Source organism: Chelonoidis abingdonii, chromosome 15 (genome assembly GCF_003597395.2).
Source record: "Chelonoidis abingdonii isolate Lonesome George chromosome 15, CheloAbing_2.0, whole genome shotgun sequence".
NCBI lineage: Eukaryota > Metazoa > Chordata > Testudines > Testudinidae > Chelonoidis > Chelonoidis abingdonii.
Genome location: NC_133783.1, coordinates 21,802,696 through 21,923,418, shown reverse-complemented (window position 1 = coordinate 21,923,418; position 120,723 = coordinate 21,802,696). Strand labels below are relative to the sequence as shown.

At 41.4% G+C, this 120,723-nt stretch overlaps 2 protein-coding genes and 1 long non-coding RNA gene across 10 annotated transcripts; 2 read left to right on the top strand and 1 right to left on the bottom strand.

The window, feature by feature from the left end:
* The first annotated feature begins 7,502 nt into the window (after positions 1-7,502).
* On the top strand, positions 7,503-67,796 carry RUFY2 (RUN and FYVE domain containing 2). Its single transcript, XM_032795250.2, has 18 exons — positions 7,503-7,583; positions 11,219-11,392; positions 12,755-12,872; positions 18,829-18,930; positions 23,114-23,237; positions 33,908-33,969; positions 34,432-34,497; positions 38,329-38,398; positions 39,697-39,798; positions 40,679-40,795; positions 42,293-42,460; positions 44,041-44,138; positions 48,518-48,637; positions 50,552-50,681; positions 55,205-55,299; positions 56,627-56,675; positions 63,501-63,578; positions 64,604-67,796. Exons 1-18 carry the CDS (start codon positions 7,580-7,582, stop codon positions 64,745-64,747), a joined length of 1,821 nt encoding a protein of 606 aa, XP_032651141.1. The 5' UTR covers positions 7,503-7,579; the 3' UTR covers positions 64,748-67,796.
* An 8,596-nt stretch (positions 67,797-76,392) lies between these two features.
* On the bottom strand, positions 76,393-84,581 carry HNRNPH3 (heterogeneous nuclear ribonucleoprotein H3). Of its 6 annotated transcripts, none has more exons than XM_032795259.2 (10): positions 84,387-84,581; positions 82,632-82,767; positions 81,937-82,075; positions 81,236-81,378; positions 80,703-80,789; positions 80,318-80,433; positions 78,038-78,173; positions 77,258-77,338; positions 77,089-77,178; positions 76,393-76,692 (listed from the first exon to the last, which is right to left on the bottom strand). In XM_032795259.2, the coding sequence occupies exons 2-10, from the start codon at positions 82,744-82,746 to the stop codon at positions 76,616-76,618; spliced, it is 984 nt and encodes a 327-aa protein (XP_032651150.1). In that variant the 5' UTR covers positions 82,747-82,767; positions 84,387-84,581; the 3' UTR covers positions 76,393-76,615. The 6 variants fall into 6 exon arrangements, with proteins under 6 accessions (XP_032651150.1, XP_032651149.1, XP_074928701.1 ...); XM_032795258.2 differs by having other exon boundaries at positions 81,191-81,378; positions 84,387-84,575; XM_075072600.1 differs by lacking the exon at positions 84,387-84,581 and adding an exon at positions 83,553-84,003 and having other exon boundaries at positions 81,191-81,378.
* LOC116833618 (uncharacterized) lies at positions 84,547-98,093 on the top strand. 3 transcript variants are annotated; one of them, XR_012657053.1, is made up of 5 exons: positions 84,547-84,614; positions 92,160-92,241; positions 94,667-94,763; positions 96,102-96,657; positions 97,564-98,093. It is a non-coding gene; the product is annotated as an uncharacterized LOC116833618 (long non-coding RNA). The 3 variants fall into 3 exon arrangements; XR_004375730.2 differs by lacking the exon at positions 84,547-84,614 and adding an exon at positions 85,303-85,766; XR_012657052.1 differs by lacking the exon at positions 84,547-84,614 and adding an exon at positions 86,601-87,063.
* Positions 98,094-120,723: the final 22,630 nt, after the last annotated feature.

The window sequence follows — 120,723 nt, the reverse complement described above, 5'->3', positions numbered from 1 at the left end:
GCGGCACCACTCAAGATCCCACTCAGCGGACTGATACTCCCGATACTGGTCCAGCTCCCGGCACCGCTTACGCCGCAGCCGCTCTCATCATAGAGCTTCACGATCCCAGTCGACCTCCCGGCACCGCGCTGGTCACAGGTCCCGGTCTCCCTCTTGGCACAGGTACGACTCCCGGTACCGCTCTCTGGTGTGGCACGAAGTATGGTACCCTGGACACAGGGCTCCTCCTCACATGGTTTCTGCCCCACCATGGCCATCGCGGAACCCATCTGAGTCTTTGCACGCTGATAGCGCCGCCTACAGGGATTCAGAGACGCACAGCCATGTCCCCCATGAGGCTCAAGGTCCGGACCACGCTCCACCTCAGTGGTCCTTCTGTATGCCTTGGGCATATTACCAGGCCCAAGGCGATCCCACAGTACCATCATGTTCCGCCCCATCGGAACATCGCGCACCGGAGGCCACTGTTAGCCGCCCCCCTCCAGTGGGTACAGAAGAATCTCCTCCAGCGCCGGACCCCCAGGGGTTCCCGGACCCTGACGTACCTCCTGACCAGGAATCTACATGAATCAGTCGTGCCAGGTCTGTCGTCGTCCTCGTCACCAGATGAGGCAGTAGCCGGTACTTCTTCATTGGGTCCGCCCCCTATCGACCTCCGAGCTCACCAGGACCTTCTGAGGCGAGTCACCTTAAATATCAATCTCCAGGTGGAGGAGGTCCCGGAGGCTGAAGACCCAGTCATAGACATACTGTCGGTGGATGCGCCAACTCGTGTGGCTTTGCCATTCATCCGTTCCATCCAAGCCAAAGTGGACACCATTTGGCAATCTCTGGCGTCTATCCCTCCCACGGCCAGAGGCTTGGAAAGAAAGTACATGGTACCCTCTAAAGGGTATGAATACTTATATACCCATCCTCCTCCATGCTCTCTGGTAGTTCAATCTGTGAATGAGCGAGAGCGCCATGGCCAGCAAGCCCCCGCCCCTAAATCGCGGGAGGCTCGACGGATGGACCTGTTGGGACGTAAAGTGTACTCTGCCGGGGGCCTCCAGCTTAGAGTGGCCAACCAACAAGCCCCGTTAAGCAGATATAACTATAATACCTGGCAGTCGGTGGGTAAGTTCACTGAATTGGTCCCACAGGACTCCCAACAGGAATTCCAGGCCCTTCTGGAAGAAGGGAAGAAAGTGGCCTGGAGTTCCCTGCAGGCCTCGACGCTGCTGATTCGGCGGCCAGAACCGTGGCCTCACGAATCACAATGCGGAGGATCTCGTGGCTGCAAGTATCAGGCCTACCTCCTGAACTGCAGCACACCATCCAGGACCTCCCGTTTGATGGCCAGGGCCTTTTCTCTCAGAAAATGGACCCTAGACTCCAAAGTCTCAAGGATAATCGCGTGATTATGCGTTCCCTTGGGATGCGTACCCCGCAAACCCAATGAAGGTCTTTCCGTAGCCAGCCTCGGTGCCTTTACCCACCACCCAGGCCACAACAAGACTTTGGCAGAAGGCGTGGTTGCGGGAACCGCAGACGGCAATCAGGTTCTCAAGGGGGCCACAATAACGGTCCCGCCAAACCATCAGCCGGACCCAAACCGAACTTTTGAAGGTGCGCCCGAGAGCAGAGCACCAGTCCTTCCCCAGGATCCTCTTCAGTTTTCCAACCGCCTTTGCTCCTTCCTCCCTGCATGGGCCCAATTAACCTTGGATTGTTGGGTCCTACGCACGGTGGAATTTGGATATCACTTTCAACTTATTTCGCCTCCTCCCTCTCACCCTCCCTCCCTGTCCCTCTTCAGGGACCCTTCTCACGAGCAATTCCCCTGGCAAGAGGTCCGTACGCTCCTTTCCATCAGAGCTATAGAGGAGGTACCGGAGAAATTAAGGGGCAAGGGATTTTATTCCTGATATTTCCTAATCCCCAAGGCAAAAGGAGGTCTCCGACCCATCCTGGACCTGTGCAGACTCAACATGTTTTTGAAAAAGTTGAAGTTCTGCATGGTATCCCTGGGGACCATCATCCCATCCTTGGATCCCGGAGACTGGTACGCTGCTCTCAAAATGAAAGATGCATATTTCCATATTGCAATTTATCCCCCACACAGACGGTACCTACGGTTTACGGTGCACCGCCAACATTTCTAATTTGCTGTCCTTCTGTTTGGCCTCTCTACGGCCCCTCGCGTTTTTACAAAGTGCATGGCGGTAGCAGCCGCCTTCCTCCATCGTCGGTGAATACATGTTTCCTTACCTAGATGACTGGCTTATTCGAGGGACCTCCAAGGCCCAGGTCACCCAGCACGTAGCCATCATCACAGACCTATTCGAGAGACTGGGCCTCATGATCAGTCTAGAAAAGTCTACTCTCGTGCCCACTCAAAGAATAGAATTCATTGGGGCCATTCTAGACTCCAGACTTGTGAAAGCTTGCCTACCACTGCCCCGATTTCAGGCACTAGTCTCTGTTATAAAAAGCCTCCAAACCTTTCTGACGACCTCGGCTCGCACCTGTCTGAGCCTCCTCGGTCACATGGCTGCATGTACATTTGTAACCAAGCACGCAAAACTACGCATGCGTCCCCTTCAAACCTGGCTTGCCTCAGTGTATCGTCCAGGCAGAGATACTATAGACATGGTGGTCACCATTCCTCAGACTGTCTTAGACTCCCTCAACTGGTGGCTAACACCCTCCCTGGTTTGTTCAGGACTGCCATTCCATCCGAGGCAGCCCGCGGTGTCCCTAACGACGGACGCGTCATCTCTCGGTTGGGGGGCTCATCTAGACCATCGTTGCACGCAAGGCCTCTGGTCATCTCAAGAGCTAGCGTTTCATATAAATGTCCAGGAGCTGAGAGCAGTCCGCCTGGCGTGCCAGCCGTTTCTACAACATCTGCAAGGTCGTTGTGTTTCAGTGCTTACCGACAACACAACAGCCATGCACTACGTAAACAAGCAGGGAGGGACTCGATCCTCCCCCCTTTGTCAGGAGGCGATCCAACTGTGGGAATTTTGCATAACCCACTCGATAGACCTTGTAGCATCGTTCCTCCTGGGAGTCCGGAACACCCTGGCAGACCATCTCAACAGATCCTTTCAGTCTCACGAGTGGTTGCTTTGCCCGGACATTCTACATTCCATCTTCCAGAAGTGGGGCTTTCCCCACATAGATCTCTTCGCTTCCCGCGACAACAGGAAGTGCCAGAAGTTCTGCTCCTTCCAAGGTCTCGCCCCGGGCTCGATATCGGACGCCTTCCTAATCTCATGGAAGAACCAGCTGCTGTACGCCTTTCCACCCTTCCCACTGGTGCACAGGGTTCTCTTAAAGCTCCACAGGGACAGGGCTCTCCTGATTCTGATCGCCCCTGTGTGGCCCAGACAGTACTGGTACACCACATTGCTGGACCACTCAATAGCCAACCCGATCCCTCTGCCCCCGCATCAGGATCTTATAACGCAGGACCACATCAGGCTTCACCACCTGGACCTGCAGTCCCTCCATCTCACAGCGTGGCTCCTGCATGGTTAACCCAGTCAGAGTTACGTTGCTCTGCCCCAGTGCAAGTACTCCTGGGTAGTAGAAAACCTTCCACCCAGTCTACGTACTTGACCAAGTGGAAGCGATTTTCTTGCTGGTGTCAAACACTAAATCTAACACCCACGGAGGTTCCCATTCCCACTATATTGGACTACCTCTGGCATCTCAAACAGCAAGGCCTTGCTATTTCATCATTGCGAGTACACTTGGCAGCTATTTCTACTTTCCACCCCAGAGAAGGTACTTACTCTGTCTTCTCCCACCCTATTATCTCGAGGTTCCTCAAAGGTTTGGAGCGTCTATACCCCCAGTACGACGCCCCGCCCCTTGGGACCTCAACTTGGACCTGACGAGACTTACGACTTCTCCATTCGAGCCATTGGCAACCTGCTCGCTCCTGTATTTGTCAAGGAAAACAGCCTTCCTTGTGGCCATCACATCGGCTAGGAGAGTCTCTGAGCTTCGGGCTCTGATGATGGATCCATCTTACACAGTGTTCCACAAAGACAAGGTGCAGTTACGTCCACATCCAGCGTTCCTCTCTAAAGTAGTCTCGGCCTTCCATCTCAACCAGGACATATTCCTCTCGGTCTTCTTTCCCAAACCGCAGTTGCATTCCCTTGACGTCCATAGGGCGCTCGCCTTCTACATTGACCGAACGAGACCCTTCCGCAAAACACCACCCTAACTTTTTGTGGCAGTGGCAGATCGGATGAAAGGCCTACCCGTCTCTTCTCAGAGAATTTCGTCATGGGTAACGGCATGCATCCGTACTTGCTATGATCTCGCTCATGTCTCTCCGGGACATATTACCGCTCATTCTACCAGGGCTCAGGCCTCATCAGCCACCTTCCTAGCTCAAGTACCCATCCAAGAGATATGTCGAGCAGCTACATGGTCTTCAGTACATACCTTCACTTCTCATTATGCCCTGGTGCAACAATCCAGAGAGGACGCAGCCTTCGGTTCTGCGGTTCTACACTCTGCAGTATCTCACTCCGACCCCACTGCCTAGGTAAGGCTTGGGATTCACCTAATTGGAATGGATATGAGCAAGCACTCGAAGAAGAAAAGACGGTTACTCACCTTTGTAACTGTTGTTCTTCGAGATGTTGCTCCTATCCATTCCAAAACCCGCCCTCCTTCCCCACTCTCGGAGTAGCCTGCAAGAAGGAACTGAGTAGCGGACGGGTCGGCAGGGGTATATATTCGGTGCCATAGCGGCGCCACGCCAGGGGACACCTAGCTGACCCACCGAGTGTTGCTAGGGTAAAAATCTTCTGACGGACGTGCACGCAGCGCACATACACCTAATTGGAATGGATATGAGCAACACATCTTGAAGAACAACAGTTACAAAGGTGAGTAACCGTCTTTTCCAGCTTTTCCTTTCTGTCCCAGAGACAAAACTTCAATCCTCATCATTTCATGTCTTGACTGCTTTGGGTACCTCTTTGCTGTCCTTGAAGAACAGATTTAAAAATTTTATTACAGTGAAGGTTTGAAATGAAATATACACAGATTGGGAGGGAAGGTACTGTACATCCGGGTTCAGGCTTGGGTTACACCCTTGCTTTCCCCAAGTCTATTTCAAATGCTGTTGCTAAAATCTTGGTTCATTGCTCCCATCACGTCAACCCCCTCTCTGAGTGCCTCTACTGCTCTCCTCCCCCGCCCCTCCAGACTTGTCGTCTCCTCAGCCTTTCTAGAATCTTGTGGATGTCCAGCTGTCAGTTCAAGTTCAACATTGCTGAAACAGCACTTAATCGCCCCCTGCCCCCTCTAGACCCTCTTTGCTACCTCCTTTCTCAATCATTTATATATAGCATCATTGTTTTGCTTGTCACTCAGGCCTGTAAGATGTCATCTTTATTGACCTCTTTAGATCCTCAGTTGCAGCCTGGCTAAATCTTGCCTATTCTTTCTGCATAATATCGGTAAGATATGACCTTTCCTATCCATCCACCTGGACAACTCTTGTTGCTGTAATCAAGATCAGAGCTTGGACATACTTTTCTCGGCCCTTGACAAGTCTAATCTTACCCCCTCATATCCATTCAGACTACGCTTCAAAGACTATTCTCCTTGCCACTTGCGTTGAGCATATTATTCCTCTCTTTGATCTCTCTAGTGGCTCCTCCTCCCCTCTTGTAACAAACATGTTGCTTGTCTTCACTTTCAATGCCTTCCATTTCAATTCCCTGTTTCATTCAAGATCCAGATGTCAGCTTCCACTTCCTCTCTGACCTGATAGCAGCTTCTATCATCTGTTTGTTAAATTTCAAATAAATACCTTTTGTGCTTTCTCCCATGGTGCCCTTACTGCTTATTGTAATCAGCTGTAATGCTACCTCATTCTCCACTTGCGACCCTCCTCTTTGAAACTCCTTTTTGGTGATGGTCACATTTTTTCTAGGCACAGTTAGACTGTGGGTGCACTGAGACTGAGATCATGGTCTATCATGCTGACCAATATTGTCTCATTGTGTCTTTGTACTCACCTGTATCAATTTCTTGGCTCCTATATTTACACTTAGTAATTGTCTTTCGTCTAGTTATACTGTGCCTAGAATAATGAGGTCCTGGTATGTGAGTAGGGTTTGTAAGTGCTATGGTAGTGCTTCTACCTACAAGATTTTTACATTTCAACCCCTTCAGTTTACCCCCCCCCCCATCTAGCTTATCTACTAACCATTCATGTTGCTAATCATGTCTTTGCTTTACCAATATTTCTAACCTTTTATTGCCTGTTAATCAGTTTGTTCCTTAAAGGCTTTTTGCATGTCCCCTTATATGTAGGCAAAACTCCCTCATAAAACCTGATCAGCCCTTTCCTTAACTTCTCTTTATAAGAGACCTTTCCTTGTCCATCCTGGCTCCTGAGCAGCTGCTGAACTGTGACAATGTCTCTGATTCCTTTTCCTACTCCAAGTGTGATGCTAAATGAATTAGTCTGAGGGAGCAAGGTTTTTGTTACAGGTACTTTATAGAATAGGGATAAATATCTGATTATTTACCGTATGAAGGTGGATGTGTGAGCTGCAGCATATTTGTTAACTTTTCAGTGCAAGAGACTTGAACTTTTCTTTTTTTCTTCAATAACCTTGACAATCAAGTTTCTAACCAGGTCCCTTGTCAGAGTTCTTTAGGCACACTTTCACCTGTGGAAGGCAGGAGAATTTTCTTTTACATGTTCATATTTCTGCCACAGGTGCTATATCAATCAGACCTAATTTATGGTATAGGTGGAGGTCACCTTTACATTTATCCCAAGAAACTAAAAGCAGCAGCAAACTGTCAAACTTGGCCTTCTCTTCTTCAATTACTTTTGACAAGTGGAAGGGGGAATAGTTTATTGGTGCATAAACAAAATCTAGGTAAAGTAGGGAACTTTCTTCTAAAATACTTATACAACCGTACCGCGCAAAGGCTGGGTGTTGTACAATTACAGAAGAGACAATCCCTTCCCTCAAGGATTTACAACCTAAAGCTACAACAAAGCACTGCGCTGTGCAATGCAAAATACGCCCATTTGTCAATACAAAAGGAAAGTACGCGCATTAGGTCAGAAATGGTACCTGAATACATACGTGCAGAAGTGAAAGAGGCTAACATTTTCTCTGTACCGGTTCTTATGAGCCCCCTCTAGGCCCATTGCTGCACGCCTGTGGAGGACGCTGGTGGCAGCTGAGCCTTGTGTAGTTCGGGCTACTTATGAAAGAGGAGGGTGAAGATTGGCCTCATAGTTACCTCCCGTTCAGTCCTCAGCTGTGGGGCAAGGCTGGCTGTAGACCCCAGTTTTGAGGCGTCAGCGCCGGACGAGCAGCGGCTATTCTGTGAGGCTGGAGCATGAGGGGAGCTGCGCTGTGCTGCGCTCTGCCCTGCGTCCAGAAGCAGCCACTCCCCGCTGGTTGCGCTCTAGGGTAGGCAGAGAGGGGCAGGTCCTCCTGCCGCCGGGGGCGCAGTGCGGATTGTAACGGGGGAGCTGAGGAGAAGGAGCCGTGCAAGGGAAGCCCATCCATGACAAGCTGGCTGCTGTGTGGCCATGGGTAAGGGGCGCCTCTGCTCCCCGCTCTCCGGGGACAGGCCACACTGGGGCTCCCCGCTGGGGGTGGGGAGGTAAAGGGGTGAGGCGGTGCCTGGGTGCGGAGCGATGCCCCGGGCAGCGCGCAGTCCCCGTCCGGCAGCAGCCCGAGGCTGCGGCTGCTGGTCGGTGCCTGGCCTGGCCTCCTCGCCGCAGAACTTAGGGTGGCTCCAGCCGCATCTGCGCGCCGGAGGCGAGCGGTGTGCGGGAGCCGTTTGCTCCCGGGGGAGGCGGGGGGGCCTGGCAGGTAACTAGGCACCAGGCCGCGGCTCCCTGCGGACAACGGGTCCGAGCAACACGGGCAGCGCCGTGACAAAGGAGCGGAACCCCCGAGAACGATGCTTGTCGGCGTGTGGGATGCGGGGCGGGCGCCTACCCCCCGCGGGGCGGGGGCTGCTGGGCGAGCTGCTGTCTGGCTGTGGGGGTGGCGGCTGCCTCGCGGGGAGAAGCCCACCAGAGATTTTGTGGGGACTGGGGAGGGCAGAGCTGTGGAGAGCCTTAGCCGTTGTGATTGCATGGAGCGGGGGGAAGTGATGGGAAATTGGTTCTTTTTTGGGAAAGAAAGATAAGCATGATCGTTTGGAGTGCTTTTCAGTAGAGAAGGATCTGCCTTTGCGCATCCTGGGCATGGTGCCACTCCTTGTATAGAGAAGTAGAATGATAGTCCTAGTTGTGTTAAAGCGTGGGCATGTGCAGGTTGCCATCCTGATATATAACAAAATGGTTCAATTAAAAAAAATATATGACTTAAATCATAAAAGGGTTCAACTGAAAAGTCTAGTTAGGAGGTGCCTGAACTCACAATAGGTGCACTGTGAATGATATGTAAAAGTGAAATCAGGGGGACCCCATGTTGTAGCTGGTCACATAATGGCGCAGGATCAGGGACTAAGAGAGAACTGATCACTTAAGCTATCTACGTTTCTGTTTTTTTCAGACCTTATCTGTCTTCTGTGAGAACCAAGTAGTTGCATGAGGCTTTGCTATTATCAAAGGCACTTTTTTCCATAATGAAAGAGAAACAGTCAGTATCTTCTGTTGGCCCCCAACAAGGTCCTAAATCACGGTGACTTTGACAAATAAGCTGTAATTTTCAGTGACTAATCATATTTCCTGTTGCGGATACTATTTATATATGCAATGAATATCCAACACTCTACTTATGGAAACTGTATATCAGGGGTTGGCAACCATTCAGAAGTGCTGTGCCGAGTCTTCATTTATTCACTCTAATTTAAGGTTTCATGTGCCAGTAATACATTTTAATGTTTTTAGAAGTTCTCTTTCTATAAGTCTATAATATATAACTAAATTACTGTTGTATATAAAGTAAATAAGGTTTTTTAAAATATTTAAGAAACTTCATTTAAAATTAAATTAAAATGCAGAGCCCCCCAGACCAGTGGCCAGGACCCGGGCAGTGTGAGTGCCGCTGAAAATCAGCTTGTGTGCCGCCTTCGGCACACGTGCCATAGATTGCCTACCCCTGCTGTATATCCATATTGAAAGAATACGATATCTTAGGGCCAAATCTTGCTTAACTTCCACAAGTCCATTAAAGCCAGTGTATGCAGCATAGTTGTGTCCATATTGGTCCCAGGATGTTAGAGAGATGAGTTGGGTGAGGTAATATCTTTTGTTGGACCAACTTTTGTTGGTGAGAAAGACAAGTTTTTGAGCCACACAGATCTCCTCTTCAGGTCTCAGAAATGTACTCTGTGTGTCATAGCTAAATGTATGGTGGAACAGATTGTTTAGCATAAGTAGTTAGCACATAGTCAATCTGTTCCACCTTGCATTTAGCTGTGATGCTCAGAGTACATTTCCCAGACCTGAAGAAGAGCTCTACGGGTGGCTCAAAAGCAGGTTGGTCCAGTAAAAGATATTACCTCACTCACCTTGTTTCTCTAGTGTCATATATGAGCAATCTCATTGACATTCTTGAGTAAAGTGAGCAGGATTTAGCCCTTTATAGTTATTCTGTTCCATTTAGAGGGAACCTACCAAAAGAGATCTGAGAGTAAAGGCCAGTGTTCCCTCTAATTTTTCCCATACATGTGCGGAATTAATTTTGTTATGTGCACCAATATGTAGTGATGTGTGATACATCGCCTCCATATTGGTGCACATAACAAAATTAATGTGGCGGCGATGAGGCCAAGGGGTTTGGAGTATGGGAGAGGGCTTCGGGCAGAGGTTTGGGATGCGGGGGGGAGGAGGGAGTGAGGGTTCCAGCTGGGCGTGTGGGCTCTGGGGTGGGACTGGGGATGAGGGTTTGGAGGGCAGGCTGCCCCAGGGCTATGGTGGGGAGAGAGGACTCCATCCAGCTCTCTCTCCCTGTGGCAGCACCTGGGCTTCGGGGAGAGAGGCGTATCTCCTTGCCATGGTAGCTCTGGGCCTGGGGCCGCGGGATAGGCACCTCTCCCCCCAGCCGTGGCAGGTGCGGGTCTGGGTTGGGGCTGGTGGGGAAAAGCATCTCTCCCCGCCGCAGCCTTAGCACCTGCACAGCACTTAGAGGGAACTTAGGCAAAGGCCACTTATAGTATATTTGAAAATAGGAGCATAAAAACCATGAGTCAGGCCCCAAAATATGACAAGATTGGGTTAAAAATCATGAGATATAAAAAGATGCATTTTGAGTTATTTGCCTTTTCAGACTTTTATTTATAACAGTAAGGGTAAGAAACTTGAAAGAAAGAAAGCTTAGATTCTCATGTGATCTCTTTGATCCCTCAATTTAGATTGCTTTGGAAAGTTTTATGTAAGTTGTATTTATGGGTAGAAATATTTTAATGAATTTTAGAAAAATATGGAAAAGAAACTTGGTTTTGTGTGTCCACTTTAAACTTTCCTGTGTAGAACTGTAAACCAGAACTACAGTATTATGCTAGTGGGTGAGGAACTATGTCCTGATCTTACAAATGCTTATGCGTATGCTTAACCATGTTCTACTCATAGAATGTAGTCAGAGGGACTTTACAGTGTGTAAAGTTAAATGCAGGCCTAAGTCTTTGTGGAATCAGGGCTACAATACAAACTGTTTATATGTTAAAGAGATAATTGACATCTGTTTCTGTGCCGGATGTATAACTTGGATTCGAATAATGTTGCTGGATATACTATATTAATGAGACACATCTCTTATACATGTGTGAACGCAGCTTTATTATCATAGAAGAGTCTCTGAGCCCTGTTAACCAGCTGATTTTTTTTTTTCATTACTTTCTCCATATTCATTGTCAGTGCTGCTTTCACTTGTCTTCCAAGCCAAGCTAGGTTGCCCTTCTGGTCCTGACCAGTGCTGAGATGAATTGAGACAATAGTGTGACTCAGGTTATGACATCCCATATAGTGCATGGAAGAATGGAAAGCAATAACAGCTTACTTCATTTTTATTTACATATTACACAAACATATGATGTGTAAGCGTGTTTGTTTTGGAGTGCATGTTGTGTTATAGCACTGTGACTTTACAGCAGTTAACGGATTTTATTCCTTTGATTAAATACAGATTGGGATCCAAGTGCTTTGAACAGGAAAGCATTTAGTGAATTTTTTTGCTTTCATAATTGAAATATGCTTATTTTTCCTTTGTTTTAGCTGTAAAAGACCCCACAGCTGTAGAAAGAGCAAATTTGCTGAACATGGCTAAATTGAGTATCAAAGGACTGATTGAATCAGCTTTGAGCTTTGGCCGTACTCTGGATTCTGACTATCCACCTTTGCAACAGTTCTTTGTTGTTATGGAGCACTGCCTTAAACATGGTCTTAAAGGTGCAGTAATCATTTTATTCATGTATTTCCTGTCCCAAACCATTTTTAAATTTTGTTTCTAGAATGTGGTGGATTATCCTCTTCGTACAACAGTTTGAATATGTATAGCACTCTATAGTAAATCTGAAGCTGTTACCACTCAAAAAAGAGATCCAGGAGTTGTGGATAGTTCTCTGAAAACATCCACTCAATGTGCAGCAGCAGTCAAAAAAGCAAACAGAATGTTGGGAATCATTAAGAAAGGGATAGATAATAAGACAGAAAATATCATATTGCTTCGATATAAATCCACGGTATGCGCACATCTTGAATACTTTGTGCAATTGTGGTCACCCCATCTCAGAAAACATATATTGGAATTGGAAAAGGTTCAGAAAAAGGCAACAAAAATTATTAGGGGTGTAGAATAGCTGTCATATGAGGAGAGATTAATAAGACTAAGACTTTTCAGCTTGGAAAATAGATGACTTATGGGTGGTATGATAGAGGTCTATAAAATCATGACTGGTGTTGAGAAAGTGAATAAGGAAATGTTATTTACTCCTTCTCGTAACACAAGAACTAGGGGTCACCAAATGAAATTAATAGGTAGCAGGTTTAAAACAAACAAAAGGAAGTATTTCTTCATACAGCACACAGTCAGCCTGTGGAACTCCTTGCCAGAGAATGTTGTGAAGGCCAAGACTATAACAGGGTTCGAAAAAGAACTAGATAAATTTATGGAGGATAGGTCTATCAGTGGCTGTTGGCCAGGATGGGCAGGGATGGTGTCCCTAGCCTCTGTTTGCCAGAAGCTGAGAATGAGCGACAGGGAATGGGTCCCTTGAAGATTACCTCTTCTGTTCATTCCCTCTGGAGCACCTGACATTGGCCACTGTCGAAAGATAGGATACTGGGCTAGATGGGCCTTTAGTCTGACCCAGTATGGCCATTCTTATGAAGTACTGATAACCATAACAAAATTTTTTTACACACTTACACTTTTTTCTTCTTTGTAAGATACCCCTAAGTGACTATATATGTTTTATCCGTTACCAGGATCAAATGCGTGTTACCTATATCTTGATTTCATTTCACTGTTACTCTTAAACTGACATGGCTATGCTTCAGCATGTCTGTTTCAAACATGAAAACAGAATTGCTACTTTATAAGAGTGTTTTTATAAATTCCCAAACCACTCTGACTTACTTTTAAAGGTTAATCAAAGTTTGTTGCATAAATACTTGTATTCACAGTACAGTATTTTAAAACAATTTATGTAGACAATTTCTAACCCAGGTATGCTGTTGTGAACTCTATGTGAGAGAGTGAGCTAAGTAACTTAAATTGTCAACTAAATTATTATGTTTTCCTTTTCTCAGTAAGAAAGTCTTTTCTAAGTTACAATAAGACAATCTGGGGCCCACTGGAACTTGTGGAGAAGTTGTACCCAGAAGCTGAGGAGATAGCAGCTAGCGTCAGAGATTTACCTGGCCTCAAGTGAGTAGTGTTGGTAAAAACATAACATTTGCTGCAATAAGGTTTAGGGCCTGATCCAGTACCCATTAGAGTCAATGGAAGGACTCAGACCCTTAAAGAGCAAAATATATTGTGGCAAAACTAGTACTTGGATTTTAGATACTGTGTTGAGAGAATTTAGACGAAGAACCTTTCTCACACTGAAGAAGCTAAATACTTTAAAAGTGAAATGCCTTTTATTGTGTTGGTAGAATCATAGAAGAATAGGACTGGAAGGGACTTTGAGAGGTCATCTAGTCCAGTCTCCTGCATTCATGGCAGGACTAAGCATTATCTAGACCATTCCAGACAGGGTTTGTCTAACCTGCTCTTAAAAATCTCCAGTGATGGAGATTCCACAACCTCCCTAGGCAATTTATTCCAGTACTTAACCATCCTGATAGTTAGGAAGTTTTTCCTAATGTCCAACGTAAACCTCCCTAGCTACAGTTTAAGCCCATTGTTTCTTGTCCTGTCCTCAGAGATTAAGAAAAACAATTTTTCTCCTTCCTCCTTGTAACAACATTTTATGTACTTGAAAACTGTTATGTCCCCTCTCACTCTTCTCTTTTCCAGATTCAACAAACCCAGTTTTTTCAATCTTCCCTCATAGATCATGTTTTCTAGACCTTTAATCATTTTTGTTGCTCTTCTCTGGACTCTCCAATTTGTCCACATCCTTCTTGAAATGTGGTGCCCAGAGCTGGACACAATATTCCAGCTGAAGCCTAATCAGCGAGGAGTAGAGCGGAAGAATTACTTCTTGTGTCTTGGTTACAACACTCCTGCTAATACATCCCAGAATGATGTTTGCTTTTTTTGTAATGGCATTATACTGTTGACTCGTATTTCGCTTGTGGTCCACTATGACCCCCAGATCTCTTTCTGCAGTACTGCTTCCTAGGCAGTCATTTCCCATTTTATATATGTGCAACTGATTTTTCTTTCCTATATGGAGTACTTTGCATTTGTCCTTATTGAATTTCATCCTGTTCATCTCAGATTATTTCTCCAGTTTGTCTGGATCATTTTGAATTTTAATCCTATCCTCCAAAGCACTTGCAACCCCTCCCAGCTTGGTATCGGCTGCAAACTTTATCAGTGTACTCTCTATGCCATTATCTAAATCGTTGATGAAGATATTGAACAGAACCAGCGCCAGAACTGATCCCTGTGGGACTCCACTCATTATGTCCTTCCAGAATGACTGTGACCCACTGATAACTACCCTCTAAGTAATTTTTAACTTGTTCTGTCCCTGTTTTATCCTCTTCTGATCCTACCTCATTTTCACTGGCAATCACTATGTTAGATGTCCAGTCACCACCAACCTTCTTGGTGAAAACCGAAATAAAGATGTCATTAAGCACCTCTGCCATTTCCACATTTTCTGTTGTTATTCCCCTTCCTCCGACACCCCCCCACCCCCACTCCATTGAGTAACAGGCCTATCCTGTCATTGGTCTTCCTCTTGCTTCTAATGTATTTGTAGAATGTTTTCTTATCACCCTAATGTCTCTAGTTAGTTTGATCTCGTTTTGTGCCTTGTCCTTTCTAATTTTGTCCCTACATACTTGTGTTATTTGTTTATATTCATTCTTTGTAATTTGACCTAGTTTCCACTTTTTGTAGGACTCTTTTTTTTATTTTTTTTTAGATACTTGAAGATCTCCTGGTTAAGCCAGAGTGGTCTCTTACCATACTTCCCATCTTTCCTACACAGTGGGATAGATTGCTCTTGTGCCCTTACTAATGTCTCTTTGGAAAACTGCCTACTGTCTTCAATTGTTTTTCCCCTTAGACTTGCTTCCCATGAGGTTTTACCTACCAACTCCCTGAGTTTCCTAAAGTCTACCTTTCTGGAATCCATTGTCTTTATTGTGCTGTTCTCCCTCCTACCATTCCTTAGAATCATGAACTCTATCATTTCATGCTGACTTTCATCGAAGCTGCCTTCCACTTTCAAATTCTCAACCAGTTCCTCCCTATATGTCAAAATCAAATCTAGAACAGCCTCTCCCCTAGTAGCTTTCTCCACCTTCTGAAATAAAAAAATTGTCTCCAATACATTCCAAGAACTTACTGGATAATCTGTGCCCTGCTGTGTTATTTTCCCCACAGACATCTGAGTAGTTGAAGTCCCCCATCACCACCATGTCCTGTTCTTCAGATGATTTTGTTAGTTGTTTTAAAAAAAGCCTCATCTGCCTCTTCATCTTGGTTAGGTGGTCTATAGTAGACCCCTGCTATGGCATCATCCTTGTTTTTTACCCCTTTTGTCCTTTCCCGGGGACTTTCAACAGGTCTGTCTCCCATTTCCATCTCAACCTCAGTCCGAGTGTATACATTTTTAATATAGAAGGCAACACCTCCTTTTTTCCCCACCTGTCCTTCCTGAGCAATACCCTTCTATACCAATATTCCAGCCATGCATATTTCCTACCAGGACTCTGATGCCAACTATGTCATAGTTGTGTTTATTTACTATCATTTCAAGTTTTTCCCCTCTTATTCCCCAGACTTCTCACGTTAGTATTCAGACATCTAAGATACTGATTTGATTGCACTCCCAGTTCTGACTTGTCTCTTCTTTATCCCTGCTATAACAGCCCATGCTACCCGCAAAGGTAATACCCTTATGTCTCATTTGTACTAATTTTCCAAATGTTGCATAAAAACAGTATAACAAAGACTGTCCTGTATGTTAGCTAGTGAACAGTAATCCACCTGCCTTCCCATTCTTAGCTTGATCAGATGTTAAATGAAATCTTGTCTCTATTTCCAGCATCATAGATTATTAGGGTTGGAAGAGTCCTCAGGAGATCATCTAGTCCATCCCCCTGCTCAAAGCAGACCCAAATCCCTAAATGGCCCCCTCAAGGATTGAACTCACAACCCTGGGTTTAGCAGGCCAATGCTCAAACCACTGAGCTATCCCTCCCCCCTTCAGATATGATGTATTTGATATCAACTGGTGTTGCTGGTATCTAATTATTGGGGGGGGGGAAATAAGGTGATTGAGACAGTCTTGTAAATGTTTTATTATTTTTGGTGTGCTGGTATCTTTTGGAATCCTCAAGTTTATTTGTTTATCGCTAGCCTTATTTCAAGTACATGATGCTCCCATGGCGTCAGCTGGAGGATGTAACTCTAATCCTCATATTGTGGCAAACAGCACAGTCACTAGACCATTGCAGTGACTCTTAGTGATGCAGTTTAGTTTGCTTCATATGCTAGGAAATGTATAGTATCTAATAGAGTTTCCCAGTCCATTATGTATTCATCCTCTTTGCATTTTGTTCAGTGTTTGGGACACACCTTTATGTTAGTAAAACTATCTTGAAAAAAGATAGTTGTCTAAAGATAGAGCTGTGCAAAATTTATAGGATTCCGTTTGTGTGGGTCGCAAGAACTGGACCTCCCTGCACAGTTTGTTAGTGGATGTCCACATGCTTCTCTTTCAGACCCTTCTGACTTTGTGAGGATTTGAAAGCAGGGTTGAAAATATCGGGGACACGGGTTGACAACTGTACAGAGGCCCTAACCTGTGGGGCCCCCTGAACTTTTGTAACTGGGGTGAAATGGAAGGGGGTGGGCCCTGAGCAAACTTGATGTACCTGGGCTCTAAATTTCTTGTGATGGGCCTGTTTGCAAGATATTCTCCAATTTTTTCTAAATAAAATAATTTTTTTTAAACTTCTGTTGTAAACGTTTTTAAAAGGACACTGTCAGATTAAGGATAATCTATTTTTCTTCCCTGTATTAGTATTAGTACCTTAACCAATAAAAAATAAATTATATTTTACCATTTTGTTTTTTGTTGTTTTTACTTTCTACACAGTACTTTGCTCGGACAATTAAAATAGTGGTTGTTTTCACTCTCTGATTCTCATGCAGTAGCCCAGTGCTGCACCGTTTGGGTTGCAAACGCTGCTGGAAAATGTTGGCATCCAACCAAAAACTATTTTCCTTCAAATATTTTCAAAAATAAATCCATGAAAACATTTCTAGTTACAAGATGGATAAAATCAATAATGTAAGGGGTTTTTTTTGTTTGTTTTAAATTGGATTTTTTACTTAAATACATTTTTGTTTTGGAAAAAAATGTTTAAAATTAAATTTATTATTGCAACCTATGTTAACCTAAAATTACTATAGTTATTAAAATAATTTAAATTATAAAAAGCTACATCAATGAGCCCTCCTCAAGTTGTAATGAGTTAAAAAGGAGTGGTGCATTTTTAAGTGTATACAGAATCAGGAGGAAAACATATTTAACTTTTGAGGTTAACTTAAGCTTTATGACTATATCACAATGTTGTGTACTTCATTAAGTATCTGTATTATGTTCAGTCTTTACAATGGAGTGAATGCTGGTATTTACATATTTCTAAATGTAAATACTTTCAGCTTGTTATGTAGAAAAGTTTTTTGCCTTAATTGTGGTTTAGTTTTAGTTAGCAGGTGCAGAAAATTTGTTCTTCATTTGTACAAGCTCATTCAAAATTGAGAAACGGACTGGGAGGTGAAAAAGCAGGAAAGCTTGTATTTTGTCTTCCAATCTGTGAGGAGAAAAACAGGTTGGGAGAAGATGAGATCTAGTAATTGTGAAAACTTAAAGGATGTGGAGTGACCCAAGAACCTCTTAATGCTAGCTGGTAAGGGGGTGCAGAGAGGTTATAGGGGTCTTGTGAATCTGATCTATACGTTCCAGTTCACCAAAGTGTGTCATGTGAGGACTCAAATGAAAGCCAGTGTCAGATTTGTTATCAATATTGTGACATGTATACACAGATATTGTGTAAGGACTTTTGTATATACAGTATGTCTAAGGCCTGGTCACCAGAAAAGGTGAAAAGTAGGTTTCTCTTGAAGCAAGATATGCTTCTTTCAGTGATAGTTCTTTTTTGTATTCCGCATGTGGGTACACATGTGCACAATGTGCCTGAATCTGGAGTTTTTAAGCAGGCAGTGTCCATTGGTCCACTCGTATGCAGTTGTTTCTGGAATTGGTGTATCAGAAACCATATAACCCTCTTCACAGTATACCCACCAGGTGTGCAGAACTCCCCAGCAGCCAGTCTCTGCAGATGTTTTCCCACAGATCATGAATGGAAGTTCCGTGATTCTGTTCTGAATGAGATGTTCACCCAGTGGGGAACACGGTCTTGGGATCTCTTTGACTTGCAGGAGAGCAAGAAACTGTCGCTGTACTGCTCTAGGGCAGCTCTGGCCGTGGCTTGAAGGACAACACCCTGCTGCTACCCTGGATGGATGACCTCATATATACCTTCCCACCCATTTCACTAATACCACAAATCCTGTGAAAAATCTGTTATGACATGGCTTGAGTTAATGATCCCTTTGTCTAATAAATCAGTTAGTTTTAAATGAAACGTGTTTAGATAGAATTTTTTTCTTGTGTATTCTGGATCATTGAAGGTAGATTTATTTAGCTAATAAAAATTGCAAAATGCTTGTTTTGTACATTTGTAATTGAATTCCAGTTTTCCAAATGCAACTTGAAGCAAATCCTGAGTTAAAAAATTATCATCTGGTAAATTCACCATTTTCTAGCATAAGAATGTAAACATTAAGAATGAGTAAATGTATGATAATGTATATGTAAATATAGTATAGTCTCCTTCTTAGTTAAAAAAAAAAATACCAAATGTAATGTAAAGGCTATATTTGGTTCCAAATCAGCATGTTTTAACAGTGATGCTAACCAATGAGAATGTTTGGTGTTTTATCTATTTTTCTAAAAAAAAAAGAAATAAAATTGTGCCTTGTATCTTGACTGATTATTGAGTGTTATTCAAATAATAACTTAAAATACCTTTAAAATCTGAATTTGCATATTAACAAACTGATTTATGAAGACAATAAGACTAATTGACGTGCAGCTGTATCCTGACTAATTTTTTTTTCTTTTCAGAACACCGTTGGGCCGTGCCCGGGCGTGGTTACGATTGGCATTAATGCAAAAAAAAATGGCTGATTATCTACGCTGTTTAATCATTCAAAGAGATCTCCTCAGGTAAATGATTTTGTTGAAATTTTATCTTTTTAAGTTTAAAAAAAAATTTGTTTAGGAAATCAAGTCTAGTGTTATATTTGGCACTTTACTATCTCATAAAATTTAATTACATTATAACTTCTTGTTTGTGATACTGCAGTTGAAATATATATGAACTTCCATTATAAGCTCCAGGCAAGATTCAGGCTATAAGGGTCTTCCCTACATGGGAAAAAAAATTGGTTATCCTTAGGGCTGTCAATTAATTGCAGTTAACTTAGCGATTAACTCAAAAATATTAATCACACTTATAAGAATAGAATACCAATTGAAATTTATTAAATATTTTTGGACTTTTTTTCTACATTTTCAATATTAATTTCAATTACAACAGAATGCAAAGTGCGTACTTTATATTATTATTTTTGATTACAAATATATGCACTATAAAAATGATAAAAGAAATAGTATTTTTCAGTTCACCTCATACAAGTACTATAGTGCAATCTCTATTGTAAAAGTGTAACTTACAAATGCAGATTTGTTTTGTTTACATAACTCCACTCAAAAACAAAACAGTGTAAAACTTTAAAGCCTACAAGTCCACTCAGTCTACTTCTTATTCTGCCAATCGCTAAGACAAACAAGTTTGTTTTCATTGACGGGAAATACTGCTGTCTGCTTCTTATTTATAGTGTCACCTGAAAGTGAGGACAGGCGTTCGCATGGCACTTTTGTAGCCACAGTGGCAAGTTTATTTACATGCCAGATATGCTAAACATTCGTATGCCCCTTCCATACTTCGGCCACCGTTCCAGAGGACATGCTTCCATGCTGATGATGCTTGTTAAAAAAAAATGCATCAATTAAATTTGTGACTGTACTCTCGGGGGGAGAATTGTATGCTCCTGTTCTGTTTTACCTGCATTCTGCATATATTTCTTGTTATAGCGGTCTCGGATGATGACACAGCACATGTTCGTTTTAAGAACACTGTGACAAGCCGATTTGACACAATGCAAAGAAGGTACCAATGTGAGATTTCTAAAAATAGCTACAGCACTCCACCTAACGTTTAAGAATCTGACGTGCCGTTCAAAATCTGAGACGGACGAGGTGTGGCACATGCTTTTAGAAGTCTTAAGAGAGCAACACTCCGATGCGGAAACTACAGAACCCAAACCACCAGAAAGGAAAATCAAGTTTCTGCTGGTGGCATCTGACTCTGGTGATGAAAATGAACATGCATCAGTCCACACTGCTTTGAAGCATGATCAAGCAGAACCCATTATCAGTATGGAAGCATGTCCTCTCAAATGGTGGTTGAAGCATGAAGAGACATATGAATCTTTAGTGCATCTGGCACATAAATATCTTGCAATGCCAGCCACAACAGTGCCATGCGAACACCTATTCTCACTTTCAGGTGACATTGTAAATGAGAAGCAAGCAGCATTATCTCCTGGAAATTGTAACCCACCTTGTTTGAGTGATTGGCTGACCAATAAATAGGACTGAGTGGACTTGTAGGCTCTAAACCAGGGGTCGGCAACCTCTCAGAAGTAGTGTGCCGAGTCTTCATTTATTCACTCTAATTTAAGGTTTCGTGTGCCAGTAATACACTTTAAAGTTTTCAGAAGATCTCTTTCTATAAGTCTATAATATATTAACTAAACTATTGTTGTATGTAAAATAAATAAGGTTTTAAAAATGTTTAAGAAAATTCATTTAAAACTAAATGAAAATGCAGAGCCCCCTGCGCTGGTAGCCAGGACCCAGGCAGTGTGAGTACCACTGAAAATCAGCTTGCATGCTGCCTTCGGCACGCGTGCCATAGGTTGCCTACCCCTCCTCTAAACTAAATTTTACATTGTTTTATATATTACATTGTTTTATCAGGGTTTTTTTGTACATAATTCTATATCTGTAAGTTCAGCTTTCATGACAAAGATTGCACTACAGTACTTGTATGAGGTGAATTGAAAAATACAGTGTTTTTGTTTTTACAGTGCAAATATTTGTAATAAAAATAAATATAAAGTGAGCCCTGTACACTTTGTATTCTGTTTTGTAATTGAAATTAATATATTTGAAAATGTTATAAACATCCAAAAATATTTAAAATAAATGATATTCTATTGTTGTTTGACTGCGCAATTAATCACAATTAATTTTTTTAATAGCTTCACAGCCCTAGTTCTCCTGCATGAGAGTTGTATAAGCTACAAAAAGTCTTAAGACTTCTCATGTTGCTTTCATTACCTGAAAACTGAATAAATGACAAATACCTAGTGGCACAGATCCACATGATTGGTGCTATGGCCGCAGGTTTGGAATGGTCACTTGGAAGGGTCCCTTCAGTGTGCCAGACCTGCTAGAGGTCTCACCCTTCCTCCTAGTAAGCCATGTGGCTTAACTGCCTCCTTAGACTGGAGCTCTGGGCCTTCAGCACTCTTGCTTCACACTGTGAGCTCTGTTCAGCAAGTCGAACAGACTTCTCATGGAGATTCATACACTCCTCAGGGATTAATGCGTCTCATCGAGCATTTGCAGTGACACTCACACACTGATATCAAAGCAGTAGGTTTTATTTGTTTATTGGAACACTGCATAGGAAGTCTTTAGGGTAGTATGGAGAACTGAAGGTTAAAGCATAGTCCATTCTGGTTACCCCAGAGTCCACTGGTTCAAGCTGTAGAGAACTCACTGGTTCAAGCTCTGTCTCTCTGTCTGACCACCTTTGTCAGACTCTAGGTGAGTAGCCAGCTGTTATCCCACACCTCAACCTCTCCAATACTTTGATCTAGAATTTGGGATTGTTGTTCAGCTTCCCTAAGGAGAGATGGGGAAATCTTTATCCCTCTGGGTGATTGGTTGCTAAATGTCAATGTCCTGGCAATTGGATTTGCCATTCTCTTCTCAGATGCTTCACTGCTATGGAGACTAAAGCCCAGATAGCTAGGTGACATCCACACCTATGTGTCTCAGCCTGTCCTGAAAGCAAACAGTCCCTTTCCACCCACTGGGTAACAATGCATCATATAGGGGAAACTGAGGCACAAACAGGACTCATGAAAATATTACAAAAAATTTCCATTATGTCACACCTAGTCCTTATCAGACAGTTTGCTTACAAGTACCTTAAATAAATAAATTTTAAAATATAAAAAATAATTGAGCGCACACACTCAATAAGAAAACCAAAACTTTATGAAAAAGTTTACCAGTGGAGTTGCTTTGAATTGATACTTTTTATAAACTAGTAGTTACTGGCCTATCCTGCCATGTAGTTCTGGAATTGAATTGTAACAGTTACCAGAAATAGCTTTTCTTAAGAAAAATCTTCTAGAAAATTTTATCCTATATATTTTAAGGGGCTTAATCTTGAAGTGGGCAGTGCATCTCAGTAACTCAGGAATTTGCAATATACCTCTGCTCTAAATATTAAGCCCCTGATCTTAAAAACATATGTGTAAACTTCATGTGTGTGTGTAGTCTTACTGAAATCATGAGACTAGTTGTGCATTAAGTTACACTAGATCTATTGTAACGAAATATCTGTGATTTGACTCTTAACTATTGCTTTCAGTTTGTGTTCGTCATGGTCTGTCAGGCTTTTCTATTGAGAACACTGTATTTCTGTTGCATACTCCCAAAACTTTGTTTTTAACAAAAATAAATTCAAAGTAGGAAGAGGAGGTGAGATTTTGACACAGTGTCTGTTGGGCGTGTAACTTCGTTAGTGGAGCATACATTTCTTTTAACGACTGCTGCAGCTTTAGGAAACGCTTCCTGCCCTTTTCCTCCTCCCACCAGGCTCTTGTCTGATTTCTTACTCCTTCGATTTCAAGCCCCGATTCTCTTAAAAATTTAAATACACTATGTGTGAAATATCCCCAGAACATTTCACAAATATGGCAAGATTTCCTTTAGCATTTTTACAAAACATGTGGCATTATTTCCCTTAATTATCACTTGTCCTGCATGTTCTAGTGTCCCTGCTTTTCTCTTAGTTAAACATTAGTGATGAAGTCACAGTGTGTACAAATCTGATTAATCTTTAAGAACATCAGAGTAAGGCTAAAATTACAGGAACAAATGAGATTTACACTCCATTTAGCAGTAACTTAATAAATCTCAATATGTTAAAATGTTGCAGGAAATAAATAATTATTGTGATACAAGACGTTTTATTACTTTACAGCGAATTTTATGAATATCATGCACTGATGATGGAGGAAGAAGGAGCAGTTATTGTTGGGCTCTTGGTTGGGTTAAATGTGATAGATGCTAACCTGTGTGTAAAGGGAGAAGACTTGGATTCACAAGTAAGTGAATTATAAACTTCTTTAACTACCTAGTCTTTTTAAAGGAACTTTTACAGAAAGTGGCCAGTGCTTTCACAGAGGCAGATGCATAGCTGCTTATAAATATGTTCCCATCTGTTCATCCATGACAACGCATTTTCTTTACAAAATTATTTGAACTTAAAGACTTTTAGTGATAATTACTGAATTCCAAATTTCCATAGTTAAGTAGAAATGCCTCTTACTAAATATCAGTTCACTATAGAATCGTAGTGGTAAGTTGTCTACAGTTGTTGTTGTTGTTTACTTCTATTATTGTACTGCCTGCAGTGTGCTAGGCACTTATTAGAAGACCTAGTTTGTGCTTTGAAAATTTAAGATGACAAGCAACATACAACTGCCAATAAAGAAATACATGTATATTTTATACATTTTTTAAAATTACATAAATTCAAGTATCCCCAAATACCTCTCTGCCCAGTCTTGGTTAGTTTGCTAATTTATTATAGGAGACAGGGTAGAAATGAGTCTTGAAGAGTGATTTGAAGGAGAAGATAGTGGCCTTGCAAATGAGTTTGAGGGGCATTCTGTGTGTAAGGGTCGATGTAGGAGAAGCTGACAAATAGGGCATCATTGACAGTGAAGAAGGCTGGAGGTGATGCTTTCAGAGGTAAGATAGGATAAGTAGAGAGTGACAGTTATAAAGGACCTTGGAAAATTAATACAAGAAGCTTGAACTTGGAGTGTAGAGCTCTGCAAATTTGTTGATATCTGCTTTACATCTGCAGACCATTTCTGCAGATAATGGATTGGATGTGGATACAGATTTCGTCTCTGCGCAGGTCTTTATTGATGTGTTGAAAAAGAAATAGGTAGTGGGGAGGGGACTTTATACTCAGAATAATAGGCAAGGGAAGATGATCTCAGCATTTGTTTTTCATATAGACTGGAATAGGGTGGTATGGATGTCAGGCTTGATTAAGGAAGCGGTGAAGTTATGAAAAATGAGGGCATGAACAAGAGTTTTAGCTGCGTGGACAAAACCTGGATTTGGGCACAACGTGTAGGTGGGGGAAAAGAAGAGGGGTAGGGAGGATGGTAGTGGTGTCAACAGTGAAGAAAAATAGAAGGGTGTGGAGACGGTGGAAGATAGAGAATTCAGTTTTGACCAAGTGAAGTTTAAGCTGACAGCAAGACATCTGGGAGCCAGTGTGAGACAAGAGTCTGGATCCTGGGAGACAAATCCAGAATGAAAAGATAGATATGTCAGTCAAGAGTGTAAAGACTGAAACCGTGTGAGAAAGGTGTGTGTGTGTGTGGTGGGGTGCAACAAAGGACAGAGTCCATGGGAAGTGTGAGTAGACAGGAAGAGGGGGGACATGTCAAAAGAAACATTGAAGGAGCAATTAAAAGAGCATGAGGAGAACTAGGAGAGAACAGTATTGTGAATATGAACGCCAAAGGAGGGCAAGATTTCAAGGAATCATTTATTCTCAGTAGTTTAAAAAGTAGCAGAGAGATCAGAGGATGAAGGTGGACTATGGGTTCTGAGATATGGCCATGAATAGGTTGCTAGAGACCTTGGTGAAGTGAAGAGGGCAGAAGTCTTTGTTGGAGGAAATTAAGGATGGAGTCAAGGGAGGGGAACTCAAGGGAACGATTGTAAATTGCCTGTTAAATTATTTTTTCTTCTTTGGATTGTCCTTATTTGTGATGCACTTCAGATTGTGCATGTGCTCCTTGCTCCAGACTAGAGATGTTTCTTCCTTAACAATGTCCATTGGTCTGTGCATGTGCCCGTGCACTCCTTGTGCTTCGCACCAAGGAGATAAATAGGGCAGCCGGACCACTACCATCTTAGTTTCTTCTTACTGTTTGTGCTTTAGAATGGAGCTATGGTATTTGTGCTGGTTTCTTCAGGTTCTCTCAAAATAGTTTAAAAAATTTTTTTATAATTAGTTTTTAGGGGGTTGATTCCCTAACTATATAAAAAACTGTCCCGTAACTTTTCAATCTCCCCCCTGGGTTGGAAGCAATCTCTGTAACTAACACAGACCAAGACATTTCCTCTGTCCCTCTCTCCAAACCTGGTCTTCCTATGGTTGCAGGAGAGTATGACAAGAATCCCCAGATTTAAAAGCTGCATCAAATGCCACAAGCCTTTCCTGGTTACAGATTACCCTGACACCTCTCTGTACTGCCACATCCCTTCCAGGTGCAATATCTGTAGGTCACAACCAATATGTAGGGCCCTTCCAAATTCACGGTCCATTTTGGTCAATTTCACAGTCATAGGATTTAAAAAAGAGTAAATTTCATAAATTCAGCTATTTCAGTCTGAAATTTTACAGCGTTGTAATTGTAGGGATCCTGACTCAAAAAGGAGTTGGGGGGGGTCACAAGGTTATTGTTGGGGGGGTTGGGGATACTGCAACCCTTACTTCTGTGCTGCTGCAGGCGGCGGTGCTGCCTTCAGAAGTGGGTGGCCAGAGAGCAGCAGTTGCTGGCCAGGATCCCAGCTCTGAAGGCAGAGCTGCCACCAGAAGCGGCGCAGCAATAAGGATGGCATGGTATGGTATGGTATTTCCATTCTTACTTTTGTGCTGCTGCCTGCAGAGCTGGGCCCTCAGTCAGCAGTCACCACTCTCCAGCCGCCCAGCTCTGAAGGCAGCAGTGCAGAAAGTAAGGGTGGAATGATATGGTATTGCCACCCTCACTTCTGCGTTATTGCTGGCCAGGCGCTGCCTTCAGAGCTGGGTGCCTGGCCGTCAGCCACCGCTCTCTGGCCATCCAGTTCTGAAGGCAGTGCAAAAGTAAGAGTGGCAATACTGTGACCCCTCCCCCGAATAACCTTGTGCCGCCCCCGCCCCCAACTGCCTTTTGGGTAAGGATCCTAATTTGAGGAACTCTGATCTTCCCCGAAAAATTGGTATAATATAGGATAAAAGCACACCCAAGACCAGATTTCATGTGGGGAGACCAGATTTCACAGTCCGTGATACGTTTTTCATGGCCCTAGATTTGGTAGAGCCCTATCAATAGGACCAGGCAGTCGAGGGAATTCTGACTCTGAAGATTCCTCCTGGAGGAATACATGGAAGTGGGTTCAGCCTCTGTACATTGTCCAGGAGAAGACAGGAGTGGCCCCTCTTCTACAGTGCTGGGTGGTTCCAAGACCTCTGCCCACCTACCAGTTCCAAAAGACTCTGGAGAGCAGAGCCGGGCAGACAGGGAAGGGAGACATAAGTGCTCCCATAAGGATAGGAGGGAAGGTTCTCCATCCAAGCCCTTTAAATGGAGGGAGAAGTCTCTATCCTATACCAAGTCACTGGAAGATTTATTCTCCAATGTTGGGACCATTTGGTACCTGGAAGGACCAGGCTGAGACTTCTTTGAAGAACAAGACCAGAGGCACCCTCCAGTACCAAGACTGGTACTTGAGCACTGAAATCTACCATGTCAGTAGCACCGGATCTGATGCCCCCTGTTTCAGCAACTTGGGTTATGAAAACGACTCTGTCAAGTCTATCTCATTTATCAGCTCTGGATGACCTCTTGGTCATCCCAGAACTGGAGTCAATGCTGCTTTCCAGACTCCTATGCCCAGCACCAAGACTTCAGCCAGTATTAATCTCCCTGCGGTACCCTTCTCTGTCTCCATCCTTGAGTAGAGGTCGAGCCATACTGTTGCCAGAACCGTCAACCAGTAGAGACAATCATTACTGCCTCCTCCTGTACTGAGAGCTCTTCCTTGGGATTTGGGCTCTGAAGCCATGGAGATGAAAGAGGACTGTGCCAGGCACCCATTCCCAGACTGTGCTCCTTAGGTGTTCTTTGAGGGCATTGAGTCCTGACAGAATGGCAGGAATCTCCAGGTATCTCACCACTCCCATTTGAGAGAGTATCCCAGACTGTTCAACATCATTCATAGCTTGGGTCTCAGTAGAGCGGCACGTCATCTTAAAAAGGCTATCCTCAAACTCAACAGGATGCTTTGGCAGACTCCTGCCATGGTTCCACCAGTACTGAAGCAGCTGAAAAGAGATACTTCTTACTTGTGGAAGGAATGGAATACCTATTCTCTCACCCATCTCCAAAATCATTGGTAGTGTTAGCAGTTACTGAGTGTAGCAGACAGACACACTTCAGGTCTATGCCACATGAGAAAGAAGTGAAGAGGCTTGATCTCACTGGGAGAAAGGTGTATTCCTTGGCCTTTCAGGTCTGAAACTGCTGAGCGTTGATGGCCAAGTATGATTTTACCATCTATTGGCAAAGCCAACTAGTTTGCCATAAGTACATTAGAAACCAATTTGAGGCTCTGATTGGTGAGGGAAAACTGATGATGAGATCGGCCCTCCAGCCTTAGATGTGGCAGATGTGGTGGCAAGGTCCATGGTGACTGCTGTGGTATTAATGAGACACTTGTGGCTTTCCTCCTCGGGAGTCCTGAAGGATGTTGAAACTATGGTGGAAGACCACCTGTTTGAGTGATAAAAACTGTTTACTGTGAAAACTGGTGAATCTCTCCACTTGCTGAAAGACTCTTGAGCCACACTTCATTTGCTGAGTGTTTACACATCTGTAATTAATGATTTAGATAATGGCATAAAGAGTACACTTATAAAATTTGCTGATTATACCAAGTTGGGAGAGGTTGCAAGTGCTTTGGAGGATAGGATTAAAATTAGAAATGATATGGACAAACTGGATAAATGGTCTGAAGTAAATAGGATGAAACTGGCTTTGACCAGCCGAGCTGGCTGCAGCCACTTAGCTAAATAAACGAATAAAAAAAGTTTAAAAAGCCTATAACCATAAAGTGTAAAAATAAAAAACAGCAGTGTTGCCTGCCAGAGCCAGCTTGTGGGTGAATATGCCCCCCTTTAGAAGAATTAATTAATTTTAATTTTAATTAAAAGCAGCTATGAGAATTGCTTTAAACAAACAGTCTCACCTGCTGACCCTGGCCTTGTGGGTGCCCAGGAATTCCCCACGCTGAAGCAGTGCCTACTATTAGACCTCAAGGACAAGGCATGGAGGCATTCAGTGGCAGATGCCAGGAAATGATTAAGTGAGCGTGAAGAGCGAAGACAGGACGCGATGCTGAGGCTAATGGGGGAGCAAAAAGACATGATAAAGTGTCCGTTGGAGCTGCAAGAAAGCCAACAGGAGCATAGACTCCTGCTGCATCCATTGTATAATCGCCTCCCTATGTTCTATAGTCTCGTCACCCAGACACCCAAGAACGCAATGACGGGAGGCTCCAGGCACCCAGCCACTGCACTCCAGAGGATGGCCCAAGTAACAGAAGGCTGTCATTCAAACAGTTTGATTTTTAGTGTGACTACAATAAGCAATGTGGCCTTGTCCTTCCCTCCTCTCCTACCCCATCTGGGCTACCTTGTCCGTTATATATATATAAAATTAATAAAGAAAGAATGCATAGTTTCAAAACAATAGTTACTTTATTTCGAGGAGGGAGGTTGGTTGGCTTACAGGGAATTAAAATCAGCAAAGGGGGCAGGTTTACTTCAAGAAGAAACACACACAGCTGTCACACCGAAGCCTGGCCAGTCATGAAACTGGTTTTCAAAGCCTCTCTGATGCACAGCACGCCTTGCTGTGCTCTTCTAATCGCCCTGGTGTCTGGCTGCTCAAAATCGGATGCCAGGCGATTTACCTCAACCTCCCACCCACCATAAACGTCTCCCCTTTACTCTCACTGATATTATGGAGCACACAGCAAGCAGCAGTAACAATGGGAACGTTGGTTGCGCTGAGGTCTGACCTCGTCAGCAAACAGCACCAGCGAGCTTTTAAACATCCAAAGGCACATTCTATCACCATTCTGCACTTGCTCAGCCTGTAGCTGAACTGCTCCTTACTACTGTCCAGGCTTCATGAGAAATCGGAGAAAGGAGTAGGTGCAATCGCACGGTGCTAATGGCTGGGAGAGCTGCCTGAGGCAGCAGCCTCCAGCTCGCATGATATTCCAGGGAATACTGAATTTCCATAAGATGAAACTTAAAGAAGAGAATGACCTGGAGTCTCTGCCTCTCATTCGGTGCTCTAAGAGGAGGATAGCCATGTCTGTCCAGGCACCCTTTATCAACCTCACCGAGGTCTGCCAGCAGCACCCAGGAGACGTACAATGGCTATCAGTCCTACCGCACCATCTGCCGCAAAGGCAAGAAGCTGCTGCTGTGTAGCAATGCAGTACTGCGTCTGCCAGCAGCACCCAGGAGGTGTACGGTGACGGTGAGCTGAGTGGGCTCCATGCTTGCCGTGGTATGGCGTCTGCACGGGTAACCCAGGAAAAAAGGCGTGAAACGATTGTCTGCCATTGCTTTCATGGAGGGAGGGAGGGGGGCCTGACCACATGTACCCAAAACCACCTGTGACAATGTTTTTACCCCATCAGGCATCGGGTACTTAACCCAGAATTCCAATGGGCAGTGGAGACTGCGGGAACTGTGGGATAACTACCCACAGTGGCACCGCTCTGTAAGTCAATGCTAGCCATGGTAGGGAGGACGCCCTCCGCTGACTTAATGTGCTTAGTGTGGACATACACCATCGACTGTATAAAATCGGTTTCTAAAAACCGACTTCTATAAAATCGACCTAATTTCATAGTGTAGACATACCCTATGTGTTTTAATACGGCTACATGTAAATGTATACACCTGAGAACAGAGAATGTAGGCTATATTGATGGGATGGGGGACTCGAACGTGGGAAGCAGTAACCCTGAAAAAGGTTTGAGAGTGATGGTGACTAATCAGTTGAACATGAGCTCCCAGTGTTATGCTGTGGCCGGAAGAGCTAATGTGATTGTGGGATGCAAAAATAGGGGAATCTCAAGTAGGAATAGAGATGTTGTTATTTTACCTCTGAATCTGGAACTGGTGCAACCACTGCTGGATATTGTGTCCAGTTATGGTGCCCACAATTCAAGAAGGATGTTAATACATTGGAGAGGGTTCAGAGAACAGTCACAAGAATGATTAAAGGATTAGAAAAATGTGTCTTACAGTGACAGACTCAAGGAGCTCCATCTGTTTAGCTTGACAAAGAGAGGGTTGACTTGCTTATAGTCTGTAAATATCTGCATGCAGACAAAATATTTAATAAGGAGCACTTCAGTCTAGCAGAACAAGGTATAATACAGTCCAGTGGCTGGAATTTGAAGCTAAATGAATTTGAGTGGGAAATAAGGCATACATTTTTAGCAGTGAGAGTAATTAACCACTGGAACAATTTACCAAGGGTTGTGGTGGATTCTCCATCACTGACAATTTTTAAATTAAGATTTCTAAAAGATCTGCGGTAGGAATTATTTTGGGGAAGTTCTATGGCCTGTGCTAGACAGACGGTCAGACTGGATGATCACAATGGTCCCATCTGACCTTAGAATCTATGAATAATACGAGGAGAAGACTTACCACCCCAACCCAGTCACACTTCTCTGAGGGCATGGATTTGGATGGATGTCGGAAATAGAAAAGGCCTACTCAGCTTGCGTCCAGACCATCCTGAGCAGAAGTAGAAAGGACTTTACCAGGAACTGTTATTGTAGCCTGATTCTTTAAATTATTAAATTAATAATTGCATTGGTTGCCAATTGATACTAATTTAATGAGCTGGGGGGTAAAAGGGTTTTATCCCAGAATCAGAAACAATAGAATTAAAACTAAAAAGTTCAATATCTTCTGGGGAACTCCAGAATATATGGCAAAGGCACACTGAAGGCAAAATAAAGCCTTAGCCACTCTTATTAACGCAATCAGTCAAGACAAGAAAGCTCCAAACCACATAAACAAATAGCAATATTATAGCATTAGGGATATCTTTGGTATCATGCCTTGCATATGCTCATATACGTACCCTTTCTTGGGGATCTGGCGGTTAGAGACAAAGGACCAGCTCTGTCCCTGGCATGCCAAATTAGTCTGATGGTCCAGAGCCCTAATGCCCAAAGGTCAGTGATACATAATAACGATGAAGAGCGAAGAGTAAATGATGGAAAGCTAGCACCCGTTACATGGTGGCTTTGCCTATTATGGGGCCTGGGGTCTATCATGAATATTTATTTAGATACCCAGCCTCCCATATCCATATCTAACTTCCTCACCCTAATAACATTGTGATGCCTTTATCCTATAGGTTAGCATAATAATGCCTTTTGACTCACTACCATATATGTCAACTATTGCTAAAGCAAGTTTTGATTAAACATCTGCCAACAATTTTATCCTAAATAACCAAGCCTAATATCAGTTCTGTATTCCTGTGGATGCCTGGTATCATTATGTACCAACTCTCCTTGTAAGCAAGTTATTCCCAGTTCCCCAAAATCTAGGCCATATTATCTATGCTAAGGGTTGTAGGCCTGCTTCACTTATGCTAACCTGTTTAAGCCAATGTCTTACAGTGTACAAGCCCGTAGGTTCCTTGCATTGCTGCTAAATAAAAGGCTACACTAGCTCTATTGGCTATGTTACGAAGCAAGTGGAAACGATTTATATTTTGGTGTGACCAGTGAGGAATTTCCTCTTCATGAGCACAGATTCTGGACGTGTAATCCACGGGGCTATCTATTAGTTTCTTTGGGTTACCTTGGCAGCCATCAGTGCATTTAATTCACCAGTCATCAAATATTCTTTTTTCCCCCTCACTTAGTCTCTTCCCACTTCTCGAAGGGTATGACTAGACCATTCCCTTTAGTGGCTAATCTGGTACCAGCCTGGGACATGAACTTTGTTTTATCAACCTCACTAAATCACAGTTGAAGCCTCTAGCATCTTGCTGTCTGATCATATCTCTATGAAGGTAATGTTTTTGTTTACTATCACATTGGCCGGAAGAGTTGGAGTTAGGGGTGCTCATGGCAGGACCGCTCAGTCAGTTTTCTTAAGAATACGGTGTTCATGACACTGCATCCAAAGCTTCCATTTACTGGTAATCTAGCCTAAGCCTCCTTCTAACAGAGAAGTGGCATGGCACTCACTGGATGTGCGTAGGACTCTTGCCTTCTACCTGCAAAGGACAAAATCATTTTGAGAGTCTCCTAGGTACTCTATATCATTTGTGGAATGAAGGAAAGGAGAAGGGACCATTTCCTCCCAGAGGCTGTCAAAATGGATCTTGGGATTCATCCTACTCTACTATGAGATGAACAATAAGCCCCCTGAAGGCAGTGTGAGAGCACATTCAGTGAGAGCTGAAGCAACATTGGTAGCTTTCCTGAGAGAGAGATCCCTCTTACACCCATCTGGAGAGAAGCAACTTTGAGCTCTGTATGCTCTTTTGCTAGACATTAGCTGCTGATGCAAGCAGCCACCTCTGATGTTTCTTTTGGGCAGGGTAGTTCTATAGTTTGTTGTATTATAGGACTTCAGGCATTGCTTGTGAATCACCTGAGGTGCACTGCACAGGGACAGAAGAATGGGTTACCTTGTAGTAACTTGAGTTCTTTGAGATGTGTTACGCCTTTATATAGTGCACCACCTGCCCTCCTTCCCTGCTACCTGGTCACTTACTGGGAACTAGTAATAGAGAAGGAATTAAGATGACTGTGGTCTGGCAGTCCCCTTTATTCCCTTGGTGCAGAGCATGAGGAGAGCGAGGGCACATGCACAGACCAGATGGACACTGCTAGGGAGAAGTCTGTGGTCCTGGATGTGTGGAGCGCACGCTCAACCTGATGTATGCTACACATAGGGACAACACATCTTGAAGAACTCTAGTTTTTCTACAAGATGAATAACCCATCCTTTTGAGGTGAAGGGAAGAAGAGAGATGAAGCAGTAGTTAGGCGAGTGGGGCAAAAGTAGTATGTTTTGCGAGGATGGTGAAGATCAGATCATGTGTGCATAGTGCTGGAAACAGGCAGTTAGGGAAGACATGAGAGTGAAGGTAAGGGAGGGCAATAGTCAGGATGGGATAGGATCCAATAGGACAGGTTTGAAGAGTTATAGACCGAAACTTTGACATTTGTGACAGTATTGGAGGAGGAAATGTTGTGTAAAGAGGTGGGGAAAGAGTGGAAGGGAAACCGTACATCTTATATGTTTTCTCTTTGAAAAAATTGACAGAATCTTTGCTGATTGAGAGCAGGATACGAAGGGGTCTTAAAGAAAGGCTAAGGTTGTGTATAAGTGGTTGGAATTGTGGTTATGGGAGTCAATGATTTTGGAAAGTCATGCAGTTTGGCAAGAAATACTGTGGAACTGAAGAAGGTGAGAACAAAAGTGTAGAGGAGGAAGTGTTAAAAATCATTTACTTAGAATGAGCAGGATTACCATATGTTTAACAGAGTTCCAATAATGAGATATAAATGTTTTTTCCCTATTACTCCTTGGATGAACCCACTCAAATATAATAAATATAATAAATATGTTCCTCCAAGAACCAAAAAGGATTCATTGGATGTTTTCATTGTGCTCCCAAGGTTATATGATTCTAAACTAATTGTATATATTGAAACAGAAAATTTAAGACTTTTGTTTCTTAATTTCTTAAAATAAAGATCAGCTGAAAAGATGTTAGCATTCATGTTTGCATACTCCAAGAAAATGTGTCAAGGCTGGATGACTCTTAGAGAAGTTGAACTAACTGAGGTTTTGCTAGTTAAATACATATAAAGGCATGAATAACACAGTTTATTCCAACATTATTCATTCTAGGTTGGTGTGATTGATTTCTCTATGTATTTAAAGAATGAAGACGATATTGGGAGTAAAGAAAGGTATGTTCTGTCAAAACACCTTGGATTTTGCATATGAAGTTAAATGATTTGTTGAAATTTTTAATATTTAGCATATTTATTTTATTTGTTTAGCTTTCTAAAATGCACTAAGTAATTTTGTGCATAACAGTTTTGTCTCTAATCCACGGGACCATGTTCCTTCAACCAATTAGTTGATTTTAAAATGGGCTATTTTCTTTAAGTTTACACTTGCTCACAAATTTTAAATATAAATTTACATTTATTTGCAATAATGCAGTATCAGGTTTTGTCACATGGTACTTATTACTGCACGATATGCTGGTAGAGATGGTGGTTTTTGGCAATAAAATCAAACCACGTCCATGTATTTTCATAGAATTTTTAATATATGTATTTTCATATGCTTATAGAAGATACATCTATGTTTTTGAATGTATAGACAGATGTGCTTGCTAAAAATTAGTTGCCTTCTCTCCTTAGAAATGTCCAGATTGCTGCAATTTTGGACCAAAAGAATTACGTAGAGGAACTGAACAGACAACTAAAGTATGTATTTATTGGGGTATGTGTGTCAGTCCAGACTTCCTCCAGGTTAAAACACATCTTTTCCCCTCTGCTTGTGTATCATAACGTTGGCAGGAGAAAAGTTCAGGGGAAAAGATTAAAGATCCTTCCTACTTAGTCTGAGGATGGAGAAGAATTGCCAGACATATATTCTCTCCTGAGGAGACTGGAGGAGAGGAGTCAAATGTCAGTTTGTTGATTCGATGGCTAGACCCTTTTCCTTTTGATCTGGAGACCAGGAAAAAAAACAGGGCAGAACTGAAAGTTATTGAACTACATTGTGTTTACAAGACTCCACAGGAACAGGTGACTGTGCCTCTCCAGAAAATCTTTGCCCGTACAGCATGTGATACGTGACCACATCAACATTCCACTCTAGCAATGTGAGAAAATTATGATTGCTCAAGGATTCCATAAACTATTTCTCATGCCAACCTCCATGGCACTTTGGTGGTTGTTATAATGTTGAGGACCAAGTCTGAATAGAAGAGGAACAAAAATGATTGAAGGTCTAGAAAATATGACCTATGAGGGAAGATTGAAAAAATTGGGTTTGTTGAGTCTGGAAAAGAGAAGAGTGAGAGGGGACATGTTAAGAGTTCTGAAGTACATAAAAGGTTGTTACAAGGAGGAGAGAGAAAAATTGTTCTTCTTAACCTCTGAGGATAGGACAAGAAGCAATGGGCTTAAATTGCAGCTAGGGAGGTTTAGGTTGGACATTAGGAAAAACTTCTTAACTGTCAGGGTGGTTAAGCACGGGAATACATTGCCTAGGGAGGTTGCGGAATCTCTGTCATCGGAGACTTTTAAGAGCAGGTTAGACAAACACCTGTCAGGGATAGTCTAAATAATACTTAGTCCTGCCATGAGTGCAAAGGTCTGGACTAGATGACCTATTGAGGTCCCTTCCACTCCTGTGATTCTGTGAATGGTTTGGTGGACCCTGACCATATCAGTAAACACTGGAGATGTAGAAAGAGAGTTTTCTGGAAAGAAGAGTTTCCCAATAAGTAGCCAGTGTAAGTGGAACTTAGTACAGAGGTGATAGCTTTTTCTAATGCACATAAAATTGGTATTTGGATAGATCATGATTTGAAGACCTGTGAATATGCTGCCTCTTCTTAGGAAAAGTAGATGGAATTTAATTAGCGAATGAAGCATGCGGTAAAACAGAGAGCAGCTTTCTCAGGAACTGATTCCCACATGATTGTCGAGTTCAGGTTTCCAATATTAGGTACAGCAGAGACTAAAGCATAGAATATGATGGAGGTAATTTTTTTTTGATGAATGAAAAAAGAGATTGAGGATCACTTCTGCTGGTAGCAGCTTTACCATTTTACCGTACGAAATCAAAAGATGAGAAAAAGATTTTCAGATTATATTTTATTTTCATAAACATTTGATGTGAAATATCCATATCCCATATAATGTACTGTCAAAACCTACTTTTATTAAATCTTTACTTTTAAGAGCAGAACCCCTGGGACTTGAGACAAGCCTCTGTTCTGATTTTGGGAAGTACAATTCTTTCATTGCTGAAATCCGTAGCAGTGTGTTGCTGTGTAAAGCTTAGGACTTTCATTGTCCAACTATGCCAGAACGACAGGAGTCCCAGGATTTGGGTTTAATTAGGCTGTAACTTTAGTCTTAAAATACCTGGGACTACCCAGGAGATACAATTGTACAATGCAGGTAATTCCGTGATCATCTCCTTATACTCAGGGGCTGTTGTCATCCATCCCTCTTTGCCATCCCACTGTTGGGACCCGGCCACTGACCCCTCTAGATGAGTGTAAAGGGGGCTGTAAAGAATGGAGGATTTGACTCTCCCCCATGGAAGTTGTAGAAATTCCTTCCCCCTTGTCCCCCCTCACGTTGACAGCATGCTTCCTTTAAATCCTTTAACCATCCATTTTTTATCTGATCCATATCCATTCCCAACAGAATACCTGCACCAGACATCTACCACAAGTTTCCATAATGAGTTGCAACTTTAAGGGCTAACCCCTCTTTTACCCCCGTAAACCCGCAGCTTGCTGTGTAGAAGGTGAAAAACCCACCTCGTCTAGGCCAATCTGGCAGTGAGGGAAAATTCCTTCTCAGCCATCTGTTCCCTTCCCCCACCATTCCTCCCGAGAGAAGAGGGGACTGACTGTAATGCCTACAGTGGATCATGACAAAATTTTGTATTATAACTCCTTCCATGAGTGGGACGGTAACTGGGGCACTGCTCACCTGGTCCGGTTAAAGGGGGTTCTCTCGAACTTCCCTGCATATGAATACTTCCTGTTTCTTGAAGTCAGCTGTGGGGGAAAGGAGCAGTGTCATCCCCTTGCCAACTTGGTTCAGGTGTAAAGTTTTCCTGCTTTCTGTCTGGAAAAGGTAATCCGCTTGGGGGCAGGGGCCTAAGCAGGCAATGACCCCTTTCCACCAGCTTGCCATACAAGCTTCATTCCTGCAGTTAAAGGGGGGAATTTTCCTTTTCCGTCCAGCTGAACAAAGCTCCCCTCCCCCTCCCCAACTTAATGCATGGTGAGGATGTTCAAAGTATTGCTGTGTAAAGGAAAAAAACTACTGCAACAAAATTAAAAATATCTGTAGAAGCTATACTGAAGCTATATTATTTCAATCTCTTTTATCACATTATTTTAAACAACAGTAATGTGCTTGTTGATTATTATTTATTATGTATTGCAATAGCAACAAGATGCCCCAATTAGTAGTGGGGCCCTATTCTGCTAAACACTGTGTGAACACCTATGAATTCTCTAATAGGAGATATGAGACAACAAATGGGATGTGACAAATGAAAATGGGGGAGGGCAAGTGAGTGGAATTGCTGCAGTAAGACCAAGTGAATTGATCGGTTGCCTATGTTTATAACTTGATGATTTCAAGATATTTAAAAAAATATTATACACACATGCACATCCCCCTTTCTATACTGAACACCCCATGAACTAGCTGCTCCCATGCACATACAAATAACAATCAGCCCTCCATCTAGCCGTTGATTATCAGTTGGGAGCCTTCTATAGGCATCATAGTAGAAGTAGGTTTAGAGGAAAGAGCACTTGTCTGTACAGACTAGGTTGAGGATTGTTCAATGCATAAAAGTCAGCCTTGGAAGATGCTTGTGGGAGATATTGGCAGTCAGACAGTGGAGGAGGCTTGGTGGGAGGGAGAAGCTATGTAAGAGATGAGCAAATAAGTAGGAAGGGGCACAGCTGTGAAGAGCCTTAAAGATAAGAACAAAAAGCTTGAAAATAATGTGGTGGGAAAAGGAGGGATTTCAAGGAGGAAATGATATGAATAGAATAATGGAGAAGGAAAATGATTTTAGTAGCTGTGTTTTGAATGGACCTTAAGGGGGAGTGGAGGCCAGGGAGGAGTAGTATGCAGTAGTTAAGCTGGGGAAGTGCTGAGAATCTGGACAAGAGTTTTAATTGTATGGAAAAAAAACAGACAGAGCTGTGGAAAACACATTGAGGACAAAACAGCAAAATGTGGACACTGTGTGGTTGTGAAGGATGACGGAGCAGGAGTCAAAGATGACACCCAAATCATGGGCTTGGGTGGCAGGGATGTTGACAGTTTTGTCAACAATGACCAGCATTGGAGGAAGGAGAGTATATCACATAAGTATTCATTAAAGGGAGATAATCTGTAACATTTTTAGAAACAATTTGCAGCTGCAATGATGCAGTCCTGTTGGCTGTTGCCAATAAACTTAGTGTTTGGCATAAAACTTTTTGTGTGTGTTTGTATGAGTTTTGGTGTAATACTAAATATTGATTTCTTTATTACTTTCAGTAGCACAGTCAGCAGCCTTCATACAAGAGTTGATTCATTAGAGAAGTCAAACACTAAACTAATTGAAGAGGTATTGTTTCTTAGTAATGTGTAATACTATTTTTTAACCAGTGGTGAGCATATTTCCTTTTTTCCTCCCTCTACAAGTACAGTCTAATTAACTATACTGAAACACTGCCTAATACATTCAGCTAAATTTTCTCCATCTGAAGAAATAACACAATGGTTGCTGGAACTTGTGGTCAGCTTTATCCCAGTGGACTATTGGATTAGTACAATGCTGTAAAACATTGCAATTTCACAGCAGGATTTAAGAGTATAGAGAAGAACCCTATCTTAAATATGCTGGGAGTTGCTTTCAGTTCCACTTTGTGGAGACCAACTTTGAACAAAGGCATTCTTCAGACTGCCAGTCCTCAGGAGAGCTAGATCTAGTTGAGTGAACAATGTATAATTGTCTCAGCTCAAGCCAAAGGACTCTTTCTCTAAAAGCTCATTCACAATATGCAGGTGTAAGTTTGTCTGCCTCTCTGTGCCAGGTTGGTTGTTTTTTAAACATCCCGTAGTTTCCAGTGTCTTAATACTTGAAGTAGATAACGTATTTGGGATTAAGAGTGGAAGATCAGTTTTTTCCCCTTCTTACCTGCCCTGAAAGAGAAATGGGGAAAATATAATATTTCAACATTTGCCAGTTGAGGGGGCTGTTAGTTTATTCTGGATGTGAACAAATCCAGATAATGAACAGCATGTAAACCGCCCTTTACAAATCCTCTGCTCTCCCCATAGTCCACCCATTCTGACACACCTTCTGCCTAACTCCCAGGATTAAGTAGGAGCCTCTGCTGAGGCCTTTCTTGATTTTGTCACACTGTAGGACTTTCCTGTCCTCAGTGTCCCAGATTTATCTTTCCTTACCCAGGACATTTGCTTGTGTAAGATGCTGCATAATGCAACATACAGTATACCTGGAGGTTCATGTTGAGAAACTGTTTAAAAACAGAAAATATGTCCATTTAACTTGAAGTATATATAAGAAGTTTAAAAGGGGAGAATAAAGGAAGTATGGATACTTAGCTAGAACAGAGTACCAATGAAAAGCTATTCCTCTGTACAAGAGATGTAAAATAAAAAAGATGTTCCTAATTTAGATTTATTCTCACCTCAGTATGTGACTCCTACTATAAATGGTAGTTGTGCATGCATACAAAATAGATGTCTTATTCAGCACACTATGAGACTAGAGTAAGCAGTAATGTTAGCTGTGTACATATTAGAGTAATATTAGCTATGTACATATTAGAATAATTTTGGTTTTTTTTAGTATTCACAAAAATAGTCATACACTTTCTCTCTTTTTTCCCCCTTTAGTTAGCAATAGCAAAAAACAATATAATTAAACTTCAGGAAGAAAATCATCAGTTAAGAAGTGAAAACACACTTATTTTAATGAAAACACAGCATCACCTAGAGGTATGTGAATTCAGTAATTAAACGTTACCTGGTTTATCATTTGAATGTTTTATGTTGGCAACTATAGCTCAGCAAATAGTCGAACTGCCTTAAAACAATTTTATGCAAGGAATACGCTTATGTGATTTTATGTCTTATGAGAAAGCTTATCTAAATATTGTAGGAATCAGTCTAGATTAATTTATTATTCTAAACAAATTTTTAGGATTTTTTTCCTTATGTTTTGTGTTTGATCTTTGAGATTTTACAACTTTCTGTTTGCAGTGGTTAAGGTAATATTTTACTATAAAACTTGTCAGAAAATAATTTGTGTGTTGGACTGGGATATTGTACATCCTGTACTACTCTGAACAGTCATTATGAATAATTTTAGATTCAGTTATTGAAAAATATTTCTGGATAACCTGGAGACCCCTATATTAGTGATATTTAAATAACTGGGTGAATTAGATGCTTCCGGGGTTACTCAGAGACCTGGTGAAATACTGTACCACAAATTACTCTTCCGGGCCTCAGTTCAGCAACATACTTAAGCACATGCCTAATTTTAAGTATGTGAGTTGTCTTCTTCTGGTTAATGGGATTACTCACATGCTTAAAAGTTAGGCATGTGCATAAGTAACTTGTTGAATCACAAGTCTGCAATAAGTTCATTTAATTTTGCAATGTTTGCATTTTTAAACTGAAATGTAATTCTCAGTTTAAAAGTGATAAATACATAATGTAGACAATCTTGGATCTCGTTGGTTCAGTGTGTGTGTTGTGCTTACATAGTGCATTGTGAATTTAAGCAACGTTTCTCTCTACAAATTTGTTACATTAATTATAACAATTGTTATATTTATAAAGAAAACCAGATACATCTGTAATTTCTGCATAGGTAACCAAAGTGGATGTTGAGGCAGAGCTTCAAACGTACAGACACTCCAGACAGGGTCTGGATGAAATGTACAATGAAGCACGCAGACAACTTCGAGAAGAATCACAGTTACGACAAGTGAGTGTATTTAAAATGTGCTATGTAAACCTCGACAAGATTAACATTTACTGTCTCTTTAATACATTATTTGACTATTTCTAGCTTTACATTTTTTCCAGGGGATGTGTGCTGCTAGTAATCTACCACACTGTTTCTCTAACCTCATGAAAAGGTTGTTCCAGGTTTTTGAAAACTTGGAGCCATTATATTAGTATTTCTTTAACAGTAGTGTCACTAAGCATAATTGGGAAGAATATTGATTTTTGTATGAATAATGTGTTGGATTTTAGCAGCTATGTTAATTTCAAATGTTTAGCCATCATCAGTATTTTGAGTAGGTTTCCTATATACATGCATTAAATGTTTTTTCCAGAAGTAGAAATTCTTACTGTTTTTGACTTTTTAATATTGTAAATAAAAAATTGACTTTTATTTCTTAAAATATTGTTTCACTTACAAGAAATTATACAAATTATGATATTGCATAAAATGAGGTGGATTTTATTAAGATACAAACAAATGAACACAAGTCACCAGATGCATGACTGAGTATAATATTTACATAATATTTACAGTATCTGTTTTGCCAAGTTCCACAGAAGGCAGAGATTTGTGAAGGTGAAAGATCCAGCACTGCAGGACCTGCAGTGTCATATCTAGTATTTCCGATGCAAAACTAAGATAAAATGTTGCATGGCTGTTTACAAAATCTGTGTTGACGGAGTATAGGGTTGCCAACCCTCTCGGATTGGCCGGGAGTCTCCTGGAATCAGCCTCAGTCTCCCGGTTGCTATTCAAAACAATCCAGGAGATTTTAACAGGCCTAAAGTCTGGTTGGCGGGGGTGGCGCAGCAGGGCTAAGGCAGGCTCCCCACCTTCCCTGGCTTGGTGCAGCTCCCGGAAGTAGCGGCATGTCCCTGCGGCCCCGAGGTGCAGGCAGGGACGGCTGGGGAATCTCTGTGTGTTGCCTCTGCCCTGAGCGCCAACTCCACAGCTCCTATTGGCCGGGAACAGCAGCCAATGGGAGCTGTGGGGGTGGTGCCTGCAGGGATGGGCAGAGCTGCCTGGCTGCCCCTCCCTGCGCCTAGAGGCTACAGGGATATGCTGCCTCTTCCAAAAGACGCCAGAGGTAAGTGCTGTCCAGCCAGAGCCCACACCCCCTCCTGTACCCCAGCCCCGTGCCCTGAGCCCCCTCATGCACCCAAACTCCCTCCCAGAGCCCACACTCCCTCCTGTATCCCAATCCCCTACCCCAGACCAGAGATCCCTCCCACACTCTGAACCCATCGACCCCAGCCCAGACCCCGCATCCCCTCCCACACCCCAAACCCCTACCCCAGCCTAGTGATAGTGAGTGAAGGTGGGAGAGATGGAAGGAAGATGGAGTGAGTGGGGAGTGGGACCTTGGGGCAGGGGCGGGGCAACAGGGCAGGGAGTGGGGCAAGGGTGTTTGGGTTTGTGCAGTTACTTGGCAACCCTAACAGAGTATAATAAGTGTTTTTGTGCAACTTGTAGGATATAGAGAATGAGCTAATGGTCCAAGTTAGTATGAAACATGAGATAGAACTTGCAATGAAGTTGTTGGAGAAAGACATTCATGAGAAACAAGACACCCTCATAGGCCTTCGACAACAGCTAGATGAAGTTAAAGCAATTAACATAGAAATGTACCAAAAGCTGCAGGTAAAGGAGAACTTTTTTAAATTTTTGAAACCTCTTTGAAGTATAAATGTAAGATATATGTGACTTTTGAAATAGTGCGTGCTACTCATTTGAAATAGTATAGCAATAGAAGAGTATCCGCTTTCTGAAGCAAATAGTTTTTCATCCCTATGTTAGATTCTTGTTTTCTTAGTTTTGCTCATTGTCACTGCTTTTTTAGCTCAGCTCTCTACTTCTGTCTACCCTCTTCCTCTTTCAGAATAAGATCTGCTACCTGTGTAAGTTAACTGCATTTACATAAGGCAGGTTTTATGGAAGTCATTTTAAAGCATCACTGAGATGTATAGAGGACTGAAGCACAAGTGATCATCATGGTACTGTACATAGGGAGAATGATATACCTGGACTTTTGTGCCCCATTTGGGGGGAACCATATTAGAAACAACAGTGAAGGAATTGTAAAAAGTAAAGGAGGATAGTGAGGTGGTTAAATGGGCTTTGAGAGTTATAACTGTGAAGAACAAGTAGGAAAATTGGATTCATATTAATTAGAAAAGAGGCTATTAAGAAGGGATATAACATTCTTTGCAATGCCACAGAAATACTTCTGAGGGTAAGAGGCTCCAGATTTCAGAATTCACAAACTTCAGCTAAGAAATGACCAAACACCAAGGAAATTCAAGAGAAAGTACTTTGTGGTAATTTTCATGTGTGGAACAAATTGTCAAAGGCAGGAATAGAAGTTAGTTATGACCACTTGAGAAAGTGCATATAGAAATAATATTACACGATGCAAAGAGTAGACAAGTAGATGCATGGACCAAGATGCCACTGTCCACTTCTAAATTTTGTGTGTAGAAAGCAAAACAGGAATAAAGATCTGTCTTTAGTAAAGTAAATTGAGACAGTATAGAAAAAGGCTCTTCAATATTATTTTTGGTGTTTATGCAGAGTGTCTGTCAGAGATCTGTAGTTTTTCTGTGTTAATGTGTGTTTTGGAACTTTTGTGTGGTGATATTAACTGGATTTAATGACAATACTGTACCTATATTTAGACCTTGAAGCAGGCATGTTCACAGTTGTCAGAGCCTAGTTAAAATAATGTTAGAATATTAAAATATTCAGCTATATCAGTAAGTAATTTTAGTTGTTGTTCTGGTACAGACTTAAAGCTTTATCGGTGCCTACCATCTTGCAGGATTGGGCCCAGGAAGACCTTAATGTGAACTAAAACTAATGCTTATTGGTGTTGTTGCTATGGATTTAATGAGCTATTTGAAAAAAAAAAAAAATAGCACTGAATTTTAGTAGACTCACAAAAAAGATATTTAAAAGAAATAAACTGAAAAACATGTATTACTAAAGAATGTACACTTGTAAAATTCCAATAAAATGCAAATATACTTTAGACTGAAATTCTATACTTAGATATTTTTCTTGAATATTGCTTTTTTTTTTTTAAAGATGGGAATGTTTTAAAAACAAATAAGCAAACAAATCCCAAAGCCATATTACAAACATTTTCTTTAAGAGAATGAACAAAAGAATCAAAAATATAGTTCAATATAAAACTTACTTCAGGATTAATCTGTTTAATATAGGTTTCTGAAGATGCCATGAAAGAAAAGAATGAAATAATTGGTCGACTAGAGGATAAGACCAATCAGATTACTGCAACTATGAAACAATTGGAACAAAGGTACAGCAGCCATCTCTATTTTACTTACTTTTCCACATTCATTCCTCCTCCCTTACTGCATTCCCACACAGCTGCCACTGAAACTTGACTCTCAGTAGGGAGGTTTAAAGAGGCATCATCTTTTGGAATTGCAACCGGTGTTTTACCGTTGATTTTCAAACACATAGATTTATTTTTTGATGTTGTGAAGGCCATAACTATAACAGGGTTCAAGAAGAACTAGATAAGTTTATGGAGGATAGGTCCATCAATGGCTATTAGTCAGGATGCGCAGGGATGGTGCCTTAGCCTCTGTTTGCCAGAAGCTGGGAATGAGTGACAGGGGATGGTTCTCTTGATGATTACCTGTTCTGTTCATTCCCTTTGGGGCACCTGGCATTGGCCACTGTTGGTAGAAAGGATACTCGTATAGATGGACTTTTGGTCAGACCCAGTATGGCCGCTCTAATGTACTGTAAGAGTGGAAAAATACAGCCATAAACCAAGGCTTTTTATCTTGATTCTGTTTCACCATTCACTGATGCTGGCATTCTGTGCCTGCACCCAAGATTGTTCTTTCAGCTACCAGGCTTGATGATGGCCACTTCAGAATTCTGATTCATTATTACCTCTGTGTTATATTTTAATGTTATTCAATAAGACTTTGACTCACCAAAGCACATGGTTAACTTTAAGCAAGACTACTCACTTGCTTAAAGTTAAGCCTCTGCTAAGTGTTGTGGATCAGGACGCTGGCTGGCCAAGATTCCAAAGCTTACATTAATTGCTTTGGAAACTCCCTTAGTGTAAAGGATGTACACATGAGTATTACACTATGAATTAGTAAAATGAAATGATATAATACCAGTGTGCAAATTTATATTGTGGTTACTATATATTTGTTACATAATATAAAGATGTGACTTGTGTGCTTCAGTTATTTAAATGAAGTAGACTGTATGGATCATTAATATTTTTAATTGTAAAATGTAACATATCCATAGCCCTGTCATGTTGGTGTTGACATGTCTTACCATTGTTTTCTTTTAAAGCTACTTATGAAAAACATAATTATGTATTAAAAGATTTAGTGACATGAATATTCTTTTATTGACATCCTTTCTCCTCTTTTTTTCTTTCTTTTTTTCCTTTATCCCAATTTTTACATTTTGAACTTTACTACCTTTATCTGTCTTTTTGATTTTGTCCATTACATACGTGAAGTGACAAAGATCTGTTAACTCAAACTAGGACTATTGCAATGTCATTTGTGAAATGTGCCAGCAATGAAGCACAGCACCAATACAAACTTGTCAAAGATATATCATTTTGAAAGCTACTTGGCTATGATAGAGTAAAATTTGTATGAGGTGGTTTTAAAAAAAAATAATGGTTATGATCTTAAATATTATAAAATGTTATTGGGAAATCCTGTATTATAACTGGTCAGTAAGCACTAGTGATTTTGACACAATGTCACAGGCTGGAACGACTTTGTTTTCTGAAATAAAATCATCTCCACCCTTTCTCTCCTCCCCTCCCAAAGAATAATAAAAAAAAAAAAATCACTGTAATAATATTGACCAATTAGAAACTAGAATTTTCTAATGCTATTTAATCATTTTACTTTTTTTAATGTTAAATACAAAGTTTATTTTAAAATGTTAGCTGCCTTTATATTTTTGATTTCTCATTGCCCTGACACTTACCTCCAGTTATAGGGTTTTTCCTCACCCTTTATTTATAGCACTTTAAATAAATAAAGAACCTCCCTTTCAATTAATAAAAAAACCCCACATTTTTATTATTGTTGCACTTTCAAGGCTTCTGTATACCAGAGAACATGTTGTCAACTCTTTTAATGTGGTTGCTGGTATCATCGCTTTCTTGAGTAGTGCAGACAGAAGTATTTTTCCTGACAACTGGCTAAAACAGCTTATAAAAATGTGCCATAGGTTCTGTCTGTACTTTACAAAAACAAAACCCAAATAATTTCTGGATTTGTAGGACTCTCTTATACACAGCTAAAACATAGTTCAGTTGTCTAGCATAGAGTAGAATGTAAGATGTTTTAACAGAGCTACTGATACAACTGGATACAACTGAGCTAAAACGAGAACTAAAGACTATAAAGCAGGAACGCCTTATCTACATAGAAATCTTCATAGCTGTAATTCTCCCCAGTACAACTTCACCAGGGGTAGCAATAGTGTAAAGTGTAGCATAGGCAGGACTCGGACATTTAGGGGTAGATCCTCAGATGGAATATAAATTTTCAGCTGAGGATTTGCTCTTATCTGAGTTGCTACCCTGGTGGAGCTGCACTGGATATAGCTATAGAGTTCACAAGCTGCTTGTGGAGATACAGATTCTATAGATGCTAGCACTGTTCTCAGAAAAAAAAATCCTTGTCCATATTAGTCTTGGAAATTTTAATGCAGTTTCAGCTGTAGTTTAGAAAGGGTCTTATTGGTGTTTTTAGCTTTCCTGTTTCATTTAGTTTTTCACGCTTCTCTGCCTCATGGCACAGCAGCAAGAATTAGCCTTGCTGTGCACTAATATTCTCCCTTCTCCTATCCATCCACTTGGGCACTACTTGTATTACAATTACAAACACATCAAGGAACTTCATTACAACACATTGTAGTGTAGAGTGGACCCTAACAGTTTTTCATACCTAGGCTAAATTCAGATGCTTTAAAATAATATGGTTCAAGTCCAGTCTGTTGTCATTTCAGCACTGGCAGTTCTTGGTAACTGTCCCACCAGTGCAGCTTCTCCATTGGTAGCATGAGTGTAGATGGGGAACTGGAGCTTTTATTAACATGAAATCTAGTTCTGCTGAGATGTCTAGTAAAGCTGGTGCACTGTCTGCATGAGCCCTCTGATTGGTTGTCTGGTAGCACTACAATGGTAGGCAGTTTCCCAAAGATGGCCAGTGTAGATGCATACTACATTGTAAAACGTTAGTAGCTGGGCTCCCTAACGTGGTTGTGTTTGTAGTTTAGTCAGGGTCAGTAAGAAAGCTTTTATTTTATTTTACATTTAACAGTGATAAACTGGGATTTGTGTGTTACTCTACATTCAGCTGACTGGGAAGTGATGATTCAAGCCAAGCTTTGAGAGAAGAGCTCCTCAGTTTTATCTGAACAACACTTTGAGGGCTTGTGTACGCTACGGATGCTACAGCAGCACAGCTATGGTGCTGCAATAATGCAGTAGTGTAGACACTTGCTACAGTGACAGAAGGAGTTTTCCATCACTGTAGTTAATCCACCTTCTTGAGAGGTGGTGTTCTTCTGTTGACCTAGTAGTGTCTAGACTGGGGCGTAGGTTGTCTTAACAATGTTTTTTGGGGGTATGATTTTTTTTCACACCCCTCAGTGCAATGTAGCTAGGTCAACTTAAGTTTTAGGTGTAGATCATGTCTGAAAAGGGAGAAAAGAGGCAATTGTAAAATGAGATACCTCAATTGGGATGGGGCTCTGAATGACATTTTACTGGATACTCTAATCTCCCTTATATATCCCAATAAGACAGTTGAATATGGAGTAACATACAATTTTTGATTTAGTGTTTACATTTCAGTTAAATTTAAACCCCATCTTTTTGGGGCTGACGAGAGGGTCAAAAAGAGATAAATCGTAATGCATTGGTGAGGTATGAGTGAGAGGAGAGGGCTATCAAAAACAGGAATGCAAAATCCCTTTAAAATCAAAAGGAAAGGTCTTAAATGAAAGCCTGACTTCTGTTATTTATTCAGTTTTATTTGTTTTGTTTATCATATGGAGCTATTTTTAACTATGATTTTTAATACACATTATTTAAATTATGTAATAATGTTATTTATTAGTGGTTATTCTGTAAGTGTAGTAAGACGCTCCAGGGTGTGTTCTGCTATCTTACTACAGCTGTGTTCTTGCTATCTGATTCCAGTGTTCTGTATTCAGGCTCATGTCTGAATTGCATCAAGCCATTCCAGCACAACACACACTGTCTTATTGATTCATTAGTATAGACAAAGTAGTTATTATACTTCTACAGTTCTTGTAAAAATGCTTCCCACAATAAAACGTGTATGTACGCTCAAAGTTAGAGCAGTAAGTGATATATATCAATTATAAAATCTGTATGGTTATGCTTTGATGGCATCTATTAATAGTGAACATAAAATAAAAACAATTGGAAGACTTTATCTGCTTTTCTTTCTGTAGTGAAAACCAGAAGCTAGATTTCTAGGCATTGTGTGGCTCTCTCGTTTGAGTTTGTGAGTTTCCCCCAATCTTTGTTTTTATTTAGAAATGTTTCTATTTCCCCATTTTTCTTTTGTTTGTCTTCTTCACCCTTTACACCCTAGTTCTAGCCTCAGTTTTACCCAAAGTTGATTTGAATTACACCAGATTGCAGCAAGCAGAGAAGTCTCAAGTGGAAGCTGAGAATGAGGACAAGAAATTCAAACAAGGATGTATGAGTAAATCTGAAAACCTGCAGAAAGAAATCTCCCAAAAGGAGAAGCAGCTGTAAGTATACTTCCCTTTTGGAAAAAGTATAAGACACTTAAAATATTTTTTCCTTTTATGTTGACTTTAAAACATTGTTAACTAAAAATGTAGGGTACATCACATAATATAGGCAGCACATTACTGATGATTTTTAATTGGATAAAGATGCTGTCTAGGAAGACGTATATTAGGCAAGGGCAGGGTGGAAGATAATCTGTCATTCCAAGTAAATCAAGCTACAAATGAATTTTTTTAAATAGCTGTCCAGCTGGAACAGATACAGTCTTTATTCACTAGGGAAACAGTAGTTAACAGGAACAAAAATTCTAAATTTATAATAAACTAGATTAACCCACATTTTATTATTGCAAACCCTGTAGATATAATAGCATAAATTTACAGAAACTGCATAGAACAATTAAACTATCCAGGCTTGAAAAAGAAGCCAAAATCTTTCAAAGTGTTGGTAGCTGAAAGGCACTCATGAAATCCTTGAGTCTGCTAGAAACTGAAATATTAAATCAAGGAATAAAAGCCAAATTCTGCTTTTACACCTGTGGAATTCCATGGACAGGTATTTGGTCCAGAGAATCAGTGCAGCCATAAATACTGATGAAACAGTCAGGAATAGCAGTAATTAGCACTTAAACTGTGCTATCAGTGCTCTTTATGAACATCCTTGTAATATCCATGTGAAGTTGGGTGGTATTTCCCCCTATTTTAGTGAGAGAGAGAAAGAGAGTGAATGACCTAAGACTACAGCAAGGATTAGTGCTTGGGAGTTCAAATTTTCCAATCTTGTGTTCAGACCCCATTGCCTCTCTTACTGATATGAATATCAATACTTGTTCAACCATCATGACAAATGTTCGCTTTACCACCACAGTCATCTTCACAGATTTTGGCAAAAGAGCAGTTCAAACCTCAACCTTAGAATTCCGCAATTCTGAAACCTCAAGGTCATGTTCACTTCTGATCTTTTCCAACAAACAAGATGCTGAGGTAGTGTCCCAAAAAGTAAGTTTTTCCTTTAAAAAATGACTTAGCTATCCTGTTATAAAATCGATATGGCACAAGTTCCTCCTGAAAAACTTTCATAACTACAGACAGATCTTTCCACCTTCATTAGGTAGTAGGATTTCAATGCAGCAGTTTACTCTCATCTGCCATTAGTTTGTGTTTTCTGTGAAGCTATAAGGAATCATCCTTTGTCCATTTAAGTTGATGATAGAATGGCAACAGTGGATCTACTGACAGATTGGCCCCAGTTCCGTTAACTGTAATCCAGTAGCTGTGATTAGTATAAAGCAGAGCCTCCTTTATTTCATCTGTTGGATAGGAATTTCAATAATATCCAGCAACTCAAAATACTTTACACTGTATTCAAGATACCTTAGAAGTTATATATTCTTAATTCTGTCCCTATAATCTCCACTCTGAAATTGCAAATAGAGGCTTTCCATTTAAAGTCTTACTAATACAACACCTTTTGTGAGCACTAGAAATGCATTTAACCACTCATCTTTTCTGACATACACGTTCTGTATTATAATAAAGCTACATGACACTTAAGACAAACAGGAAAGTTCTCTTATTTGCATGTTTCAGTTGCCAAAGAATAGTTACTAGGACAGCAAATTAAATCATTGCAAAAGCCAGTTCTTCAGATTTGTTTGACACCCTCAAAGCCTGTCTCAGTGAAAGCCCTCTATTTTCTTATAATTTGTTACACTTGTATACAAAATCTTCTTAGGAAATTGCAGATAAATGTCACAACATTAAAAATAATGAACTTGTAAACAAATTAAAATAGCAAACTACTGTTGTTTGTTGGGCTGGACTGATAGTGAAACTAGAAAATTGAAAAGGGTTTATTTTGTTAAAAAGATTATACTGAAATGCACCATGATGGTCTTTTGTTTGCAATTCTAGTGTTCAACTGGAAACAGATTTGAAGATAGAAAAGGAATGGAGACAAACCCTGGAAGATAATCTGCAAAAGGAAAAAGAAACTTTATCTCATCTGAGAGTAGAGACCCAACAAATAATTTCTCTTAAAAAAGTAAATTCTGGAGGAAAACTTTTCAAATTCACATTAGCAGTAATTTAAAAGTGAACTTGCCAGGCTTTTAAAATATAAATTTTAACTCTCCCAGATCTGAAATCCTTAATAGAACAAACGTTTCAGCTTAAAAATATAAATAAATTAAAAATTTTTTTTTGAAAAGCAGTCCCTTCTGACCCCAGTAGACTTGAGTTCAGGATTCTGTGTTTTCCATAAGGAATAGTGAAATCCACATTCTCCTTTCTGAATCGAACTGAAGGATATCTCACTATAATCTTGTAATAGACCAGTGAGGGTAAATGTTCTAATCCGTCAAACCCCATTTATCTTGCTACTTAAAAATTTCATATCACTAATTTCTATAGTATCTTTACATTTCTTTACCTTGGAAGTGATTGAAAAGAAGCAAATATGTGGAGGAGGCACTAAATAGTCTGCTTGGTCCTTTAGCATCAAACTGAAATGAAATTAATTTGTGAGTTGCTACTGTTGCTCTTAGAACTGGATCTGAGATTTTAAGAGAAATAGATATTTTTATGTCCCAACCAGACTCCCAACATTCACAATTTGGTACTGGAAAGGCTGATGTTAGAGGATCTGTTAGGAGTTCCTGAAATCCTTTTGACACACCTAGACTACTTAGAATGGTCAACCACAAGCAGAATAAAATAATCAGAAATCACTGTTGGGATTCAAGTAGAGTAAATTCTTTTAAGAGAAATTCAAGAGGCTAAAAAACATGAGGAAAATGGAGTCTGCCCAGACTCTAAGGCTGGGAGGCACTGCTAAGGGAGAATAGGTCTAACTAACAAACTACTATGGGTAAGAGAGTTTTTGAAAAGTGCTCAGTAACCTTAAAAATTGCCTGAATATATAGAAATTAATGGACTGTACCATGGGTAAATATACAAAAAATTGCATAGATTCAAAATGTCATTTTAAGTTTAAAACAATTAAAATCTTTCAGGCTGAAGGAAATTACACAGTCAAAAATAGAGAAAGCAATAGATTAGTGAACAGTCAGGGGGATAATGCATGATCTGAAACAGGAGAGCAGTGTTTCCACTGTTGTGTATTAGCAGACTCCCAAATAAAATACTAAAAAGAGTTACAGAGTATATTCACAGAAGGATATTCCTTAATGGAACGGGTATTTATTGTATACCTCTCTGACACACTCAGTGTGATAGGATTTCAGGAACCTACTGTTGTTTTCAAGTACCATAATTGGAAAGAATCCACCCATAGATGTTACGGTTTTTCAGGATCTACTTGGACCAATAGAACTAAAATATATTCTAGAGACATAAACTATAGAGTTAAATTATTTGTTTCAGTTTCTTTAGTTTTTCAGGAGCAAGTAACATAAAGCATATTTTGTATTTAGAGCAGCTAGCTTAACTAGTAAAACTCAGTTAATAAATGTGAGGATATTAGTGTCTCATTTAAGACAATTTGATCCTGAATTTTGCCCACTGAGGCACTTATTAACAAATTGCCATGTGTTCATATACATTGCTGCTGGATTCTCTAGGACTGGTATCAGAGCTGTATACCCTCTTCTGTTGGTGTAGCCCTCTCAGCTGGCCTATCATAGCCTGAGATTGATGGTATCCTTAGCAAGAGGTAAGGCACACTTGGACTGAGTGTTTGGCTAATTGCTCTTGTCTGTTTGACAATGAGGCAGCAATTAGTTGGTAGAGGTTTTCAGGTAGCAAGTGTTGCTGGGATTTTTATGGTCCCTTTTTTGTGCAGTTCAGTGTTTGGGCTATATTTTTGTGAAGAGCTCAGATACTAAAGTGAATGCATGTTTACAAATCTTTAAATAAGAATTTTAATTACGTTCTGAAACTTCATTTAAAAAAAAAAAAAAAAAAAGTCATGCCCTGTCAGGCATGGTACCAGATTTTCCCCAGATCCCATACTGACTGCAGCTAGCCCCTTGGGAGAAATATTTGAGGATGGACAGTTTTCTCACCTATGTCTTGGACCTGAGCACCCAGTTTCCGGTACTCTTTGCCCCTCTGCCCCTCACCAGATATCAGCAGTTGATATTTCTCGTCTTGAGGAACCAGTTCATGTAAATAACAGCTAAAGAAAAAGAGGGGGGGGGGGGAATCTTAACATTTTATTAGGCAGTCAAGAAACCAAAGCAAACCGGACGAGAAGTAAGTGGACATAAAACATATGAAGGTCTGAAGTTACACCCAGTTTCACCTAATGTAGGTGAAAACTTTTTTCTAGAGGCAAGTCTGAGATAAAAATGCTTGTATTGTTAAACCGTGTCTGCTCGTATCATCTCTCTCTCTCTCTCTGTCTCTTAGTATCATGATGTCTAGAGGACAAGTCCATCAGTGATTCTCTGCTCTCTTGGTTAGCCTGCTTTCCTCTACTCTTCCTTGGTGTCATGTGTCTTATCTCTGACTTCCTCTTGGTTTATGCTGAGAGCCATTGAAGGAGTGAGAGCTCTCCTCTCTATTTTCAGGGGTTCATACGTCATCATAGTATATGAGTGTCCCTTTCCTCTTCTAGACGTGCCATTGCCTTTCTGTCAGTACCCAGACTATGTAATTTTTTGTCAGGGCATAGAATTGGAAGAGACTCATGTAATCAAATCCAGTCCCCTGCTATCACGGGCAACCCTTTCCATATAATCCCATTCATAAATTTATCAAGATCTGTCTTTAAACTAATTTTAGTATCTTTAATCTTTAAGTATCTTTAAATATTTTCAAGTGATTTTATTTTTCTCTCTGTCTGCACATCTACTACTGGATATAATATTTAATGTCAGCCATATACTAGATATAGGCTATTTGCTGAATTTAACAGGTGTACATGCAGCTTCATGCCTTCCCCATGAAATGTCCTCTTTCCTGCTGAGACAGCGCATTGAATGCTCATTTATATAGCTGCTGCTATCCCATTCCATGCTATTTTTTGCATCACAGTGCTTAGCTGTTGTTATATTCAAAATACAGCATTGCCGGTTTTTGAAGAGGAATTAATTCTTGATTTGTATTTTAGGATGAGGCTTAGTTAAAAAAAGGAAGAGCAGACATGCTTAATTTTTAAAGAACTGACTATGAAAAGAGAGAGAAATACTGTCCAAAATATTTCAGATTTAGAAAGTTTTTCAAGATCTACAGTAAAGAAGCCAATTGAAATTGTCTTGTTTCAAATTACCACTTATAACTGATCTACAGAAAAGAATTATTCTAAAGATATTTTATAAATTAGTCATCGCCTCTTAGCTGTTTTGAAACCAGAGAATCATAAGTTTTTTTTTTTTAAGTAATGGGGGGGGGGTTTCCTTTAGAAAACTGTCATCTGACATCATTAAATTGTAAGATGAAATACCCATCAGTATATAGTATAATGAAAAATGTGAATTCATTACTTCTTATGAGAAAAAGAATCCCTGACTCATACATTCCAAGTAGTGTGTTTTCCCTAAAACAGTTAAGATCACAGCCACCTAAAGTATGGCAAAAAAAAAAAGAGGCCTCCAGCTGTTTGAGGTGTTTGTGATCTCAGCTGTTGCAAGGAAAATGGGAAGATGAAGATGCCAGAAAGATAGGGAAAAAGTGACTGTTATATGAATTGTACTCATAGGTGCATGAATACTTTTTCAGCAGTAGAGTTTGAAAGCCAACTGTTTGTCTGCCACAGTCTTATAAGAACCTCAAGGCTCTGAGGTGAAGTGAGCATAAAATTTAAATATAAAGCAAATGTAGATTAAATAGCAGCAGAACATCCTTTCTAAGCATATGTTTGTTATACCTTTCCACCTGCTAAACTTATTTCTCAGATCCCCATACAATATTTTTAGTGACTAATAGGCAAACGAATTGTGTCCAAGGAAGGATGCTGGGGCAGTGGCATACTGGGGGTGGCATAGGCTATGTGAGCCACAGTGCTTCATGCTCCTGCAGATCTGCTAGGACTATGCCAGAGACAAATTTCTTAGGAGAATGTGAAGCACATTTAAAAGAGTAAAGCTCATTTAGCCACATATATATTCTTACCTTTTTTTGGTCTGCCTTAATCCCACCAATCCTACCTTTCCTTTTAGGGAAATAGTAAAAGAATGGAGTTTCCCTTAGTAATTCTTAGTGTCTGATCCAAAGCCCATCAAAATCAGTAGCAGTCGTTCCATTGACTTCACTGGGCTTTGATTTGAGAATTTACAGCAGAAAAGTTTGAATAGTACAGGAGGAAGCGGAAGTCACATAACATTACTGGATGTGGAACACAGGCAAAACCACTGGTGGTAATTATGTGAACATGTCTTCCCTCTCTCCACCATCACACAGCTTTGTTTATGGGGTTGCTATTTATCCTTTTGAGATTACCAAAATATTATTAATGACTATTGCCCCTTCCTTTAACCTTCTGACTTGACATACAGTACTGGTTAACATGTAAAGTTGTAACACTTATTACGTAGAAAGTTACTTTTATGTACTATGTTGTTTCTTCTTACTTTAAAAAAACGCCACCTTTTATTTTTTTTAAAGGAATTCCTTAAACTACAGGACAAAAATAGGCAGTTGAAAAAGATATGTCATGACCAAGAAGAAGCTCTCCAAGAACTGGCCTGCAAGCTTAGCGAGTAACTTATTTTTCTTGATGATTTTTGCAATGTAAAATTCAAGATAAAGCTACTGAAAATAACTGTGCAACTACCATGGAAATTAGGGAGGATTACTGGCTTCAAATGAAATTTATTCAGTTCAGTAGGAGGAAATTATCTGACAAATTTTCAGAAGAGAAAGGTGTGTACAAATGGCTTTGGTCTGCATTTTGAACAGATTTACCTTCACATTAGGGTAGTGAGTAGTCTCTAGCAGTCATATAATGGACTTAACTATGTCCATCTCAGAAAATACAGTCCTAATTAAAAATGCTTTGGGCAATCTAAGAGATTCCTCAAGACTTGTTTTATGAAGATCTTCCTGTCTCTTAATAAATGCATTCAAGACATTCTTGGATAAAGTTTGAGCATTTGTGTGAACTCCATTTCACTAAAGACTAATTCTGTTAGGAATCAATAACTGTGGGTTCCACAACAGGAAGATTCATTATAATTTGAGATGATTGCCCACATGGATCCCATTCCCTACTCTGAGGCGATGTACATCCCTGGCATAAGAGCTCAGAAGCTTTTAGCAAGTAGTGATCATTAGATGCATGTACATGTCCAATCCTCTCCAAGCGTGCTAGGATTCCAGAGTATAAAATGGGGTGCAACTCCAAAGCCTGTTCATTTCATTAGACCATTTATTAGCAGTGGGCTTTGAACACAGTTTAGTGTCCTTTAACACTTTCCTCCTTGATATTTTTGAGCAATGTTTTCTCCTTTTTAAGGATATTCTTCTCTTGTAAATAGTCATGCCATGACTAATGCTGCTGTGTTTTACATCCTGTGTCAAAAAGAATAGTATCGTGTAGCCTAAAGCCCTGTTTATACTGCTTTATTGTGCACTGGTGTAGTTGGACCCAGGACAGATGCTGTACAATGGAATAAAATTGCTTGTGCTGGTGAAACTTAACACAGTAAGTTCCAAACCCCATTTTGCACCAGTGCGGTGTGTCAGCATTAAGGATTTGTATCTAGATTTAGTTACATTGGCGTAAATTTCTCAAGTCTATACAAGCCCTAAACATATGCCACCATTCATAGGATTGCAAACTCTTTGGAGAAGAGATCATGTCTTCCTTGTGTTTGTACAGCACTGAGCATATTGGGGCCCTGAGCTTGATTGGGGCCTCTGGGTGCTACTGTTAATATAAATATTTTTAACAATATATCAGCCAGAAGTTCATAATAATTTACCTTTGACTTTAAAATAATTGTAACTTCTGAAGTATTTTAACCATATGTGGTAACTAAATACTCTCAATAAATGTCTAAACTATATATAATCTTCTATGTTTAGATCAAAGCTTAAAATAGAAGATATAAAAGAAGCAAACAAAGTATTACAGGTTAGTAAGATTTGGAGGGAAAAGCTGGGAGGCTTTTTCTTACAATTATTTTCTTGAAAAATTTTAAACACGCGGGAGATTTGTTTCTCCAAAGGTAAGCATTTAGGATAGATTTTCATTTATCTGGTCTCATGTGCTAGGATGAGATAAACAGGCATGCTCTGAAGCACTTAATGGAACAGTTTAACTGCTTCTGACCAACTTTAATTTTGTTTGGAATGTTGCAATGAGACCTTGGTTTTTGTTTTCAATTTGATACCAAAATACCTTAATCTTTTAGTTTAAAAAAACCCAATATTATATGAAATAAGCCATTATCTCCTTGGTGAAGTTAAATTCCAGCATATGTTATTTAGTCCTAAGGAACTGAATTATTACTGAATATATATTTATATAAGAGAGCCTGGTGAAACATCCTTAGAGCTTTTTAGCTTCTGGATGTTGGGTGCTATCCTGAATGCTGATGAAGCTCTTTGGGGCAGAGACCATCTTCTTGTTGTTTATTTTTACAGTGCTTACACAGTAGGGCCTTGGTCCATGATGTGGGGCTCCTAAGCCGTACTACAGTTAGAATAAGTAATGATAAAATTATTTTCATGTAACTGTTGTTTGAAATAATTTCTTGTGTTCACTCATACACACCTCAAGCAGAGTTGTGATTTACTGATAGTTTGGCCAAAAAGAACTTAACAGTTCACAGTGCTGCTATCCATTTCCCCAGTCTGAAGCATTAGATTGTTGCCACATGAGAGGCAGGATGGTCCAGTGGATGAAGCATTGGATTGGCTTATGTTCTTTTACTGGCTAGCTGTGGGACATTGGGTGAATCACTCCACCCTTTGTACCTCTTTTCCTTTTTTTGAGTAGTGTCCCTGTGGGAGCTCCACTTCAGATGCACATGTATCCCTGTGCCTTTGGAGATTTGTGGTAGTAGCAATGCCTTTTCGACCTGCGCATGCCTCCTACACATCCTCATGCCCCATACTGAGACTATATAAAACTGTACAGGTGAACCTCCCTCAGATCCTCTCTACCACCATTGGCCTTAGATAGAGTTTAGCATGTTCCTGTTTGCTTAGTGCTTGTTTGCCTCTTTTATTAGTGTTTAGCTGTAAAGTTAGTAGAGTAGATTCAGTACCTTATAGTTGGACTGTTTTTTGTCCCCTTTTTTCTCTTCTTAAAAAATTTTTTTGTTTTTTTCCTCCCCCCTCCCCCCCCTCCGCCCCATGAGGGGTTTGAGTAACTTTTTTTCTTTTGTCGGGAATCTGGGCTATCTGGGCTATAAAATGTGCCCCTCACATAGAGAAGCAGTCTCTGTTAGTCATGGGCACTCCTACTGCATTCATAGTTTGGGAAACTCTCATATTCCTAGTAAGTGTAAAATTTATTATAGACTTTAAATGATAAAAAAATACTACATCCCAGGCAGAGACTGAGTTGTTTATTCTCTCACCCAGCATCAAAATCTCTGGTCATGGAAGCAGTCAATTAAAGGGGCAGGTGGTGTACCCAAAAGGCCACTCCTTATAATAATTGATACCAGATATGGCTATTCATTCATAAGAGCTATTAATCAGCAACAGTTCAGGATAGCTCATCACCAAGCACCAATGTCAAAATATGACTCCCTGAACTATGAGAAGTTTAATGATTTTATTGACCATTTACTACAGGAATGTCGAGGACAGTTCTGTGCCATAATAAAGGAGGATCAGGCTTTTGTAAAAGACCTCACTGCAGGCTTCACTAGATGTGGCTAACACTGCAGCCGGGTCTGTTTCCATTGCAGTTGTGACAAGGCTAGCTTTCTGGGTTCAGTTGTCTGGGTTACCACAGGAGGTGCAGTCAACCATGAAGAATTTGCATTTCAGTGGCCAGAAGCTTTTCATAGATTCCACAGACAACTCACTTCACACCCTAAAAGACTCTAGGGCAACACTTAGGTATTTAGGAATATATGCATCTGCTGATAAGAGAAAATGTAGTATGTCTCAAAGATCCCACCCTATTCAATTTTCTGTCTCCCATAGAACACTGGAACCAACAGCTAGAAGATAAAAGATTTTCAAAGAAAAGGCTTGTAACTACCTTGGCTGCATCATCTGAGCCTTTGGCATTGTCCAAACATCATTTTTGATGGTTTGGTCTAGAGTCCAGACCACCTAATGACCAGATTTTATCTGCTGCATTACACATACACCCCTTCCTCAATTTGGACACCACCTCTCTGTATTTCGTCAAGCATGGGAGGCTATAGCATTGGACAAATAGGTATTGGAGGCGATTACTTTGGGTCATACAATCCAGTTTACCTCCAACCTGCCCCTTCAACCACTTACTCCCTCACGATTAATTCTTACACAGGAAATCTCATCACTCCTAAATCTAGGAGCCATAAAACCAGTCCCATAAGGGAAAAGGGTTCTATTCAAGATACTTTCTGATACCCAAGAAAAATGGATCTCAGACAACTGGTCAAGGATGTCAGACACTTAACATTCAAGATGGTCTCCCTAGCAGATGTAATTCCCTCCCTGGAATTGGGACTGGTTTGTGACCCTCAACCTCAAAGATGCCTACTTCCATGTAATAATTCATCCTTCCCACAAAAGACTTTTCAATTGACTTTCAAGCATAATTGTTACCAATACCAGCTCCTACCCTTTGGTCTGTCTTCAGCCTCTAGGGGACTCTCAAAAATTATGGCAGTTGTAGATGCCTACCTCTGTTATCTAGGAATAATTGTAATTCCCTACCTCGATAACTGGCTCCTCAAATGTTGGTCATATCAGGAGATATACCAGTGCAAACAACAATTTCAGTATTCTAAAGTCTAGGCCTGCACATAAATCTCGAGAAATTCATTTTCTCAATGATTTCTCTTCTTAAGAGAACTTCCTGATTTAATAATGGGCAGATCTTATCTCCCCCTCACCTGGTTTCTTGCTCTAAGGAATCTTGTACAAAGAGTGTAGCTCAACTCTCAGGTTCCAGCAAGGACATGTTTGCAACTGCTGGGACACATGGTGGCTTGCATTTTGTGACTTACAACATCAGATTATATCTTCAGTGTCTCCAGGGATGGCTCAGGACTGTTTGTGTACCCAACAAACATGGTTTGAACAAGCAGGTATCGGTACCTAGATAGATCCTACAATCACTCACCTGGTGGCTGAATCATTGCAAAGTTTGTGCAGGAATACTGTTCAGCCAGAAACACCTTACAGTTATATTAACATTGGATGCTTCCCTCTTGGGATGGGGAGTGCAGTTGTGTCCTCACACAATCCAAGGCAAGTGATCACAAAAGGAACAGCGCTTGCACATCCATCTGTTTGAATGAAATGTTCACCTCCACTTTTTTCCCTGCTCAGAAACAAGTCCATCAAGATCTTGACAAACAGCATAGCATGCATGAACTATATCAATCATCAGGTCAGAGGATTTCCCCCTTCACTCTGTGCCAAAGCTATAAAGCTTTGAAACTGGTGCATCAGCAGTTGGATAGTCATCTTGCCTTCTTACCTCCTGAGGATACAAAATACCATGGTGGACAACCTGAGCAGATGTTTCTCCCTAAATTTTGAATGGGAGTTGGACTCTGGAGTCAGCAAAATATTCCTAGCTGGGGATTTCCAGAGTTTGACTTTTTTGCCACAGCAGCCAAAACAGAGTGCAACAAATTCTGTTCCAGAAGAGGATTCAGTCCGTAATCTCAAGGAGACTCTTTCCTCGTTACGTGGACCAAAATTCTTTTTTATGCATATCCTCCAACTCCATTGCTCTTAAAGGTCCTTGTCAAGATCAGACAGGACCAAGCCAAACTCATTCTGACTGCACAAACTTGGCCAAGTCAGGTTTGGTTCCCCAACCTCATCAAACTCACCTCTCGCCCTCTGTGGCAGCTCCTGATCATATCTTGATGGTTGTCTCAGGATCCAGGTCAGATGCTTCACTCTAATCTGAATGTCCTGCAACTGCAAGCTTTGTTCCTCAGTAGTTTTCAGGACAAGAGATCACATGTCCATTGGAAAACAAGGTTATCATTAAATAGTGGAAAGGAATCTACTAGACACACTTACCTTCAGAAATGGAGAAGATACTATCTGTGGTATCTTTCTCTGACCCACTCATCTCTTTCTCCAATCTTGGACTTCTTGTTAGAGCTGGAACTCATAGAAAGGCCTGATTTTTTATTTATTTATTTTTTTTTTTTTAAGCAAGCTTCATTTAGTGGCAATGGCAGCTTTACATGTGATAGAAGGTTTCTCAGTATTCACTCATCTGACCACAACAAGATTCTCAGGGCTTGGCTACACTCAAAACTTCAAAGCGCTGCCGCGGCAGCGCTTTGAAGTGTGTGTGGTCGCAGCACCAGCACTGGGAGAGAGCTCTCCCAGCGCTGCACGTACTCCACCTCCTCATGGGGATTAGCTTGCAGCGCTGCGGCACTGTTTACACTGGCGCTTTACAGCGCTATATCTTGCAGCGCTCGGGGTGTGTTTTTTTCACACCCGAGTGAGAAATTTGCAGCGCTGTAAAGCGCCAGTGTAGCCAAGGCCCCAGTTTAGAGCCCCTATGCCACTTGTGAGATCTTGACTTGGTTCTTAACTGCCTCATGAAACAACCCTTTGTGCTTGCCTTCTTGGTGGCCATCACCTCTGCTCAAAGGGTTGGGGAGATGGGGACTCTAATGGCAGATCCTCCTTTTATTGTGTTTTCCAAGGAGAATGTATCTTTACAACCTCATCCAAAGTTCTTATCTAAGGTGTCCTCTGGGTTTCATATCAACCAAGCTACTCACCCTCCAGGTTTTTTTCTTAAGCTGCAGCCTACAAAATAGTCTGCCTTTCATACACTGGACTTTGAGGGTGTAAGGCTTTTCCTTTTCCATTCAGGAAGACCCCTTAGATTCTTTTGTTTCTGTTTCAGACTGATCTAAGGGAGTGCCTGTTTCTACTCAGGGACTTTTTAAGTGGATCTCTGAATGTACACCTCTATCTCAATATAACACTGTCTTTGGGAGCCAAAAAATCTTACCGCGTTATAGGTGAAACCGTGTTATACTGAACTTGCTTTGATCCACCGGAGTGTGCAGCCCCGCCCCCTGGAGCACTGCTTTATCGCGTTATATCCAAATTTGTGTTATATCGGGTGGCGTTATATCGGGGTAGCGATGTATTATTGCCTGTTATTATTTTACTCAAAATACACTTCCCCTAAGAGTGACTGTACACTCTACTAGATCACAATCTACAACTGTAGCCATACTCAAAGATATTCCAGTTGCTAAAATTTGTGGGACTGCAACAAGGTCCTTGGTACACACATTTTCCAACTACTATTCCCTAATTCACGCTGCAAGATCAGATGTGTCAGTAGGCAACACAGTTCTTTCTTCAGTGATGGACTCTGTTCTGAAACTCCCACCTCCTTAAAGGGTTACTGCTAGGGAGTCGTCTAAAGCAATGCTCCAAGAGGGATACTACTCAAGAAGGAGCAGAGGTTATTCACTTTGTGCAATAACTGGAGTTCTTTAAGATGTGCCCCCATGTGTGTGTGCTCCACTACCTGCCTCCCTCCCCTTTGCTTCAGAGCTGCCTCTGTGGGCTTTGCAGCAGAGAAGGAACTGAAAGTAGTTCACCTCCCCAGCCCTACATAGCTTCAGTATGGGGCATGAGGATGTGTATGGTGCATGTGTGGGCCACATAGGCACTGCTATCAAAAATCTCTGATCGAAGGCACAGGGGGTGCATATGCACCTAAAGTGGATCACTCACAGGGACACACATTGCAAAGAACTCCAGTTACTGCACAAGGTGAGTAACCTGTCCTCCTCCTTCCACTCTTTATTCTTCATGTTTATTTAGCCTGTGTAACATTACCCAGGGTACAATCTGGACTGCTGAACAGCTGTGTTCCCTCAATCTTCAAGTTGGGGTGCCTTTTACAATTCTTTGCTGTAAGAGCAACCACTTGTGGTCCTGCTCTTGCACAGCCTAACATGTAAAATCGCTCCCAGTTGAATTACATGAATGCTTTGGCCACCCACTCATGAATTATATACAGGACAACACCTCCAACTTCCCAGTCCCAGACCTTCCCCTAGAAATGTGCATCTTGTATTGTCCAGCTCTCTATTGGACAATGCAAGCTCATATAAGGTTTGTGATTGGGGAAGTAGCCCAGGGAGTTGTAGCTGTCATGCAGTTGTACCAGGAGGCATTCCAGACAGCTGCAGTCCGCAGGGCCCTGGGCTGGAACTCAGAGTAGAAGGCGGGCCTGGGTCCTCCCTCAAACCTCCCAACTCCTGATCAAACACAGGAGGAATTGACCTGGACTGTGACTTCTACCAGAGGGGAAGGTCTCTGGGATGTTTCCCAACCCACATGGTGAATCTGTGAGTCAAGCAAATCCGCCAGTAAGCACAGGACCCGCCCAGGTAGAGGAGGAACTTTGTCACACAGGACAATAATGATCAGCAGACTGAGTTTTCAAATGATACCTCACAAAGCATACTTCGTACAAAATTTATCATAGTTTTGTAAAAACAGTGAACATTGGGTACAAACTGTCACAGCCTGTGCACGTTCTTTTGAGGCAGGATCCATCTCTTATGTCTCGCGTGTGTTTATACAGTGCCTCATGCATTGGGACACTGATCTCAGTTGGCATGATGGTGGTGCAACTCCAAATTCTACTGCAATATAAATAGTAAAGAATAGTGCTTCTATTGAGCACTCTTGTCCAGAAGAGCCCCAGAATTTGGATGTGTTACAAATATTTTGTGTTCTTTGAAAAAACATTTCCTCCCCTCCCCTCCAGGGACAGGTTTGGCTGAAAGACAAAGAGGCTACACACTGCAAGTTATGTGAAAAGGAATTTTCTCTTTCCAAAAGGAAGGTAAGATTGGGTAGAGATTTATATCAATTCCCAGTCTTTAAATGTCATATGTAAAGAACATTCAATTTACTACTCTTAGAGGTACAGCAGAGACTCTCATACATGAATTAATACATAGTTATTTTAGGGACATGTCCTAAAATGCTTATATTTGAACTTCTCCGCCTGTGTTTGTTGTATACATACACACATGGGCCCTGATTCTACAAGGGGCTCCATGTGGGCAGATCCCTCTGCCTGCACAGAGCCCCATTCATGACTTCAGGGGTTTGTGCTGTGCACCTTGTAGGATCAGACCTTTAAGTAGCTTTTTAAGTGCACTGAGATCTGTTACTTCCTCAAGTAAATTATTACAGTTGGTGATATGCCTGCATGTCATATTTAAACGGTGTTTGCAATGCATATTTATACAAGAGACTAAGAAAATATGAATGAACATTTTGAATTTTTTGAATGAATATGAATATTAAAACAGCTTGTAGAAGGCTGTATTTGGGCATATGCTTTAACTGCTTCTGAAATTAAATTATCTCAATCATTTTATTTTTTTATTTTAAATCCTTTTAGCTACTAGATGAGATTCTGGACAGATCATTTCATTTTCAAATCAAATCCATATTTGATTTCTACAAATGTAATTCAACGTTTCTAGCATGTTATTTTACAGTATAAATGATAGTGCATGCATAGGCCTTGAAGAGCATCAAGCCCCAATTAGTGGTAACATTATTTATAGTGCATTTTCATTTGATTTTGGTAATTTAAGTTACACTAAACTGAGGTCAGAAAAAAAAGGGGGAGGGTTCATAGATCGGTAGCCTGTCTAGAAAAGCATTACAGATTGGGGTTTTTCATGTGTTGTCCTGTCATCTTTACAAAACAGCCATCATACTTCTTACCTAGAATTTAAAAGTTTAATTTCAAAGAGTTCTGTTTCTGTATTTGTTATGACAGCTGATTATCAAATGTATAACACTTTCTGTATTCAATTTAAAATATCCTTTGGTCTCTCCATCTTTATTTAGCATCATTGTAGAAACTGTGGTGAAATTTTCTGTAACGCCTGTTCTGACAATGAACTGCCTCTACCATCGTCGCCAAAGCCTGTACGAGTCTGTGATTCCTGCCATGCATTTCTTATACAGAGATGCTCTTCTAACATGCCATAAAATTACTCTACAAAATATTTATAAACTATTGCTATTTAACATATTATATAAAAAGATATAATGTAAAGTATTAACATGTATATTCCTGGAATACTGGTAAGCGGTTTAGATTTGGATTTTCAAAACATACTAAGTAAGGCCTGGTCTACAATACAAAGTTAGGTTGATGTGAGCCACCTTGTGTTTACCTTGTTGTGCATGTGTCTACACTTAGTCTCCTACTGATGTAAGCGGCCTGTTATGCTGACATAGTAACAGCACCTTCCCAAGCAGCGTTGAGCCATGGTCGATGCATCATAAATGTAGACGCTGCGTTGCCCATGTCAACTCTAACAGTCCTCCAGCAGCTGTCCCATAATGCCCAACACTGACCGCTCTGGTTTGTTGTGTAGTTGTGGCCTAAGGGAGTTAGGTATCCAGCTCCTATTGAAACTTAATGAGAAACGGGTGTCTAGCACCCTGGCGCTCCTTTACAGATCCCAGCCTTTAATATTTGATTCTGTTTGTTGCATCCAACAGGCAGCAAAGGAATAAAAGGTTTTATATAGTCTTAATGGAAAGAGTATTTCATATTGAAGTTTTTCTTCAACAGAGTTCATGTAATGGTATTTGAAGGACATTGAACAAAAGTTTGACAGGAACCTATTCCCTTTTCTACCCAAACACAAACAGTGGGAATTTGAATAAATGTGCAGGCTAATTCAAAATAATACATTACAAATGAAACATTTTTATAAAATATATTAAATCAGTCTTGTTTAATTAAGCATAAGTATTTATACAGTTAACATTTCCCTTACTTTTAGTTATCTACTTATTTTTTAAAAACTGAGCTATTATTTTAGCAGAAAATATACGCTTATAATGGCCGAAATTACTCTGGTATATGAAAACAACCTCCACTGATGTCAACGGAAGTTCCATATGCATATCCGAGGACAGAATTTTAAATTTAGATTAGTCATAAGTGTACATTATGTAATTACCTTTATTACATTGGAAAAAAATCACTGCTTCACACTCAAAACACCGTTTCATTATAGTGCCTGTTTTTTAATACCTTTGATCTTCAGATTTCTGAGATAAATGGAAATATATTAATTACAGTGAAAAATAGTCTTTAGGAGGAAAAGATTCCAACTGAGGCACTACAGTAAATTTTTTCTTTTCATAATGTTTGCAGGATATAAGAATGTGTTATTTACTTTTAATCTGTGGCAAAAAAAGGAAAAATTCAAATTTTTTTAGCAGTATTCTATCTGCTTTTTAACATTTCATCCCCTAGTTTACATTATAATACTTTATTTAGAGGCTTAATATTGAGTTAGTGCATAAACATCCTTCTGTTCCTGCTACTGCAGAATATGTTTACATCAAGGTAAAATGCTTTAAAAGCTAAACGTTTCAATAAAATATACACTAATTGTGGTCTAACTGCAAATTTCAGTAGTGAGTTAGTAAAATGAAGACAATCAGCTTCCAGGAGTGATTCCATTTAGTTGAAAAATATTAAATGAAGGAGCAACTGAATTACAAGGATATAACTCTTTTATATTAAAAGTTTTAACGCCCAGTATTACTACTTGTTTAAAAGAACCCTATCTAAATAAATGAGAGAGAATAGAGTTGTAAGGCTATGTCTACACTACCATTGGATTGACGGTGCTGCAATCAGTGCACCGGGGCAGCGATTTAGGGCATCTAAATCAACGGGAGAGTGCTCTTTGGTCGACTGTGGTACTCCACCGGGAACAAGAGGAGTAAGGTAAGTCGACGGGAGAGTAAGTCGACCTAAGCTATGTTGACTCTAGCTACGTTATTCACATAGCTGGACTAGCGTAACCTAGGCGACTTACTACAGTAGTGTAGACATAGCCTAATACTAAGCAGGACATGCCTTGTGTTAATAGGTTGATCGTCAGTTGTTTTAGCTGCCACCTGGCAGTGACAGCTATAATTAGGCTGCATTACATCTTCTGTTCTAACTCCCTGTTTTCACTGGTTGTAACTTTTTCATACTCACCTTTTGAACTGAAATTTTCCAGACTTGATATCTGCTTAAAATGAATTTTGTTATGGAAACTTTTTGAGCAGAAACAATTTGGCCTTTTTTCACTATGAGGATAGTGGAGGTCGGGGAAATAATTTGTCAATTTAGAAGAAAAATTGCAAGTTTTTTTTCAGGTGAGAGGTGAAATATGGAAAGGAAATAATCATAATTGAAGCTGTGCACAACATTGTTCTGTAGCAAAATGAGTGTTTGAAAAATCACTAGCCCCTTCCTTTAGACTTAGGCATTCTCCACTGGGGGAAGGTTCTGGCTGATGAGGTGATGTGCTCCTGAGGAACTTAAGAACTTCACCAGCCCAGAGCTTTGTGTAGCTGCAGTGTTAATAGGGTGCAGAGGAGAGGGCTCCTCCTGTTCCCTCTGAGGGGTTGACTAGTGTTTTATATAGCCAAGCTGACCTGGACTTCATGCACAACACTCCTTAGACTGCAGTTCTACTTTGACAAGTAGCTCTGTAAAAATGGTATGTAATTAGCCTGTATCAATGCCTACAAAAAAAGGGCAGAATTAGGGTTGAATGTGAACCCTTAACTTTGTCATATCTTGATGTTTGTTTGAGTGCTTAACCATGGGACCTTAATGCTTTTTTGTATGCTTTGTGTGTGCAGTTCTTATAGCACTGAGACCCTTTCCTTGATTTTTCAGAACTTCAAATTTGATAATTAGAAACTTCTTTGAATCTAATAGAGAAGTTTCTGTTCTGATGTTACCTAAGGTAGAGTGGATATCTTGAGTTGTGTGAAAACAGAGTCCATTTTGGGAGCAAAATAAAGAGGTGAAATCTGAACTGTGTCAACATTTTTAAATGTACAAGAACCATTTCTAGACAGAAAAATGTAGTGCATTGTCTAGGTTTGGATTAGTACATTTGCACTGATAGTAAAGTATTTGTACAGTAGAAATTCTTAGAGGAATATTGTTTTGGTATTAGGAGGAGCAGCACTAAACTGGATTTATTGATATTCATCAGAATATTTTTTTTTTAAATTGGTCTCTTTGTTATAAAGAGTCTTTACAGTCAATAGGCGAGATTCTCCAGCATGTTATAGCCCTTTTGCATCAGTCTACCAATGCCACGAGTCAATAAACCATACGGCCAGTATAATGAGCTATATGACAGCCCTCAACCTAGGGAGTGTGACCAAAGCACCCTAACTCTGTCATTCTCCGGCTGCCTGAACAGCCCATGGGCTTTGCTCTCATCTGCACCAAAGTGAAGGGTATACTGCATCAAAGACAGATCTAGCACTGGGATCAGGGAGTTGGTAATAGTTCTAACTGACACCCCTCTTTAGCTTTGTCGGTCATCTATTTGAGAATCTGGCTCTGGTACAGGGGTGGGCAAACTTTTGGGGCTGAGGGCCACATCTGGGTGGGGAAATTGTATGCAGGGGCAGGGGCTTGGGGTGTGGGAGGGAGTGCAGGTTGTGGGAGGGGGTGCAGTGTAGGAAGGGGTTCAGGGCAAGGGATTGAGGCAGAGGAGGGGAGTGGGGTGTATGAGGGGGCTCAGGGAAGGGGGTTGGGGTGTGCAATGCAGTGGGGGCTCAGTGCAAGGGTACACACTGCGAGAGGGGGTACAGGAGGTGTGCAGTGTGTCTGAGGGGGCTCAGGGCAGGGATCGGGGGCGGGGTGCAAGAGTGATTCGGGCTCCGGGATGGCAGCGGCACACACTGGGGCCAGGACAGGCTCCTTGCCTGCCTGTCCTGTCCCCAGCCCTGTGCCACTCCAGGAAGCACTCTGGCCCCTGGGGGAGGGAGGGCAGAGGGTTCTGTGTGCCCTGCCCTTGCTGGGCCTCTAGGTACCTCCCTGGAAGCTCCCATTGGCAGTGATTCCCCATTACTGGCCAGTAGGAGGTGCGGGGGGCGGTGCCTGGAGGCAAGGGCAACCCATGCAGAACCCCCTGCCTGGGGGTGGCTTCTGAGAGCGGTGCCAGGCCTGCAGAGCCACGGGGAGCAATCCCACGGGCTGGATCCAAAGCCTTGAGAGGCTGGATCCGGGCTGTAGTTTGCCCACCCCTGCTCTAGTACCTGATGTGAACTCCTACTGAAACCTCCCCAGTGGACTTATGAACTTCTGTTAATACCTTAATGGGTTGTTTACATCAATCCTAATTGCAAACACTTTGGATGCCACATGTACAGATAAACTCTTCATTTCTAAATGACGTACAGTACCAAAGACAGAATGGACTTGTTTAGGTGCAGATTCTGCCTCTGTGGGTGTATAGAATAAGTGGTTCCACTGCATGTGGAGCGGGAGAAGAATGGATGAGGGTTGGGAGTGAGAGGAAGTGCAACAGTGTGGTGTTGAGGCTGATTGTGACTGCACTGAACTATTTGCTAGGCCCCAGTAAAGAGAGATGCAACAATTACTGTGCTTACAGCAGCCCACAGGCTGTTCTAGCAAAAGCTATTTTTGCTCTGTAGTAAGCTAAATTCTGTAGCAAAATTCCTGCATTCAGTGGCACTTTGTTGTGGTAGAGGAAATTTTGTGGTAGGTGTCTTAAAAGTAAAAAAATTGAGATTTTTAATCAAATATGAAAATGAAGAGTATAATCAGTAGCCTATTTATTTTAATATTATTTCCCTTCATTTTGAGTTACTGATATGCCAAAAAATTTTTGCACTGACCACATAACTGTATTGTAGCTGTCCAGAGCAAAGCTGGAGATTTTGCCAGTTACCGAAGAAACACTTGGGCCTTTTAGCACCTGGGTGGGTGTGGGAGACAGTCTGAGATGGTTCGAAGAACATTTGCAAATGTTCCTTCTAAAGTGATAAAAAATTTAAATGTCAACAGTGTGAAATATTTGTCATCTCTAGATTTCAGAGCCATGTATATGGATAGGAAAGTTCACATCTCAAAGTTGTTTCAGGCTGTGCAAAAGCAGACAGATATCACTACATCAGTTACACTTGTGTTGCATTTTCAAGTTCTTCGCAACTGTAAGTGCTAGAATATTTATTGAAGATGTGTAATTGTGTGGTAAAGTGTGCAGTCATGGACTATATGGGGCCACAAAACTGTTCTGCTCCTTGGTGAGAGGGGAAAATTTTCCCTTCCCATCACCTCTCAAACCTGCAGAACTCAGGCTTTGTGAGTGAGAGGGTTTGAGTCACAACATCATACATCCTGCCCTTTTTTAAAACGGATATTGCATGGCAACTGTGTCTGCTCCTAGAACCCGTGTACCTATTCCTGTAGTGTTTTATATCAATACACCCAGCAGTTATTACATGGGATAACATCTCTGTAAGTTGCATTTAGCATATACCTCACCTGAACTCTGCTTACTACCCCGTTTCTAGTGGGAATACTAACAATCCAAACTTTTGACCAGTTTGAAAAACACAAAAAGAAAACCCACTCTGCCAGAATAAAGCTTCCTTCCTCCGTATGAATGTCCCAGTCCTGCAATAAGCTTTGCACACTGAGTTCATTGTGGGATTGGGCTCCAACTGCAGAATTTACTCCTAAATCTGCACTTCTCGTGTTAATTCTATCAAATAGGGACCTGTTCTCCAAGTCCTCTCCCTCCAAAGTGCTCAGTTCAATGCAATATCCTTTATCACACCACATGCTGGCATGTTTTCCTTTGACTTCCCACTTCTTGGGTCAGCCTCTCTTTTTCCCTTGATTTGTTGCACTCATATAGTTGGCAGGACTGCACTTTACATGGCCAAGCCATCTGAGCCTTCATGCCCTCGTTTTGCTTTATCTGTCAGTGTTACTATGAACATGTCTCTTAACAAGACATTCCTCACCACGTCTTTCTTGCTTACACCACTCATCCATCTCAAGATTTGCATTTCTGTGGAACAGAGCAGTTGCTCAACACTCAAGTGTCATACATTAAAACTGGATGAACCACTGTTTTCTAGACTTCTCTTTTAAGCTTACTGATAACTTCCTCTCTCTTTCCATTTGATCTAGGCATTTGTTATTCTAGCTCAATTTTGTTCTTATTTCCTCCAAATCTGCACTGGCCAGCAGAAACCCGAAGAGTTATCAGCCCAATTAGTTCCTTTATCCACAGATTTGGATTGCTTCTATTATAGGAGCAAGATGGTTTTGAAAAATTCCATTTTTAACTCAGCTTCATAAATCATTGTTGCACATAAAAAGCTTAGTTGTAGCTTTTGAGAGTAGTAATGAAATTAATGTTCTACTGATCATGCCAAGAATTTGATTGTAATTGCTTATGTAGCTTTTGTAAAGAATTTTCTAAAAGATTGAGAGTTTTGTAAATGAAAATAATGCAAATGTTTGTAAACATGTAATTTGTTTGAAGAAATAAAATGACATAACCAAACTGTGCACATATTAAGTATTTTGAACACTTGACAGTTTCTGCTATTAAAATACTTTGTCTTAATATTGCCTTACACAATGGGCTAAATGCTGCTCGCTTTATTCCTGCATGTACTACGCAGCAGTGGAACTGTGAATAAAGTGAGCAGGATTTGGCCTAGCATGTAGATTTGCACTGGTTTGGTAGTACCCTAGCTTTCCATGATGCCTGATCTTGAAAGCTGGAGAAATAGGTCCCTCTGGCTGACATCCTCAGAGCTAGGGGCTATGAGGTCCAAATTCACACGCTGATTGTCGGAGCCTTGGGCGCATGGAACCCCAGTAATGAGCCAGTGGTGAGAGAACGTGGAGTCGGTCAACACTACGCTCAGCTGATGCAGCAACTTATGCTGTCGGACGCTATCAGGTGGTCAAGGGGCATTTACATAGAACACATCAGTGGACATCAGCAATACCAGGAGGGATGAGCTGGAATGCCGACGAGAAGCAGTCAGGAAAGTAACAAATACTTCCCTCGTGGACTTTTTTTTCCCCTTCTCTCTAAATGAACAACCTATCCTAAATTTTCAATTACTGAGGGACAGTCTTCACTCATGGATATATTTTTCTTTCTGCTACCAACTCTGTACAGCTTTTTTTTCCCATGAGTAATGTACCCAAATGCATGGATGCTAGACATCTAAACTGTATTCTTAAATTCATTCATTCACCTCAGTTTAGGTTATTGCTGCTTATGTACTATACGATCTTATGACTTTAAAAACAAACTTTGTATTGTGGATAATCTAAGCACTACACCCATAGGTACAGACACACTTTCCTCAACCTATGTATTTTAAAATTTTTATTAAAGCTAATGTTAATTATGTATCTAATTTTTTATAGAGATGTCATCAAATAAATTGGAAACTAACGTAAATGATCTTAAAATAAGCATGTATCTTATTGAAATTATTGCTTAATTACTGCACTGCCTTCCTGCTTAAACCTCCAAACGGAAACTTTAAAGTTACCAGATTTTTGTATGAGAGAAAAAGTTTATAGCATAAACTAGTCTCTTATAGCACTTCAACTAGGAAAACACAATATTTGCCATTTCTTTATAAATAAAACCACTACCCTCTTTGTGCTGCTCAACCCATGCTGCCCTGATTTTGTACTATTCTAAAATAGCATGTGGATAACACCATCTCAGACATTAGAAATCCATATTAATAGATTTACGTGGTCCTGCTACAGGGTAGGGGGCTGTATGTGATGACTTCTTGAGGTCCCTTCCAGCCCTACATTTTTGTGATGCTTTTTTATTTTTCTGGAGGGCTTTGAGTAAAGATCAATTACTTACCTTGTAAAGTAACTGGTTCTGCAAGATATTTTTGCCTGTGTGGAACCCCACGGCTAGGTGTTTTTGACCAGAAAGTTGTATCTTTTTCCTTCTCCCGTTTACTAAACAGTTAAGGATGGAGAGCTGCTGCCCATGTTTATAGCCCTCTGTACTTGCATGCAATCAGGTCACGTGCCAATGCTTAGCCTTTCCACCTGATCTTACCTGGTTTACTAACTTCATAGGTTGGCCCCAGCTGTGAGGCTTAACATCATGGAAGAGGTGTAGCTTTTCTATTTTAAATCTGTTTTTCCCTTAGAAAGAGCATCACTGATCCCTGGCTGACCTTTGGAGCGCACACCTGATGATGATGGGACTCTAATCTTAAGCATGATCATAAGTATGGAACTCATCTGTGGCAGTGCACTTCTGGATTTAAAAGGGAACACAGCTACTCCCTGAGCCTCATCTCTAGCTGTCCTAAGCTTCCTTGTTCCAGTAGGCCTGCGAGACAACAGAATGAAGATACTGTAACCCTGCAATAAGAACAGGAGGTGCTGTTTTGCCTTAAGTTTTTTCCCCTCTTAGGTTTGGCCATCTTTCAACTATGCAAAAGAGTTACTACTATATCAACAGTACAATGCTGAGCTTGTCTGTTAAGCTATGTCTACCCCCATTTATCCCTTTTTGAAAGGATAATGTAAAAGTATGGAGGAACATACCCAGGAAAGCAGCCACCCAGGAGCATTTTAATAGCCAGCTTTCCTTTGCAGGAAGTTAGCTCTGCTCCCTCATCTGAGGAGTGTAAAGGACTTCCACCAAATCTACAGAATGGCCAGGTCTACTTCTGAGAGAAATCTGATTACCTCACATCAGCCTCCAGTATGTAGGTATTTCAGATTTAACATTGAACCTATTGGCATAATGTGAAAGTGTTGCTACCATAAAGGCTGTAAGTCATTTTCCAGACTTGAGGAAGAGCTGTGTGTGCCTGAAAGCTTGTCTGTCACCAACAGACAATGGCCCAATAAAAGCTGAGATACAAGGTGGTGAGCTAGTAAGTTAAAGTGATAGAAATAAATATCTTCAGATAATTAAACTTCAGATAAGCCATTCTAGTTCAGTATCAGATGGTAGTGACTCACTGACTGAAAATAGGCCAGCTAGATGGCATGTGATGATCTTATTCCATTCCCTCCTATCACAGACAACACCATTTGCTACTGCAATGTAACAGAACGCACTTACCTTTGGCAGTTGGACCTTTTACAGAAGTTAGGTCACAGTGCAACAGGTAGTATGAGAAAGCTCTTTAAGTAAACTTCTATAAGAGCTATCCACGTTTCAAAAGAAGCTAGGAATGAGGCAAAGAGATGCACAACTTCAGCTACTTTACATGCAAGCACCTAATTTTCAACAGGTCTCTCTCACTGCTTGTACAATAGCTATAGCTAGGGCCCTGTGTAAATCAAGATGTAAAAAAAAAAACCACACTTGACTAAAGGGCAAGGTATTGAATTTGCTCAGAAGGAATTTTACTATTAAATTTAGTCAGTTTCAAGGGACAAATATTTAAAAGGTATAGTTGGGGGGATATTTTCAGTTCCCATATCCCTGAAAATATGATTTACAGAGGGCTTTAGTTATAGGCATATTTGTCTAAACCCAGAACTAGACACATCTAACTTTTCTACTTATGACTGAGGGAAGCTTACTTAGCTTTACCCTAGATGGCTCTCCCCCCTCAATAAAAAGACAGCAGAAAGCCTATCTAATGGAGTGGTGCAGTTTAGTTCAATACTATGCTACTAATATTTTCAGTGTAAGGCATTGTGTCAGATGAAGTTCACTTCAGTCTAAACCAGGGGTTCTGAAACATTGCACTGCAACTCCCTTCTGACAAAAATGATTATCAAAAAGAACAGGAGTACTTGTGGCACCTTAGAGACTAACATATGGAATGGAACATATAGTGAGGAGATATATATACACACACAGAGTATATTCCATTCTATGCATTCAAAGAAGTGGGCTATAGCCCCCGAAAGCGTATGCTCAAATAAATGTGTTAGTCTCCAAGGTGCCACAAGTACTCCTGTTCATTTTGTGGATACAGACTAACATGGCTGCTACTCTGAAACATGATTATATAGCCCCAGGAATGGGAACTAAAGACTTAGCCTGCCCAAGCCCCACTGCTTTGGGCAAGGCAGCCAAAACCAAAGGGCTTCAGCCCCAGGGAGAGGGCCTATAACCTGAGCTTCGCTGCCCAGGGCCAAAGCCCTGAGGCTTCAACTGCTGCCCCTGGCAGTGGGGCTCAGGTTTCAGTTCTGGCCCCCGGCCCCAGCACGTCTAAACCAGCCCTGGCAAACCCATTAAAATGGGGTTGCAACCCACAGTTTGAGAACTGCTGGTCTAGAATATTCAGGATCAAAGCCCCTTTCCCTTTTTCCAGTATCTAACTAGCATGCCTTTTCCTCACCCAGACCAGTCTGGTTGTAGCCACTCAGCACTTAAGATTTGACCTCACCACAAACTCAAAAAGTCTAGAGCGCAAGTTTCAGATGGGTTGTGACTCAAGTGATCTGCTGTCCATATTAACAAAAAACAAAAAAACAGATTCAGCTGTGGTTTTTCATATAATAGGGCCTGCTCTATGATAAGGAAGAAGTTGAGGGGAGGAGTGGAAATGGTTAATGCTATTGCAGCTGTAGCTACACTGAACAAAACCCTCCTGTTTTAATTCTCTCAGATGTTTTGTAGACCTCTTATGCTAATTTGACACACACGCTTCCTAGCAAAATAAACTCCATTCTGTTGTCTCCCACAATAACACATTTATTACAAACACATTACTAGCAAAAACAGGTGACAAACTTTCAATAACCAAGAGCACATTTGACAAATTAGAGGGAGGCATTTAAGGACAAGCAGTTAAATTTTGGAAGAGCACGGTGGCTGAGAATTATGAAATACCTTTTTCTTCATTATACATCATGTATGTTAGTGTCTTCAAACAATATGGTTCCAAACATCTTACATGTCACAAATGCACAAAAACATTACCCAGATGTAGTTGGAGTGTGTGAAAGTATGTGTCTTAAGTTTGCTTTCACTTGAAGAGGTATTTGGATGCCAAATAACTCCCAAAAATGATGAGTCCTTTCTTCAGAAAAAAGAAACTGTCGAATTTTGAATAGATGCAGGCTATTATCAGCTATTCGGCAGCAAAACTACTTGTATTTTATTTTCTGAACAGACTCAGGAAAAATGAGACCTGTGCACAATTTGACTTAATGTCTTTTAATATTCTGACATGTTTTAGATATTAAGTATATTAAAACCAGATATAGTTTAACGTAACTAGTGCTCTGCCCCATTTATTTTTGTGTCCTGTCCATATGGAAAAGAAAACTTTAGTAATGGTTGAAGATAATTTAACAAGACATTTGTTTGCAAGTATACAGACATGAAGATTTATCAGTAAATGTGAAACCTGCTAGATATTAGTGCAAGGATCAGCAAACTGAGGAACTGAGTTGCCCATTCTTATGGGCACAGATCAGACACCAACCAACCTATGCAGTTGTGCATTTGAAGATAGCGCTTTTGATATGAAAACCAAGGAAGCCAAATTTATAACTTTTAGCCTCCATACCTATAACTTAGTATTTTGTTGTGGGATTTTTTTTAATAGTATATACTTGAAAGACAATTTAGAATAGGTTGTAACCAAAACCAAACGAATCTACTTTTCTAACTTATTCCTTTTAACAAGTGTATTTTTAATCTAAGATTCAATTATACCATGTTTACAGAGAATGGAATCAGTGTTACAATACAACCACCTTTAATAAACCAATAGCACACCTTAAACCAAATGCATTCTTGAATATGCAATATATCCTTAGGAGCAGCTGGTATAAAAAGTATCAACATCAGTGGTTTGAATATAAAAATTTATTTAAAGTCAGAGTATGCAACAAATAAAACCTACAGAAAACAGATTTTCCCATCACAATCTGTTGCTTACCAAATAATATTGTGAAAACACATTCCTTCAGTCATTATAAAGTTCTTAAAATACAAAAGAAATTAAATTTTGTAAGAAAGTCTAGTAGACCAGATACTGTTTCTTCCAGGATATTTTGTAGGTGGTCACTCTTCAGTACATTCCACGCCATCCACCTCCGCCCATACTGCCTTGCCCATAGTATCCACCACTATTTCCACTGCCACGGCCTGCAAAATAATTGATTAAATTATGTACTCAATTCTCTGAGCAGTTACCAGTTTCAGAAGTAGTTCTCAATTTGATCCACTGAGACCTGCATAGATGATACAGACCCCTTGTTTTTAAAACTATTAAATTGCATTGGAAAGCAGCTAAAAATGTTCTTTCCCAGTATTTCTTTCTGTGTGAAAACAATTGCCAGAAGTTTGATTCATTCACCAGTGGGAGAAAAGGTGGTCTGTAATGAAGACCTCACCTCTGGTTAAAACAAATAAATAAATTCAAGTTTTAAAAATGCATCAATTCTAAATTTTCAGGTTCTCACTTTAAAGCCACAAAAACTTTCAAAGTGATAGTAGGACTCGTAGCTAATTCACTTAATTAAAAACACAACCACTACTTACCATATCCACCCAAGCCATCAGGAGTACCATATCCTCCACTGTAATTGCTTCCCATTCCCATTCTGCCAACAGAGCCATAACCTCCTTGATCTGGGAGGCAAAACATGCAATGTTATAATGAGATCAAGTTTGTATTTGCTAATGTTCTAAAATCTGAAGCCATACATACCCATTCCATCTCTGCCATAGCCTCCCATTCCCGAGCCTCCTCCAGCAGTTGAATTCAGAAACAGTTCAATATATCGATGTTCTGTAAGAAATTAAAGAAAACAAAAACTCAGTATTTTAGGTCATTGTCGGTGTTAGATTAGTTCCTAGTAGAAACTGTCTATATTCATTATGACGACGGTCACAATTTGCACCCTTATTGGCAGTCTCAAGAAGACAGTGACTTAACTGAATAGACATTGAAACCTCTTACCCGGCATGTGGTCATCCCATGCCAGAGCTGATATATATTAGCATGTGCAGCATATGCTGCCCTGCCTTGTGAGTAAACAGGTTTCAGACTTTCAATATTATTTTTTTACAAGCTATTAACATGAAATCAAGCCATGAAAGAAAAACAGGAAAATCAAGCCACACCACAATGCAGCCTAGGTGCAAGCTCAGATATTTAAAAGGAACTTTCAGGATCTGCAGATGTGAAGTGTCTAAAGGCAAGAGGCTGCCTCTACTCTACTTCCACTATGGCTCAGGCTAGCAGGCTCTAGTCCTGTTTGTAGCACCTTAAGAACCACTTCTCCGTCCTACTGCCAATACAACACGTATTTCATAGAGAAAGGAGAAGGCAGGGGGAAATAAGGGAGCTGAGAGCATGCTGTCAATTTCATCTTAAGTGTTTACAACACCCCACTGACAGCTCTCATCTAGTATATGCGCAAAAGACCTAGGAATCCAATTAGGGCTGGTCACTGAATGGTTCAAGTCACACACTGGTAATACTTACGCATGTTATTTTTATCCTTAGACATGGCAGCCACTGCATCTTCATGTGTTACAAACTCCACATCTGCTTCTCCTGTTGCTCTTCCATCTGCCCCAATGTCAATGTGAACTCTTATAGGATTCAGTGGTGAGAAAAACTAAAAAATTAACAAATTAACGTTTGTTCACTAATATCAAAATAATATTCAAGCATTGTATTAAACAGCTTTAGCAACAAAAGTTAAATTACAATTTTAAGGAGCTCATTATAATAAGTGACAGTTTAAAAGAAAAATGTTTGGAATTACTGAATAATTTTTGGTTCTAATTTTCTCAGTCAGTCCAATGTTTCTTTTTCCTAGAGTATGAACAGATTAATTCCCCTTCTAGGCATGACTATATTCTCTATGAATATTACCTCATCTTATCATAGTAAGATTTATCCAAGGACCTTTACAAAACGTAAGATTCTACCTGTAAGGTGGATAAGTAATATCCCATTTGTCAAACAGGTAGGCTGGATACAGAAAGGTAAGTGATTTGTTAAAGGAAACAAAACAAGTCAATAGAGCCAAAAACAGAACTCTGGATTGGTGGATCTTGTCCTTTGCACTTGACATTTCCCATGATTGATATAATTAATATAACAATTCTTTGAAGTCAAATATTGTAGAAGAGTAGTTGAATTTAATAAGCTAAAAGGATACTTGAATGTGTGAATTGGTAGAACTGTGACTTCTTTAAGTTTATATTCTCTGTAAGCAACAGTTAAAAGAGCAACATAGTCAGTCTGAGTAGGTCTGATAAGACAATGGCATTTCATCCAGGGGAGAACATTTGAGGGAAAACAAAAGCTTCAGTTAGGTAAATGCTTTCATAATTGAAACCTTTTGTAACACATTGATAACTTGTAAAAATGTAAGTGTACTGTTAAAGCTCTTAACCTGCAAACACTTAAGTATGCGTTTGCAGAACTGGGGCATAATGAGATACCTGGGTAAGGTGTGTATCTGGGAAATTAAGAAATACGGTAAGCCAAATCATGGTTGTTGCCTGTGCCACATGAAAGCCAAAGTACAGAATAAGTAATGAAAGGTGTTTTGGACCAGGCACTCCCACCAGTCCATGGGTTCAGTAATAATTTTAGGATCACACATCAAGCGAACTATCAGTCCTACATAAGTGCGTTCTGCATCAAAGCTTTATAGCAAAGTTCTTTACCATAAAAAGATCCAATGACAGAAGCTGAAATTATGTTTTCATCTTGAATCTGAGGCATATCCCCTCCCCCCCCCAAATCGGGATTGGAACAATTTAGCAATGGACGTAGTGATCAGTCAGTCACTTGGAGTCTCTAAATCAAGCTTGCATATCTTTTGAAAAAAATATTTTTTATTTCAAACCACAAGTTATTGGGCTTGATACAGGAATTACTCTAGGGCAGTTATGCAAGAGATCTTATAGATGATAAGGGCTGCTTCCAGCCTTAAAATTGCAATTATTTCCAAATCTGACAAGCTAACAACCCCTGCTAGAACTGAAAAAAATTGCTTTGTGTCATCTAAATACAGGCTGGATAGCCCACCTTTTGAACAGCTAGAAGCATTTCTCTCAAATAGATTGAGATATAACTGCTGTTGGATAACAAGACTAGCGTGGAGGGAAGCCAGAGGGTAATCAAAGAGTGGTACCACTTAAGCTGAAGTAGAACCTAAATAGTTTTCATTTATGGCTGGAAAATTTTAGTAGTTACTTAATTGCTGGTTTGTAAATCTGATGACAGAAACACGACACCCTCCCCCCCCCATTTTTAAGAACTGTTCAATTTTAATTATTTCTGCTGTTTCATAGTATGCTAGTAACATTCTAATAATTCTGAAAACTTTTAGTTAGGAGCTCTCATATCAAGAACAAATTCTGCAACTAAATCTCAACCAATGGGACTGGAACCAGATGGCTAAGCCATAAACCTGATAATTTTCTCAAACTTCTAGTCAAAAAAAAGAAAAACAACTGTGTGCATTAGGATGGGATTTTCAAAAGCATTTAAGGGAGTTAAGCACCCATCACTCATTGATTTTGAGTGAAAGTTGGGTGCCTGTCTACAACCCTAAATTGCAAGTCCAGTGTTGTGTTGCTGCAGATAAGCAATTGTTTCCGCTTCAAGAGAAGCTACATGAATTGCTGACTCTTAGAACAAAAATATGGAGAACTATGAATAAAAATAGCTATGTCTGGGAGAGACAGCAACATTAAACACTACAGCATAACAGTAGGAGAAACTTTTTCCTATCACACTTACGTTAGCAATATCATTTTCTGTAGCTCGAAAAGGCAATCCTCTCATATGAACAAAATGACCACCATGGAAACCTGAACTTGCATCTCCAGCTCCACCATAGCCATGTCCTCCCATACCTGTAAAAGAATATTCTTGAGAACCTCATGAAAGGCTGGAAAGATTCAATTACTACTATTGGTTGCTATTTTCATCATGCAACTGCCACTCTTGACTGGGACTTGGTAACAAAAACATTTTAACCCCAGTACTCATACATGCCAGATATTTTTACTTTAAATTGACAATCTGGTGATTCCTTCTCATATAAAGGAGACTAATATCTGTTCTTTGGGAATACCCCTTAAAACAGCTCATTATGTATAAAATTTTTAATTCGTGATTTTACCTCTCCCATCTCTCATTCTGTCATCATAGCCATCATTTCCATAGCCATAGTTATTATATCCACCATAATCATCAAAGCCACCATATCCTGTACAATTTAAGAAGAAAAGTGTGTGAATGTAGTATAATTACAAAATTATAATACAATATATGAACAATAATATTTTTGCAACCTTTTGGTAATTCGCATTATGTGCTGATGATAGTAGGATTTTTCAGCATGAAGTGTAAATGAAAAATTCCCTGCATCAATTAAAAAAATAACAATATCCTCATGTGTTCTCATACCATTCCTTTACCTTTATAAACACGTGTCGCCATTTTCATGGTCCCATTTGGTAATGACACCATAGATAGCAATCCAGATTTCAAAAAGACTCTCCAAACCTAGTAGGTACTGATATTACTGCCATTTCTGTATTTCTTGACTAAAATGTCAGAAACATGAAGAAACTGACAACAGAACCTTTGCTCATTAGATACACATACCACCGTCATATCCACCACCTCCTCGACGCATTCTGTCATACATACTTCCACGCCCAGCTCCATAATAACCCCCTCTTCCTCCTAATGGTCTATCATATGGTCCCGGTCGTTGTTGTCCCATCATTCTTCTTGGTGGGTCATAGAATCCTCTGATTTCACTCTTACTACTTTTGAAGATTTCAATGTACCTAAGTAAGAGAGGATTTTCAAGGCACAAATAAGAATACATGCATAAGCTGTTTGAAAGTTACAACAGATTTTGCAGAAAATTATTTAAATGTCATTTCTATAACTAAATGCAAAATCCAATAAAAAAAAAAGTGACTAGAGATACCATACAACTTAAGTTTCACCTAATGCCTTAAGATTCTTAAGTGTATCAAAAGAAAACTTTACACTGGTAAAATTTACTACTTGAAAATTCTAACTGTAAAAATTAAATTCAAGTCTCTGAAACTTGTTCCCCCAATATGAAATAATACAGTTGAAAAATGGCTGACTATAGATTTATCACAGAATACCCTACACAAAAAGATAAAATTCTGATTTTAGCAAACTACATAGTATTACTATCTTTCCCCCACCCCCAAAGCTATTGTATTTTCCAAGTTAAACTTAGGATCATAAATATAAATTCTTTAAAATAGCCAGTTAAATTATGGTCCCCACCCCTCCCCAAAAAGCATTACTGTCCCACAACCCCCAAAAATAAAGATTTAACACCATCCCAAACTCTCCATCCCCACCTGTGCCCTATTCTTTCCTTGTGTTTCCCCAGAGCATTTTCTGCTATCTCCTTTGAAGCAAACTGCACGAAGGCCTCCCCTGTGCTTCTCCCCTGGTAGTCCAGCGTCAATGTTATCCCATTTGGCACGATTTCCAACCCTTTAACCCAAGGACAAATAACCCCATCAAGGGGAACAGTGTTAAAGGCTGAAACATTCCCATCTGTAGCAAATACTTAAAGCAAATCTAAACAACAAAAAAATAAGCTTAGTTTCCCCCATCACCCAACAAGACAAGCCAATGATTTTTCATTAAACATTAATGTTTTAGCCGTATTTGTTCTAGTAGTGGTTTTTCTGTCTGTCTGTTTAAGCTATACAGGAATAAGTCTGCCTACATTATATGAAGATAACTACTAGTCAAATATTTTAACTGCGCTCCAAAATCTAATATACAGAGTAAATTATTTCAATAGGCATGATACATTTACTGCCTTGACTAAAAGTTAGACATATTCTAGTCTTTACTGAATGTAAACTTATTTGTACTTTAATCAGACGAGCAAAATTCACAGTTTGGAAAAACAATCTAAAGTTTAAAACAAGATTCCCCCTCCCATCCAAAAAAGTGGGTATTAAAAGTTAAACTACGTTAAACATTGATGTTATAGAAACATAAAAACTAAGTCACTGTACTTTGACTATACTAGAGATACCTTGAAAGAACTGAACAATCTCCTCTTTGCTGCAACCGAATGGAAGTCCACGAAGTCGTACTGTTCCATCACTAGATGTATCATTTGGACCATTGTGTTTCCCAGTCCAGTCCATCTTGCTATTTAAATCAACACACTACAAAAAACAAGGAGGAAGAGTCAGTGTTTTAGAATCATAATGTATTGCTACCCCTAATCCCCCACCAAAACCCATCTCCATACACATTTAATTTTACCTCAGTTACAAGCTAATATGATGCATCATAATGTCTATTACTGTTACATTCTGGAGTTGTACTATGATATGCAAGATACATACAGAAGGGTATCAAATACGGTACTGTACTGCCAGAGATTTAGTTGAACACACAAAGCAGACAAAACATAGTACACAATCCCTCTAGAGTCTGACAGTCTCTCACATGCATGCACATCTTCACTTGCCCTGTTTAAAGGGGGTTGAGATTATACAAAAAAAAATCCCCCTTAACCCTTGACAAATGAAATCGAGTATTATGTCCCATTTTTAACTTGGTCTGCTGTATGGGCCTTTTTTGAAGACACAAGAATAACTTTACTAAAGATCAGAATGCTTTAAATTAAAAACCTGAAGAGGAATATAGAAAACAAGAACTATCTTGAGAGTCAGCGCTAGACACAGAGCAAGAATAAAAGTGAAAGCTGAATTGTAACTTGGGCCCTTAGTAATGGCACTTTTAAAATCTCAGTATTATAGTATGATTCAAATTTGACCAAGCGATGATTACTGTTACTACCAAAACACACCAAGAATGTTTATAAATTATAGACGTTTGTATGAATTAAGCACCAAAACACGATATTTAGTTTTAATGCAAATATATGCTACTGTGCCAACAAAACGATTACTATTATACTAAAACTACTAACATTAGCACTTACATAAATTAATTTTGTCTTCCAAGCGCAGTGTATCTGTTAATGGATTAATTCCCACAACACCCTTGTGAGGCAGAAAATATTATCCCGACAGAGGACGTCTTTGGGGAACAAGCTGCAGTAACCCGGGAAAGGGGGGCGACTAATCCACTCTGAATGAGACAGATCCCTCCACAAAGCGGGAGGCTGAGTCAATCCGCGCCTCGGATCACACTAATCCCATGGGGAGGGGGGGGTGTCTCACAATAGGCCGCGAGGCTGGGCACAGGCATGACAATGGCGAGATCTTGCACACGTTACACGGCGGCTCCGCCTCTTCGTCAGCCAGGCCGAGACGTCGCTCTCCGTGGCCTCCCGCCTTTGTGGTCGCGCTGCCGCTCAGCCAGGCCGCAATATACTAACTACCGCCAACTGCGCGCCTCTCCCGCCGCCAGCTTCCAGGCGCCATTTACCGCAGATACTTAGCCATCCCCACTCCCCGTGCGCCTATCCCTCAGGTGCCTACTCCCATCTCCCCAGGAACCTCGCAGCCTACATCCACACCCCCTCCAAGACCACCCCGCCGCGAGTCGTGCTCCCGCAGCCACTGCCGCGTTCAACGCCACCACGCAAAATGGCGGCCACGCTCGAGCTAGGCCTCGCGAAGAGTCGCCGCCGCACCGCCCCCAGCGAGAGGATTCTCGCGGCCTTCAGCACCCTCCACACGTTCGCCCACCCCCTTGCTCGGGGGCGGAGGTGTCTGTCCGCCCCCAGGGCCCGAACTGCTGCAGCCACCTCCTCCGGGGACACCGGGCGGGCTGGGCTGCGACTAGCTCGGGCCCTTCTCCCCGTACTCACCGGGAGATCCTCACACTCTCCTCGATGTGCGGCGACGGTGGGCTCTATGGTGGAGGGTGGGGGGAGCGAAGAAACCTCCGCCTCCTCGCTTCTCACCGATGGGCGCGTTGCTTGCTTGGCAAACTACGCAGCGAAGGCAGAAACAGCCAGGTACGATGGCGTCGCGGGCACACAAGTATCGCGATAGCCACGCTACGCACGAGAACCTGAGCTCTGCTTACGCCTAAGGTACCGGGAATGGCGCATGCGCACCTAAGTCAAGCTGAAGACAAGCGCACGCACAAGTGACAGGGACTGGTCGACAATAACGCCGTGGCTATTAGGTGCAGGGGCGCATGCGTTACAAAACAGTAGGCGTAAGCGCGCATGCGTAAGGTGTTCGTTAGAAGACCTACACTGCCAATAGCATGTCTCTTTAATAGCGCAAAGGCAGCGCCAAGGTGCTGCTTAGGCGGTCCCGCTAGATTCCAGAGCAGGGGAAAGGGAGGTGGCGCATGCGTAGTTGTTGGGTGGAGGGTAGCAGTAGCGAGGGCTATTGTGCCTTCGTAACGGAACCAGACAGCTCCGCCCTGAGGCGCGAGATCCCATGTTCCCGCCCCACAGGCAGTAGCTTCCTTCTCACCTTGAACGCTGTGAGCTGCCCAGCGCGCAGGCCAACACTGTTCCCCCTCCCTTGCTGCCTTCCCTTTCAGGGGCTAGACCTCCGCTTCGCAGGCCAAGAGCTCTCGTTCAACTGACTTTCTGCCCATTGGGTGGGGAGGGGGCAGCCCTGCTATGCCCAGTGCTTATTGTAGCCACGGAATGCGCTTCCAGGGCCAGCGCAGGAGCACAGGGGTTGTTTGGAGTGTTTGCTGTGGGGACAATAGCAAGCAGGGCTGGCTTTAGGAAGTGCGGGACCTAATTCAGACATTTTCGGTGGGACCCCAGCAGCGATGACTAAAAAAAGGCTTTCATTTCTTAGCAATGGGTTCCGTATAAAAAGTTCTGATCTAAGGAATGTGCCACAGTATGTATTTTTTGTACCGATAGGGTGACCATACGTCTGTATCCTGGATGGCGATTTAAGAACCAAAAAGCCTGACGTGTCCAGGAAAATACAGATGTATGTTAACTCTACCTAAAGTTCTTTTTTAAAAGATGACCGTGAACTAGAAATGAAATCCGTTTCACATGTGTGGGTCCCTGCCACTCCATGGAGGTGTGCTGGGGTGACCAGATGTCCCGATTTTATAGGGAGAGTCCCAATTTTGGGGTCTTTTTCTTATATAGGATCCTACTACTCTCCACCCCCATCCCAATTTTTCACACTTGCTGTCTGGTCACCGTAGGGTGTGCACATGTGTGGGTCCCAGCTGCTCCCTGCCCCCCTCATTGAAGCAGGTATGCATGGTTACTGCCCAGGGAACTGCAGGGCACCTGTGGACATGGGGCTGGCTGGAGGCAGGGCAGGGGCAGACTGGAGGTAGGGGCTGGCTGCAGGCAGGGCAAGGGGTGAGGGCTGTCTGAAGACGGGGCTGTGGAGTGGCTGGCTTGAGGCAGGGCCGCGGGGAGGTGCGGCATGGGTTGGCAGGGCTGGAGACAGAGGAGCGCGGGACTGGCTGGCTTCAGGCACGGAGCTGCAGCAGGGGCTGGCTGGGGACGGGAGGGGGCGGGGGCTGGCTGACTTCGGGCAGGGCTGCGGGGAGGGGTGCGGCAGGGGTGGGCTGGAAACAGGGCAGGGGGTGTGGCAGGGGCTGGCTGTACGCAGGGCAGGGGGCACGGGGCTGGTGCAGGTAGGGGGTACAGCCCACCCTGTACGGTAAGTGCCCCCTCCTCCTCGCTCCCTCACCGGAGTAGCAGCAGCAGACCGGCGCTCGGGGGCTCCCTTGCTTCTATACCGCCCTGGTCCTTTAAATAGCTGAGGGAGGCCTGGGGAAGCAGCGGGGCTCCAGCGGCTATTTAAAGGGCCAGGGAGCCCCAGATTTTTTAAATAGCCTCCAGAGCCCCGCAGCCCTACGCCACGGCTCCAGCAGTGGGGCTCTGGTGGCAATTTAAAGGGCCTGGGGCTCCAGCCCCTGTAGGGAGCCCCAGGCCCTTTAAATTGCCCTCTGAGGAAGCCGGGCCACCCCGGTACAGCACACCGGCTCTTGCCGGTATGCTGTACTGGGGCTTGGGCGCGGGGCCCGATTCAGGGGAATTGGTTGAGTTGGCCTAAAGCCGGCCCTGATAGCCAGGTGTGTTAGTGCATGTTCAGGATAAAAAAGATGGGGGCCCGTTTTCTAGCCATTTGCCTTGTGGTCGGGTGGGGAGGCAGAACATCTTGAGACATTTGTAATATTGTGTCACTTGGGGCTTCTGCAGCTGGCTACAAATATCGACTTCAACTACTTGCATGCTCTGCTGTCTGTAGCATTATTAAGGAGAAGGCTGAGAGCATTGATCGGGCTTATGCTCCACCAGAGCCTGGTTGAGCCAAAGCTGTAATTGTTTTCTCTTTCATTCACTTTAACATAGTCCTAAAACTGTGTTCTCCCCTGATGTCAGGTCTGGAGCAACTCAATGCAAGTCATAGAATCACAGAAGATTTGGGTTGGAAGAGACCTCAGGACCAACACCAACTAAATCATCCCAGCCAGGGCTTTGCAAAGCCAGGCCTTAAAAACCTCTAAGGATGGAGATTCCACCACCACCTCTCTAGGTAACCCATTCCAGTGCTTCACCACCTTCCTAGTGAAATAGTGTTTCCTAATATCCAACCTAGACTTCCCCCACTGCAACTTGAGACCATTACTCCTTGTTCTGTCATCTGCCACCACTGAGAACAGCTGAGCTCCATCCTCTTTGGAATCCCCCTTCAGGTAATTGAAGGATGCTATCAAATCCCCCCTCACTCTTCTGCAGACTAAATGAGCCCAGTTCCCTGAGCCTCTTCTCGTAGGGATTTGGGGATTGGTCCTGCTTTGAGCAGAGGGTTGGACTAGATGATCTCCTGAGGTCCCTTCCAACCCTATGAATCTATAAATCTAAGTCATGTGTCTAGCCCCCTGATCATTTTCATTGCCCTCTACGAGACTCTCTCAAATTTGTCCATATTCTTTCTGTAGTGGGGGGCCTCAAAACTGGACACAGTACTCCAGATGTGGCCTCACCAGTGCCAAATAGAGGGGAATAATCACTTCCCTCGATCTTCTGGCAATGCTCCTACTAATGCAACCCAATATGCCATTAGCCTTCTTGGCAACAAAGGCACATTAATAATAATTGAAGATATACATATCTCCTAGAACTGGAAGGGACCTTGGAAGGTCATCGAGTCCAGCCCCCTGCCTTCACTAGCAGGACCAAGTACTGATTTTTGCCCCAGATCCCTAAGATCCCCCCTCAAGAATTGAATTTACAACCCTGAATTTAGCAGGCCAATGAATATCCAGCTTTTCATCCACTGTAATACCCAGGTCCTTTTCTGCAGAACTGCTGCTTAGCCAGTTGGTCCCCAGCCTGTAGTGGTGCATGGGATTCTTCCGTCCTAAGTGCAAGACTCTGCACTTGTCCATGTTGAACCTCATCAGATTTCTTTTGGCTTAATCCTCCAAGTTATCTAGGTCACTCTGGACTCTATCCCTACCCTCCAGCATGTCTACTTCTCCCTCTAGCTTAGTGTCATCTGTGAACTTGCTGAGGGTGCAATCTGTCCCATCATCCAGTTCATTAACAAAGATGTTGAACAAAACTGGCCCCAGGACAGACCCCTGGGGTACTCCATTTTATACTGGCTGCCAAGTAGGCATTGGTTGATCACTACCCGTTGAGCCTGGAGTCAATGGATATGTGGCTAGATTATATTAAGGACACAGTAATATCAATGGCTATACAACTATATCAAAAGATGTAAATGGAAAGATTAAAAACAAATTTTAAATTTAAAACTGGGCCTGATAATCTGAAAGCACAAAAAGCTTGGTGTCTCATGAAGTTGGGCTAAAAGTCTATCTTAGATGTTGGGGGTGTCATGAGAAAGACTTAATAGCATACATATTATCTAGTCCTTCTGCACACCTACTGAACTTAACTTTGAGATTTGTGCTAGTGCTTGGAGAAAGATTAATGATTCTGCTCTTTGAAAGAACATTTAAAAGCAACTTTGTAAAGATGGAAAGAATGCAGATTTCTGTTTTCACAATTGATACATTTACATGCCTATCATTTTGTGGAAATCTTATAGCAGTTTGTCTCCTTGAAGATGTAAGTTTAAAACAATTATTTTAAAAGCAATTAAAATGTTATTATCTATGCTACATTTAAACTGGGCCTGACCTTACACAGACTCCACTTCCATTCATTTAGAGTTTTACTTGAATAAGACTTCAGTATCTGATACTCTTGTGGATAGAGAGGGTTTCAAACCAGTGTTTTAACATCAACTATTATGAACATTAAATTCTCTTTTCAATGAAAAATGTTTAATTTTTTTAAGTACATTTTTTGAAGTTGATATATGTATTTTAGGAATAAACTAATTTTGTTCCAGATTATTTGAATTTTCGAAAAGCTTTAGAGCAACAGAGCAGGAAAACACATTTATTGAAGTGGGATTTTTTTTTCCAACAGGGAAGAACAGGAGGAATAGAAAGCCCAGGGAACTGTTAATTGGATAAAGAGACTTTTACTTCTGTGTGGCTGGTTCATCTTTAGTTCACGTTAGTAGAGAATAAAAATTTATGCTACTTGATAACTCTGGTAGTTTCAGTCCAATTCCTGGTGGAATTGTCCATATCACTAAAAACTTGGTACAAATGCTACCAATTGGCACTCTGTCAGTCTCAACAGAGAGGCCAGGTATTAAACTGGGATGCAGAGCTCACTACCTTTTCATTACAAGAGGTGGTTTCATGAGATAAGGTTTGAGGAATATTGGTAGAGTTATCTGTGGATGCTCGCATTGCCTCTGTCTAGTTGAATTTATCTGAACTGTCTGTTTCTTACGTTAAACATTTAAAATCAGAACCATACTCTACATTGATGGAGTTTCAAAGGAACTGAAGGAAATCCTTGCACTCCCTCTCCCCTTCCAAAAGGGATCCTAGAACCATCCCTACTTAACCCAGGACTGGATTAAATAAACCTGAGGCATGCCCCATCTCCCATTTGGAGAGGTGGTGGAAAGAGGTTCCCCTCCTTTCCCAGAGAGCCAGGAATAGTGGCATGGGGCCAATTTATAACTCCTTCAGAAACAGCAGCACTGTCACTCCTTCTCTTAGGAAGATCAGGAATGGCAGTGCAGGTCTCCTCACTATTTAGCTAAGTAGTCATGGTGTAGGTGCTTATGTGGATGTGCTGTGCTTAAAGCACTCTTTCCCTCGTTTCACACAGTCCTCTGCTGGGTCCCTCTGGAGCAGTGGGTATTGAAATTAACATCCCACTGAGGTGCATGTGATTGTTCCCCCCCTCACAACCATTGTTTCAGCACGTCTGTAGGCTTAGATGTTGCTGAATCTGTAATATTCAAATCACATTGCCAATCTTTGTAATCGTGACAGCTAGATAAACCCTGAAATTCTAGGCAGGTGCCTATAATGCCTATCACTGACTCTGGCCATGATTTAACCTACTCCTTCAGGAAGAACCCATGATGGAACCTGCAGTGTCTCTGGACACCAATAGGATTGCCAGCCCTACCTGTTAAAAAATTATGAGTCAAGCCTCTAAAATGATGAGATTGGCTGAAAATCTTGAGTTTTTAGTTTTAAAAAATTTCTGTTATTTTTATTTGCCTTCTGCTTTAGGTGCTGTTAGGTTCACATTTTCAAGATCTCCTCTACAACGAGGTCTAGAAATGTACTTAAAAAAATGAAAGCATAGATTATATATTTATCTGACTCCAGGATATGGGGCTTTTAAAAAAAAAACACCAGATATTGTGAGACTCCTGATCAAATCCTGAGAGTTGGCAATATTGAATGTTTTTTTTCCAATCCTTACATCAGCTGATGTATTTCAAAAACTGTTGAGCACTTACACAAAAATGTGTGTACACATCAACGGTTCATTCACCTGCACGTCCACCAATGTAATATATGCCATCATATGCCAGCAATGCCTCTCTGCTATGTACATCGGCCAAACTAGACAGTCCCTACATAAAAGGATAAATGGACACAAATCAGATATTAGGAATGGCAATATACAAAAACATGTCGGAGAACACTTCAATCGCCCTGAACACACAATAGCAGATTTAAAGGTAGCCATCCTGCAGCAAAAAAGCTTCAGGACCAGACTTCAAAGAGAAACTGCTGAGCTTCACTTCATCTGCAAATTTGACACCATCAGCTCAGGATTAAACAAATACTGTGAATGGCTTGCCAACTACAAAAGTAGTTTCACCTCCCTTGGTTTTCACACCTCAACTGCTAGAAGAGGGCCTCATCTTCCCTGACTGAACTAACCTCGTTATCTCTAGCCTGATTCTTGCTTGCATATTTATACCTGCCTCTGGAAATTTCCACTACATGCATCCAATGAAGTAGGTATTTACCCATGAAAGCTCATGCTCCAAAACGTCTGTTAGTCTATAAGGTGCCACAGGACTCTGCTGCTTTTACAGATCCAGACTAACACGGCTACCCCTCTAATACTTGAAAAATGGGAAAGTAGATCATGTTATATTTCAAAACTGGCACGAGATGGCAGTGTTTTAAAACATTACTGATAAACTCTGATTAACCCCACCTCACCCCCCGATATTTTAGCAGGCCTTCATTTTGTTTAATTGTATTTATAAGGGTTAAGATTCAGAACTGTTCTGGTGGAGTAATAAGGACACTCAGTTACTATAAAAAATTAGCATGTAGTAAGTTACAAAGGATCAGTTGTTCAAGAAAAAGATATGTTATTAAGCAATCATTTTATGTCTGTAATTTGGGATCACTGGCTGCAAGTGATTGAGGAAAATAATTGGAGTTAGCAGACTGTCAAACTTTAATCTATCAGCAGTAGTAATGAGTGAGTTTTGGAAGATTCACTGATTTACTTAAGTCCCAGTACTTTAAAGACCAGATTCTCCAGTTCGGTCAAGGTGTGATCCATGTAAGACTGTGGAAGGGAAACTAGAAATGGGTGAATGTGGCTTTAAACTACCTTTACAACTCCCATATCCTGTGGTCAATTTGCACTGGCTTGGACCCCCAGTGCGAGTTAGAGCAGCCTGTTGAAAGGTCGAGCAGGTCTAGCAGTCTCTCTGATTGGTACCAGGTATCACTCTTTTCAGATTTCTTCCATTTTGGTGGCTGCCTCCAGTAAAAGGTGCCTTAGGAATTACACATGATATTTGAATAGGGCCCAGCAGAGAGAGGGTGCCAGAATTACTGACCATTAGTAGAGGATCTTGAGTGATAGGGAGGATTTGGAGGACTTGTGTAAAATTACAAGAAGAGAGTTGGAGTTGTTATAAACTGATGTCAGATATGGAGCCTGTCTGAACTGTAATCCCAGCCTTCAGAAAGGCTTGCAATCATGAATGGGATTGAGTTTCAGGGTGGTACATTTTTGAATGATCCCATTCTCTCCCCCTTAATCAATAGATGTGTAAGATAATGAGACAGACAGCTATTTATCACTCATCATGAAAAAGAAAAAAAATGTGTAAAGCATAATAATAAGAACATATCTTTTCTAGAAATGAACAAATCACTTTATAATAACAGAAAATGAGATAGCTTAGTTATTTTACTGAAAAGTCTGATGCTATATTTGCTGGCCTCCTGTTGAATTTTTGTTCATTGTTTCAATTTTAAGAATTGGATGAAGATTCACACCAAAAAATTGTAACAGATATGAACCTCTCAGAAACTGCACCCTACAGATGATTTTACCAAAAGTAAGTCTATATGTTTTCCTAATTGAATCACTTGCAGTGTAACAAGGAGAATTTCTTTCTCCATATTTTAATGGTTCAAATTTATGAGCCTGTAAGAAAATAAAGCAAAAATCTTGGAGATATGATGGTGTCATATATTTGAAAGAGGGTAGGAAAAAGTGTCCTGTACATAGATTTTTAAAGAAGGTGAATTTACTCTTTGCTGATGTGCTGTGTTTTAGGTGAATTACATAACAACAATATATTAATTAGCAACCTAGATAACAATACTTAGCACTTTATAAATGATATGTAAAATGTATAGCAAACGCATATCTTTAAGGCACTGTGCAAAGATTAATAAATCTTCATGTAAGATAGGTAGGAGGAAAGTGTAATTATCCTTATTACACAGGTAGAGAAACAGAAGCATACAGAAATTATTACTTGTACAAGGCTCAGTATGAGTCAGTGACAGATCTAGGAATAGAACATGGTTGTTCGAGAGATCATGACTGTTTGCCTCCAGTTGAACTGCAATGTCTGATTGTATTACATCCCATTGTCTCATATCATATATTGTCACATATATGATAGTACTAAGTGGGCTATAATACTGCCATCAAGTGTCAAAATGGATTACTTACTTGTATTTTATATATTTAGGGCTTCTATTTTAATGTTTATTAATTTCATTTGTGAGGAGTTATTTTTAGCCATTTTTGAGTTTTGTGTAGATGTTCAAAAATCATGTTTTTGTTTTTTTGTTTGTTTATACAGGTTTCTCTTTGTATATACTGTAGGGAGTAATCACTTCGTAATGTTCCCTGGTGTGTTCTAATGTGGTGCTTTTTCAAACAGTACTCTGTTAAAGTGCACCTGGGAACCCTTAAGCAGGGTGGACCAATTAATGCACAGTGCTTTAGTGCACACCAGAAATCACACCTCTGTAGACAACATTATTGCTCCGTATAGAGAAGCCCTTAGATACAAGTAATGATGTTTGGTGTTTTTTCCAACGCTTATTGTATAAACACAAATTGCATCTTTGTTTTGTATCAAGTTTTTTAAATCTGTGTTTATCAGTTAAAACCAAAAATCAGAAGCCTTATATATTTATTTAGGTTTTGCATATCCTTTAAATATATGATAAATACAAGTTAATATTACATAATTAGATTTACTTTAATAGATAGTGGGTCAGATCCTCAGCTGGTGACTCTGATGACATTACCAAGAGTGGATCACAATTAAATGGTCTGAAGAATGGTGGTAGGCCTTGAGGATGGTTTACAGGCACTGGGTTTGTAGCTGAGAGCAAGACAGTACACAGTGTGTGTTGGGGGGAGAGTCAGTAGTATACCACAGACCTCAACTTTATGTAAACTATGTCTGCGTCTGGAAACATGGAGCCCACCCATGAGGGTTCTTGGCCAACAGGATGTGTTTTTGGAGGAGGAGCAGCTGTAGTCAATCCCTTCGTGGAGCACTGCTAAAATAATAGTATTCTGTAGCAATAAGGCCTCCCCCTCCAAAAAAATATAGTAACATTACTATAGGCTGTAGTATTTTGGGACCCTTCTGTGCTCACATATGAAGTGGCATACTACATCTCACTTCTCTTTGCTGGCAGTTAAGAAGAGCACAACAGTACTTGGGAGAAGATATTACCACTGTTTGTGGGGACACAGTATTGCTGTTTAGGGGAGGAAGGGACATAGTGTAACAGTCTTCCCCAATATGAACCCTGTGGTGGTATTTTCTACTCAGGGCACCAACCAAACAGGCTTCATGCATAGTGACCTGATTGTCTGTCTACAGTCCTGTCATAGCTAGACTCCCATCCCATACTGCTCTCAACCACACAATTCCATCTGCAGGAACAAAATACTACCACAGCAGGGATGACTTGTAGCTGGGTTCCAGTTTTGCTCTGCTTTGGTTTGCTTCCTGGGATCATCCACCGTAAGTCTCACTTAACTAGGTTTGTTTGGTTTTTTTGCTTTTATTAAATAAAAGCCTGTCTTTTCAAGTCTTGGCCTCTCAGACTGTCTGTCCCTCATTCTGCAATCTTTTAATAGTGTCTGTTTGGTCTTTATTTGCTTAAATGAACTCACATGAAAATCTAGTCTTAAATCCTATGGTCTGGAAACTTACAGAGGTACTGGAAATCAACAGGGAATGTCAGAATATTTCTAAAGTACTTATTCCTCAGTCATTAAGAAAAACCACTGATATGATTTTAGAGAGGCTGACAAGCAACAGATGTTTGAAAAAGCAGCGCAAAGTGTATGTCTAAAAATCTGTGCATGACTCAGTCTGATTGCTTAAGGCTTGTCTGGTCTTATTCAAGTTAATTGCTTCTGTAAAATATGTAGATATTAACAGAGAAAGAAGAGAGTTTTATGGTCTTTTTGTATAATTAATATATTTTTTCCTTTTTCAGATTCCTACTTTGGATTAAGGTGGTTCACGCCGACTAGTGAGGTCCCTTTCTGTGGTCATGCTACAATGGCATCAGCTGCTGTTATTCCATATAAAAAGTAATGTATATTTATAAATTATTTGATACTGTGACTAAGTTTTGCATAATTTGTCAAATGTTTCTGATATTAAAAAGCTATGAGAGGATTTTTTAAAATATATTCCACAAAAAATGCAGTTAAGCTACTGGAACATTAAGGGACTGTCTCAGTTGCTTCATAAAATTACTAGTGACAAGGTGGGTGAGGTAATATCTTTTAGTGGATCAGCTTCTGATGGTGAGAGGGACAAGCTTTTAAGCTACACAGCTCTTCTTCAAGTCTCAAAAAACGTTGTGCAGATTTCCTTTAAGGACAAGGACTAATAGGTCAGACAGAATGACTGCTTTGTGAAAAAACTTTTCTCTTTTAAAAGACAAGCATGGAAACTTAAATTTGTAACTCTGCTGGACGCTAAAAATCATGGACTGAGCAGAGACACTGGATTTATGACTTATTACAACAACTTGTAACTCTGACTAACCCTTATTTTGTTCTATGACTGAAGAGATGTTAACAGGCCACTCTACCTTGAATGGTTCCTTAGAATATGTGCTAATTTCTTATGCTAGACAATGCGTTCCACCTTGCATTAGCTATGCTGCTGAGAGTACCTTTTGTAGACCTGAAGAAGAGCTCTGTATAGTTTGAAAGCTTGTCTCTCTCATCAACAGAAGTTAGTCCAATATAAGCACCACCCTGCCTCTTTAATATCCTGGGACTGAGACAGCTACAACTACCCCTTAAATTATTGTCCGTTATAAATAGGACCAAATCTTGAAGTCCATATTCAGAAACCCATAACTTGCAACCTCTCTCCCCCATTACTCTCATTAGTGAAGGGAGCAAAACATGCGAAACTGGGCTGGGGCAGCTACTGAAGGGACGGAGTATCTCCTGAGTTATTTCGCCTCTTAGGCCAAGGGGAAATCCCTGCACAGGTTGGGGCCCCGTTGACTGATATCTGGTATACCCATGAACTTCAGCAACATTGAAGTTCAATGTGAATTTGCTGAGGCCTGGTCTACACTATGAGGTTAGGTCGAATTTAGCCGTGTTAGGTCAATTTTATAAGCAATGCGGCTACACAAACAACCCCGTTCCGCCACCCTAAAGGGCTCTTAAAATCAACTGCTGTACTCCTCCTTGACAAGGGGAGTAGCACTAAAATCAACCTTCATGGGTCAAATTTGGGGTAGTGCAGACGCAGCACTGTGCAATTCAAGGTATTGGCCTCCGAGAGCTATCCCAGAATGCTCCAATGTGACCGCTCTGGACAGCATTTTCAACTCTGATGCACTAGCTGGGAACACAGGAAAAGCTCTGGGAACTTCTGAATTTCATTTTGTGTTTGGTCAGTGTGGCGTGCTCAGCAGAACAAGTGACCATGCAATCCCAGAATTGCATATGAGCTCCAGCATAGAGTGAACGAGAGACATGGATCTGATTGCTGTATGGGGAGAAGAATCTGTGCAGGCAGAACTCTGATACAGCAGAAGAAATGCTGATATATATGCTAAAATCGCACAGGGCATGGTGGACAGAGGCTACTCCAGGGACACACAGCAGTGCCACCTGAAAATTAAGAAGCACAGGCAAGCCTACCAAAAGACAAAGGAGGCAAATGGTCGCTCCGGGTTAGAGTCCCAGACATGCCGCTTCTGTGATCAGCTGCATGCCTTTCAAGGGGGACCCTACCATTACTACACTACTGTTCGTGAACAGCTGCAAGGAGGGAGCCTCATGCAACACGGATGAGGATTTTGTGGATGAGAAAGAGGAGGAAGAGGAGAATGTGCAGCAGGCAAGTGGAGAATCCGTTTTCCTCAGCAGCCAGGACCTTTTCATCACCCTGGAGCCAGTACTCTCCCAGGGCAAATTGTTCCCAGATCTGAAGGCGAAGAAGGCATCTCTGGTGAGTGTACATTTCTAACTACACTACAGGGATGAAAAGCAATTGTGTTTAATGTTTAATTTGCCCTGAACAATTGGGATGCATTCACAGCTAGTTCAGCTACTGGAAAAGTCTGTTAACATGCCTGGGGAGCGGAAATCCTGTAGGGACATGTTCATGAAGCTGTCCTAGAGGTACTCTAAAAGCCTTGCAGAAGGTTTCTGGGGAGGGTTGCCTTATTTTGTCCTCCACGGTAGGACACTTTACCATGCCAAGCCAGTAGCAAGTAGTCTGGAATCATTGCAGCACAAAGCATGGCAGCGAATGGTCCTGGGTTTTGGTCGCATTCATGCAATATTCGGTCTTTATCTTTCTTTGTCAGCCTCAGGAAAGTGATATCATTCATGGCACCTGGTTGAAATATGGGAATTTCTGTAAGGGAACAGTAATCCCCTCTGTTTGATAATCCCTGGCATGTTAGACCCCCGTCATGCTGGGCTGTTTGCGCTTGGCTAAAAGGGATCATCCCAGAGAATAGCCACTTGGTGGGGAGGGGTGCGCTGCATATCTACCCCGAAACCCACAGCCCCTCCTTTTAAACAGCAAAACCAACTGGCATTGGTTGATATGAGAAAGGAGGGTGCTGCAGTTTGAAAGCATTCCCACATGTTATGAAGGCTGAAGAAGCCAACACCGTGTACCTTTTGGCTTACCATGGCTGCCTAGAAACTGAATTCTGTTGCCCAGCCGTGTGTGATGTGTCACCATACTGACAGACGCTCAATATAAAAGGCAAAATGCGACCTTGTACCTAAAACACATGTGCTGTCTGCTGTGAATTGCTTGATTCACTGTGAAAGAGTCTCCCTTTTGTTCTCAGAAATGTATCATCTTAAATTGTACTCTCCCTTTTTCCCCCTCCTGCAGCCACAAATGTTTCTATGCTCCCCATATCAACTCTGTCCTGGAAGTTATTGCAGATTAGAAGGTGGAAAAAATGCACCTATGATGACATGTTTTCAGAGCTCATGCAGTCCTCCTGTGCTGATAGTCCACAGCTGAATGCATGGAGGCATTTGGTGGCAGAGGCCAGGAAAGCATACAGTGAGCATGATCAGAACACGCAGGAGGAGATGCTGAGGCTAATGGGGGAGCAAACAGACATGATGTGGCGTCTGATGGAGCTGCAGGAAAGGCAACTAGAGTACAGAACCCCACTGCATCCATTGTGTAACCGCCTGCCTTCCTCACCAAGTTCCATATCCTCCTCACCCAGATGCCCAAGAACGCAGTGGAGAGGCTCCGGTTACCCAGCCACTCCACTCCAGAGGATGGCCCAAGCAACAGAAGGCTGTCATTCAAACAGCTTTGATTTGTAGTGTGGCTACAATAAGCAGTGTGGCTTTGTCCTTCCCTCTTCCTCCACCCCACCCGGGCTACCTTTTACTTGTTAGCATTGTCAGCGATCTCAATTTTTTTTTTTAATAAATAAAAAATGAATGAATGGATTCAAAACAATAGGGACTTTATTTCCTTTGCCAGCTTTGGTCAAAGAGGGGAGGAGATTGGCTTACAGGGAAGTACATTCACCAAAGGGGGTGGCTTTGCATCAAGAACAAACACACACAACACACACAACAGTCACACCATAGCCTGGTCAGTCATGAAGCTGTTTTTCAAAGCCTCTCTGATACGCAATGTGCCTAGCTGTGCTCTTCTAATTGCCCTTCCACCCCTATTTGTCATACAAACACTTACTAGGACTTATCTTAATATTAGCCTTCCTGCTAACCCTAGCACTATTTTCCCCTAACCTTTTAGGTGACCCAGATAGAGGGTTAGCTGGTGTAAAACTAGCCACCCCTCCACATATCAAACCAGAATGGTACTTCCTTTTCGCTATGCAATCCTACTATCAATCCCAAACAAATTAAGCTGCATACTTGCCTCCTATTCTCCATTCGTGTACTATTCCTAATATCCATTTTACACACATCACAACAACGAACAGCCCTATTCCGACCACTGACCCAAACCTTATTTTGATGTTTAGTAATATAAAATTAATGATTTAAGGACATAATATTAAACAATTATTCTACACCATGACTATAGTCACAGTACCAGGTTATTTCTTAATCCAGCTAATCATGAGAAATAAGCAACCCATGTTAGTAAGATACCACATTACCAGTTTCAAGCCCATTCCTGGAATAGACTTGTCCACTTTTGGGGTGCACTGCTGGCTCAAAGGCCCCGTGGTGGAGCAGTAGTTGTATGTTGTGTTTTCTGTTATGCTCCCCACTCTAGGCAGGCTTACTCAGGAGTGGATGTGACTCGTAATCTAACTATGAAATACTGTTAGAAAAACTCCATAAGAATGTAGCTGCATTAAAGAAGCAGTTATTGTTCACCTGTCCAGATTTAACAAATAGATAGTATGGTTTTCTTCCCCAAGGGGACTAATAATCAACAAAGCCCAGTAACTTTTTAATATGTCTGCTATCTAAATCTTCCTGACCAAACCAATATTCTTGCTGTTTAATGCAGATTTTTTGTAGTTTATTTCTTCTTAGTCTCCATTTCTGTTTAGTATAGAAAAATCACCAGAGCTCAGGTGGGACTCTGTGCAGTAATGTGTTTGTAATCAACAGATTAGTTAATCAGCCATGATTTATTAATGATGAATTAATTATACCTGATTGTGCAGTTCTGCTGGCTAAATGGAGCTTTAAAGGGGTTATTTTATTAATCATCACTGTGCTAATTGCAGACACTTACAGAAAGATCACTAATTAAACATGCAACCATATGTGAAACAAATCAGGCTGCTGAGAACGGCAAGAATAAGAGCACTTATTTTCTGAACAACAAACTTTATTTTTCATGAAATATTATGTTGTTGACTTGGCGTTGCTAATTACCTACCAAGAATGGTTTAATACATTACAGATTTTTGGTCAGCAAAAAATGGAAATTGATCTTTAGGCTGCATTCAGTAGGCACTCTTTCCAGCCTAAATTCTGCCTGACTTCTCTCTCTCATGTGCACAGTCCCAAAACAAATTGTTTACAGTCTGTGTCCTTGTTCACATTAAAAGTGAAGAAGTCTTGTTAACTGTAAAAGTGGATAGCCCTTTTGGAAACAGTGCTTGTAACCTAGTGCTCAGTTATCGAGGTGCTGAGAGGTGTTGTAGAACTGAGGCCTTGATTAGGATTGAAATTAGAACACGCATGAGTGAGCCCTCAGAAAGGAGACCATAGATGTGTTAAACCTTGGAAAAGCAAATATTGGAAAAATATATTTGATATATATTTGAAATATCTTGCATGATATTCTTATCGATAAATTAGACAAATACAAGTTAGATGGGGTTACTGTAAGGTAGGTGCATAACTGGCTGGATAACCGTACTCAGAGAGTAGTTATTAATGGTTCCCAATCCTGCTGGAAAGGTATAACAAGTGGGGTTCCGCAGGGGTCTGTTTTGGGACAGGCTCTGTTCAATATCTTCATCAACAACTTAGATATTGGCATAGAAAGTGTGCTTATTAGTTTGCAGCTGATACCAAAACTGGGAGGGATTGCAACTGCCTTGGAGGACGGTCATTCAATTGATCTGACAATTGGAGAATTGGTTGAGGTAACAGACGAAGTTTAACAAAGACAAAATGCAAAGTTGATCGCACTTAGGAAGGAAAAAACGTTTCACCCATACAAGAATGGAAGAGACGTCTAGGAAGAGTACGGCAGAATGAATCTAGGGTATAGTGGACCATCAAGCCTAAATATGAGATCAACAGTGTGATGCTGTTGCAAAAAAGCCAAACATGATTTGCGGATGCATTAACAGCCGTGTGTTTGAGGCAAGACAACATAGAGTCATTCTTCCCTACTCTGTGCTGGTTAGGCCTCAACTGGAGATTCGTGTGTCCAGTTCGGTGCCACCCATTCAAGAAAGATGTGGAGAAACTTGGAGAGGGTCCAGAGAAAGCAACAAGATGATTTAAGATCTTGACAACAGACCTATGAAGGAAGGCGAAAGAATTGGGTTTGGTTTCGTTTGGAAAAGAGAAGATGATGGGGAAATGTGAGCAGTTTAGGTATCTAAAAGGGGTGTGATGGGGCAGGCCAGATGGCTTACAGTAAGTACTGAGAAACAGGTATGTTAGCCCAGGCTAAACAAATCCCTAGGACCTATGGTACCAAATGGCAGTTGGCTCCAGTGTTAATCACGGCACCTGAGCCAATTAAGCCCTAGAAGGCAGTGGAGATACCTACATTTAATTTTAGAACACCTGCGCCAATCAGGGCCAGGCTAATCAGGCAGCGGGTTTAAAAAAGGGAGCTCACCCAGTCGGCAGGGAGGAGCCAGAGGAGAAGGAGCGTATTGAGGAGGCTGTGAGCAAGAAGGAGGAGCTGAGAGTGAGAGAGTGTGTATGGGGTGGGGACTGCTGGAGGATGAGGATACAAGCGTTATCAGGCACAGGAGAAGGTCCTGTGGTGAGGATAAAGAAGGTGTTTGGAGGAGGCTCGTGGCGGAAGTAGCCCAGGCGAGTTGTAGCTGTCATGCAGTGTTACGGAGGCACTATAGACAGACTGCGATCCACAGGCCCTGGGCTGCCGAACCGAGTAGAGGGCGGGCCAGGTTCCCCAAACCTCCCAACTTCCTGATCAGACACCTGGAGGGGCTGACTCAGACTGTGGGTTTTCCACAGAAGGGAAGATCACTGAGTGAACAAACCGCCCAATAAGCGCAGGCCCACCAGGTGGAGGAGGACTTTGTCACAACTGGTGTCAGGGGTGGGATTTGGTGTGCACAGTAGCGGCAGAAGAAAGAGGGTTTTTTTTCTCCCACCAATGAGGACTTAGTTACGGGCATTGTACAGCGTATTGGCGGCCCAGCAGGCGTACCCATGTCAAGGCAGCCGCCCAACAGGAGCAGCTGCGGCTGCCAGCAAGAGGACTAATCGCTTGGCTGAGACCAGGCGTTCTCAAGACCATATGTTTGCGGGAACTGGTAGCCAGGTAAAAAACCCTTAGCAGAGCTAACCGTTGCAGGATGGACGCGGCTCATAACGGGCCAGCCATTGGCCGAGACAACTGACTGTGAGGGATGATGTAGAGGCATACCTTTGCCGGACTTTGAGAGACAAGCCCTACGGGAGGCCTTGGCCTCGAGATCGTGGTTCTGGCACCTTGCCCCATTCCTGTGTGGGAGGCCCAGAAGGCCTACATATCTCTCATGAAAGCGTTCCACGATTACCCCCAGCCTGAAAGCAAGATCCTGGCCAGTCTGGGTAACACTGCAGTCGGCCCAGCGGCTATCATGAGTGGGGGACAGGAACATCAAACCCCCAGTTCCAACTGTATGACCGTCATCATTGCCCGAAATGGTTGCAAAACAGATCTGGAGTCCGGAAGAGATATTAGAAGGTTCTGGTCAGTTACCGGTACGTGAGGCACTGCCACCATACTCCGCAAATGGGTAGCCAGAACATCCACTTCACCTATGATAGATGATCACGCTGTAGAAAGAGCATGACAGCCAGCGGAATATTTCGACCGACTACCCAAGGAAGCCCTCTTTCGTGCAACACCACCCAACCCTGGAAGTGGCAGCAACCCCTGGGGAGTTCTAGTGGAGAACGAGGGGGACGAAACCAGCGGAGACCCAGAAGAAGGGATTGGCCTGAGTAGGGGACCCTGAGATTAACCCCCCCTAACCCATGATAGGGAATGATTAAAACAACTATTAAATGTCTATTGCATGTGGGAGAAGGAAAAAAAAAAGGGAAAAATGGACAATAGCACGCCACAATGCACACGAGGACCGCTGCAATGCACACTTGGGGATTGGAATTCCCTGCTCCTCTTTCCACCTTCGCGGTTCACATTAGCCCGATAACCACACCATGCCGTGAAGATAAATGGAAGTAAGACTACACTGCCTTGTGTACACGGGAGGCTATCACCCTTATATCGGGTAGCTGCTAAAAGTAGCAGTGCTACAAGCCAAACGCCATAGCAGTGAACATGCGTGCATGGGTCCGTGAGTCATTACCCACCTATCTCAGTGGCGATGAGTCAGGGGAACCTCCTATTGAGAAGTGAAGTGTGAGCTCGCTAAACTCCTAAATCACCTATTCCCTGGTCAGTCATGCAGGCTGTGTCCTTGGGAGGACATCAGGTTGTTAATTGGTATACTCCCCCAGGAGGATGGAGGCAGAATGGCGACCCTGTTAACCAGCAGACTCATCGGTTGGGGAGATGCAAACCCCTAATGTTTTCAGAGTCTTCTCGGATCTAACTCAGCCCTCAAAGGCCCAGAAGAAAAAAAAAAGCGCAAAGCCTTGGAACCCAGATTTCTGATCCAGGGCCAGAAGACCCGCTAGTAGGCAGATGACATGAGCAGCCATCAGGAACTACCAAACACAGAAGGTGAGCGGAGCTGGCCCCACGCCACTGTACGCGTTGATGAGCCGTTGAAGAAACAGAAGCTGGCCCCCTGGGAGCTCAGGCCAGGTTAGTCCTGGGAGAGAGACTTTCGGAGGACCGGCAGAGACTTAGATTTGATAACATCAGGAAAGAGGTGGCTGAGATAGATGGGACACCAGTGCGAGGGAAGGTCCGAGTAGGTCTAGTGACCCTACTTTATGTGCCAGAAAGATCTCCTGTACCGTGTAGGTGCAACTATGCAGGAACAGGGAGATGCATCAACTTCTGGTGCCACAAAGACATCAAAAAAGCCATATTGAGCCTCGCCCACAGTCACCTTTTGGAGACACCTAGGTAGAGAAAAACCCAGGCAGTCTGCGAGGTTTTTCTGGCTAGGCAGTACTATGAAGATGTCAGGCCGATACTGCACCTCTTGTCCAGTGTCAGCTAGCATAGCCCCGTGACTTTGCAAGAATTTATTTTGCAAACAGATGCTTCCGAGGTGGGTTGGGCGCGGTTCCTTGTTCGCAAATGATTGAGAGAACACCCGATCCTCTACCTAACAGAAAGCTGCTCCAAGAGAACAGAAGTATGCAGTACTCGAGAGGCAATGCCTTGCTGTCAAATGGCCATGAGACGCTCGTTATTCCTCTATGTGATGGGGCAAGCCAATGGCTACAGTAAAGTACTGAGAAACAGTATGTTAGCCCAGGCATAACAAATCCTGGACCATGGGAACAAATGGCAGTTTAGCTCCAGGTTATCCAGCACCTTGAGCCAATTAAGACCTTTCTAGAGCGCAGTGAGATTCCTACTTTAATTAAACACCTGCCAGCCAATCAGGGGCAGTCTAATCAGGCAGCTGGTTTAACAAAGGAGCTCACCCCGTCAGGGCAGGGTGAGCCAGAAGGCAGAAGGAGTGTGTGTGAGGGAGCTGGGAGCAGCAGGCAGGAGCCTGAGAGATGAGAAGTGTACTGCGCAGGATTGAGTGAGGACAAGCGTTATCAGGCACCATGAGGAAGGTCCTGTGGTGACGATAAAGAAGGTGTTAGAGGAGGCCAGGGGAGTAGCCCAGGGAGTTGTAGCTGTCATGCAGCTGTTACAGGTGTCTAGGAGGAGCATGAAAAACTGTTCACCTTTAGCCTCTAAGGATAGAACAAGAAGCAATGGGCTTAAACTGCAGCAAGGGAGATTTAGGTTGGACATTAGGAAAAAGTTCCTAACTTCAGGGTGGTTAAACACTGGAATTAATTGCCTAGGGAGGTTGTGGAATCTCCATCTCTGGAGGTATTTAAGAGTAGGTTAGATAAATGTCTATCAGAGATGGTCTAGACAGTATTTGGTCCTGCCATGAGGGCAGGGGACTGGACTCGATGACCTCTTGAGGTCCCTTCCAGTCCTAGAATCTATGAATCTATGAACAGAGTTTTAGGAATTGAAACAAATGGAAAGAATACAGAAGGAAAATAGGAAAAACCCAGAAATGTGCCACAAGGAGTACAACAAATATGTGTCTTCTTCTTAGGGTGACCAGATGTCCCAATATTATCAGGACAGTTCCAATATTAGGGGTTTGTCTTAAAAAGGCTATTTATTGCCCTCTTGCCATGTCCCGATTTTTCACACTTGCTACCTCGTCACCTTGCTTCCTCTTGAAATGAATACATTGCATTCCAGTCACCTTGATTAAAATTAAATCGTTGATTTTATCCATTTGATCTACAGAGTGCACATCCACAGCTTGCATTGTGTCCTTAAAACATCAATGACAGTGTCTGAATGCTGCAACATTTTGTTTTAGAAATCATATATGGGTTTTCCCTGGGCCTGGACTCTTGTTTTATTCAGACTGTTGGCCTTTGTTCATTACATGGCAATTTACTTTAAAGCAACTTACTTTGAGTGGTGGAATTATATAGTACTACATGCTGAAAGTGACCACAATTAATCAAAATAAATAAAGTATGTAGTTTATATTATTTTTAAGACAAATGATTTAATTTCCAAGGTTTGATCAAATTAAATGGTAGATTTAATTAACTGATTGAACTAAATGGAAGACACTATGAGGAAGAAGTGGGGAGACTCCATTGTGGCTCCTTTATGGTCATTCACCTCATACGGAGGGACCACACAGTTGTTGAGGGGGGCTTCTGGAAAATAACTCTGATTCCCAGGGTGGCAAAGGACTAGTGGAACAGGCCTATGTTGCTTACTTTATACAGTCCCTGGCATAGGGCTGTGCTGATGGAATAACTGTGATCAGCAGTAACATGTTGGGCAGGGAGGGAGTGTGTCTGGATATTCTGGGTCATGAAAGCATCCACAGAGGGCCATTCAAAGCCACCATAAGTTAAAATAAGTTCCTGGGTAGGCCAAGAATTCAAAAGATACAAAGGTGGCTTAAATCCACTTTTGCTTCCACAACTTTCTTGGCCTGCACTGCTGCAGGATCACAGCTCAGAAATGACGTATAGAAAGGAAACAAAGTTGAAAAAGAGTAAGAGACATAAATCAATATAGTAACTACTGTAAGAGAAGCTAAAGTGCAGAAAAGAATGTAAGACAATGACAGAGAGAACCAATAGTGCATAAAATAAACAATTGAACTCATTTACTTAATGTGTTCATGAAAATCCTTCGTTACAGTTGTCGTACCGGCGAGCATAAACCAAAAAATATACATAAAGTCAAGACTGAAATAAAAAAGATAGCTGCAGAAGTTGCAAATAAAAGCAATACGAGATTTTGCAAATCTCCACACAGCAAGAGGTCACTGAGAGAGAGAGACCACATGCTCCATGAGGGATAGTAAGGGAAGCTTAGCAACAGATGAGGCAGAAATTGCTGAGAAACAAAACAATTTCTTTGTTTCAGTGTTCATCAGTGAGTGACAGGGAAACATGCCAGAACCAGAGAGAAGCTTCCTAGAGATACAAAATTGAAACTGAATGAAAATTAAGGTTGACACCAGAGCAGGTAAAAATTGAATTAGTTCAATTAAAAACCGAGACATCTCCAAGACAGGGCAGCTTGTTATGTCAGAGTTCTGAAGTGCTTTTTGTAGGAGTTGGCCTTTAACTCATTCTCAGATTTGTAAAGAAAAATATGAAACAAAACATAATTTTCCTAAGTTTTTATTTTATTCCCTTAACATTTTCTGTACAGCAATCAGAAAATGTGTATAATTCATAAGATTTTGGAAAGTAAAAGTAATGAAAATGAAAATATCTTTGAATATTAGAGAAGCCTGAAAGAGAACACTGACTGAATGGTTGTAGCAGAGACTGTTACCTCCTGCTGATATGAACAGACTGGAAAGGATTATTTGAAAGTTATGTAAAATTGTGAAGTCTGTAGGATCTGATGAAAGGCCACAAATAGGAGAGCCAACATTTTCCAAAGGGATCCCCCCTTTTTTTTTCAATGCCTCATTTTTTGGGTAGCCAACTTCAAACACGCTAAGATCAGGTGCTTCAAATTAGTCACCATGAAATGGAGACAACTTCAAATCAGAGCCCATTTTTGAATATTTTAGCTTTAATATCTACTACAGGATGGAAAAAGGGGAATTATAGATCAGTCATTTGAAGTAAAAGGTTGCTTTACAACATAGTGTTGTCTTCTTTCAGAGACATATATTAATCCAAACCCTTGATATTTTTTTTTTTTTTGTAAAGGATTCAGTAGCATTGCTGTAATTAACACCCTGCAATGGCATTTAAATTTGATCAGCCATGCAAAACAGCACGTGCATGCATCAGTTCTGAACTTGACCTGTTGTCTTATACACCAGTCATTACAGAAGCAAAACTCCCTTTGACTTCACTGAGTTTTTATTTTTAGATTATAGAATGGGACCCTGTAAGTGAAGGAAAAGATGAGCATTATGTTGATTTGTCTTTGTAGCTTTTAAATTTGTTTTGATGCAAAAGTTATCTTCAGCATTAGAAAATCTCATTTAATTTAATGTTTCAAAAGGGAACCTGAATGTGACATATTACACAAATATTTCAAGATTCTGTTTAGTGAGAGATTAGCTTTTGGGACATTGTGTTTTTCCTTGGCAAATCTTCAGGTGTTTTGCCCTATTAATTGACAAAACCAGACCTCTTCTGCTTTTGGCTTCATGCTCTATGTTATAGGCTTATGCAGGATGTTACACTTTTCAGGGTTCCCTGGCTCACTTGTAACATTATCAAACTAAAATGTTATTTTTCCTATGAATAATTATTGTGCTGCATAAAACTATGAAGTGGGTAAAATTAAAGTAAGCAAACACATGGCACAATCCAAGCGTGGCTTCACCTGTGGGATTATTGGGAAGCAGAGATTTGGAGGAGACAGGAATAACAACGCCTCTAGGGTGGTGAGGAGAGGCATAGCCTGGGTGGAGCTAAGAAACCATGCTCACATAGAGATTATATGGTGATGAGTGTGGTTTAAATATCTAAGACCAGATCCTCAATGTGTGTAAGTTGTCATAGCTCAGTTGAAGTGAATGGAGTTATAACAATTTACACCAGCTAAGAATCTGGCCTCTACATATTAGACTACCTAGAGCTGGGGACAGGCTTGGGTAGAGATGAGAGAAGGTCAGAGACCTGAATCTGCCGTCAAAATCAGTTTCTTTGCGGGTTTTTTTCTGCATTGGACCCAAAACAAAGGGATTGGTCTGGTTCCAGATCCCTGAATCCAAAACCCTTCTAAAATTTGCAGTGGGTGGGGTTAGATTTGGAGTTTTTGATTTTATCTGGTCTCTATTTTGTCAATCATTTTTTTCAATGAAAGCTTCCTCCTGGGGGCACTAACAGAAATAAATAATCTTAATGATAATGAGCATTGCAGTTGACCAAATTCAGAACAAATGGCTACCACTTATTGTTTCCATTCAGAAGAAATGCCTCTTTTTTTTTGAAAGTGAAAAGGCAATGCTCTGAAAAATACTCTGGATATCAACTTCCTGAGGAAATGTGTGATTGACTCGTGTTTAACACAAACATCTCTTCTATTACATCTAGCTTTTTATTTTTAAGAAATATGTTTATTACAACTATGAAAAAACATGACATAATTAAAATATTTAATAGCAACAATAGACAATATATACATTTAATAAGAAACTGAAAACCCTTGCTCGGTAAAATAACAATTTCAGCAGAAAAGATGTAAATTAAAAGCAAACACCTGCTCTTGTAAAATTGCACCACTGCAGGTACCAACCCAGGAGAGTTTGCAGATGGTTCTGTGTTTGCACGCCTGACCTTAGCAGCCCTTCATCAATCTTAGACTGATTGATTCTCCGGAAAGCAGAGTACATTGTATCCCAGGATATTTCAAGACACCTTTGAATTAGTTCCAACCAGAAGACCAATTAATTAGTACTTTCTTTCTTTTTAACATTTGCTAACAAAAGATCAACTGTGTCATAAGGGCACAGGTCTGACTGAGGAATGGTGCAGTTATGCTGCCTCAGGGAGAGCTCTCCGAGAAGATGTAGCTCAGGAGACAAAACCCTTGCCAGAATTCCTAGACACACAGGGAGTGTGCAGAGTCCATCATTCTCTAAGATTGTGGGGAGGGTCAAGGAAGATTTGATGGAGCCATGCTCCCTCTCTACATCCTTTAGAATGGTGCAGTGTGATCCCATCCCTTCACCTGGCCGTCTCTGCTGGCCAGGACAAAGTGGTAGAGAGACCATGGCTCCATCTTCTTCCTCTCCTTCCCCATCCCCTGTGAGGTGTCTTGCATCTCTGGGAGCTATAGGAGGGAGCAGTCTCTCTGCTGTCCCCTGAGAGGAGGGACTGATTATGCCTGGCCTTTGCAAGGCTCCTTTTGCCCTCTTTCCCCTGTGCACCCATGCCAGGGCCTTGCACAGCTAGAAGATGGTGCAGCTTGGTTAAAATTGCTTTTTGTAAAATTCATTAATTACAATCTAGAAAAAATATTATTTATAATATACATATTTTCTTGTCTTTCCAAAGGCCTCCACGTGTGGAGTCCTTCATGTTATGTACTTGTATACTTGTTCCTGTCTCAGTGCAGGGGGCTGGAGTAGGTGAGCTCTTGAGGTCCCTTCCAGACCTACATTTCTATAATTTGTTTACATCTTGTCACCCGTCTCATTCAATATTCATCGGAAACCACTGAGGAAGATGGCAGTGTGCTTTGGGATGCAGTGTTGTCAACAAGTTAATGATATTCAGCTTTACGTCTTCTTTTCATTGAACCTGGATTCTATAATGTCATTATTCTTTGAATGTTTGATAGAGTTAGGGATATGGATGAAAGTGAACTGGCTGCCATTCCACTGAGAAAAGATAGAGGTGAAGCTTGTAGGTAGCAAGAAGCATTTGAAGCTATAAATGAAGGCTTGGATCTGCACCTAATTTTTGCCAAATTGTTTGCATTCTCAGGATCTTACTGGATCCATTCTGGATTCCCATATAGCTTTAGTGGTCTGTGGTATATTACATAGATGCGTAGATTCATAAGGGATGATTGTGACTATCTGATCCAAACACAGCCCATAGTATTAAACCAAGTAATTCCTGCACTGAAGCCAATAACTTGTGGTTGAAGCAGAACTTATACTATAGAAAGAATCCAATCTTGGTTTAAAGACTTTTTATTTAACAGAAAATCCATCACATCCTTTGATAAATTGTTCCAATGGCTAATTATATTCATTTTAAAAAATGTTTGCTTTATTTCCAGCTTTAAGTTTTCTAGATTCTACTTCCAGCCATTGGGTCTTGTTATGGCTTTGTAGGCTGGATTAGGCAGGCTCTATTACAAATCTTGGATTCGTGGCTATCTGATGGTGCAGAGCACACCTCCTGAGCCTTGGCAGTTTGCCTGATGTTTGTCCCTATCATAGCTTTCCTACTCAGATCTGAACCTTAGAGTTCAGAAACTAAGATACTAGCACGAAACCTCCAAGCTTAATTACCAGCTTGGATCTGATAGCGCTGCCACCAGACAGGAATTACAGTGCCTGCCTCACTCTGGTCTCCCCAAAACCTTCCCTGGAGGACCCCAAGACTCAGATGCCCTGAGTCTCACAACAAAGGGAAATAACCCATTTCCCTTCCTGCTCTTTACCTCCTCCCAGATTTTCCCGCTTCAATTCCTTGAAACACAAACCCAGAGAGATCAACTTTCTTTCACCCTCACTCAGAGTCCCTGCAAATGCAAGCTTTGCAACTCTAACACCAAGAGAGTTTCCTTTCCCCCCTATTTCCTTCCCTGGTGAGTTCCAACTAAGAAAAAATCCAACAGGTCTTAAAAAGAAAACTTTATATAAAAAGAGAGAAAAAGACATAAAAATATTCTCTGTATCAGGATGACAATATACAGGGTCAATTGCTTAAAAGAAAAAATGAATAAACAGCCTTATCCAAAAAGAAATACAATTTAAACATTCCAGCAACTACACACATGTAAATACAAAAAAAAAACATATAAGCCTATTGTCTTTCTACCTTTGTACTTACACTTGGAAACAGAAGATTAGAGAAGCCTGGAGATAGAGATCACTCTCATAGCCGAGAGAGCACTAGAGACACAGACAAAGGACACACACCCCAAAAATTCCCTCCCTGAGCTTTGAAAAATCCGGTTTCCTGATTGGTCCTCTGGTCAGGTGTTTGGTTCCCTTTGTTAACCCTTTACAGATAAAAGAAACATTAACCCTTAGCTATCTGTTTATGACAGTGCCTAACATTGTCACTGATCCCTTGAGCTGGGAGAGGTTTCACTATACATAACTATGTGATTCACAGTTTTCAGTTGATCTTAATCACAAAAAAGTAGTTATTATTATCACATTCAAACACTTATGTCTTTGTCCTTTAACCTTTAAGGTGACCTGTAAAGAAAAATAATTTAATAGAAACGCTCCCCAGGTTACGCAAGACCCGACTTGAGCAATTTGCACTTATGGAAAAAGTTCCATAAGCCAGAAATAGGATTTTTGAGTTGCGGAAATTTTTGTGAAACGTACAGGTATACATTTCTGACTCACGCAAAATTTGAGTTATGCAAGGCTTTCTGGAACAGAACAATTGCGTAAGTCGGGGGGCATCTGTATGTTCTTTGTTGTTTTTGCTTCTGTATGTATATAAGTAAGGCCTGCTATATTTTTACATTAGAAATTCAGATCTTGTGTATGGACAATTGGAGAAAACAGGTTGGTTTATGACATTGCCGATACCAAGAGAAACTTGATTAACTTACTGAGAAGGAAAACAATTTTTTGAATGTTTAAAAAATGTTTTTTGTTTAAAATCTATTTAACTCAAATGCCCGAAAATATAGTAGTAAGAAAAGCTTTTTGTCTTAAGTTTCAATAACTCCTTTAATTAGGGGCTTAGAAAATTCCCAATTCATATCTCTGGATTCCCCAAGAGACCTCCACTAATAAGAGAGAAAGCACAACATCACAGTCCTGATATATCTAAAGTAATAAAAAATAGAAAAATGACTAACTAACCAGGATGATGGGAGTCTGACTAATCGTCTCTTTTTGGGATCAGGAAGAAATTTTTCCAGTTTGGTCAAATTGGCTGAAGCTGGTGTTTTTTCACCTTCCTTGCAGCATTGTGGAGGCTCAAATGGGGTATAGAAGACTAGGATTCAGAAGTCTAATATTAAAAGAAAATAGAGTCTATGTAGTTTGTCACAACTTTCAGTTGGTGTCCATTGAAGATAAAGGCTAAAAGTTCCCAGTGGACTTTGTGGTGGTAAAGAGAAGGGGAGACTTGAAGTCTTCACAGAACAAGGTCCCCCATTGGTACTTTCTACCCACGAAAGGGAGGATTAGAAGACTCAGAAGTGAGCTAAGTCCTGAGGAGTAAGCTCAGGGGTCAGCTTGAGTTATTGGTTGTAGATAGTCCTGAAACCACGCATTGGAACTAGTTCAGTGCCTGGTATGTGAGATGGAGTGGGCATATACTGCCCTGTGCAGTGTTAAGTTAAAGTTGCAGCCTCCTACTTAAAATCCATTCAACTGTCTTTCATTCACCTGCATTCTTGAGCAAAAAGCTGTGGCCATCTGCTGTCCAATAGGACAATGAGCAGCTGTGCATGAAAGTGTCTAGGGCAAAGTACAAACCACTATAGCAGTATTTCTCAAACTGAGGGTTCCGACCCAAAAGAGGATTGCGAGAGTATTGTAGGGGGCTTGCAAGAGCAGCAGCTACTGCTCGGGCACCCAGCTCTGAAGGCAGTGCTGCCACCATCAGCACAGAAGTAAGGGTGGCATGGTGCATGTGTGGGGGTCATCACAGCATGAAATATTTTCAAAGGGGGTTCCAGCAAAAAAGCACTATAGTTATAGAAATTTATAGCACTATAGCTACAGAAATTTTCTTAATGTTCCCTATTAATTTTGGAGAGCTTTAGTTAAAACTGCAGTAGTTCTCACAACCAACTGCATAAGCTGTTAGTTAAACAGTGTGGATGACTTAATTTGCATAGCAGTTACTTTAATTTACAATGTCAAAATGTGGTGGTAGAATAACATAAAAGTGAAATGTTGTATGTGTTTTTTTCTCTTTAGCCAGCCATCTTGTTTCTACATATCTTTTTATCTTTTCACCCAAATCCTAACCATCTTTGCAAATTTCAGCAAATAAGACAAGAGACCAAAACTTACTTTCTGGTTTTTGAAATAAAGTCCACAGGACAGAGTACTTCAGAATGGGCTTACAGTTGGTAGAATAATGTAACTCATTCACTCCCTGAAAAGGCTAAAGCACTGCTGTTATTAACAAAGCACTGTTGTTATTAACAAAGCATTAACACTGTGAGAATAGCAAAATTGAGGTCCCAGTCCTGCAAAAACTTACACATGCTTAACTTTATGCACAAGCGTAGTCAAACAGTGGACTACACACATCTAAGTCTTTGGAAAATTAGAGCATGAAACAGCTAACTAGCAGTAGAACTCTCATTAGTAATTTTTCACATAACATCCTAAAATATACCTCTAAACAGAATATTCTTAAGATTAAGTGATAGTTTAATGTTTAGAAACATAGCATGATAAATCTAAACTAATGTAATGTTAAATAAAGACCCCTTATGTAAGCCTAATACTTAGGGTGGGATCCATGAAGCTACTTAGGCACATTATCCCTAGACGTAAGTACCTGTGAGTCTGGGGTTTAGGGATCCAAGTCCCACTTCGGCTTCACTGCAATCCACAAAACTCCTGCCAAACCCCGGAGACACCTAAACTCATTCATCACCTAAATTTTTCAGAGTAAAAGTTCCCTAGGAACCTATATTCCTGCCTTTAGGAATGCACAGTGCTGCCTTGTCTCACACCAAACCCCAAGAGCTATTCACAAACCAAGGCAAGACAGGTGTTCGGCCACCTTAGTTGCATGTGGGTCCCAATCCAGTGCTCAGAATCTGGCTGGAGGAAGTGGTGATGGTGCCCACAGTAAATTCTTAGCCCAGTGATTGGAGCACTCAGCTGGGATGTGGGAAGCCAAGGTTCAATTTCCCCCTCTGTGCCAGAGGAGGAGAAAGGATGTGAAGGGAGGCCTCTTAAGAGAGATCTCTTACCACTGAGTTATGGGACATTCTGATACAGGACTCCCTCAGTCTTGCCTGTTCAAGCTGTTGCACTCTGGATAAATAATGAAAGTGTGATTGGAGCAGAGGGACTATACTCAGGCTCTCCCACTCCCCCAGGTGGGTGCGCCAATCATGGACTACAGCGTTATTCTCATTTGCTTTCTCTGGCCCAGTGACTTTATCCACAGTGCAATAGTCATTAGGCCAGAGAGAGAGAATGTTCAAACCACTGGGCTAAGCGTTATAAGGTAAACACTATCACCACCACCTCCTCCTCCTGAGGTGGTCCCGGCAATTACAGGCCATTAAACCTGACTTCAGTACCGGGCAATCTGATTGAACTATAATAAAGAACAATATTGTCAGACATATAGATGAACATAATTTGTTGAGGAAGAGTCAACATGGTTTTAGCTAAGGAAAATCATGCCTCAGCAATCTACGAGAATTATTTGAGGGGGTCAACAAGCATGTGGACCAAGTGAATCCAGTGGATATAGTCTACTTAGATTTTCAGAAAGCGTTTGATAAGCTCCCTCACCAAAGGCTCTTATGAAAAGTAAGCTGTCACAGAATAAGAGGGAAGGTGCTCTCCTGGATTGATAACTGGTTAAAAGATAGGAAACAAAGGGTAGGTATAAATGGTCAGTTTTCAGAATGGAGAGAGGTAAATAGTGGTGTCCCCCAGGGGTCTGTACTGGGACCAGACCTATTCAACATATTCACAAATAATCTGGAAAAAGGGGTAAACAGTGAGGTGGCAAAATTTGCAGAAGATACAAAATTACTAAAGATAGTTGAGACCCAGGCAGACTGCGAAGAGCTACAAAAGGATCTCTAAAAATTGGGTGACTGGACAACAAAATGGCAGATGAAATTTAATATTGATAAATCCAAAGTAATGCACATTGGAAAGCATAATCCCAACTATACATATAAAATGATGGGGTCTAAATTAGCTGTTACCTCTCAAGAAAGAGCTCCTAGAGTCATTGTGTATAGTTCTCTGAAAACATCCACTCAATGTGCAGGGAACAGAATGCTGGGAATAATTAAGAAAGGGATAGATAATAGGACAGAAAATATCATGTTGCCTCTATGTAAATCCATGGTACACCCACATCTTGAATACCGTGTGCAGATGTGGTCGCTTCATCTCAAAAAAGATATATTGGAATTGGAAAAGGGCAACAAAAATGATGAGGGGTATGGAACAGCTTCTGTGTGAGGAGAGATTGATAAGATTGGGACTTTTAAGGTTGGAAAAGAGACGGCCAAGGGGAGATATGATTGAGGTCTATAAAATCATGACTGGTGTAGAGAAAGTAGATAAGGAAGCGTTGTTTACTATTTCTCATAAACACAAGAACTAGGGGTCACCAAATGAAATTAATAGGCAGTAAGTTTAAAACAAATAAAAGGAAGTATTTCTTCATACAACGCACAGTCAACCTGTGGAACTCCTTGCCAGAGGATGTTATGAAGGCCAAGACCATAACAGGGTTCAAAAAAGAACTAGTTAAATTCATAGAGGATAGGTCGGTCAATGGTTATTAGCCAAGATGGACATGAATGGTAGCCCTAGCCTCTGTTTGCCAGAAGCTGGGAATGAGCGAAAGAGGATGGATCACTTGATGATTACCTATCTGTTCATTCCCTTTGGGGCATCTGGCACTGGCCACTGTTGAAGGACAGGATACCGGGCTAGATGGACTTTTGATTTCACCCAGTAGGGCCATTCTTATGTTTATGTTCCTCTGGCCATTTTGTGTAGAGGAATGCAGGTGCCTAACTCATTCTTTCAAAAAACAGCTTAGGTGCCTAACCCACCTCCACGCGGTGGGTTCCTGTTTGTGGATTGCTAAACTTACATAGGGACCTCCTTGCAGCATGGACTTAGATGCCTATCTCCGAGGGAAGGGTAGGGCTTAGCATGCCACCCTCTTGGCATCTCCCATTGACTGGCTTAGGTAAGGAACAACGTACTATGCTCACTTTTGGGGATGGCATTCTTAGGCACCTATCTCTTTCCTTTCATTGTAGGTGCCTAACTTGGCTTTCTAGATCTCAGTGTTGTTCCTGTTATTTTCTAGGTGCCTAAAAGTTAAGCGCTGTCACTCTGTGTTGCGATGCCTAAGTCCTGTAGTGGATCCCACCTTAAAAACTCTGACGTTTTTGGTTTTTTATTGAGAAAACTGAATAAAATATATCTTAATGCTGCATGACAAAGACCCTTAAGCCATAATCTAGGTAACATGAGCTGTTTTGTTTTTGCCACATATAGGAAGGCATTTGAGTGAAAACAAAGATTTTTAAAATTATAGTTTTTTGAAAAAGAATCCTTTAATTTCAGCCTTATGAAACACCATTTTGACAATTTAGCCACACATCCTCCAGACATTGCTGAAAATACAGCCATCTTCCTCAGTTTGTATTTCTTTATGGAAGAATCTTATTTTGTATTTTGTTTGTTTTCATTTGTAAAAATGAAAATTAAGTAAGTTTTCAAGTTAAATACAGATAGCTTGATTCCCACCCCCACCAATCTTAATATGAAATGCTCTGGACATTGATTGTGAGTACCTATACCTAAGAATAATAAACTAAATGTCTCATTTATGTAACTGCTTTGACCCATTAGGGGCTTTTAAAACATGCATCGCTGACTTCAGGGTTGCCTTTGTGAAGCTACTTACAGATCCTAGTTAAATCAGGCATTTTATGTTTTTGCCCTCATTCCCTTTTGTTTACCAGCAGGAGACAAAATATTTAATTAGTTTTGGGCCATTTATAATCTCTTCTGGGACAGCTCCAGCCACTACGCTGGACGCCACTTCTGAGTTAATTCCAGTCAGGCTGGCCCTTACACTACAACATATGGGAAACCTATAAGCAAAAGTTGCAACACCAAATATTAGTGGGGTGGGACTTCCCTGCTGGGAAAATACCGTGCAACAAAGCAAAAGGGGGCCAGCGTCACTAGTGGAGGTCAAGGCAGCACTTAGACCAAACAGCATCTGGCAAACTGTGGCAATTGGAAATCAATGAGAAACAGGGGGGTGGGCTGTAATTTTATGGCTGTTTGCACAAGAAAATAACTCCTCCTGAATCTAAAATAAATAAATAAATAAATCTTATAACATCCTTTGACATCATCCTCCATTATGGTTTTACATCTCTGTGTTTCTGTCAGTAAGTAGCATTGCACAGTTTGGTCATGATTAGTTTTTGTCAGTCAGCATTAAAGTGTGCCATTTGTTAAGTTTATCAATTCTTTGACAATTTGGAGATTTCTTTCTAATTGGTTATATGGAGGAGATTTAATTGTAATCCAATTCCAGTGTGTATTAAACTTTGTTAACGATGTTAGTAAAACACTGAGGCTGAGGATTTAACTTTACAAAAGTCAAGATTCAAAAATTATAGGGCCAGGTCCTTAGCCAATGTAGACTAGTCTAGTGTTTCCATGACAACATCAACTCTATCACAGTCACATACAATTATGATGTATTCTAGATGATTGATTGTTAGTGTAGATTTTAAAATATAAGTAAGAGGTCCCTTAGTCCTTGATTCTGTGCATTTAAAGGATCAAATTAGTGCTGTATTAATGTAATCTTCCTCTCCACTTTATCCAAAATGCGATTGCTAAAATCAGTTTCCACTCCTGACCCTGTAAACCAGTGATAATCAGACCTCAGTGGTTCAGTAGCCAAATTAGTGATCTACATTACCCAAAAGAGCCACAATAGTGTGAATTCATTGTTTCATTTAGTATTTATACAGTATAGGATGAGAAATATTTAGTTTATGTATTATTCTTACAGGAAAATGACTGACCAATTGGTTAACATAGTAAAAACATCCTGATTGATTAATAACTTAGATTGGTTAATAATTAAATCATGCAGTGTTTTAATATCATGTACTGCAAAGAGTCATAGGGGAGATGTTAAAGAGCCACTTGCAGCTCTCGAGCCTTGGTCTGAGTATCAATGCTGTAAACACACCATCCCTTCACCTTGAATCTGTCATTGGCTTCCCTCCTCTTTTTCAACTTCTTTACCTTTGGGCTTTATATAACTCTGTTCCTGCCTACATTTCTGGTCAAATCTCATCCAGTGCCCCATCCCGTTGTTCTCCATCCTCTTACTTGACTGGTGTCAAGTATCAGAGGGGTAGCCGTGTTAGTCTGGATCTGTAAAAGCAGCGAAGAATCCTGTGGCACCGTATAGAACTAACAGACGTTTTGGAGCATGAGCTTTCGTGGGTGAATACCCACTTCGTCGGATGCATCTGACAAAGTGGGTATTCACCCACGAAAGCTCATGCTCCAAAACGTCTGTTAGTCTATAAGGTGCCACAGGATTCTTTGCTGCTTTTACTTGATGGCTTCCTCTGTCCCTGGTCCTGCAAAGACCTATGCACATGCTTAACTTTATGCACTGTGTATAGAGAGTCCCACTGATGTCAGTGGGATTACTTACAGTGTATAAAATTAAGCAATGCATGTAAATTTTTGCAGAATCAGGGCAGGGCTTTAGTCTTCATTTCCCATTCTTTGTTGTGCCCCTTCTTTCATCCCACTTCCCTGATACTATACAGCTTCCCCTTCCTCCTTCAGATCCTTCATCATAACCCATATCTTCTGTGAAGCCTTCCTGTGGTTAGGCCTGGATCCAAAAAGGGACTTAGGCATTGTGATGCTGAGCTTTGCAACACTTAATTATGTGACATCTAGAAAATCACTGGAATGCAGTCTGTAGGCTCCCTATGCAATCCATAGGGAAAGATGGGTGTCCAAGAAGGGGTCCACAAAAGCCAACACGCTAGGGGAGAGACGTTTAAGACAGACAATAGGAAGTGCTAATGAGAAGGTATGTCCTAAGTTCCACCTCTAATGGAGTTGGGCACCTAGATTAAGGCTGCAGGGAGGTGCCTATCTCGGTTGTGATCCATAGCTGTGAACCCTTCCCCTGGACCTAGGATGACCAGATAGCAAGTGTGAAAAATCAGGACACTTCTATTTGGGGGATGGGGGGCAAGTGGAGGTATAGTTGCCTATATAAGACAAAGCACCAGCTATCAGGACATCTGGTCACCCTACCTGAAGTCAGGTGCCTCAGGTGCCTAAGTCATTTCTTGTGAGACTGACTTAGGTGCCTGCCTCACTCCACACAAAGTGGCTGGATGGGAAGAAGAAACCTCCCTTATAAACTTCAGCCCAGTGTGTAAGATACCCACAGTTCAATTCTCCCCTCTGCCTGATGAGAATGAAATGGAAGAGGGGTTTCCCATCTTTCAGGTGAGGTGTCCTAATCACTAGGCTATGGAGTCATTCTCACTCTTTCTCTGCTCCAATTAATATTTAATTATGTAATACAAAGTGGAATGCCTTCAACAAGAGAGACCCACATCAGAAAATCCTGGTAGTTACGGCACCTGCCTGAGAAGTGGGAAACCCCTTTTCACATCTCTTCTCATCAGGCAGAAGAAGGAATTGAACCTGGTTCTTGCACATCCCATGTAAGTGCTTAAGCACTGGGTTAAAGGAGATAAGGGAGGTTGTGCTCCCTTACCATTTTATGTGGAGCTATATGTGCTCTGAGCACAACTTGTAGATCAGACCCAAGGGTGGCTCCAGGCCCCAGCACGCCAAGCACGTGCTTGGGGCGGCAAGCCGCAGGGGGCGCTCTGCCAGCGCGGCGAGGGCGGCAGGCAGGCTGCCTTCGGCGGCTTGCCTGCGGAGGGTCCGCTGGTCCCGTGGCTTCGGCGGACCTCCCGCAGGCATGCTGCCAAAGGCAGCCTGCCTGCCATGCTTGGGGCGGCAAAATGCCTAGAGCCACCCCTGATCAGACCCTACAGTAAAGTGAACACCTGGTTTGAGGATTGCTCCAAGGCTGCCTACTGGACTGGGTCCCATTCAGAATCAGGAGGAAGAGATACCCACATTATAACTCTTAGCCCAGTTTTAGAGCACTCATCTGGGCTGTGGGAAAACCAGATTCAATTCCAGCCTCTCTGCTGGAGAGAGGGAAAAGAGAGCCCCAGTCATATCTCTCAGGATAATTCTCTAATCACTGAATTATTGATTCTTCTTCGAGGAGTGTCCCTGTGGGTGCTCCAATTTAGGTGACTTGGCACCCTGCGCTCGTAATCAGAGATTTGTAGTAGCACATGCAGCAGCTGTCTCATGCCAGTTTGAGTGGCTACTTAGCATGAGCTGCCAAACATCCCTCAGTTTCTTCTCTACTACCTTTGCCTCAGGTCAGCGACAGCAGCACTCCGTTCAACTTGTATATTGCTTAACCATAACTTTTATTTGTTCTCTTTCTCATCTTCCCCTCTTCCCATCCTTATTTACCCATTAAAAAAAAAACAAAAACAGACAAAAAAAACCCCTTATTTTCTTCGTCCTCCGTCCCTCCACCCACGTGGTGGAACTCCATCTGTCTTGGGGAAACCCACATATTGCAGAAGTGTCCACACTGCAAAAAAATTATCTGCTAGGATACTGACAGCCAGGGACCTCCATCTAAAATTACTAATGATGGAGAAATCCCTCCTGCCAGCCTCTGACCCAAAGTCCAGGACTCCTCCTGGCCAACAATCTCTGGCAACAGCCTCAAACAAAGGTTCAGCGCAAACTATGTCTAAGGACCCTGCACCTAAGACGGCAACCAAACATCAGTCACAGTCATTGCCACAGAGAGATTTCCCTCACCTCCAAAAGAAGAAGTCTCCTGGGGAAAAATCTGCCCCAGTACCGATGGCACCGAGAACCTTGGACTGAGGCACTAGGAACATCTTGTATCAAGACGTCTCGAGGAGCCAAGGCACCAGTGCAGTCAGGCTCTCATTCAGGTGCACAGGTGAAAGCTAAGCTCCTTAGCTCAGCAATGACAGTACCTAAGAACGCCTCAGCCCCAACTAGTTTAATGGCACCATCTGCCACGTATACACAGCCTAGCAATACCTCAGCACTGTCAGAGCATACCATGCTTCAGTCCATGGCATCGAGTTTCCTGGTACTACAGCTCTTTACCAGTCAGGCATAGATGG

Bases quoted from the DNA above. Each gene is read 5' to 3' on its own strand.
- RUFY2 (XM_032795250.2), top strand. The intron at 33,970-34,431 runs GTATGTTCTGTC...TTCTCTCCTTAG, and splicing joins GATATTGGGAGTAAAGAAAG to AAATGTCCAGATTGCTGCAA. The intron at 42,461-44,040 runs GTAAAGGAGAAC...TGTTTAATATAG, and splicing joins AAATGTACCAAAAGCTGCAG to GTTTCTGAAGATGCCATGAA.
- HNRNPH3 (XM_032795258.2), bottom strand. From the start codon at position 82,746: ATGGACTGGACTGGGAAACACAATGGTCCAAATGATACATCTAGTGAT. The intron at 82,076-82,631 runs GTATCTCTAGTA...CTTGGGTTAAAG, and splicing joins GATTGTTCAGTTCTTTCAAG to GGTTGGAAATCGTGCCAAAT. The intron at 77,179-77,257 runs GTATGTATGGCT...TTTGCCTCCCAG, and splicing joins CTATGGCAGAGATGGAATGG to ATCAAGGAGGTTATGGCTCT.